At 37.8% G+C, this 144,179-nt stretch overlaps 2 long non-coding RNA genes across 2 annotated transcripts; both read left to right on the top strand.

The window, feature by feature from the left end:
- The first annotated feature begins 35,336 nt into the window (after positions 1–35,336).
- LOC127476401 (uncharacterized) lies at positions 35,337–74,142 on the top strand. Its single transcript, XR_007906592.1, has 4 exons — positions 35,337–36,518; positions 57,488–57,588; positions 66,374–66,559; positions 73,797–74,142. It is a non-coding gene; the product is annotated as an uncharacterized LOC127476401 (long non-coding RNA).
- A 354-nt stretch (positions 74,143–74,496) lies between these two features.
- LOC127476402 (uncharacterized) lies at positions 74,497–137,192 on the top strand. The gene is made up of 4 exons (XR_007906593.1): positions 74,497–74,768; positions 75,763–75,886; positions 134,872–134,993; positions 137,091–137,192. It is a non-coding gene; the product is annotated as an uncharacterized LOC127476402 (long non-coding RNA).
- Positions 137,193–144,179: the final 6,987 nt, after the last annotated feature.

Below are 144,179 nucleotides of genomic sequence, written 5' to 3'. Positions count from 1 at the left end.
CACATGTTGAATTGATCAAAGAGTAGACAAGGCCAAGCCTATGTGATTATATAATTGCTTCATCTGTTGTACTATAGTTGCATAGGGTCAAAACCTGAAATCTCTGGTCATTTTGAGTCAGTCCTTTTTAAAACAGGCCTCAGCTGTCTTCTATGTTTGTTAATGCAATGGCATTGAAAACTGCAAATTTGCCTAATAAATAAGGATGGTTTAAATAGAGAGGTGTAAATATGTTAGTTCCTTTCATCTGGTTGATTTGTATCCAGGTAATTAAAACCAGAGGCTGACCACAAACCAGAAGAGGCAGGTTTCATTCTTTTGGCTCAATGTTCAGATTTTTCCAAGGATTTCTGTGTAACTTTAGTTAAGGTATGTTGTTGCTTGATATCAATTTTCCACATAAATATCCTCTTTAGTTTCCAACTTTGCTGTAACCCTCCCCACCCTCCATCAAAACAAACTGTATTTTACTCCCATTAGGAAGTGCTCAATAGAGCAGGAACATAGTCTTAGGGTTACCATGGGATTTGATCCAAGTTCAACTGCAATGGCTTAAGAGTAGTGTATGGCAAGTGTTCTCAGTGTGTGTAGGTCTGTACCGGTACTTTAGAGGGAAAAGTCATACTGTGGCTTCCATACTGCCCTTTCAGTAATGGAATGTTAGTATGTTGCCTTGGTACATGAGGTTTATATGACCTTTAGATGCCACAAAACCATCAAAGTCAAAAGTCTCCTTGTAGTAAAAACTCAGTGTTTGGCTCAGTTGCTAATTTTCTAAGACTTTCTGAAATTGTCCTTGTGGACTAGCTCCTTTCTTGTTGGTGCATAAAATAACTACAGAGTCACCACAGATGCTATTGTGCATATTGCTTGAGAAAATGTCTTTCATTCTTCATTTGTTCTGAAAAAAGCAACAGCACTAGAGAGCCCTCATCCCTGTGTGTAATAATCACATTGTTTCACTCACTCGTAACTGGTGACTTTTCTAAATATTTTTGATCAATAGAAAGAAATGTAAAAAATCAGTAGATTGCAGCTTGTAGCTGGAATTGATAGATAGTTTAGGTGGCAGGCTTTGAACTCCCTTGGCAATCAGTAGTTGAAAGAAATTACCTTACTTCCATAGCTAGGATCTTCTGCCAAATTTACCCTGTTCACGTCTAAATCTCTTACATATTTTAAAGGATTAAAGCTAAAGATGAGATTAAAAACTTTCCTCTTGGCTTCAAAAAAAGAACAGAATTCTCTATACAAGCATAACTGACAACTTACCAGGAGAAAAAAAAGTAAAATACTAAAGATGTTTCCCCATCTCCTTAACCATTTATTTTCCTTTTTTTCTTTTTTTTTCCTAGATGTCTCACTGAGATGCCTCTTTACAATATGGTGTTGTTAGACCTTATACGAAGGTTATACTTTATGATTTGACATACACTATTTTTCTTCCTTTGAACTCTTCTTTGAGTCCTTAATTCTTAACAGTGTAGTTAATTTTGCGTGTTGTGGCAGAATTAATTGTGTTGCCATAACATCACTTTCCCCTAATAAATTTTCCACTGTGGGGATTTCAGCACTTCAAAGATGATACAACATACCTTTTGCTAACCAGATGATAAGGTTTCATCTATGCAATGGAGCCAATGATTATTTTGAACCAACATATAATTATGAAGACACAGTGAGAGAACTTTCAACATGCTCACAAGTGGCAGAACGAAACGCAAGTAGAAATGTCATGTTGAGGTGGAGGTTCAAAGTTAACATCCAGTCTTCGGCTCTGCAGCTGCTATAATTACACAACTCTGTAAATTGGAATCATTTATCCTCTGCCAACTGCAGTAATTAATTTTCTCTTCAGTCTGTGGAGGGGGATTGATCTTTCCTTTATGAAAATCTTTCTTACGCAAATACCACTTTGCTCTTCTATGTTTCCAGCTCTTGAAATTTGTCCTTCTATACAACAGCTATTAAAGAGCGGGGTTGCACCTTCCTTACCTGTGTGTTCTTGTCTGTGTAGCAGTGATGAAAATGAAGATCTGAAGTATGAGATTTCATTATGGTATTTAATTTCTATCTGACAGTAGCAAATGTGCAGATTATAATAGTCACTAGAAGAGATATTCCTTCTATCTAAAGGCCTCTTGAAAATCTATGAAAATTATTCATGATTTGCATCTCATTCATAGTACGTGTCTTCATTCTTAGACTGCCCTTATTTTCTAAATAAGTGTCAATTTAGGAAGAAATCTTGGATAAAACTGCCATACTCTGAAAGTCAGGGATTTATCCTTAGAGGTCAACTTCATTTGGTTGCTGCAAAAGAGCTATTGCCACAAAATTATTGCCTCATAGACATTGTATAGGAGTGAAGTCTACCCTACTATAGACTTTGTGTAATATTACTATGCCAACTGCTTCGGAGTTAAACATGGAGCTCTGTGTAGTTGTGAACAACAACATGCTGTACCTCTGCAGGACCTTCAGTGTTCCTGATGGCCTGAATGCACCTCCAGCCATTAACAGTGAATATATGATGGAGTTTCTGTTGCTTATCTCTCATAGACCACAGAATTAAATCAGCAAGAATAGAGCCCCACTTACTTTCCAAAAGGTTGCTGGTTACAAATGTGTGATGGGCAGGAGTCAGGACTTCCAGCCAGGGAGGACAGGACCCGACTTTTTCAGAGCCTTCACTATTGTCCTTCCAATTCAGGAAGAGGCATTTCAGTGATATGGTGTGTGAGACCTTTTTGTTATCATTGCCCACACTATGCTTGTCCACAGAATATGGAAGACTTCTGCCTCATGACTGCACAGAACCCTTCTCCTAAACAACTTTCTCAAGTTTTGTTTAGTCTTAAATACTGTATTCATTTGGCCTTTTCACATACTATCTCATACTTTCTGGGCCAGATCTTCCATTGCAGTAAAGCTGTTGGCATTTCTTGGATCACTTATTGGGTTCTGGTGAGTGCTGAGGTGTAAGGTGCTCTTAACTACTCTGAAGCTACTTCATCATCCCTGGTAACTTATGCTAGTGGACTACACCAGCCTCCAGCTGCCATAGATTGCTCACTTGAGACAGTAGGTGAAAAGCCAAGGGAAACATTTTATCCCTTCCTGATAGGTAAAGTTCTATTTTATATAGGCTAGTAATCCCCCAGTCCTCTAGGACCTGATTTGCTGTTGTTTTAGTGTGATTCTGAGTGTAGATACAGTGCAGGAAGGATCAGAGGTGAAGCAGAATTCTCCACTGTGTTATCAGTATGAGGATGAGTCATTTAGAAGATTTGTCTTTCCCTCTTTGCTAGTGCCTGATTTAACCTTTTCTATGATGCTCTGCAAATGATCTGGTGTTTCTGAAAGACAGTTTTGTGGCAAGAAAGAGTAAATGAAACTACAGGAGTTAGAACACTCATAATGTAAGAAGTAAAGGAAACATTTTTTTGCTTTTTCTCCTTCAGAGAAAAATACATGTATCATCTATGTATCAGATATTTATATGTTAGTGAAACTACTGTATATACAGTAAAAATGAATGCTATTTGAGTAGAAATAAAATTTTGTTTACTTTTTGGTCATAAAGGAGAAGTGGGGAATTTCTCTCCAAAAAGAAATTCCAGTTTGAGATATTTGATAATCCTTCATTCTATCTGAGTTTAACACAGTTAAAACACATCAAACATGATCAAGCTACATTTATCAGCAGAAAACAGCTCAAGTAAAATTATTAAAAATCCTTTGAATTTCAAAGGTAGGAATACAGCATGCTCCTTTCGTGTTTAACTTCATATGGTGATTCAGAATAATCTGCTTCCAGGCCTTGATCTTTGCATATTTATACTTGCTTTATTGGTGTTGGTGGTTTTGTTTGTATTTAATAATTATGCAGCTCAGAGTGGTTGTTGAATTAATTTCTGGAAGTTTTGTAAAAATCAGTATTGGTTTGGACAGGCAAAGCCTGCATATTGTGACAGTAGACATGCATTTGAAATCAATAAATTACTTCTATTTGGAAAGCCTGGAGCAAAATCCTCAGGTGGTGTAAATCAGCATAACTCCTTTGACTTCCATGAGATAAAGTTGATTTTCACCAGCTGGGAATCTAGACTTTGTTTTGGTTTCCCATTTGATTAAACTGAGACAAAAGCAAAGAAAATGTTTTATAGATACACAGTTTCCCTGAAAAAGAAATTAAAAGGAAAAAAAAAGTCTGAGTGGGGATCGCAGTAAATGAGCATCTCTGAGTGGAACAAAGAAATAGAAGAGAGGGGCTAATTGTTTAATTAGTAAATGTCTGCTTGGTTAATGACATATTAATGAGTTTTTAAGACAGTCATATCATTTACCATAAAAGACCCATGTGCGTATCCCTGGATGTACTGTATAATTAAGTAATGTGACCCATAGGAGTTCATCATTTAAAAACCTGTCAGCTGTCTCATGTTTGGTAGCAGATGAGTAAGCTCAGGAGGGGCTCACCAGGAGGACTCAGTTAGGTGTTTAGGTCCATAATATCTTGCTGTAAAAAAATCTGTTAATCTGTCATTAGTCTAGTGTCTGTGCATAAAGACAGATTGAATTAAGATTTCTCCAGCAGTTTATCAAGTTCTTTGTTAACAGAATTGTTTCTGTGAGGTGGTAGGTCTCATAGGCTTCTCCTTAGCTCAATTCCATCTTCTATAGGAACTGAGTAAGTGAGGTGCTTCTTGAATGTGCTGGTCCTGGGTTAAAATGTAAATTTTAGTCAGCACTTATGCAACTGATGCTATTCTCTAAATACTTTATCTCTACTAGTAAGGGCTTATCCCTGGTTGTAGATGTAGTAATGAAATGTACTGTCCTCCTAAAGAATTTTTGAGGCTATGCCAACAATGTACATACATTTAAAATTTTTCCTCTCTCCTTTTCCTGCACCCCACTCTAGGGGTGTTTTAATTAAAGAATATATTCTTCACCCTTTTCTCATTTGAATACTGCAGCAAACTCCTTGCTGCTTATGTTTGTTTAGCTTTTAAGATGAATATGTACATTAGGAAAGGTGTGATTATTGGAAACTACTTGCCTTCACCTTCAAAGAGGGGTGTAAGTGTCTCAATGTGTGCATACATAAACATATATATAATTTCATGCATAAATATATTTCATATATATTTCATAGCTGGGATCCAGATTTGAAGGTTATCAAAATTTGGGGGGAGCTTCAGATGTAGGTCTAAAGTTTATGCTTTCTCTCAAAACTGTCTTAAGCCATTAAAAGGGCATGGGCAAAGTACTGCATGATATGCAGAGAACTCTAATTGCACACCTATCTGATCTGAATATGCAGATCCAATACTGATCAACTATACAGCACATGCAGTAAATCTGATGCATCTGGTGTTATACTTCTGGGCAGAGGTGATGAAGGCCTTCTTAAAGGCTTGGCCTTTGTGGGTGCATGATACAGTGACAGAGCACTCTCATTATTTCTGCTTCCTTTACTCAGAAGTTTTTGGAGGGATTACAGGAGCACCATCTCCAGACTTCCAGGCTTTAATGCAAAGAATCCAAATACAGCATGCAGAGAGATAGATAGGTCTGGCACTAAAGAGATTCTGGGCACGTCAAGAAAGGTCTTTGGGTTCCATAATACGTGCTTAGCAAGTTTAAAAAATATCTGGGTGGGAAAAAACATTAGGAAAGATTAAAACAGTTTTAAGTTTCTCCATGTTGACTTTTCATGATTTTTTTTCCAGGTTACTTTTTTTCCAACTGGGCACCTGTGACAAAATATTGTTTTTGTCAAAATTGCTTAAACGTTTTTTCTATTTTCCATAAAAATAAATACATACATGTGACAGAAAAGTAATTCCAGGAGTTGTAAAATGAAAACTGTGACTTCTTGTGAGTCCTGGTATCTGGGAACTGGATGTGTTTTGAGGGTCTCCTTTCTAGGGCACCCCTTCTAGTCTCTTCAGGTTTGGTAATGAAATAAAAGTAGGCACAAGTGCTAAGCTGTATGCTTCTTCATAATATATGTAAACAAAACCAAAAAAAGTGCTACCTTAGCAGTATGGATGACTGACAAGACATCAGAAAAAGCTAAATGGGTCATTTACCTGAATCACTAGTGACTACTAGAATACAACTACTGTCATGATTATATTCTGGTATCGCCAGTTGTACTTTTAGAAAGGCATTTCTTTGTCTCATTTTTTTATTTTTTTTTCCAAATCTTTTGCAAGCAGATAGCAGGCTGTTTGAGAGAGAATATTTAGAGTATCGACCTTTGCCCAAAGATAAGCACTGAGTACGTATACATAACTCTTCAATTATATCTATGCACAAACAGAAATAGGAGACCACTCAGTATAATACCTGTCCCAAATACATGGTGTAGAGGTCACAGAGAGAAATCATATGTACCTTATAAATTTTTAATTTTTTTTCCAATTTGTTTTTTGGCAATGGTAAGTGAAGTACCATTGCTCCTGATAGATGAAGTTTGAGAATGAATATTACACACCGACTAAGGGCTTAATTCTGATCTTCCCTCTGTGGGTGTGTAACATTAATGATTCATTGGATATTTTGAATAATAAGCTGTCTGTATAGCAGAGGGTAGAACTCAGTCCTAAGAGACTATTGCATGTGTGATGCATTAAGAATGATATTGAGAATGCGTAGGTTATTAAAGTAGCTGTCTTGGGTTAAGTCACTTTTGGGTGTATGTATGTATATTTATCTGAAAATTAGGGGAAATAAAAAGTGATCTTACAGAATGAAAAGAGACTGTTGAAATACAATTTTAAAGGAAAGTTATTTTTTTTGAAGGACATGAAGCATGACCTTCACCTCCTGAGTTAATAACATTTGAACAAAACTGACAAAATGTATTTTTCTGTTCTAGTTCAGATTCTTTTATCTGTTTAAAGTGTAATCTCCATATTTTAAAAAGAATGTGAAAATTAAGTGACTTTGGCAACATTCTGCTTTTCTCAAGTGATAACTACAATAAAAAATGAATAATATTTTATTTGCCTATAAAATTAATTCCTTTGTAAGAGAACAAGCAGAACCTTGGAAAGTTGCTACGTGTATGACCTATACACAAACATGTTCCCACTCAGTATTCCATATATATGTGTGTGTAATTTGCATGCACATCAGACTGTCAAAATATGTTTGTCCTCTTATTGTTAAGAAGGTATAGTTATAGTAAAGTGAAATAAAAACAACCTCCCCATATTCTCCTTCTTTTAGTTTTACCATCTCCCTTTCAACATAGCTAAGTATAGCTGGCTTCTTAGCTTTGGGTAGAGTTACAAAGATCTGCCCCAGATGAGGATCTGCCTCATGATATATTTAACATACATTTAACAGTGTATGTAACTTGTTAAAAGAGCATACTAATGCAATGTTATTCTCTATTCTATTGTACCTTTAATATATTTCATCATACTATGATTATGCATATTATATTATGAAAATGAGACCTATTATGATGATGCAATACAAAGCTTCAGAATGTAATCCTAGCATGGCTGAGGCCAATTCACACTCTCAATTCAGGAAATTAAAAAATTACAGCTCTTAAAACAGTATTCATTTCCCATACCTATTCTTATAAGAAAATCCTTTTTTCTAAGAAATTGCTTCCATTTTTCAACTCTTTCCGTAATAACACCTTGTCAGCTCACTTTAGGAATGCAGCAGGTCTGTCGTATACAGATTGGAAAGTGTAGGTTTTTCTGCTTTCTCCGTGCTGTTGGCTGACACTGGGAATGAAGAAAAACAGAAGAGAGAATGAAAGAGAAGTGCAAAATACTATGGCTGTTTCCCTTTTACCCAAAAGTCCATGAGTCCCATTCTCTAACCTCTTTTCAAGCACTGGCAGCAGTACGTTATTTATAAACATAATTTAGGCATGAAGAAAATTGGGTTTGATCCAACAACGCACATGTACCTTGAAGACTGTGGCTAGCCAGGGGTAGTAGTATTGTAGTTACATTGTGCAATTCTAGTAATTGCTTGAAGAATACATGTGAGGAAATGTTTTGCTTGAAGAAAGTCATGGACCCAGGCTTTGGCATTCTTCCTGATAGGATGAAACCATGAAAGAAGTTGTTTGTCTGTAGCAGAGCAGGGATATTTGGTCTATTGATGCTCCCATCTTCTAGTTCAGTTTCTGTAATGGGAGTATTTGAGGGTAAATAGTAGCTACACACTGGTATACGTGGATTTATTATATTTACTTCTAGTGTATCTTATTGTCTGTTATGTGTACAATATACATGGATAATAATAGAGGAGTAAAAAGAAATACAATTGTGTATATACTGGAGTAGATAGTGTTGTCTGCGCTGGGAGGAAGGAAGGAGGGTTATTTGATCTGTGTTTTAAGAGAGAGTGATACTGTGAAGTTTTCTAACTTTGTAAGCTTTTCCTTTGAGGGAGATATGTGTGCAATCTGCATGCCTGGCTAGCTCTTTGATGATAAATTTGGACTCAGTTTTTAGTCAACTACAAGAATGTGCCAAAAGCATTGGCATCTGTTTTAGAAAATTGGCAGAGTTTCCTTGTCTACAAATTTCTTTATCCTGTCTCATTACTTTGCTCCTATCAGCTTTTACCTGCATGAAAAAAGACCAAAAGAAAAAGGCAAGAAAACCCTTTAAAACTTAAGTAGCTATTACAACAACAGAGCCTAAACCACTCAGGGTGAAGATTCCGTAATTTCCACTCTTTACACATACTAGGTGCAATCAAACAACTTGAAGCAATAACACAGGGGGAAATATGTTTTACATAACTTGACTTCCAAATAGTGATTATCCCTTCAAGGCTATTTGTTTTCCCAAGAATCCTGCTGATTACAGGCTCTATGTTAAACCTGTTTCAGATGATAACCTGGCTAAACCCTGGCATCCATTGTATTAACTGAATTGTGGATGTTATGAATGAATAGGAATTGTGGGTTTCTTCTGCATGCAGAAATGTTTTCTTAAACAGGTCAGCATGGTGATACCAGGCACTAATTCCAGGAGATCACAAAAGAAGAGATGAAACCCCAGTAGTTCAAGACCCATAGCAGAAACCTTGTTGACTTCAGTGCAGCCAAGCTGTTGCTTCTAGTATTTGCAACTGATTATTCTAGTTGGCTGTATGTGACTTAGGATCCTAAGAATGATACTGTTTTTGTTTTATGGGGAACACGTTCATAGTTAGTTGGGCTTGTGTTTTATGGCTTTTTTATTTTTTGGTTGGTTGGTTGATTGGTTTTTGTTTGTTTGCTTGCTTTTTTCTTTTCTCTCTAAGATTTCCTTTGATCATTTTGAGTATATGAGGTAATGCTCTGATTTGCATTAGCTTAGTAAATAAGTGGGAGATACTGCTCTTAAAATATAATTCATCTAAGATCTACAACCATCTAAGCAGATCTGAAGTTATGAGATCCTAGAATCTAACCTCTGGTTTTTGTGACAACATGTAGTTCCAAGGGAAATCACATTCACATTTCATGCTCCTTTCTTTGTCTTGGGCAGGCAGAGACTAGATGTTTCTAGGAGACAAAACATCTTAGTTTTACTTGTTAGATTTTCTTGTAGGGCTATCATCGCAAAGCAACTCAGGTGCATAGTGCAAATACCAACAACCCTTACTGATCCTAGATGAAAGAGTTTTCTTATCCGGCTCTCATTTAGTTGAGAGTCCAAATCTCTCTTTAACTGGGTTTCTGAAGTCTATGTTGCATTGAATTTATGATGTTTGAAGGAAGATCTCTCCAACATCAATGTCTCAGGTATGAGGTTTTTTCCTAGTCACTCCTCGTTCCACCCTCTCCTTCTTGTGGTTCCTACAATGGAAAGTGATTCCACCCAACCTCCAGCACACATTGCACCTGTAAAATAGATGAACCCACAGATGCTTAATGCTAAATTCATAGTAGAGAGTAAATCACATGTGAATCAACACAATACAAATAACAACATTATAGCCTTTTACTGTACATATTTCAAGGAATATGTTATTTGAAAATAGTTTCTGCAATTATTTGGATATTTACAAGGGTAACAACTATATGTAAAGAAAATCATTGGTATTTCATAAGTATATTTTTAATATAAACAATGGCTTTTTTTTCTATTAACATGCTGTGTCAGGACTAAGATGTCTCTGTAGCTTTCACTTTCAATATTGCCAATTTATGTCCTTTTATTAAATTAATTATCTTTCATAATAGAAAATCTGAGAAAAAATTTCTAATGAGTCATGTTATATATTTCCTTCCTCACACTTTAAAATACTGATAGTGTTTCTTGCAGTCATTTAAGAATCACTACTAGATTCACTCCCCACTGCAAATGCTGTAGAACATCCATCTTGTGGTAGTGCCCTAGATATAAGTCATTAGAGCAGCTCCACAGTAAGGAAGAAAACTTAAGGAGTCAAAGAATCATAATTCACACCTTCTCCAGTATAAATGGCTGGCCAGGTGATTTAAGAACTTAGAGCTGTATAGTTTGACGTGGTCAGAGTAGTAAGGTAAAACCCAGACTTCTGCTCATTTGCTGGCATTTGCTGTCAGTGACTTCATAAGTGATATCAGACATGCTTAATATTATGTGACAAGTTGTGTATTCACCTTTATTGCACCAAAATTGGCTTTCCCAACAGTTTGGCTTGATAAAGGATTGAATAAATTGGTCTACTATGTCTTTTTTCCTGTTAGTAAAGATGGTAGTGTATTTGTGTCCTTCATTGGTATGCTTATGAATTTGTAAATTAAGCACTTAAACATTTTGAAATATGCATGTAGGAAATAGTAATGTCTAAATGTAATTGCTAACCACTTAAGTGAATTTGTGTCTCATCCAGCTTCTACAGGAAATAGAGCTGAGAGACTAGAATAAGAAAGAAAATATGTTTGTAGATGTGTATATATATATGGAGAGAGAGAGGTTAAAAGGTTAATTCTTCTTATTGAATTTTATTTCTTGGTTGGAATTTATTTATGTTTAGATGATATAATAATTTGTAATAGCTTGAAACTACGTAGTTATTTGGACTGTACTTCTAAAAGGGATAAAATCCTTAAGAGACTGTTTCCTGTTGTGCATACAGACACTGCTTGTGAGTGTAGCATTGAGAAGGATGCCCCTTAGAGGGCATAAAAATCCTTGACTTGCATATTTTTAAAAATATCTGGAAGAGTGTGGAGGAAAATGTTGTGATGCAAGAGTATGTGGGGCATTGACAGTATGTCAGTCTGTTAGTTTTGTTGTAGGTTTTTTTGGTTACTTGGTTTTCTACAAATATAATTTGTCTTTCTGTAACCCTTTTAAGCACTACTGAAGGTTTCTCAATGGGGTGAATGGTCTGCAGAAGTGTTCAAAGAGATTTTCTACAGTATTTTTAAAGTCACAAATGCATGCACAATTCTGGATTGTAGAACGAAGTCTTAACAGGTTGTGGGGATATTTTTGTTGTTTGTTTGTGGGTTTTTTGGGGGAGGGAGGGGTAATGCAGGGAGAGTAGGAAGAGCATGGGAGGATTTGTTTGTTTGTTTCTGGGAGCTTTTTTCTGGGTTTTTTTTGTTGCTTTTTTTAGGGGAATTTCACCTAAGTAGATTGAATCCTGCCTTTCCAGAGAGTGTTGGCAGTCAGCACCCAAGAACCGAGTGCTCGAGAAGGTGGTGCATCTTCATTTTTGCTTATTCCAGCTACAAATGCAGGCTTGAGGAAAGAAGTGGAAACTTAAAACTCTTTCCCCAGATTCAATGAAGTGACATTTGATGCTTAGTGTACAATTCCCTCCCCCTTCTTGTTGTTTTGACTGGTCTCTTTCATCTGTGTGTTTCTTAAGGCAGAATTACTAAGAAGTGAGTTTTCTGCCAGGAAGGTCAAGGTGTTTAACTTTAAGAGGTATCAGTTTCAATTGGATGGCAGCCCAGTAGGAGGATCTTTTAATGGAGTGGAATAAGAAACTTACTTTTTAATCTGCTGAAGGTAATACCTTAAAATGTGCGCTCCAAGGAATTCATCTTTGATTTAGCATATTTTGTTTCCTGCTTTTCTTAACATGCAGGCCTTAGATCTTTCTATGATTATTTTTAGCAGATTCCTCTGAATTTGATTATAGTTTCTTTTGCATTTAATCTCAGCTGAAGAGGGGTGCAACTGGGAATTTTTCTTCTGTTGTTTTTTTGGTGTGTTTGCTGGATCTGTATCACTTTCTCCTTTGTTTCTAGATATCAGCAAGTGTGAAATAATCTCTGAAAGTTGTAAGCATGGAAATGGTTCTTGTTCACTTGATTAGACAGGTTGGGTAGCTGTTGAAGCACAAACTCCTCAGTTACAGCTGAACTGACCAATAGAAAAATGAAACTGTTTGTCACTTGTAAGAGAAAAACCTAAGTTTTCTTATGAAAATTTTCTCCGTTGTTTTCTTCTCTCATAGAGAGACATTCCCACATTTTAGCTTCATCTTTAATTGTTATCTGGTCATATGAACACTAATATTCTCTTATAGAAGTTTATCTGTTGTTGCCCCTAAAGCCCCACAAAGCTCCCAAATAAAAAGAAACTTAGATGAAGTGAAGCTAGTAAATTTTAAAGGAATATAGCCAATATAAAATGTAGTGTCCTTAGACAAGGACTAATTTTTATTTTGTATATAACTAAGTTGGTTGACTGAAGCTGGTACCCCACTACCCTAAGGAAAGATGAACAGCTCAGCAGTGGATGTATCTTCTTCTGCTCAGCTCTAGACTTTACTGCATAATCACCCTTTTATGTCTAAAGCTCTGGGGGGAGATATCGTTGCTGTCTTTATATGTTAGGAAATAAAAGCCAGAAAGAAAAAATGAGCAACACTAGCACAAGAATAAATGGATATAAACCAACCATAAATTCATTAGAGTGGAAATTAGAAGGAAGTTTGTTCTGTTTGAGAAGTGAGGTTCTGGAACATCTCTCTGATGGGAAGAATGGGAGAAAAAAACCAAACCCACACCAACAAAACCAAAACCCTCTAACTCCTTTAATGATTGAATGTTAAAAATTTATGACAATAGTCATGGCCTGGGTCCATGCCTGGGCTTCAGTTTTCTGGCTTAGCAGCTGGGGTTGGCCTTGGTGGCCTAGAAAATGCCATCCAATCCAGTGCTTCTATGACCCATTCCAGGGAAATCACTGACACTGTTGACATTCACTGGATGCCAGTGAGAGGTAAGCAATGTACAGCATCTAGAAGCTGCTCTATCGAAAATAATTATTTAGACTGAATGATAAAAATAAATGAAAGAAAATTTCGCATTTCAAGCCTTACAAATCACAGGGTGCTTTTTTTCACTTTTTCTCCAGACCTTAGAACAGTACAGGTGGGAGGGAAGGGGGGTAACACAAACCCTGAAGTTGTGACCTGCATATATGTGTGACTGTTAATACAATACTAAGATATCAGTCATGAAATGGTGATTATCTTCTTAACATCTATTCATTTAAAAGAATACAAAATGCTGTCATTTGAGTGGCAGCTTTTATCCATAAAGCATTATTCTTGCTCTTAAGCTTTGATTAGATACATCATGTGCCATTAGATTCCACTACATTACATTTAATTTCTCTTCTGCAAAGTAATAATGCCACACATTAAAGTTAAACCTTAAAAACATTAAAGAGAAGATACTTTAACCTGCATTAAGAGTGTATTTAGCTATCCATAAAGCTTTTCTCTCCCCTTAAGATAAATGCCCAAGCACTTAAATAGGCACAATAGTTATGTTAAAACAAATAGATTACTATAATGGAATACTTTTTTTTTTTCCTGATTGAATGCCAGGCTTGATACAATTATACTGTAAAGAAAGTCTGTTGCTATAGGAAAACACACCCCTGTCATCTGACAATTCCCAGGAACCTCTCTTCTGCTCTTAAGTCTTTTTCTCTTTGGACAACTGCCAAAATCCACTTTAATCCAAAATAGTTTAAAGACTTAGGGGTTTGATACAACGTCCATTGAAGTCAGTGGAGATTTTCAGTGTCTTCAATGGGTTGAACAGGCTGTTGAAACAAGCTGAAGGCTGACATCTCATTTCCTTCGGGGATACTGGTATCATATTTATGTGGGTTAACAGTAATTATAGGTAACATAGTGGGACGAACCCTGCAATCCTTAGATAATTCCTATTTAGGCTCAACTACTGTTTAAGTCATAGATAAAGATGAAAATATTCTACTTTGTTCTTTAATTAGTAACAATAACCAAAGGCATATATCTTTAATTTCTCATTAACTAATGGCATATTAGGCCAGGTAAAAAGCAGATATGAAAGAAATATGTTTTGGTTTTAAATATTTGTCCCTAAGAAACAGTGTTTAGAGGATTATAGAATCCATTTTCTTGCCTAATAAGGTTTTATGCCACACCCTTAAGCACATTTCTGAAGTATCTTTAGGAACAGTTCATAACAACAACAACAATAGCCTAATTTTCTCTTCCCTCCTTCAGGCAGTTGGTGCTCTTGCACTTTTTTAATTTGTTTTCTTGCTTACCCACTTGTAAGGGAGTTGACACACTGAAGCTGGTGTGTTGTTGCCCTCACTGCAGTTTTGACAGCAGGGAAGGTAGGAGGATGTCCAAGGGTCCTTGGCCAGGATGGACAGGAAGGGCTGTCTTTTATTTTCACTTCTGAAATAGTGAACTTTTCTCAAGTTCCCAAATCACTCCAGTGCTCCCTTTCAGTCTCTCACTGCGAAAGGAAAATTCACAAGATACTTTCTTAAAAAAAAAAAGCCTATAAACAAATGATTAAAACCTTCCCTTCCCTTCAAAGGAGCTTGTGGTTTTACAATTTGCCTTTTTGAAAAGAAGTTTAAAAAAAATTCTAATGGGAAACTTCTGATCAGATTCTAACTGAAATCCTAGTGCCTCCTAAATTGTTTTTACCTACTCTACTAATGAGTGTTCACCTTAACAGTTTTGGATTGATAGTCTGTGTAAACTATTCTGTGAATCTGCTGTAACTTGTCAGCAAGTGCTATCAGGTTTATGTAATTTTGTCATATTTAAATGAGTCCATATTTGAACCTGTCCTACAAGCAGCTCTGTACCTTTCCAAAACCCATCAGAGACTTGAGTATTATTGACTGATTCTATTCTTCCATTTAGAGAGAGCACCCTTTAATCACAGAGAAGTATCTGAAATGAGACGAGTTGGTCAATTTAATTTTCTGAATTTTCTGGTTATGGCATGAAAGAGTCTTCAACAGTTTCTCATAATTCAAAATATAACCTTTAAGTCTTGCATATTTAGTTCCTGCTGTAGTTGGTAACATCAATACTACCATTCTTGTCACTAAAATCTATATCAAAGACATAAATTATGAGGATATAACTAAAGGCAGTTTTCCATGGGGATTCCTAATTGTATTTTCTTCTGAAACAGATATAATAATGTTGCTACATGTATACGTGCAATTTTTAAAAAGGGCTGCCATTTTTTTAAACTGTTGTTCTTCATATTTTGTGGCCGTGGTTAAAATGACATTTTCTGACACTTAACAGTCAATATTATTTACAGATTAGCCAGGTTAAAAAGGGCAAAGAAAAGGACAATAAAGGCTGTCATGACCACCAAGTATTTTTCACATAAAGCCCTTGTCAAAAGGGTATGAGTTCTTGATGGGTAAAAGTATTTAATGTTTTGTGAATTGCTTTTGCTTTGCGTCTACTGGTGGCTTTGTGACTTTTTTTCTGCAAATGTTAGCTCTTTTATGATTGCCACTGTTGCAGTAATGTCAATAGGAGAGAATTATTTTAACAAAACCAGCATCAGTAGCGGCTGAAAAAATGCTGTTTTGATAGATAATGCATTATATCACCTCTGCTGCATTGTGGCTGCTCATAACATTGTGCAGTGTAGCGCTAGGGATGATTTGCAATTTGATGACTTCAAGTCATCATTTGGTGCCGTCAATACAACTATGGAAAGATAGTCTGACCAAAAATGGTATCTATATTCCTCAAATGGAGATGATCCCCAAGAATTAGTCACTCTTAATTCTGGTTTTGTAGATGTTCCATAGTGTAGGTCTATATAGTTCTGTGTGGAGCTGCATTCTGAGAGACTTAATGGCTAACAGTTATAGCTTACCAGGGTGTTCTAGATGTTACTTTTAAAGTTCATATGGATTGATCAAACACTTAACACTGACGTAATGAAGGAACACATCTGTATTATTTGTTAGTTTACTGTACGATTTATCAGCATTAAGCATGAGTTCAGCAATAAGTGTTGTTGGCTGTGTAGAAATATTTTGTCAGTTAGAGAAATGCTGGTCTCTGAATGAATCCTTGTATGTTGGTTGTGGTATTTTGGCCAATCTTAGACCTCTTCCTGGGCACATTAAACCAGACCATAAAATGGGATACCTGTTCTCAGAGTAAGTGTGTTAGACCAATCTGGTGTGAAACCTAAATATTTACTTTGTTCTGAATTTGTGCTTTGGCTTTTTATATAGAAGAGGTATCACAAACAAGTAGAGGCAAAATTTACCAGAGTAGACTTGCCAGTAGCAGCCAGATGATAGAACACTGAATTGGAATGGTGAATGAAGAAAGCCTGTTTTCCCTGTTTTCTAGCATACTAAGCTATTTGGTAATGTTTGTTCAACATATATTCCTCAAGAGGATACATGTCTCCAGAGATCTCATTAGGATATTTTTTTTTATTGCAGTAGCAAAAAAAAAAAAAGTTTATTTCTGGAGTGTCCATCAAAGTGTTGCTGCTACAATTTTAGGAAATTTTCTGTTGTTGAACAGTTACTGGGATGACCCCTCTAATTTTTTGGGAGCAGAATGGCAAAGAAAAAGCTACCATTATCTAGTCTGACCTTACTTAGAGAAGTATCTACAATACTGGGGGAAACCTGAGACTATGTGCTCCTGGCAGATACCAGGATGAGGAGCATTTATCCAAAAGTCAGCTCCATGGAAGGCTTTTTAAAGTAGGAAGACCAGATACCAGTCTTCACCAACTACACTGGTGGAGGCAAAAATGGGAAAAAACCCCCCACAAACCACATACCTCTTGAAATAAACTCTTTCCTTTGACTAGTAGCATTTTATCTTGACGAATGGCAAAGAGACTTGTAAACCTAACCACAAAGTATGCAGAGATTACTTCACACATCATTGAAGTATATTCTGTCTCTGGGGGAAATCTAGTAGTGGCTTAAGAACATACAGTGATGCTGTACAGGAATTACTTTTTGATACAGTTCCAGCTCCTACATGTAATTTCCCACTATCAAGTTCAGTGATGGTGACGGAGCTAATGTTGCTGTTGTTATTTTAAATGTGCCAGAAGGCTCTTTGATAATCCAGAATATTCTGGGCATTTTGACAGTATCTTCAAATTGAAGGAATCTCTTTTCAGTGAGGGTAATTTCTATAGAGTTCATTGGGGCTAGGTGGATATAGATAATCTATATTGACCTATGATATCTCTGCCAGTATGGTAGGAGATAACTTTGCCTCTCTATAGCTGCCTAGATAATTCAAATCAGCAAGTACTTAATTAGTGATGTTTTCTTTGCAGTAAGACCATGTTCCTGCGATGACCAAGTACTGATTCACTTGAGATATGAGAGAAATAAATCCAAAGTATAATAACTGAGATTTTGGTGGGTTTATAGGTGTTGAGCTGGGGAAAGTTGTGGTGTTCCATGCACTGTAGTTTAGAATGAGGGGTTAGAGTTCTCCAGGACCTAGTCTGCACGTGGTGTACGGTGATATTTGTAGTAAAAGACAAAAAACTGTAAGAGAGAAAATAAAAAAAATCTGTCATGACCTTAGTAAAAAATGAATCCCACAAAAATTTTGGAGTATTCACATAATACATTCCATGTGTCGTAACTATGGCAAAACTTTTTGAGTCATGAACTAGCATTCCTGAGTAATTCCCCAAATTGGACTAACTGGCAGGGATAATTTTTTTTAAGTCAATGTAACTGTACTTATAATGTTTGACAAACTAACTGTAGTTTACTTCAGGCTGTTATATCTGATTTCTTATGGTATGTTTTACCAGTTCACTTGATAGCTCTGTTGCACAGAACTAGCCAAATCTAATTTACATACTGGAGGCTCTGTGGTCAACTGGAATTACGTCTTTGCCTTCTAATTCTGTGAACCTGGATTCATATGGGACAGGAGTTCAATAGAATAATGTGTTTGGTGGTTTCAATTACCAGCATGTCACCAGAAGAAATTTGTCCATATTAGACAAACTACTCTGATGTGATGGAGTCCAGGGCAATTTGCATCCTCTGATCCAGAGAAGTCAAGTAGGGGAAGAAAATGGCAGGAGTTCAAAATGGATTATGATCTGAGTATCTAATGTTCACAACTGCTACTTGTACAGTAGACACTGCAAGCTTTGTTGACCTTAACAATATTGGGAGGCTAATATTTTCATAAGAAAGGACAGTTGCTGAAATTGTTTAATATTCACATCAGGGGTTCTTTTTCCATCATCTAGATTTAATGAATGTCCGTCTCTGTAGCTGCTGTGATTGTGTTTTCAAAGGTACAGAGCAATATCCTTTCCAAGGCCAATGTAGGTTCCTTCTAGCTCTGCATCAAGACATAATTACTGTACACCAGACAGTAGAAATCATTCACTGTCTTGAAGGTCTGTCATTTGCTCTTTATGGCTGACTTTCTTCAATGTTCTCAATGAAACCAGACCTTTTGTATTCTGTATCAGTGACAGTATCCAATAATCTTTGTACCAGTGACTGTAGAGCCTGTTACCATATACCCCTACTATTATCCTTCCTCTGAGAGTGTGTAGACATGGCATAGAAGAATCATAGAAAAATTTAGATTGGAGGAAGTTTCTGAGGTCATCTACTCTTGCCTGCTCAAGGTTGCTCAGCTTGATCTGTTCAATTTTGGATAAAAATATTCAGGTACTCACAGGATAATTTGGAAATCCTCAAGGCGCAAAGTTCTCTGCCTCTCTGGGCAACTGTTCTGGTGCTTACCATGTTTATTGTGTGGAATTCTTTTCTTATATACGATTGGAATTTCCCTGGTTGCTCTTTGTAACTGTTGCTTTTTGTTCTTTCTTTGTGCTTTCATTTTTTTTTTTTACCCTTATCATGGAATTTCTTTAGATAAAGGATGCCAAATTCCTTATCTTTGTCTATCCCTTGTCAAAATTATTCAAGAGATGGAGAACAGCATTAGGCAAATGTTTCTAGGAAATCCAAAACAACAAACGAAGCTGTGAGTCAAAGCCCCACTGCTGGACAGCTCAAGGTTGCTCAGGCAACTGCACATTGTTGGGGTGAGAATGTGGAGCCAATCTTACTTTGGTACCAGTGCAAACCTCACACTAAAGTTTGTGGAAGTCTTCCATTTAAGAAAATTTTTTAAAGTATCACAGAGACTAATTAGATTTTTTTTATATATTTAGGGTAAATCTTGATTTGTAATGCAATTAAAATGCTTTTGTATGTAAGTGTAATCAGAAAAAACTGTACAAAAGCTGTTATGTTTTTATATACTCATCTGTAGGCTGAAAAAGAGTCTTTTTATCTATGTGATTGTTAATATACTCAGACACAGAATCATATTATGAGATCAGCAGCAGATTATCGTGTGCAGAGATTCCATTAAATGCCCTGGAAGGAGCACTCTCGTGCCAAAGTGTCATGGTTTAAGACCAAATGACTTTGTAGAGGCTAAGTAGATTTTGATCACAGATGCATGCAATTTTACAGTTTACAGAATTCCCATGTTTTGCTGTTTGTTTGGGGGGGGGGGGGGGTCTTGGGGATGAGGATTGAAATAGGAGGATGCCATCATATGGGTGAGAATCTGAGTGTGTCAGTGTAGAGTCTCCTTACAGGACCTTCTCTGTCCTGAGGCAGAGAGAGCATGGCCTGGGGATGAGGTTGGGCAGTTGATTGTAGTGGTTTCAGCTGTGCTATGTGTACTCCTCTGGCAGGGCTGTGGAGACTCCTGTGTTCTTCTCCCTTCCCAGAGGCTAACAGGATGGTCCTGGTACAGGACTGTAGGGTTCCCTCTCCAGAGATATTCTGGGTGAGTACTGGGTTACAGCAGTACTCCTAGGTGTCCTGGGTTAAAGAATTGGGCAGAGAATACCTCACTAATGACTAGTCTGCATAAACTCTCATTTTCAGAGTTACTGTTCTATTGGTGGTGCTTGCAGTCTTCTTGTTCGAGACAACTCTGGACACTTTTGTATTTCTTGATGATCAATGGGCTGTTTGCATAGTTTGGCTATCTATTTCCTTGAGCACACCAAAACTGTTTAGTTGATTGGAACAAGTGGGTGGTCATATTTCATTTATTTCTATTATAGTAAAACGTAGGTTAAAGTTCACAGACTTGTGCTAAGAGCCATGATAGCTGCATGTGACTCATGCTAGCTGCTACATGAAGTCACCGTGTTCATTATCTGACCCAGTCTGCGTGTGGTTTCAGAACTCTGATATGGTTGTCCTTTTCTATAGAATGATGGGGATACTTGTCCAAGTAATGTTTCTCATATTAGTATTTCTGTGCGCAATGTTTCTGACTCGTGTTGGACAAAACTGATTCCTGTTTTTGATGAAAATGGGTGAGCATCATCTGTTCACAAAATGCATGTTATCTGGACCAGGTATCATCTTAAGAATATATCAAGAGGGAAAAGATTGAAAATTCTAACTGAAGTTATATGGAAAAATTAATTAATTAAAAGGAAATAAAGCAAACAAACAAAAAAAACCACACCAAAAAAACCATGACCAGCAAACACTCCAAAAACCAAACCCACTCAAAAGCCAAACTGGAAATACTGAAAATTACAGAAGGGTCCCCATACAGAGATTGGAGCCCTGTAGTAGTGACCTCAGTCTGGTAAACTAAATCATCTGTACAAGCTGGTTTCAATAAACCATTCAAAGTGATAAAGGGGTGCTATTATATTACAAAGCTCAGAAGGTTTGATACTTCCACTGTCATGAACTGAATAGGTTAAAAGTATTTTAATGCAACTGGCATGGCTTTCTTCAGTGAAAAGAGAGCTACAGGCAGAAAAAAGTATCCATTTGTTAATGCATACAGTAGGTCACTAGGACAAATTAGAGTGAAGTAATCTGGTTTGTTCTGATCATTCAATACTGTGAAAACAGTTTAAGAAACTATGTAAAACAGCTGAGAAGCAAATGATTTTTGTAAGAAGTTTTGTAATAAGAAGTTTCTCTTGAAAAATGAACTGCATGTTGAAGGGGGCCTCTCAAGGTGCAGTCCTGCTTTTTACTGGATAGAAAGTTAGCCCAGAATCAGTCTCTGGAAGGAAAACTTGCCACCTTTCCACCTCGCAGTTGTTGTTTTATTCTTTCTGTCTTGGTTGCAGAACTCGTGGTGTGAGAGAGGAGAGAGACAGTTGCCTGTGAATAATAAACCCTGCTCTGAAGCATCCCCTGTTCTTGGAGTTCTGTATTACCTCTGTGGTCATCTGACATTCAGTAAAGTAGGATAAAAACAAAGCAAAGTCTGTGAGCCAGAATCCTTACTCAGGCTCCATTCCATATTTTTTGATGAAAAATATGTGAGAATGGGCTTCAAGGGAGAGGAAATCACTGTGAATTTCAACTCTTCACAGTTCCCTCTTGAATTCTCTAGTCAGAATGTTTTTTAAATACCAGAAACCTCAGGCCTTAAAATGTGAAATGCATATTTTAGGGGATCTGAAGACATCAAACAGTCAGATATGCATGATATAGCATTTGATGATAGTTCTGCGGCAGCAGAGTTCTACCGAATTTTCCTGATAGTGTTTGTGTATAGTGTATGCATAGAGGGACTGCTGGGCTGGGCAAGTTCCTTGGGAGTGTGGCTCAAGTGGATGGGGTGATATATGTTCTTTGTATAAGGTGTATAAGGCATGATTTTTACCCCAGTTCACGTGGGCAAAAATCCCAGCATGCCAAAAACCTTGAACTTTTCATTATTTTCTGTTGACAGTCATTTTTGCAAACAAGATGGGACAGGAGAAAGAATGAGTTACATAGACAGGATGTCTTAGCCATGTGAGGTGATCTGGGGGAACAAGCTGCACTTACCAGTAAAGCCTTTGAAATTTATTATGTCAGTTGTTGAAGTCACAGAATGCTTGGAAGGAAAGGTTGTGAAGGCAAATGAGGGGAACACTCTGCTGAGTTAATGCTTTCTATGCAAAGGGGAGCCCTGAATTTTGGTAGCTCCGCTGTCAGTGCAGCTAGAGTCTCTGGAGGTGTAACAGGACACAGCTCCTCCAAAAGCACACCCAGCTTTGCCTGGCTACCTGGCTTGAGGATCAAGCCTTTAAACACCATGAGATTTTATGAAGTACCTGTGATTTGGGTCAGGTCTTCAGGAGGTAAAGTCGGTATAGCCCCACATATATCTAAGGATTTGCTCCAACACACATAGGCTGCACATTTAGTTCTTGGATTTTACTCTGATTCATAGAATCAGAGCCACAAATAGAGTCCTAAAGCTGCACCATTGTGTCAGTTATATATGCTCACATTCAGACATCATTGGACTCCACTACAGATCTCGCAACACAATCATGGCAATTAGTTAGTATGTTATATTTTCTCATGCTAATGATGAAATAAGGACTATCTCCCCTACCCCTCCTTCCCACAAACCTTCTATCCTGCAATACTTGAGAAAGAAAAGCAAATTCAAATATCAAGCAAAACTTTTTGTCACAACAAATATGGAATAAAAAAAAATGATTTGAAACACTCTGTATCATTTACGATGTAATCTCCTGGCAATAGAAAGCTGGCAATATGCTACAGTCATGCTTTCAATTACATTACTAAGTAATCACACATTAAAGTCTAATGGCAAATGATTCTTTATTCCCAGGGTGCCCTGTCCAATTGTTTTCTAAATTGGTTTCAGGAATAAGGATGCAAGCATGACTGCAAAAATATTATTTATGGTTTGGAAGTCATCTTTTGTATCTTTTTTTTTTCCCTGTGTGCTTTCTGGCAGATATTTCAAAATGCTGTTTATTATTTCTAGGTTCGTGTTTTAGTTTGACAGTTAAGAAATGCTTAAACATCATGATAAACTTGGTTGGATTGATAGATAGAGTTGTCATATTTTCACTGCCATTAAATATGTTGTATGTCCTGTAGGAAATTAATATTCTCCCAGGAAAGACCTGTGCCAGAATTCAGTATTTTTACCTTTCTCATGCACTTGCATAGCCTCTTCTCAGTGCCTGCAACCACTGGTATACAGTGAAGAGAATGTACTGTCTTTGTGTCTTGACAATACTACAGTCTTCAAATATGACAAAGTGTAGGACTTCTTGTGGTGCTTCACTGTATAGCATCAAAAAAACCCAAAGATATTAAATGAACTCCCTGACCAACAGAGAACATCTAAGTGCAAGATAATTCTTGAAGCTTTAGGAAGGTAAGAACTCAAATTGTGGTGGAAATTCATGCTAAATGTTTGAAGTTTGCTTTTATATTGCACTTCGCCTGTTGGAAACATAGATTTATAGAGCAGATACTTTACTTTTCTCAATATCATTGTGTTTAAACATCTTGTAAGTATTTAATCTCATGGTAGTTCTTAATGAACAAGTTTTATACATTCAACTCCATTTTTGCATATGACAGAAAAATAAAGCACTTCATAAAGTCTAATTAATCAAGCCATCACACATTAATGTCAGTGAAAGGATGCAGTGTCTCTGGTGGTTACCTGAGTACTACTTGGTAACTTGCCAATCCGCCACAAGGAAGGAAGAAATGCAAAGCAGGCTTGTGTGAAGAGTATGCTATGAGATCATGAAAAAAATTAAGAGGGTATAGTTGCACAGGCCTGCCCCAGACTCAGCTGAAGCAGCCGAGACCTTGAGCAGCAACTGTCTGTCCATCAGAATGTTCTATACTCTGAGAACTTAGGTCTTGAAAAATCTAGATATTTTGGATGGCCCAAATCAGTCTCTCCATTTCCCTATTGACTTCCATGGTCTGTGGTACCTTCAGAGAAACAAAGCTTTACGCTGCTTTTAGTATTACTATGTGTATATATAGAGAGAAAGAAAAATACATTCAGAACTTGTGTTGCACAGAAAAGTATTTAACAAAGGCGAAAGTATTGTTGGGTTACAATTTATGGAGCAAACATACAAGGGCAATATACGTTTCTGTTGGTTCCTGCTGCTCCCAGGATTTCTGCCTCCTGTTCTCCTTGTACTCCCCGTGCTGTGTGATGTGTTGCATGATGTGGAAATATTGTGAAACTGATTTTTTTAGTTTCATTCTTCCTTTGCCTTAACACCAAGTATGTCATCTAGTGGAATAATGCTGCTACCGGATACATAGACCCAGCAGGAGCCCAATGTGAGCACCGCCAAGCTGCCCCAGAGCCCAGTATGAGCCCTGCAAGGTTTGATGAATTCTAAATGTTAATTAAGTCAGATGGCTAGTTTTAGTTAAGACCATAAGTGGGTCTGATCCCTGTGAGATTTTGCTATAGTGAAAACGCAAGTACTAGAAATTACATTACCGTAATGACTTTTACAGCATCTATACACTGAGATTGGTAACTGAGCTAGTGAAAGAGGTTGCTTGCAGTGTAGGAGGTGTATTATGAAGACAGCACTAGAGCATAGTAAAGATAATGTTTAATATAGAAGTGGAATTGAAATTAGTGGTGTTGTGGTAGATGGATCTGGTTGTTTGATCTCAGTCTCTGCTTTGTACTGCAGCACTCTGTATAATTGTGGCAAATGACCACTGAGTTCTATAAAGGAAGCTTCCACAATCAGTTCTGGGAGAAAGGTTTGTCTTGGTGGTGTTTTTCTTGATATTACGTGAAAATTAAATGAGGTCATTTTTCAGAAGGCACCTGGCACTGCCCCTTAGTTCTCAAATCTGCAAATAGTACAGGTCACTTGAAAACTGTCACGTGAGACTCACAGCTGGGCAACACTGGCCTTACTCCCTGCAGCTCTGTGAAAGATGTCTTGCCAATGTATTTTGAACTACACAATGTGGACTTTGAATGAGACTCTTACTGAGACACTTGACATACCTAAGTAGGGTTGTGACTCAGTGCAAGTAGGTAGTCTGAAACAGTTCTGCATTATTTATTTGATTGGCTTGCTTATAATGTAACATTTTACAGATACAGTGGATTTTTTATGCGCTGAAGTGCTCATTTTAAGGGTAACGCTACAAATATTAATGTAAACAAGTATATGAATACTTTCTTAAAATGTTTCTCTCTCCCTGTCTCATAAGTGCTCTTAAGAGACTTCATCATTAATATGCCTTGTATTGAGCTATACTTGAGAAGGAAGTCTAGAGTATCTGCTTCTTGCGTTTATTGGGTCACTTCTTGACCTGAAACAAGATCAGCTGAGGACAAACCCTAAGTGTGAAAGAATTAAGGCTTATAAAAATGGCAATTGCTGCAAGTGTTCTTTAAAGAAATATTTCTGCTGTGCAATTTTAACTGTATCTGCCTCTTCTAGTGAAAGAAGAGGGAGCAGAGAAGAAAATGAAGTTGGAAGTGTTCCAAATACTCTGAAAATAATTTTTTGATGCTTGATTTGTGCTACAAATGTTCAGAAATTAATTAGAAAACTGTCCAAATTCCCTGAGAGTACACTGACATGCTGTCTTTCACCAAAGGTTGTTTGCTAACAGTAAGAAATAATCCTGTGACAGAGTGTGTGGAGTGTGTGCTAAGCACTTAGTGTTATATCACTTTATTTAAAGGTCCCTGGGCCTTATAATAATCTGGGGGTTTTGGGCTAGGTGATGTACAAAGAAAATAGGGGACAAGGGAATCAGTATGGGCCTTTAAAATGTGGAAAACACAAGGAAGAAAATGTGTGTGCAGGATGCCTTTGTTCCCATTTTATGCTGTAATATTGGAGACAGTAAGATTTGCACTGACGAGGAAAGTACTTTAAGCATCTGCTTAACATAAGCATCTGATTAATCTCTTGTGAATATGTATGTTAGTATCAAAATGAACTAAGATTATGGTGATTCATCTAAAATCAGACTGTGTCTATGACCCAGGCAGCAATAAAACCCAGATCTCCTGAATCCCAGTCCTGTGGTTTAGCAGCAGCAACAACCCAAATAAATATGAATCCACTGCCATGTATTGAAACACCTGTATCTCCCTGTCTCACTCTCCATCTTAAGTTCTGGAGAGTTCAACGAGTTTTAACTTTCTTATAGATAATATCAGGGTTTTTTTAAAAAACTTTTTATTTTCAGTTTTTTCTGTGATGGCGTGAGCAAGGTATGATCTAGTTCCAGTTCAAAACCGGCGTGATTAGGGTTAACTTGCACACCCAACCTGGCTGTGTTTTACAACTCGGTTCAGGTCAATAATTTAACCTCATTGTTGCAGAAATGCTTAGAGTCACAGAACTTTAAGTCCGTTTGAACAGGGATGATTTCATGGGTGTTTGAGGGGCATGGGTTTACAAGTTTTGCATTAAAATACCTACCAACCTTTTAGTCAACATTTATTCTTCCAGTCTAAGCAAGTCCTAATTCCCCCTTTTGGTGTTATTTAGAGCAGAAAGATTTCCCTTTGGATTGCATTTGGAGATGTTAAGACATTGCTTTGGCTTCATTATATATAGGGGTTTTAATTGATTTTGCACTATTACAACTTCTAAAGTAATTTAAATAAGTATCAATACCACACATTAAGATGAAATATGTTTGAGATCTAATTTTCCCGTGGTGGTTGTTATGGAATAGATTTTTTTTTCCTTTCAAAATGGAATTTTGAGAAGAAAGTCACAGCAAATGAATGAACTCATGATCTTGGAAAAGTATAACTTACGATGGACTTTGGCCTCAGTAGACGGTAGACTACTCTATATGCATCTTGTTGTTTGGATTATAGGAGTCTTCTTGTGATTACTGTGTACTGTACTTGAAGTGAGAGAGATACTCTATGTTCAACTTTATGTTGGATTTCAGCTCCATAAAAATTAACATCTATGACACTGAAAAATGGTAAAAGCCTCTAGGGATATTTCAGATATAAGAAAGTGCAGTGAGCCTGTCTATATAACTGATCACACCTTAACTCAGAAGCTTATTCTGAAATCAATGCCACAAAACTACACACAACATCAGGGGAAGTCTTCAAATGAAAATATAAAGTCTAATCAGTGTTCAAAATCATAAATGCATGATCCTTTCTTCAGCTGAAAAGTCAGTTGTGGAATAATAACATTTTTTTCTTTTAATTTAAGGAACATGACCAAAGATAACTAGAAATTGATTCAGTTGAATTGTTTCCAAGGAGTCAAATAACTTATTTCTGTGGAGCTGCAGTTTAAACCTATGGATAGGGGAACTTAGCTGGTCAACACACACTTTCATATGAAACATAAACTCTTATAAAAAGGGAGTTTATGCACTCAAAATTCTCATGAACAACTTCTATTCCTTTCTAAATTCAGTTCAATATATCTTTTTTTTTTATTCCTGTTCTCCAGATTGTAAACTGAAACACTGATATATATATATATATATGTATAAAAAAGGAGAGAATTAAAAAAGACAGACTATCTAGTCCTGTTTTAGAGGAAATTCTGAAGCCTGGAGGCTGAGTATAGATGCCTTTTCCAACTTTGAGGCTCAGAAACTGAGGCTATGAATTCAGACTTCTGAGCTGAACTACATTTTCTTAAAGTTGACCTTTTACAACTGCAGACAACAAACAATTTATTCGTACAATGTTCATATGTATATGTACAAACATTCTGATGAAGCCATAGCCAAGACTTAGGTACTGGAAATTCAAAGGAACATGTGAAATAGTTTATCAGAGGGTCTGAAAATGCTTCCCTACCAGTAGTTAAGGGAATTAGTCCTAAAAATACCCTTATGATAAAGCTTTTCATTAAATAAAAAAAAAAATATAAGATAAAAAGTGTTTGTAACCATTTTAACGTATTCCTAAATTCAGAAGAATTTCTTTTTTATTCCCAAATGCATTCGAGCTAATGCTTAGTTGTAAACATGTGCTGAAGTTACATAGGCAACAATACATAATTAATTTTTAAGGGCTCTTGCTGAAGAGGTGTACTTTTCTGATTCAGCTCCAACTGTGGAAAGCCATGATGCATTTTTATTCCACAGTGAGTATCAGTCTCATAAATTCACCAGAAACCATTGTCTTTTTTAAATTTTTGTTAATGTGGACTAGCTCTTTCATTTAGGTTCTGATTCTACTGTCTGCTTATGTATTACTGTAAATCTGAAGTAACTTGAGTGAGTTACAACATTAGATCATTCATAAAACTATCAAAAAGATTATGCTGACTTCATCCTATATCCTGTATCTTTTCCTTGATGTATGTGAGCTGCATTAATTGATTAATTACTGTATGTTTATACCTAGAGATTGAAGTAGTTATCATGCTTTTGTAGTAACCACTTCTCTTCTTCCTGATTCTTTTACTCTAGACAATAGAAGAAATTCAAAGTAAAAGCCAATGACTGTATATCCTGTGCATTAAAGTTGCCATTTGGTGCTCTAATTAAAAAATTCTGCAAATTAGAAACATAATTTCAAACAAAATTTGATGGAGACCACTAAAAAAGCATTGTCCTAAAGCCTGAAGACAGAGATCATGTTCAGAAACAAGTCCTTTTGTCTGTGAATGAGTATATTTTTCATTCTTTGGAAATCTGACAAAGATACTTCTTGCTGACATTTGCATTTCTGTTGAGCTGTATGAAAATATTCAACATAATTGCATACCACACAGGCAGATCTCTCAGCATCCTGGAGTCCCAGTGTAAGCAACAGCCTGTCCTGCATCACAAGAAGAGAGAAAAGGGATGTAGGCGTTTGATCACACAGTGAGCACAGATCTATATGACAGTGTGACAAGGGAGACCCTCCCCTTGGATGTACCCAGGTGATACAACAGAGGAGGAGCTATGCTGATGCTGGTTGGGAATTCTGGGGTGCAGGACTGTTTTTGAGGGCAAGTCGCTGCTATAAGACATGGGTGACGTAGCTCCTGTGTGGCACCTCTATCTCTCTTGCACACAGGACTCCAGGCAGTTGATGAAGGTGACTGGCAGGTGACATCTGGTGCATGGTATCTGGGGAGAGGCAGAATGCTGTTGTACCAATTTGTGAAATATTGTCATCATGGTGAGACCAAACGAGTAACAAGAGTACTTGAGATGTGTTGCTCTATGTGCATGGTTTTTAAGCCTGGGAGCACTATTCAGTCATTTAAGTTTTTCCTCAAAAGCACAACATTCAGTTCTTTTGCAAAAAAAAAAAAAAAAAAAAAAAGCTTAGGACCCATTTGTACTGTCTCAAGGCCCTTAGTGCACTAATGTCTTAATAGCCTTGACCAGCCTCATCCGGGGTTTCATGCCATACCCTCTGCCTGGAGTTCTGTTTAAAGTCAGCCCTGGATCTTCAGTGTCTGCTTGAGTTATGACCGTGGCTGTCCTCAGATGAGCTACAGCTCTGTCTGTGCCAGGCCAAGGGCCCCATCGATCTGAACCCATGGACTGATTTCTTGGTTTGGCCTTGGACCTGCCTTGTCACCATGGACCTTCCCAGGGGCCACAGGCCTTTGTCTAGCCCTGGTTATTCCACTGGGTTTGATTCTGATGTACAGATTGACTTCCTGGCTTGAACTCAGACCTGCCTCATCACCTCAAAATTGCCTGATGATCTCTTTTTTGAACCTGGCCACCATCCCTGGCACTGCCCTGCTTGCCTTGCTTGAGGACAATGGCACATGTCACCTGTCTGGTGAAACCCTACCCTGCCAGCTGTGTTATCACCCCCAGCTCCATACCCTTTGTGCTTCAGCACCAGGAGTTTGCAGCTTCCTGACACTCTGTTTGCTTCTGCTGTTCATCAAGTCTCCCTTGTGTGGACGCAATGAAAGCTGTTATATAACATGAAGCTGAAGTTTCCTTGCTGCCTTGTAATGTATTTTTGTTAAGTTGTAGGATTTGAACCAGAAGTAGGAAAAGATAAGCTATTGGGGTGAACAAACCTCAGCTGTGTATTCATACTTCTTCTTGAAGTACAGTTGTGTCTTTTATTGGATGCAACATATACAACTATTACTTTATTGCTCATTTCTATCACACCAAGAACTTCTGCTGTTTTATTTTTATACAGTCTTTATAAATTGGCATGTGGAGGTGCATGTGTCCCGTCAGTGACCTTTAAGAAAGCAGAGGTGCCTCAGCTAAGTGCCCCAAGTTAGACAAGATGAGTCTGGATTTGAGAACTTTGTGTCATCACCCACTGCATGTCTGAAACATCTCAGGAAGTAGATAGGCAGGTTTTAAAAATCCATCTTTTATTAATTTCAATTCTGTTCATATGTTTTTGTGCACAAAAAAACCCCAGTTGTATTTAAAAGTTGGCTGTAAACCTGGTATAAATGTCTTGGCTTACCATGACTGCTGCTCCCATTTTGTATTTTGAGAGGATGCTTGCAACACAAGAAAATCAGGCTACAGATGTTTGAGTTCCTGTGAGCGCTCGTGACAGAGGAAACTAGATGTTTAGGGTGTTTCCAATGGAATAAAAAGTCACTGCAAAATGTGTAGACACAAGGGAATTTTTAACCACTGTTTAAAAGCCTTGCCTAGAGTTGTTCACAGTTGTAAAATAGTGACAAATCGCTACTAATAGCTTTTCATCAGTGCATCCTGTGAAACACTGTAATGCCACTTTACATAATTGAACTGGAAGGTTGTCTAAAATTCAACTTCACACTGTTCTTCCAAGACTATAGATTTAAATTTTGTATCCTCAGTGTTCAGATTGCATAGGGCATGTGTCATGGTTTGAGATAACCCCAAAATCCAATTCCCTAGCTCCATTCCCCCCTCCCACATCTCAGCCTAATGTGAGATGGGTTTTTTCCAGACAAAACACACACACCAGACTCAAAGTGGGGGAAAGGGAATATATTACAATGACTATACAAATAAATACCACATCACATTATACACATGATCACAACTATCTCTACCATGACGTATAGTATTTACAGTGGATCAGATCTCTTCTCTCCTCCAAATAAAAGCCCAGGAGGGAAAGGACAGATCCCTTCCAGTCTTTAAGCAGCATCATCTTCTGAGGCAGCAGTCTGTCTGTCTTCTCCACATGCAGCAGCTGATAGCTGGCTTTCTGCCAGCATCTACGAGGGAGGTATCCAACCTCTCTCGGCCCCATCGCCTCCAACCGAGGGGTCTTCCGTGGGCTTCGTAACCCCAGACAAGGTCGTTTCACCACGTCATATCACGAAGACACAGGGGGGTCTTCGTGACGGTCTGGTATCTCCAGGGGACTCAGCTCCTTGCAGGGCCTCTGTGCCCTGTCTCTCAGGCTGCCACCGTGGCAGCAGTGCAAGGGGGGGAGAGCCAAGGTCAACTCCCCCCGCATTCCATCTGGCTGTCCCGGTCCAGCTCCAGGACGTCTTTTGAGCTTCTTAGCTCCTCTCTCTCTCCGGTGCTGCATGTCTAAAACTCTTCTCCTTAATAGGAGTCCATCTCCCTCTTTCCTCAGAGGGATCTCAAAGGAGTTTTGGGGGGCTGGTACAGTCTTACCCCCAGAACTCTGTCTCTCAGACTGCTGGCTCTCTTTCTCCTGACTCTCCTTCCAGGAGTCCTTTCTCTGGTGCTGCGTGTTGCTTCTGCTGCTCCTCCAGTTCAGGTTCTTATCTCCTGGCTCTCTGCCACCATTTCTCCGGTCAGTGCCGGCTGCTGCTCTGTGCCCATGGAGAAAACATCTCCCGGCATAACTACAGGCACCTAGCCCAGCTTTATGCTGTTCCAGGTCCCTGCAGCCGCCCCCAGCCAGGGGCTGGGAGGCCCCAGAGGGCCCGAGGGGCTCAGAGCCCCCTCCTCGTGGCTCTACAACATGTCCACCTCTCCTGAACAACCAAAACTACAACTCATCTCTTCCGGTGAGATTGTGATATGTTTACATTTTTACAGGAGCGCCCATTGGGCAGAACTTCAAAACTTCCAGAGGTTTCCACCCCTTGGGGTCTACCACTTAATTTAGCCTCTGGGGGATAACAAGATTCAAACCACGACAGCATGTTTGAAAATTCTCTCTTAAATTGTGTATTTTTTTCTGTTTATGTTGTAACTTATCTGCAAATTTCTTTCAAAATAAAGTCTTCCAAAATAACCTATCAAAATAATACCTTTAAGTATTTATTCCATAGTGAAACTCTGTGCTAGATCTTAAAAAAACTGTATAAGAAATAACCATACTAATGATAGTAACTTTTTCATTAGAAGTCTACAGAAGTAGAACAATGTATTGGACATTGCATTTAACAGAGTTAATTAGTGTACAATGGTTATTTAATATGTTAATCAAGATTTAATCATGATAAAATAGACTAATCTTGCCATTATTCTGCCATTATAAAAGTGTAATTGAAATAGATTGGAAAAAAAATACAGTACAATCTTGTCAGTGTCTTAAAAACTCTGAGCTCAGAAGCACTGCAGAGCTCTGACAGACATTTCAAAATTAGTTGTATTTAATAAAAGTAGATTTAATTCAGTTGGTGTTTTACATTAAAACTAAGAGCCACCCACTTGACAGAAACAAGCTTAGGACATAGTTCTGCAAACACGTTATCTCCTTCAGCTTGATTTTGTAGGGAAGAGTCCAAACTCTTGGAAAGTCCAAATCCTTAGAAAACTTCAGTCAAATTTGTCAGAGGAGTAGCAATTCTGAAGGAATGAGGTGTCTACAGGCTTCAGAAGTGTATGGAAGTGGAGGGAGTTGATACTAGCAACTATGCTGACAAAGTGACTGCAAGTTAAACCCACACATCAGACTCTTGGGAATCTGCATAAGAGAAAGGCATCATGAATGCTTTATGGAGTGCTTTCAGGTTTCATTAGACATTAGAGAATCTGACCACAAGTACCAGTTCATAGGAATCCAGGCCCCATTAGTTTTATTCAGTTACAGAAAAAGTTGTCTAAATTTTGCAGCAAAGACAGTTGATGGTGGGGCTTTAATCTTGATAGATACCTTGATTCTGCAGGCCAGCATACTTACCACAGCTTGCAATCATCTGACTTCAGCTACCTCTTGGATTATCTTCTAAGGGAAATCTAGGCAAGGATGCCTTTCCTTTGAGGTTCAGTTAGATTATGCTAAGGATGCATACTTTGGACCCAGGCCACGAGGGGAAAAAGGGTAGAGGACCTTCAGTTTATTCACAGCCAAGGGACAGCATATTTCATTAGGGAGGGAGAGGATGCCTTCTCACTTAGGTATATAGTAGCCAAATTGTATCAGCAGCCACAGTCTATGAGTAACAGTACCAATTATAAATTTGTGATTAAAATCAATTATTTTCATTTCCCTCTAGCTTCTGGGGCAATCTTCAGAGTTCATGGTTTTGGTCTATCCTCTGTAACCAAGGGGTTATCAATATTTTAACTATCTTTTAAAATAATTAAGTCTGATGCATTCATGACTTCAGGGTTGAATCTCTAAGAAATCTGTAAAAAAGGTACCTGGACTTATGCTCCAGATAACAAAAAATTTGGAAGCACAGATAACTGTATTGATTTCACATCTTTCACTACTGTAAATGAGTAAATCAGATTGGTTACAACTATTTTTACTTTGTCTGTAATCCAAAATCTTGTTGATTTCCAAGGGGTTTCACACTTTCAAATGCCTGTGAATGTTGTTAGATGTCTAATTAAGTCTGCAGAAATATTGTTCTTCCGAGATCATGAAACTCTTTTTTTTTCCTATTAACTGCCTTCTAGAAGCTGTGGCCTTGATTTCTTTTTTCCTTTATTTTTTTTTTGTTTTGTTTTCCCCCTATTGGTAATGGTGTGGTTAAAATCATACCCCGTTAAATTTTAGTTCTGGAGAATAATTTCATGTAGACCTTTCTGTTAGAAACGTACTCTCTTGGAAGAAATACCCTGCACAGGAGTTTACAGTACTGTGTCTCTTAGCAAAGAAAAGTCAGGTTTAGTGAGGCAGTGTAAACTGCTCATTTACTTCTTATCCCTTTTGATATGAGTTGTGCTTTGGAATATTTTCTGCATTCAGTTTTGTTCAAATCTGTTAAAGAATCATTCATAGTGATGAGATTAAAATAATTGCTGCTGACTTTTACGATGTCTTTTTAACAGGAGGACTAACAAAGTGCGATCAAAGATTTCTGATGTAGGGTCCAGTTTGACCTAAGAGTGACTAAAACAAGCACCTGAGCCAAATTGAGTTCTGACACAAGTTGTGGTACAAATGACATGAACACTTTGCTTTTAGTAGTGAGGAGCCCTTTCTTGGAATGCTTAGCCATAACAATGGAGAGCTTCGTGTTCTTTTTTCCTTCATCTCTGCAGTTCTGGCTACTACTTTGATGTGACTGCACAGGAGTTCCAAAACTTGTAAGTATGCAGAGAGGTTCTCTCTGGACAACTGCATCAGCACTCAGCAAACCAGATAAGTAAAAAAATGACAGACTTTTTTTCATATCTTATTGAGCTCTGGGCTAGGTGGACCACTGTAGTGAGTCTAGTAGAATAAAAGGAATTTTCAGACTGAGTTGGAGATGAAATTCCTCCAGTTTAATATCATCTAAGTTCAGAGGTGTTGAACGCAGGGTATAGTGTAAAGAAACTGAAGTTGACACAGAGAGGGCAATCTGTCTTGCACATGGGTAGTTCTGATGTCCAGGTGACTGGGATGATAGGCTGATTTCAGCGAGTATTTTACTGATGGAGGTGTTTTACCTTAACAGAAATTAGCTGAAGAACCACTAGCATTGCTTTCTGCCATTGGAACAGCCAAAAAGGTCGTAGTAAAGCTGGATGAAGAATGTTTTTCCTGAAAATTTTGTGGGTTTTTTTTTGTTGTGTTTTGGACGAGATCTTTGAGAAGGTTTTTGTTTGGGGTTTTTTTGTTACTGCTTTAAGTTTAGATAAGGCATATTTTAGCCTGTGAATCATTATCCAATTTATCCTTCTTGTCATTCTATGAAGTGCTAAGATACTTCAGCTGCATAATTGGTCACTTGAATTACATGGTGCTATTTTTGTATCTAACAGCTCAAATATAATAAGTTGTATATTCTGTGAGCCTTGAAGATCTACTGGACCTGTCAGAATAATTTGATGTATGGGCTTTTTGGGTTGTTTCTTTGTTGAGTTTTTTTGGTATTAATCCCAAAAGGAAGCTAGAACTTTAAAGCTTCCTTTTCCCTACAAAAAGAATTTAATTCACTGTATAACACAGTTCTGTTTTGTGATCAACCAACAAAAGTACTGGGCCCCAAATTTTTTTTCTGTAAATACTAACATGAAGGAAACTTTCCTCACACATATGTTCACAAAAAGCAAGATCAGTTAACATGTTTAAAACCAAATTCTATTCACAACTTGTGGCTATTTTTTTCCAGTGTTAATTCAAGTTCTCTGTTTAAGGTATGATTGTTTAACTCTGTGCACAAGTCTTGAATGTGACTGTGGCAATGAGATGGTGAAATCTAATGACAATCTAATTTTGTTCGTTTGTTTATTTTGCCTCATGGCTTGATTCATGTACCATTATTTCAAGGTCAGCATCTTGAAATCGTTTACCTCCGAACTTCTGGTGTCTGAGAATGCAACACTGACTTTAGAAGAGTGTTAGGACCAAGCAGATTTTGCAGGAGTATCAGTAAGTCATGGCATGGGAAGGGCAGTGTGGCAGCAGAAGAGTTAAAGTCACGTGGAACTGGCAGTTGCCTAAGTGATCTAATTCCATTAAACTGGGAACTTGTGACACTGTTCCTAATGGCATAGGGGATAAATGAAACGGATGACCACTGTGTAACAGCAGATCAATAATTGTCTTTAAAAAGTAAATACAGTCTCCAACCACGTTTGACAATAACTGGAAATGATTCTTTGGCTGCCATCTATTTGCTAAACCCAATGTGAACTGTCAAAGCTCATTAGGGCTAGATACAAGGCAGGATGCTGGGCTATCTCAATTAGATACAGTCAGCAAGTTGTTTTTTTGTTTTGATTTTAGATTTGTTTGGTGTTTTTTTGTTTGGTTGTGATTTGTTTGTTTGGTTGGTTGGTTTGGTTTGGGTTTTTTGTTTCGTTTTTTTGCTATAGTGCCCATGATTAACACCATTCAGCAAAGAACTCCTGGCCAGCTGTGCAGGGGCAATTTTCTCTTTTTGGGATACTAGTATGAGACTTCCCACCTTTCAAAACAACAACGGTAAATTTTTTTTTTTCCTTTCTATTATTTTTTTTTTTCAGGTGAAGTCAGGCAGCGTGATTTAAGTCCTCGCTGCCTTGCATATGATGTGGCAAAGAAAGTGTGTTCAGCTTGGCTTTCTTCTACCGAGCCCGCAGCCAGCAGCATCCCGGTGTTGAGAGGAGCGGAGCGGGATGTCCGCGGTAGGTGGCAGTGTGGGCGTGCGGATGGCGCCCGCCGACCCCTCGCGCCAGAAACGAGCCAAAAAAAAATGGCTTTTTGGCTCAGAAGCGTTTACTAAGCGAGCCCTTCGCCGTGGGATTGTCAGGCCGCCAGGTCTCTTGAAAGATCCAGCAAACCGCAGGTGCTGCTCTACAAGTGCGCGCTCCGACACGGGGCGGAAACCCTCTCGGAGGAGAGGGGGAAAGGAAAGGGGAAAAAGAACATATGTGTGCTATTCATTTATTCAGGGCCACACAATCTGCCAATCATTCTTTGCATCACTCGGTGCCTCGGGAAAAGCTGCTCAGAAACAATCTTTGTTACTCGAGAGAACCAGGCTTGTGCTTTTGCGCCACTTGGAGAGAGCATAAAACATTTTGTCCCTTATGAAACTCAGCACACACAAATCGATTAGGAGAAGATCTGAAACCTCTGACCCTTGCAGATTCAGACCAATCCAAACTAAACCCTCCCCTTATTCTTTCTTCCAGTCACAAATAAAACAAAAATAAAATAAAACAAGCGAGGAGGGAGAGGAAAGAAATCTGAAATGACAGCCCAGGCTTTGGAGGAGGGCTGTTTGTCTCAGCTGTAGGGTTAGGCTGTCTGGCTATAAAGAAGCTGTGTGCGTGTAATACACCTTGAACAAAGTCAGAACAGGAGAAACAGTTTTTTAAATTTTTTTTTCAATTAAAAAAAGCATGGCTTTAGCAGAAATTACACGGTAACAATAGGGAGGTGAGATGTTCCTTCCCAACCTGACAGAAGAGACTAAGAAACCTGTCTCATGGAATGGCAGCATGCACTTGGATTTGCAGCAAGATCCACACCTTGGGAAAACAGTGCCGCTTCAGCATAGTAAATAATGAACAACAGTCAATTTGGACTTCTTTTTAGTAGGGGGACTAGGCAAAGGTTTTTAAAAGATGATACGGAGACTCGTGAATGAAACAATTTAGAATGCCACTAGAAGAAGGAGATTTATTGTTCCCACAAAATCCAAGACCTATGCTGCATATTTTTGATTATCATATATTGATATCTTATAGTTAGTTTACTTAAAAAATATCATTGCTTATAATTAGGCTGGGGTATATTTTCATTCAATTACTGAAGTAATTAGATTCATAGCTCTTGGTGAGCTCATGATGAGGACAGGGTGGGCCAGAATTTATCCTGCAATACTTTGCCTACAGATGTATAATAAACTCTTTCTCATTCCTTTTTTTTTAGGGTTTTTTGTTTGGTTTTTTTGTTTGGGTTTTTTGTTTGTTGTTGTTTTTTTGGTTTTTGGTTTGTTTTTTTTTTTTTTAATTGAGCAGCTATTGCAGGAATCAGGATTTTAAAATGTCTTTACCTGGATTCAGGGTCACATCTGTAAAGTGGGAGTTTTTGAGAATCATCCATAGTGCATGGTGGAAAAGTAATCCTGGACTTGAATCTTTGCATCATTCTACATCTAAGGCTAGTGGAAGTGGGGAGGAGTGCTAGAGGAAAACCAATTATTTCTAAATGCTGGATATCCCTGAAATCAATAGCCTTCACTGTCCATGTGTACTTAGAGAATAAGTTAATAGGTTTTGCATGTATGCTTCTGAAGGTCACGGGTTTTTTCATCTGGAGTATCTTCTGCCCTTGACAGGAATAGACTGCATAGAAGGTTCTTAACCAGCAGCCAAAATAGAGGCTCGCATGTTTTTGTAAGGTTAGCTATACATCTGTTTTGGGTAAAATTGTTGCAGAAATGGAATTTGACCTATAGTGTTAGGCTCCTTGTGTGATTTGTTTGGGCTGTGCTTATATTCGGTTTTGTTTATGTTCATCTGTGTAAATTCTAAAAGGAAAAGCTACCTTAATCACAAAGTGTGCCTGTCTACTTTTCTATCTGCTGGATGAAATCTGAAAATAAGAGAGGGGAAAAAAAGGCATTTGATCATGCCAGTGAAGGAGACAAAAGCCTTCCAATTCTGGATACAGAAAGGTTTTCTTATTCCTTTTAGTGATGGGCTAGTCTCCAAAAACCTGTGAAGTGTTCAGTTTGCATAACTGCAAAGGAATTGGATTTGGGAGACTTCAGAGAATAAACTCTTTGTGTCTTTGTATTTGGTGTGGTCGGCAGTACCACAAGGATAGTCTTTCTTCCAGTCATTTGGCATTTCAGCTTCCTGTTCTGGTTCCATGTCAAGTTGAATGATAGTGAAAGAAAAGGTCTTAAAGGGACACCGAAGAGAGAAACTAGAAACAGATATTGAATTTCCATCTCCACTTAGCTTAAATCACAAGGTCCCTCTTCAAAATTATGTCTTTGAAGGGACTCCTTATGCACAAGTGGATTTTCCCTATCTTGGAATAAGTGGGCAGTCACTCTGGCTAGTCAGGGAACAGAGGACAGGCTAACCATGTCAGGACTTGAGTGGTAGATGCATCCATGATGTTAACCCATAGTTACTGCATTCCAAATTTTACTTAGTTCTATCTTTACTGATATCTTTTGATATCTTTATCTTAAAAAAAAAAAAAAAAGGATGTCAGTTTCAAGCTAGATGGGATATTTGGCGAGATTATGGTTTTACCCCAGATGATTTTCTGACTTTTGCTTCTGTTTGGTCATTTTAAACTAAAATAAAAACTGTCAAAAAATCTCCCCGTTTCCTCATGTGTTGGACCATCTAAGCTGTGGAACACTGTAGGGGTATTTTTACACTACCTGCCTTTTGGTTTGACTACTTAAAAGTTGTGCTGCTGCTCGGAATCTGTGAGCCAATTCAAGGAGCTTGTCTCACTGGCTGTGAAAAGCTGGGTGATGTAAGTTATCTGTCACTCACAGGTGGAAAGCACCTTCCAGGTGCACAGGAAGGACTGTTCACTAAGGCACTACTGAAGGGTTGCAGAGCTTACTTAAGCAGGGTGAGCACCTTGCAGGGTAAATCAGAAGTCCTTGGACGTAAAAATCTTTGAAAATCCGTAAACCACCCCTGTACATACAAGCCTCTCTGAATAGCCTCTCATTAAAGGAGTCTTAGACATATATAGATATAAAGTTGGCATAGATATTTTTCCCTCGAAGAGCAGCTTCAAGGTATTAGGAGATGGTCCATAATTTAAATATACAGCAGTGAACAACAACCAGTCTACCACTACAAGCCAGAGTGCAACCAGCCTGTTTGAAATCAGTTTGCACTCTCAGTGAAAATCTGTTTGGCACTTGTTCATTACCCTTTTTAACCCAAAGGAGATTATTCACTGTTTCCTTTAATGTCATCTGTTTAGTTTATGAGGAACGACTCAAGGAAGTTTTTCTCTAATTCAAAGCAAACAGTGTACTTATACACTGTCTGTCCTGGGGAGCGTGCACACATCAGGTGTTGCAAGGCTGGAAATGATTTTCAGAATCAAGAAGAAGGAGAGGGAAATGTCTTCTAGGAAGCCATAGCTGTTGATAACTTTTCATCTCTAACCTGTTGTAAAAATCTGATTGAAATTAGACCCATTATGTGGTATATTGGGGTAGTACACTATCAGTTAGTTAGCTCTGGGTTGCTCTTGAATTGGTAGAAAAAGATACGTTACCCTAGAGGACAGTTCAGAGCATCTTGCTGCAGGAGCCTGCTTTGTGGTCCTGTGAGAGGAATGATTTCTTTCTGCTGACAACTGGCCCAGCTGACTGTGCTGTCTAAAGTTAGGCTGTTCATACTCCCTGCCTGTCTCCCTCTGGTATGTAGTAAACAAGAGTCCAAGATTGTACTGAATTGACTCTTCATCACAAATTTCAGCTGTGACTAGACCGTACCTTTAAAATGCAACCTTTGAAATGCAACATTTCAGCTCTTACTATCATGTAAAAATTTCAAATAAATGAATAATTGGTAAGAAGATGGTAAGCTTAGGGATGAGGAGGGTGGAAACAAATTTTATAATTATGGTGTCAACGAGATTAAATTCACACTGGCTCAATGATGGTCTTTTCAGGCTGAGAAGAAGTATCAAAAAGCAGAATCAATATTATCTGTATTGTTTTTGATAGATTTGTGTCTAATATCCTAATGAAAACCTCCAACTGGAGATTCCACAATCACTCTAGGCAATCTATTTTAAGGCTTAACTGTTCCTACAGTTAAAAAGTTTTGCTGTTGTCTAAATCTCACCTGCTGAAATGTAAGTATCTTACTACTTACCCTGCCAAAGTGCATGACTAGAATAGATTGTTCCCCTCCTTCCTTCTTTCTTTCCTTCCTTTCTTTCTTTTTCTTTCTTTCTTTCTTTCTCTCTCTCTCTTTCTTTCTTTCCTTTTCTTCCTTTTTCTTCCTTCTTTTTCTTTATTATTTCTTTCTTTTTCTTTCTTTCTTTCTTTCTATCTCTCTCTTTCCCTCTCTCTCTTTCTTTCTCTTCTCCTTTAAGAGTATGAAATACTTTTTTAGAAATAAATTCTAGGCACTTGATGTGCATATTCCCATTGAATAGTTTGCTACAAAAGCTGCAGTGTGTTTGGTTTAGTCATGTTATCCTAAATGTTATGTCCCCTATGTATTTTTTGTATGCTTTTTTTTCACTGTATGTGCAGACTGATCCACAATCAGTTTCTGCAGTGACTTTGCTCACAGTTCCATTCTAAACTGCCATAATACCATATTCCCAAGGCATCAATAAATCTGATGTATTTTGACTATTTATCTTGTAGGCAATAAATATCTGTTTACAAAGTGCATTTTTTGAATTCACTCAAATTACATTTGGGCTGCTGCAATCTTGGAAAAAAAAGAGGCGCTAAAGGTTTGATGCGGGAGAACATTGCATTTAACTTCAGGGGAGAACTAAACTTGTGATTCTGTCATCAAAGGTGAAACAGCAAAGCCCTATTTCTTGCTAACGTTAAACCATTTATTCTTATTTCGCTGTCATTTTTATTACAGGCATTCAGTCTGATGCTCATGACAAAAAAGTTCAGACATGCTTAAAAATGAATTCGTTGCATACCTAGTGTAGAAAACTATACTTTATGGATGGTAGCTGGAGGTGACTTGTGGTTTACCACTGATTATCAATTATTTAAAAAGAAATGTATATAATTGATATTCAGAGCTTATAACATCAGTGTTTATTGGAACATACTCTCATCTCTGTTTTATTTGTTGTTATAGGCATGTAGATTAACCCAGGCATATGACGCTTTGTATCTTGATAGGCCTAACAGCTCTTCATTTACACTCGATCTGTCAAACTGCTATTTATGCAAATATTTTTTTAAAAAATTAAGTTATAGTTGGGAGTGTACTTTTGGAGATGGCATGATGAAGAATAAGTTCTTACTGCCTGATAACATAATATTTCCCCTAAGGAAAAGGGTAGTTCCTTAATCAATTAATGTAAATAAGACTTACTCAAGTGAATGATGCATGAATATAAAAAGCCAAATTTCTGAACCTGTATGAAGTGTCAATATAAATTCCTCCCTCTCTTGCATTCATCTACGGTAGCAGAGAAAGGTATTCCTAAACCAAACCTGCTTTGATTCTTTTAAATCAAAACCCTAAGATTCTTCTGGCAAATACCACACTTAGCTTTTTACTGTCTGCCAATCCTCAGCTGAGCAAGTGCAGCAACTTACCGTGATGTACATTGCCAAAGCTGTGAAAACTCAGTATTTGCAATGTGGACTTCAGCTATGGCCGTTGTTCATGATCTGTGAGGCCACTGCAGAATGTCCCATCTTCCTGTTTCCCTACTTTTTTTCTGGTGGTCATGAGAAGAGACTTGGTTGGGGGGCTTGTGCTTTTTTGTCTGCTTGTGTTTTTTTGTTTTTGTTTGGGGTTTTTTGTGTTTGTTTGGTTTTGTTTTTTTTTTGGTTTGGTTTGGTTTGGTTTTTTTTTTCCCTACTGTACAAGTTACATTGCTGATAATTGTTACATGTCTAATCTCTCTAAACGTCATGGCAGTTGGTGAGTAAAAGAAAAGCAATTTTACTGCATCGCAATAAAGTGAAAAAGTGGTCTTTTGAACACTGTGTTCCCATGTAGCTCTGCAAACCATCAGAACTATGATGTTCAGCAACTAAGATCAAAGTGGGAAGATGAGATTTAGCCACAGTTCACAATGCCTATGATCTCAGAAGTAAGAGAAGAGTTGATATTTTTGGCCTGCAAAGTTTTTATATTTAGAAGTTTAAGGAACTAATGTGTGATCAAAAACTCTGTAGTGTTGAATTTATAGAAATTTGTGTTTAATATATAAATCAGCATTCCTTCTGTTTAAATGTGAAATCTGAACTTCAAGCAGAAACTAAAGCAAAACTCTGAGAAGGTGCTGAATAGTTCATGTGGTGTACTGTAGCGTATAGTTCAGCTCGTGAACTTCTCTTCGGAGGCTTTGGGGAACAGTTGTTTAGGCAGCATATAATATCTGAATTAGGTAAATGCTTCCTCCTCTGCTTGATGTTTCAGGTCGACGCTGCTGCCTATATGTCTGCAAGATAAGACAAAATGAATCTGGAGGGTTTGACTTGGTACATTTAGAGTTTTGCATTTAGTACATTTGTATCTAGTGCATCTAGAGGACATTTAGAAGACAGCTTTCTACTCTGATGATTAAGACTTGTGACTCTGTCATAGGATAGACATATTTGGTATTTTGTTCTTTGCCTTGCACATTTCCCTCTCCTAGATTAGATATTTCCTGGAAATAATGGCTGAAAAGTTGGACTGCAGAGTAGTGGAAGATGAATGCTCAAGTGCAGAGGAGGAGAGGTGAGTGGGGAGGAACCATTCCCTTCTGTTTTTGTCTCACATACTGGATTTCTCTCTGAGCAGGTTTCCTATCAGATACTCAAGAAGAGCAGCTGAGGATGGACCCCATCCAAAACTGGAGTAACTGAGAGGTTTGTCGGTGATTTCAGTGGAAGTTCAATCATGCCTTACAGTTTACTGTCCATTTGCAAAATCAGAGTGGTTGGTGTAAGCATGTCTCTTTGAATGCACTTGGAAAATGGTAGATCTCCCCCAGCCAGCTTGTTACCTGAGTAGTCTAGACTGACGCAAATCAAAGGATGTAGAATGACACACATCAGGTTACAAAGCAGAATGGTAGGACTGAGAAAAGCAGGATGCCCAATACATGCTCAGGATACTACTGAATAGATAATATTCTTATGACTCCTCACTATTCCTCTGTTTCTGCCAGAAAACTTGACATTTTATCTGCAACCTGGTTGATTTGTGTGTCTAGCTAATGTATTAACAAACAGTGAAAAGTGAAATATTCCATGTAGTGATCCTCTTGCTTACAGTGCAGATTTTAAGTACTTTAGGTTTTAGCACTCCAGTGTGACACACTTATAAATCATCTGGCTTTTATAAAGTGATTATCAGGGTCACTGGAAGTGATTTTAATGGGCTGCTGAGTGTCACTAGTCACTATGGAATGTTTTGCGAACATATGTGCAAAACAGAGATCTGGACAAATAATTTTGGAACAAATTATTTGTAACCTCTAAATCCACTTAAGTGTTCAAATGCAATAAGCAACTGCTAGGTTGGTTGCTACAGTTCTGGCACTGACCTTGGAAAGTTTAACATGCAACTACATCTAAGCTACAGTAAAATAGTCTGTTCTATGTTTTCCAAATTCCAGCACAATGATGGGATATCATTATTTCAGAAGTTCTAATGCAATAACAATAAAAAGTAATCAATAGCATAAGGGTATCTGCTAATTAAATAAAATATAGAACATCTGTGAATATCTAGATAACTTTTTGGCCACATGTCTTTTCAAAAACTGATTGTAGCTGTTAGGGAAAATATCTGCCAAGAAAAAAAAAGGCAGGGAAGTAGTTTACAGAAAATGGACATAATGCTGAGAGCTGTTCTGAGCCCTGTAATAAGTTAGGTTCAAAATATGAATGATGAGACATGGTATTGCCCAGTCGGGTACTCAGCAGTCACAGGCCATGCAACATCCTCTTGGGCATGTTCTTAACAAAGTAAATGGCCCCTTCTTAACAAGTATTAAGAAGCGAGATTTTGGCACTTTCCCCGCATCATTAGACCTTCCTAACTTGTAAGGTCTAGGTGCCTACCTGTGAGATGCAGATGTAACCAGGTATCTCTCATATCATAGTCTATTATACCTTGCCCAGATTAACTGATATGTCACAGTCACTAAGAATGCTGTGATATATCATGCCTAGATAGACATGTGCTAACAGCATGTGCTATATGTGCTACATATCATGATATCTGTGAAAACCCAGCAATCAGTCAATATAGTGTCAATATTGCCTTGCCTCATAGTAGGCTTTTATTTTATTTTTTGGAGCAAGAGAAAGAAGAGTGAAAGTAATACAAAATTTGAACAATCTCATGTTATTTGGGTGAAGGAGAAATAAGATAGTGTCTGAGGGTCTCTGTAAGCTGCCTGTGTTTGGGGGCCTTTCACTGAGGGCATATTCAGGAAAAACTACCTCATAAAACTCTTAGGCAAATCATAGCTATAAATCATAGGCAGCAAAACAATTTCCCCCAAGCCAATGGCAAATCGTTGCTATATCTTGAGTGTAAATTACTAACAATCAGCAACACACCTAGGAAATGGAGCAAGTCTACAGTATATTTACGATTTATCAGAGCTGAATATACTTTTGACAGAATTTAAGATCTCCAGAAAAACATAAAGAAATGGGTTTGTTCCTCAGGTTGTACTTACCTACCTTTCCTGGGGACCTTACTGCTGGTGCAGGAGCTGCTCAGTGCTACCTTTTTTATTGCTCATTCTCAAGTCTGAGGTAGTTTGGGATTTTTTTTTTTCCTTTCATCAAGGAACATGATCTGTTAGACAAGATAATTAAATGTGTATGGGCTAAATTCTATTTTTATTTACAGAGTGTGCAGTAAATCTGAACTCACTCCAGTGGCTGCAAGGGAGTCATTCTAGATTTATGTTGTTATAAATGGGATCAGAATTTGACTTGTATAAATGAATATTAAAGAGGGAAAAGAATTGTTCATGTTCACACTTCTAGCCCCTGGCAAAGGCTAACTTAACATCCTTAGCCTTCTTCATTGAACATGGAGAGGTTCGGTCACCACTGCTCTTTAGCAATGATTGAACCTGACTTTGGAGCTTCCAGAGAACCAATTATGACTATTAATTAATAGTAGTATTAATTATAAAAGCTTGATGTGTTACTGCCAAAAGAAGTCTAAAGTAATTCTGACTATTTCTGTTTCTGCATTCACCTTTGGTAAAACTAAGGATCACTTCTGTGCGTCAAACACCTTTTCTCCTTCCTAAATTATACTTTCCTTTCCTGTTGATATTCTTTGTCAGTGAATGGCACACTGACAAACAGGTGATGTGGATATTATTATGTAAGAAGTCTGTATTTTTTGAAAACTTAGCCAAGTATGCTGCTCAAGGTTTCATGCCGCTCACTTGTCTTGATGTCTCGAAAAAAGTTCTGACTTAACTGTTAAACATGAAGCTTTTACTAGGATCGGCCAATGGTTGGATATACAGCATGGCAGAGTGCTGAATTATTTCATACTTAAGGTTACATGTTCCCCATCTTTCCTCTAGTATGGTGGAGAGTGAGAAGAACGAGTTTAACATGCATTTCTGGTAAACATTTTTCTGAAAAGTAATCTTTTTTTTTTTGGACCATGGTAAGTCAGTCTCCACAACCAGTCAACAGTAACCAGTCTGAGAACTGTGGATTGTGACTGAAGACTTTTTCCCCCATCCTGTGATTGCAGGAACATAAATTAAATTTATTTTTTCTCTCTCAGTAAAAAAAGCCTATCTGTGAGAAATCAGGGAAGCCAGATATATCCCAGGTAGCACTAAGGTTTGGAGAAAGATGTGTGTTTTTACAGAACTGAGATCTAAGTGGCTTTACCATCTTAAGCTCTGCCAGGGGAACTTTAGGTTGGATATTAGGAAGAAATTTTTTACAGGGAGAGCAATCAGATGTTGGAATGGGCTGCCCAAGTAGATGGTGGATCCACCGTCATTGGAGGTTTTTAAGATGAGACTGGATGTGGCATTTAGTGCCACGGTCTAGTAACCATGGTGCTGTTGGATCAACTTTGGATCAAGTTTTTTTCACTCCTGACAAAGAAAGGATCCTGCAGCAGATTATTCTGCAGTCCCTTATTTAAGCATTAGTTGTTATGTGCAGTAACTCCACACTTTCCAATTTTTAAATATAAAATAAGACAGTGAGTATGAAATACTGGATATTTTTGTTTTACTCTTTTTTTTTTTGTTTTTGTTTTGTTTTGGTTTTGTTTTTGTTTTTTTTTTAGGAGACTGCAGTGTGTCTCTTCTGTGATAGCATGTGCATATATAAATTAGGTGCCTTCCAAGTAACACCATATTATAAAGAGTGAATTGGTAGCTGATTCGTTCAGAGGAAGACCTAAGATGCTACACTGGGATAAAGGAGGTTCAGGCATCTGATTCGGATGCTTTTTCAGATAGAGAAGGGTGAGGACTTACCATTGTAAGTGATACTTCCTCCCTTGGATTTTCACCCTACGACTTCCCCACAGTGTGACTTAATGGAACCATGATCTACCACTTGCTCACCTGTGACTTTTCTTCAACTATAGACTTTTACCATTTACTGTAGCTGTAGACTTGTACCATTTAGCTGTGAGTAGCCTAAAAATGAAACACTGTATCTGAACTTGTACAAACTCCATTTGATCTTGAATAAAATTGTGACAATAGAAAGCTTTCTTATTTTTTAAATGAAGAACAAGCATGAATTCTCTATAGGTTTTTCTCTCTTGAAATAGTTTGGTTAGTGCATTTATAACATGGAAGTTTCTGAGCATGACACAAGCCAAACCATGAATAAAAACTATAGGTTGACAGAATAATGTCTTTTTGTAGAAAACAAATCCTACTTAATTGCAAGTGATCACTAAATTTCACCCGTTTATCCTGGTGTGATCTCGGTTCATTCCCACACCAGAATTGCAGTTACCTTATATACGTTGTCCAAGATTGTTTAAAAGGCTCCTCTTCAGTTGCCTCCAGGACTTTCATTTGGGATTCCAAAACAATCTGAGACATGATAAACTGTTAAATAAAGTTGCAAAATTAAACGTATTAACATGTGGGGGAAAATATCCCTACTGCATTGAAGGTGTCCTTGCTTACAGTCAAGCAGATATTCTTTCATATTTTTGCAATGAGAGTAAGAAAGTAATCAATTTTTAAATTAAACCAGTAACAGGAAGACTGGCACTTTGTCGAAAGCTGTTAAGTGATTTAGGAAATAAATTCACCTATCCAAAAAACCTTATTAGGGTTCAAATTCCAATGTTTATTCTACTTGTCATTATCCGTTAATGTATTTCCTTATACAGGCAGAACAATCAACCCCTGATGTCACGTAAGTCAGTAACGTGTCCAGTAGCTATCCTACAGCTTTAATGTACTGTGTGAGCATTGGAGCAAGTTTCATATTTTTTTTTTAAATCACCTAATCATTTCCTAGGCAAGTAATAGAGAAAATGTGGTATATTTTATATGAGTAAATAAATCGAGTAGTTGGCGGGGGGAAAATAATCAGCTGTCGGGTCCAATGCACTTCTGAAATATAACTCTTAATTCTTATCTTTACTTGAGTCTTCACTCTCTTTGGTAGCAACATGATTTTTGGGTAACTGACCCTGAAGGGTAATTTTCAGTTTATCAGTGCACAGAAAAGGATGATACTAGAAATATTTAATTCTGAATTTGGTGGCTTGAGTCAATCTGGCGCTATACTCAGGTACCTCTGGTCTTACTTTCAATTTGATACACCGCTTTTTGATGTTTCACACGTACTGTCAGAGTAGTAGGTATTTCTTTTAAAGCTCCTTTTGTATGAAGTGCAACTAATATAGTTTTCATCAGATAAAAACTTGGAGTTCTGTAAGTATGCTTCTCTGTCATCTCAGAGACCATGAAATCAATGCATCTTTTTGTGTCAGTCATTTTAAGTATTTGGTATTTCTTATACTTGATTTTGATTGAAATTCTATTCACCAGCAAATCTAAGTAGTGATGTACTAAACATTTACATAAGAGATTATATTTGGAGATGCTAGAACACATGTCAAGAAATAAATACTAAAATCTTCTAGCATTCCTCAGAAGTCCACTTAGTTGCAAAATGCATTACACAACTGGCTCGGTGATACCATACTTGTTAAGAAAAATATGAAGCTTAAAGTTATTTCTTGGACTTGCTTCATAGCTGTCTTTGGTGTGTTAGCATTTAATTTCTTCCTTTTCCTCTCCTTCTCTAAGGTAGCAAGCTGCTTTCCTTGAAGGTGGCAGATCCTAGGGTAGAGAAAAATGTTGCCTGTTGAAACTGCAGCTCAAGAGGTACTTTGAACAAAATAACATCTTTGGAATTTACTTTCACAGTGCAAACTGTTCATTTGAGAACAGTCAGACACAGGTTACAAAATCAAATTCCTACAAAGTCTCCCAGAAATTCCTCAGGATCTAACTCCTCAATATCTGTTGCTGAGATGAGAGGTTGGACAACCTCTTTAAGGTGCAGGAGCAGAGGCAACAAGTGTTACTCTCAAAGGTAAGGTTATTTGGGGAAGTTGTTGGAAAGAACACACGCTGATCTCCAACAAACATTTTACTATCAGAAGTTCTTATTTGTTCCCATGAAGGATCAGAGCAGACAGAAGGAATATTATGCTGAATCGAATGATTCGCGTTATCCATCAACTCTAATATATTTACTTCAAGCCTATGTAGTTAGCAGGACCATGTACATGTACCCTACAAGTGTTTTTGTGCTTTCTTTTATATCCGGTGCTGGTAATCAAGGATGAAAGGTGATGATTCCAGATGACAGTTTGAATTACCAACTTTTGGAAAGGAATCAAATGCAAGGGCACCTCCCCCACTTACCCTTACCCACTCCATAGCCTCTGCATTCCCATTTTATTTAGCTTAGTTGTTTTTCCTTGTTTTTTTTTTTTTTTTTTTGAGTGGCTTGAGGTTTTTCTGTCGGTGGTTTGTGGGTTGTTTTGGTTGGTGGTTTTTTTGTTTTGTTTTGTTTTTTTTTTGGTGTGTGTGTGACTGTTATTTGGAGTTGCCAGTGGGGTTAATTCCTTGGCTGTTCTGTCAAATGCTAGCTTCTAGTACAGATATTTGTGTATATATGAACAACTGTTTTTTAATAACCTGCCAAGAAGCTATAATCTTCCATTGCAATCCCCCGGGATTTAATTAGAATGGTTTTCCACAGCCTGACATGTTTATGGGGCATAGGTAAAGAGACAGTTCATAAAGCTGTCAATTTTCTGAGAAATTAAAGAAAAATTGGGCTGCTTAGTGCCTTGGCAATTCCATGCTGCTGATACCAGCATTGCAAACAATGAAATCAAAGGCAATGTAACAAGATACTGATGCATTAGAGATGGGGAGGGTTTAAAACTATATACAAAGGCATTTGTCAATTTGAATTTGAATGCATAAGAGGAGAAATATGGAAAACAAAATATGAACTCCAGTAGCTGCACATTAAACTGCTCAGGTTTAAACAGTGCAAAGCTGAACAATAGTCTCTTCATTGCTTTAACAGTAGCTGTAACTTTCTCTCCTAGGGCAAGTGAGAAGGGATGAAAACTGTGAAAGGAAGTAATTCTGGACTATGAAAACACTAGCTACAGATTTCTGTCTTCTTTGCTGACTGGAGTCTGAGGATGCTTGGTCATATAATGAAAGGGTATTTTCTTAGAGGTACATAGCAGAAGGATTCCAAGTCTCTTTGAGACTGTTACACACTGGCAATTGAAAACAACCCAACTGCCAAATTCTGTCCTTTTTCTGTTTAATACATTTTCAGTTTAATACCTTTTGAGTGTATCTGAGTTTAGCTCTTTAGTGTAAAATAGAAACTCCCCTTCCTCATGGCTCTCATGTATGATTGTTTGTTGAAAAGGAATTAGAGATGCCATCTCTGCCACTCCTGCAAATCACCTGTGACTTCACAGTAAAGTTAAATTGGTGTGAAGACCAGTGAGCAATGAAAGTTTGGAACACGGTTTCAATAGCAGGGCAAAATGTTGTTGAGGAAGCTCTGTAGTTGAGTTGGCATTTAAACTGAATTTTATTGGGATGATTCATGCCTGTGTTTAGTATCAAGTGTACACTTCCATAATACCCTTTAATATTACTGAATATAAGATCAGATATCTGTGTCATCTTTGTCATTCAATTGGAATAGGTTTTGCCTAGTTCTGGGAATTATATTTTAGCAATAAATATTGACAGGCTGTGAAGTGTTCAAGAGAAGGCCAACAGATAATGCCAAAAAAAAGGTTCATAATGTACACCTCACCATCAAAAACCTTTTAAAAAATGGTGTTGCTCTTGGTTTTCAGAAAAAAAAGAAGTTGGCAGAGGCACAAAGTGGTTTTCTGATGTATCAAGGACTCATCTCCAGGTCCAGTAAAGTCGTGACAGGAAGCAGTTTGTTTATTTATCAACACTAGAAGGGACTTTCTAGCTGTAACTAAGTTAATCCCTTGAATACCGTGTTATGGAGTCTTTGCCACTGGAGACTTTCAAGGAGGCTGGACAAACTCTTGTTTGTACGTTCTACCTGCTGTAGTGCAAAACAGAGGACTGTTCTAGTTCTATTGTTTTGCACTGTACTTTCTGATAATTGGAGAAGTAAGAGGACACATTCCAGACCAATAAAATGTCATTAATGAAGGGAAAACCACATAAGGGTGTCTACTGCACAGCAGTGACTGTGCTCTGCCACCACAGATGAGGCAGTTGGAAACACAGCTGTTACAGAAGAGGTGTTCAGGAACTGGTAAGGGAAGCATGTACATTTGTTTTACCTAGATCTTGGTCTATGTGTTAAGCTGCTCAGGTATAAAGAGTGCCAAGCTGTACAGTAGGCTGTTCAAGGTATATGGGCTAGACTCCATATTTCTCCTCAGAGTAAACAGAAGAGTGTGACATTTCAGACTGATAGTGTGTTGACTGTCTTGACAAGTCAGTCAACCTACAGACAAGTCCCCTGTTACCTTGTGCTCTCTCTCTTTGTCAGTTTGTCCACATACTCGTCTATTACACACACTAGCAAGACAGTGGAACGTCTTTCATGTCTGGTATTTGTTCATGCAATACAATGCAGTGTGTAATGCAATAAGACCCTGCGCTGGAGTCCCTAGGACCATTTCAGCAGCAATCACAATTAATACTGTCAGCATTTACTCTGGATTAAATTTCAGTATGCCATTTCTTAATCTGCGTCATTTTATCTTACTCTGTGTCCATATCGTTTCCTCTTTTGCTCTCATTTATTTATCCTCATTAATATTGTATATTAATTTAATATTAATATTGTAAAATATATTGTAGAAGCTATCAGATGCAGAGTTTGTGTGATGTGCTTCCTATAACCATAAAACACCTTAGGGAGAATACTTTCTCAGCCCAAATTTTTCCTTCTTGCAAGATTATTTAACTTCCTAACTTTTTCTCATTTCTTTTTAGGTTCTTACCACACTTACCACACTTACTAGGTTGGTGGGGTTTTTTTAAAGCAACTATAAAATAAAAGTAACCAAGCCATTGGATCCAGGTTTTTTTTTTTTGTTGTTTTGTTTTGTTTTTTGCTGGTGTTGTTTGTTTGTTTTTTAATATTTATTTCTACATGTACATGATAAAAAAGGGAAAATAAAAGTTTATGAGCAGAGAGACTGAAAAAGAAAGGAGTGTAAGTCAAGGAGAGTCTGTGCTATAGGTCAGCAAAGAACACAGAGATTGAGTGCAGATCAAAGAAAGTTAAAAATTATTTGACAGCATTTGATTTAGAACAGCCATACTGAGAAGTGTCCTGTAATAATTTATCCTACCTTTCACTTGTAGATTGCTGAGCTGTCTTGAAAGAATTCAGAGACTGTGGAATGCAACCGCTCTTTTCATTTATGATTTGAGAAAATGGGATGCAATTTAACGTGTCAATGTGTGATCAAGGTGTCACCCTCTATCAGGACAGTTCTCAATGATTTTCTACAAAAGCCTATGAACTGAATCTTCGTGGAAGAGAAGTTTCTCCTATGCTTTTATGAGACTGACTGAAGAAAGCTTAGGGTAAAACACCACCATATAGAATTGTGCCTCCTTCTGGGACTGTTTCATTTTGTAGATGCTCTTTCAAATTATGAGTGCTTTTGCTGTGGTGGAGAGGTACTATGAAAATGTAATGAAATAGTCTGTGCTTAAGGTTAGTGTGATTCAAGATCTGTATGTTCTGTGTCTTAGAGATTTGTTTCTCATCTGAAATGTATGTTAGAACAGTGATGTTTCATTGAATGCAATCATGTTGTTCCTGAATTGGGCCCCATGATTCATTGCAGAGGCAAATTTAAAGCCTAAATTATTGCATAGAGGAAGACAAGCTAAAATGGCACTCATCAAGATTGAACTGTACTGTCTCAACTACAGGAATATTTGATGAGAATTTTACTAGGGTCCTAAAAAATTCTTACAGGGACTTCTGCTATTAGTTTTTCAGGGCTGCCTAGACATCTGTAGCATCTACTGCAGAGCAATGTCCCTGCTGGTGCCACACAATCTGAATTCACATGTCAGCCCATATCCTCCAAAAGCATGATTTTGACTTAAAATGAGAAGACCTCATAGAGTGTTCTGAGATTTGGGGCTTTTAGAAGGACACCAAATGGTAAATGCCTGTGTGACAAAACAATATAAAGGTGTGTCATCAAAAAGAATAGAATAGAATGCCCAAACATGCCCAAGCTATTCATACTCTCATCGTTCTTGGTAGTGGCCATCTGCTAAATGACAATAAGTATATAGACAGTGCATTGGGAGCATAATTTGCTTGCAGTAAATTCCTAGTAATAATAAATGCTCAGAAATATTCTGTGACAACTCCATTTTGATTTAGACAACAGTAGAATGAGTGCTGCTCTTTTCACTGATGGACATGGTCTGATTGGCAGTGGAACATAATTCAAATATAGAAGGTTTCTGCTGCTTATCACAGGATATCATATCAAATAAACCACAGCAGACTGTTAACATTTTTCATCACCTAATTTCTATAATATCCCTTTGTAAGTAAAATCATCTGTAGGAATTAAATTAATGAACACAAATTAGATGCCAATAATATGTTTTAAGGGATGCAATTTATTTTTTATGTAGAACTCATGGAAGTTTCATCTAGAAAAAAGCGTGCATTTGAAACTAGCAAGCAAACAAACAAATAAAATGATCTTGAGTACTCGTGCCTGACCAACTGATTTCTTCTGGGAGAAGTAAGTCTGAGTTAGAAATTTTCAGAAAAGGATGATTTACATTAGCTTTTAGTCTTACCTTTTATTTAGTGTAGATGGTATTTAGCATGTCTTCAAGAAGATAAGTAAAGGTACAAAAGCAATTTTTGAGAACAGTTATTTTGTTACAACTGTGTGCTGGGTGCTTTCTTTTACTCTATTGTGTAAGGAGAAGTAGTAACAGTAAGAACTCTGACAAGATGTGTTTTTTTGGACATGTGCTTCTACTTCATAGGTAGAAGACCATTGTCTATAAGAGGATCGTTACATAGTGAGCTCAGATGTATATGTCTACATCATCCACATCTACTTTTATTCAGATGTATCTGATCCTTACTGTCTGGTTTGCTTTTAAGTTTTCATATGACTTCACTAGCAAGTCTCTAACTTGTATTCCATTCCATTTAGGAGCCATATGTAATTTATTATTACCACATATCGCTGCTAAATCTGCCTTGCTTTTTATTAGAGTGTTTTGTCTATTTGCTGCCCTACCACATCCTGTGTCTTACTTTTGGGGCTTCCTCTGTTGCAAGTGTCCATCTGTGTGTAGTGATTTCAATGACCTTACACTTTAAAGCTTTACTAAATTTTGTGAAGTTTAAGGAATAAATATGTCTGAGCTGCTCACTGTTTTACTATATATATATGATCCAATCCCACTTACTCTAATTAGGTATCTACTTCACAGGTGAATTTAATTTCTTACTGCAACAAGAAATCTGAAATTATTGGCTAGCCTAACCAGTCATGGTGGTTCTCACTAAGGCCAGCTGATAAAGAACTTTATCAGGGTAATCAGCAAAAAGTGTCTGAACTGTGTGGCCTTAATAATTTTTTTGGGGGAGGGGCAATCTTTAATGATCTCAAACCACGAAAACTGAGATTCCTGTCAGAAAAATAAAGAAACTAAAACTTATTTTTTTAATCTAAGAGCTAGAAATTTCAATGAGACTTGTCAAAGTATGTTAGTTTAAGCAGAGATGCAAGCTTTTCTATAGGCTCGTGTGAGCCTGTCTGACCAGTCCTCACTTTTGTTACTTTGAATTAAGACTACTTTGATTAAAATGTTCTTATTAAATTCAGCACCTCACTGATTTTTTTTTCCCTAGCTTTGTGGAGAAGTCTTTTATGGCTTTTAATAGCAGATGTTCCTACCATTTCTATTTGAAGTCAGAGTATATGTAAAGCATGTATTTCTGAGATTATTAGAGTAAATGCTGTAACACTACAGCACTAGATCAAAGGATTCACCAGTTACGAAGCAGATTATACCATTCTTGCTTTAAATGTGACTTCAAATGCAATATCCATCAGTAACGTTTGTGGCTTTCACATTTCTAAATCGCAATATTGAAAGATCTACTTAACATCTACTTACTAATTATTTCCATAAAGGTTTGTAACACAGAAACAGAGCTTTGCTTTAGACTTTTTAATGCACAGTTCATTTCAGTTCACTGACTTCTGTAGACCTGGTGTGAGGTGATGTTCCTTTGACCACGTTTTGTTGTACAGAGAAGAATGTAGATGGATCTTCCCATTATTCAGAGAAACATTTGAGCAGCATTTCAGGGAGGTTGCTCGAGTTGCTTATTGATATGTGTAAGTCAGACTTGTGATTAAGTATTTTGGTGTGGGTTCAGGCCACACAGTGTTTCCCTGTATTTAGTGCAGGTTTCCAAATACTACATTTTGATGTGTGACTTATGATCCCTGGTTTATGTATTTTTTAGCACAGATTCTATGTTTATTTCACAGGCATTTAGTGAAGTGGGAATTCCAGTTTCCTGGATAACCAGAAATCTTAGAATCATAGAATCACAGAATGGTTTGGGTTGGAAAGGACCTTAAAGATCATCTAGTTACAACGCCCCTGCCATGACCTTCCACTAGACCAGGTTGCTCAGAGCCCTGTACAGCCTAATCTTGAAGGGCCCTGAAATCTTATTAGGATATGTCTGCATCTGTCTTTAGATATGTATTTAGACACCTGTGTCTAAAGTCGGAATGAAGTTATCCTCTTGAATGATGATATCTGTATTATTCAGCCTTCTAGAGTTGCTGCAACTACAAGTGGATCTCCATGTACTAGTCCACTGGGTTACCTGAGTTGAGATCTCCTGTGCTTTCTAGAGAGTATTTTCCTAATGGAAGGATTTTGATTTACTGGTGGTATTATTTATTATTGTTGATTTTGTTTTCCAAGCCTTGACTTTTCTAGGCAGTGTTTCTCTAATGTTGCCTTCCCAAAACGCTGGTGATGATCTAACTAAAGCTATCTACAAGTGACTTTTCTTGTGTCAGACACTACATGCAAAGTCCAGTAGGCATGAAATTCAGAAATCTGCTGTAGTCATGGTCGCTGTGATGTACTGCTGTGCATGGAATGTTGGGTCATTGATCTGTTCCCATAACTCAGTAAGAAGGAGAAATAGAAGGAGAAGCCATAGTCACGGCGAGAGTTACCTATGTACTGTGAGCAAGCCATAGGAAGCCAGCCCTGATGGTCACTCTCCCCTTTTCCCATCTTTTTCAATTTATACTATGACTTTACCCAGCATAGGCACTCACTTTTGCTGTGCACCTTCTGATTCCATCATTGTTTGTTTGAATCATTTTAGTCATAAACACTTTCTAATGATGTAATTGCTTCAAGCAAGCTACAAATCACCTTAACATTGTAGGTCATGCGTTGGCTTACATTGTCACTGTGGAGACTCTGGAATCTCAGGTTCTAATCCTGTGTGTACTCTTAAAGTTGTCTTTTGGTAGTTTTAGATCAATACATCTGGCAGTCTCGAAGGCAAAATACAGGCATTTTCCATATAATTTTTTTTCCGGGGTCACCTTCACAATACCTTGCTAACACATTCAGCACTTAAGGAAAAGTTAGTGGCTGAGCAAGCTCAGAAATGAGAGAATTGCTATTTTCCTAAAAACTGGATCGTGTACTCTGACTTCTGTGCAGCAGGATGTGCAGGCAGTGCCCGGTGCTCAGCAGTCACCCCATCTTTCATTAAGACTTAGAAATTAAGACAGCTATGTGACTTTTAAAAGTACTGTTCAGTTATATGCAGCAGGGAAGTGTGTATTTTTAAAGCTGTACATACATGTAGCTATCAGTGGCTCAAATGAATGAGATTAATTTTATGCTTGACACTTGACTGTGGCTGGAATGGCGGTGGCATGTCAACAACTACAACAGGTCACACGACTCGGATGAGGAAAGGATTTTAAGATCTAAAGCTGAAGGTTAGGTGTATTTGTGAAGGGGAATGCAATAAAAGAATACATTTTTTTTCAGTGCATCAGAGGAAGGGGCTCTAAACAGCCTCTCCTGAGGAATTCAGCTGCATATCAGTGAAGGTAAAGTGGATATAAGAAAAATGCCATGTGTATGGAGAGCATTAGGAAAGGTCATATATTTCAAGAAAGAATATTGTTTACAAGGAGTGTTAATAGGTTTCAAGGGAAATGTTAATTTTTTTTCCTGGCTGAAATAGCTACTGTAAGTTTTTAATGGTTAATCATTCATTCTTGAATTTTTATATTAAGCATTTCATATTACTTTATTGACTTAACTTTTATGCTCTTCTTCATTTTGACAGTAAAGAATGACCAGGCAATACTCTTTGAAAATTGGAGACCATTTGCAGCTGCTCTCTGCTGAGGAAAGTGAATAATAGGGTGCCCTCAAGGAATTTCAAAGGTATCACTCAACAGAAACTTTTGTGTCTGAAGAAAACTAGATCATTTTATCATGGTAGGCATACTGATATGTTTGCTTTAATAAAATGCCATATTTCTGCCTTTAATCTCTTGTCAACCAGCTATTAAAACCCAAAAGTGTGTGTGTGCAGCACATGTAAACACTTGTGGTTTCAAGTTTGTCAAACAACATACAAACAAAGTATGTAATTTTTGTTTAGTGAACAATCTGTAATAAACTTACTGAGTAATGGCAGTAAGGTTGTTTTTCTCACCCCTCCCTCAAGGCAACAAATCAATTTGATTTAATTCAATAATCCATGCACTTTTTAAAAGCATTATCTAAATCCTATAGAGTTCTCTGAAGTGGCCACATGACGAAATAATGACAACTGTTTTCCATGTAAATAGCGATGAGCACCTGAAATAATAGCAGTGTTAGAAGATGATTACTTATGAGAATTGACATTATGCGCCTCAAGCCCCCAGAATTTTGCACCTGCACAGAACAGTTCCCCTTGTCTTTCAGCATGGCAATTCGGTGCTGTTAACTCACTCATCATTTCTTGCCTGTTAAGGCGAGGCTTGAATCAGTGCCCGCAGTAATAGAAGCTTGTTTTGAAAGTAAAAGACATTGCTTGTGACCCAGCTCTTGTGGCCCTCGTGTCATGTTAGTTCAGAAATTCCTCAATTTTTGGGTGGATAAGGACACCTTAATGAGTTTGGAAATTGTTTCAAATAATAGTAGAAGACTAAAAAATAAGATATTCTGAGCAATAGCCAATAAATATTTTCTTAATAACAGTTATACTGTTTATGAAATAAATAATAAAATAATTCCATTAACAGATATCTGCATACTTTCCGTCAATCCCCAGGTATTTTAGAAGATAGTATAGGTGAAAGAAGTCTTTTGTTCATAAAAACTGACACAAAAATGCAATGCTAAAGATGCAGAGCTCTACATTTAATATTGTCAGCAGTCATGTATCACATCAGTGAATCCCAAATATTTGGAAATATTAATGGTTAAGAGGAAAGAATAAAGCTTCACATGCTATGGCTGCACATACTTGTGTCTACAGGACAGACCCAAGCACTTGTATGTGAACAAGCATGAACTGAAGATTGCGTTTCCTTTTAGCCCAGTGAAAAGGGAGCCATAGTTACTCTAAACTGATAGCTACACTACCAATTGCCTGTTTGTACCCATTCTTTTCCCCACTGCATTAAATCATTTCAGTGTTTCTCTCAAGGGGATAGTGTTAAACTTACTTATTTCTACTTCTGAAGAAGTTTTTTAGTACCACTACTAATTTCTGTACCCTTTGTCTATCTGCTATGTTTTGAGATGGAGTTTATCATAATGAAGTTAGTGTTAGAAGTAAAGAAACATAATACATTTCAAAACTTACTATTTCCGTAAATGGAACCTGTTTTCAGTTTCCTTGTATTGTTAAAGTGTTCTAGGTTTTCTTTTATTTTTCACTGGAGTAGCTACTTATACATGTGTGGAATTAAGTAATTTTTTTTCCCTTTCAGAGAAAGTTACTGTCCCTTTTCTCTGTTGTATTTCAAATACCTGGTACCCTTGGTTTGTTGAGTCCTTTTAAACCTCCTATTAATCTTCTTTAGCTTTGGTTAGCTCACATAATTTGGCACATTTTCCCACCTTACTGTTACTTTACTTTCTCCTATCATGTATTTTCTTTGTTTAGTTTGTTGGGCCCATGTTCTATTTCTTCCTAATCTGAAAATTAGTAGCTAATTTCTAAATTACAGGAGAATGTTCCTGTAATCTATTATTTTGTTTATGTCTTGAGTTTTGCCATAACTTTTTCTTTAGGTGTGATGCTACTCTAAATATCTTTTTTTTTGTTGTTTTTATTTTAAAAAATGAATTTTTGACTCTGCTGAGCAAAACTAATGAATTGAAAACTCATAGATTTACATCATGAATTTATGTTCAACTGCCTGTTTTATAGATCTTCCTTGGATTTTTGTGTCAGCCTGTTAACTGAGTTATTCTCATATCCAGGATTGCCACTAGCACTTTTTCATTCACATTTCATATAAAAAAGTATTGATAGAATGATTAGTATAAGTTAACCATTGCCCAGTAAGGACTAATAAATTACTGAACAGGTCGATACTGTTCTATATACAAAGTATGATCATAGCTCGTTACCATGTGAGTACATTCAGCTGATTTCCTACTTACTATTTATTATTGTTGCTCATTTTTACTATGCTATCTATGATGTATTTTTTCATCTTTTGTAAGGCATTAGTATTCTCGGACCACGTTTTTACTAATAACTTGGAAAATTGTGGTACGTTTTTCAACAACTTTTAAGTCACTTAAGAGCCTTTGCTTTCATTTGGAGCTCGGTGTGTGGACATCTTGGGTCCTTCTAACCCTTCAGTTGAAATCTCTCTCTCAGCCTTTGGTTCAATGTTGGCTGCTTCTGACTTAAGATTTAATTTTTCTCCCCCCAGTGTTTTCTGTTATGATATAATCTTTGACAACTTTTCCATATTGATAAATTAGGGATAACCCACTCCTGTGACATGTCTGCAAGGGATATGGCTCTGGTAGTCTAGTAGATCTTTTTAGTACCTGATTCCTGTAGTCTCCAATAATAAATGTTTCAGGCACGAGGTGTGGGCAGAACTCTGATGAGAATTTTCCCCAGACTGTGGCTGTAAGGTTTGCAGAGTCCTTTGGCTCTTATGTGAAGTTATAGGATATTTTTTTATTTCAGCTAACATGCTGGAAAAAGCTTTTTTGTAATAATAGAAGGCTCTTGCATTCTCAAAACAAATACTTCTAATCAAATGTTGGAATTGGGTAGGTTGGTGGCCTCTTCTTTTCATGTGTTATCTTATGCTTAGTATTTATGGCTAAATTTCAATCAGTAGACCTCATGGTGTTTCTGGGTCCTGAGAGAAGATGTTTCTTTCAGACAAGGTTCTAAACTCATATCTTTCCAAAGTCTGGCACACAACTTCTTTCTTGAATTCCTGGTCAGTCTTCTGATTTCCATGATGAAGCAACTAAGGGATGCATGCTAAAAGGAGTTCCTATGGAGTGGTTCTGCTACATCTCTGGCATGTTCTGGATGATTGCAGTATGCCCACTGCTAGGGATGGGCATAGTTCATGCTCACTCACAATAAATGTGAATCAGTATGTATTTCTTAGGTTTCTTTCACTGATATGCAACATGTGTGGATAGAGAGGGCTACTGCTTACCATTGAAAAATGAAAAAGGAAAGCTGTGGTATACAATTATGAATTAATTAGAAAATTATTATTCTATTAGAACACAATTCTAGTCTGTTACAACCAGTAAGTTTCCCTATTGAATTTATTGCTGAAATTTGCTTTGTGTAGTGTGGATTTAATATTTACAAAATTGCAGGAAGAAACTGCATCTTTTCTGCATTTTTTAATGGGATTTTTTGTCAATTCATTTGAGTGTGACAAGAGGTCTGACAGACAACTGATGAACCATAGCAGTTCTCAGAAAAGAGTGCAGGATGCTGCCCTTAAGAACTGACTTTGATACATGTGAACATCATTTTTCAAGATTTTCAAAACACGCCTCAAATATGTCTTGAATTACATATTCTTTGCTGCATAGAGTCAGATAACAAGCAGGCAGGTAATAATTAGGATGGAGTTACAACAAGAATTCATTTCATGGTTATTCTTAGATTTAGACATTCTTTCTCATTACTGGTAACAAAAAGTAAACTGTTGAAAGCCTCCTTTTGTGTATTTTTAGGGTAATGTAGCTTAGCCCAGATCAGGCAAAATAGAAAACCGAAGTGTGGCTTTGCAAGGAGTTCTGGCCATGGTAACACTGTGCATTTTGGAAAGTATTTTGAGCAGCTCCACTCAACTCAGTGACGTTTTACGTCTGGTGCAGCTCTGTGCAGAGGTGCTGACACAGTGGTGCTCGTCCTTTCTCTGAAAGCTGGCTGCCATTCCTAAATTAGCTTTGTTAGCAGTAGTTTGGGTCCTGATCTTCAGCACAGTCCTTCACAGTCCACAGGGATATGCAATATCATCTTTCTTACACATGGTTGTCTTTGGGATGTAGAACTAAAACAGGTATCGTGCACGCTTCCTTCCTGGGACATGCGAAAGGCCAGTCTACTATTTTTGCACAAGAGAACTCCTGTTAAAAAGGAATACCTACTGTACCAGAGCTGTGTGGAGTCTTTTTGTTTGAGTTCTTTTTTATGGTAATCTTTGGCAGTGCAAATGTTGGTATTTTCTCAAGGGGTGCTCTGCCACTGAAAAAAGCACATTTTGTAGCCTTTGCCTACTTTGGCCCACCTCAATGGGGCAGCCAAAATATTTATGCAGGAAAAATACACTAAGTGTTCTGTACTAATATGAATGGCACACTGGCAGAACAGGATCAGCTCCTCAGTCTGCCATCATCTTTTTGTGCATGTTTAGACAAAGTGCATGTCTGCTCTGCAGTCTGTAAACACTTCAGAAGAGAAACTGTCTCTAGAAATCTCTATCTGCAGGACAAATGGCAATGAAGCCCAGATTTTAGCTTTTTCCTCTGGAAACTACTTTCAAAATGGCTTTGTGGCATCTCCCTATACCCACATTTCAGTGCCAAGAGTCAAAGATAAAAATTAATGTTGTGGTCTCATTTTAGTCTTGTTTCTATCCAGGCTTTGCTAACACAGGCCTGTAGTTGGAAAGCAAGGGCTTCTGTGGTCAGAATAGAACTGGAGTGTTTCTGGGAGGCATGTAGGGAATTACAGAATCCAAACTTATTATTTTCCTCCTGCTCAAACTGAAAACTTAAGAAAAAATACTCAAACTACTTACAAGGCATCATGGTCATGCTTTTTGCTGGAGAATAAAAGATGTCATCTTTTAATTTGTTTAGATAATATAGTCTTCATTCCTCCTTCTTGATGAAATAGTAGTGGAATGGAAGAGTCCAGGATGGGACTAAAATCTTGGGGTTGTAGATGGTGCACAGATCTGGAATTAAGTTGAGGTTTGTCTATGTCAGGTACCTCATGGGATAGCAAGAAATCTGTACTGTTTAGCAGCAAAAGCAGCAATCATGGCAAATCAACTGTATGAACATTGTTTCACCCAATAGTAGGGTTTCCATTTTTCCCTAGATTCAGGATGAGATAGTTCAGAGGCCTCCTTCTGTCAATATCTTTCTGTTATTCCTGCAGGCCAGAGATTTAACATACAGGGAGAACTACAGCAGAGAGACAGAGCTACATGTCAGCACAATGAAACTCCTCTCTATGCACATGTGTAATCATCCCAAGGAGCTCTTCTTCAATACCCTTGTCTTCCTGTTCTGCTGAGAACTGTTTTTACAGGACCTGCTGGAAGCTGTAGAGTCATTTTCTTTGATGTTGGTGGCTTGCATGTCAAGTAAACAAGCGTAAAATCTCACGTAGGTGGAAATATTTTAAACGGAATATGGCTTTGGAAATCTCTAAAGGAACAACCAAAGCACAGGAGACTTCCATCTGATGTGAAGTATTACTGAATATTCTGATATGCTCAATGCTTTCACACATCTAAGAAATCAATGGTAACACGAAAAGCCCGTTCTCAGAATGAAAAATTGTGTGGTACACGCAAGATGTCTCTGATAGGATCTACCTCCAGTTCTTGTTTCTCTTGGGCTTTTTGCTTACAAAGACTGGCAGGATGAGATGACAGCTTTTTCTGATGGCCCTGTTAATACTTTTCACTAACAATGAAAGGGGAAGGTAATAATTCTCTGCAATAATATTGACTTATTATGTGATCTTGAGTAAGTCACTGGACTATTGTGTGCTCAGCTTCATCAAGAAGAGAATAATACCATTTCTATGGCTTGCACAGGTGTTATGACTGTTGGTGGGAATAAAGAATATTTTGTTTTTCATGGGTTGAACCAGTGGTGTGAATAAAGAATATTTTGTTTTTCATGAGTTGAACCACTACAGAATATTTTTAGTTCTCTTTAAAAAAACCCAAACCAAAACAAAACACCACCAAAAAAAAAAAAAAAAAAAACAGAAGGAAAGAATGCTTCCAAAGTCAGCATGCTTTGACCAGCATATACTCAGTTGTCCCTCATGCTGTATAAATTTGTTTTTTTTTTTTAATTTGGTTTTTTAAATACTTTATCCTTTTTTAAATTCTAAGTGAGTTTTTAAGTTACATCTGCCCTTCTGGGGAAAAACAATTTTCTTTAAAAAATATTGAAGAAAAATGGTTTTTACGTTACAGACGGTGAAACCCATAGTATTTCTGAAATAGCTCTGTCAGAAAAAAAACGCCAACCAGCTACCCTTTGACATGTTCAATTACCTCCTGCTCCACCCCCCATATTTTTTTCAGCCTAACCTCTGTGTGTGTTTATTATAACAGTAAAATTCTTTGAAAGATATAGTGTCCAACTTACAGACCAAGGTGCATAAAAGAAAGCTGAGGTGACTTTAAAGTACCTTTGCAGCATTTGGACTCCAGTCTGATTTATAGATATTTGTATTTGTGTGTCTCCTCTCCTGGGGCTTCCCAAGGAGTCACAAGAATGACCAAATTTCTTCCATGTTAAATTCCAGTACTGAAACATTTTTCTAGAGTCCTGGTCTTGGCACATGTTGTTATCCCAATGCGTATTTAGGACACCTCAGAAGGCAACTGCTGAGCCCGTTTCTGTAATGTTTGACTGTGGCCTGGCAGAAACTGACTGTTCTGTCCCTTAGTGCAGACCCATCCCTCCACAATGCCTGCACCACCAGCTTTTCTAAAAGCCTGTGGATGCCTTGATTTGAAGTTGTAGTTAGACTGCAGTCAGCTATTTGAACAAAAATTCCCATCTTCTTGATCAAGGCATGAATGCTAATGAAAGCCGGTAGTTTGCCTGATAAGAATTACTTAGTGCTTACATGATTTTCTGAATGCCTTGAAGACAGCTTTTTCAATTTTTAAATGCAAATTTTTTACAGAGGAATAAGCACACTTACTTCATCAGGCCTTAAGAAAGCCAAACTCAAAACCTCATTCAGAAATTCATCACTCTTCTACCCTCTTTCTTTCTGTGAGGGGACTGAAGAAATATTTTTTATGTTAATTAACTACCTGTTGAAACTTGTTAGAACAGGACAGAAAGTAAACTTCCCATTTGGTGAGGAATCCTGTGATTGCATATTTAATACCAAAGTACAGTTTATAAATATGAAAAAAAAAGAAGCCCAGACTGCTTAAAACATAATTATTAATGTAACAAAGCAAGGCAAGAACAGCATCCAAAGTATTCATGTTTGAAGTAACAGATAATCCTGTAATTGCTGCTTCTTGGTAAAATTCTAAGTATCTGAGAGGGAGCCTTTATTTTAAAATGGCACATACACATCAAAGACGCTTTTCTTGTCTTTCATACAGCTTTCTTTCAAGTAAAGAAACACCCACACAGAAAAGGAAAAAACTGTTCTGTTGTGCTCTAAAGTCAGCTCATTTCTGCTCAAAGTAAATGCTGGTTTTGGCAGCCCACAGATGGAAATGTGTTTAACACTGCTAAGGTGAATTGCTGCTACAGCAAGGACTGGAAGTGGATGTCAGCACGAGGGAATTATTGTCTGGTTTTTGTGACTGGTTCTTTGCTGAAGGATTTTGGACTAGCCATTGCCAAAGCTTAGAGCAGTGTTTGTTTCCTTTAGTTGTTGATCTTCATAAAAGCATCAGGCAAAGAAAATTTGCCTTAGTGTGGGTGAGAGCATATTGCAGGTTTCAGTACTAAAGCTGGAATCCTGACTCCCACATGCACAGAGGCTGCTAGCAGAGCTGTCTGATCAGCTTTCCTAAGAGTGGTGACTTCACTATTTTGAGCTAATCAGAGAGGTAGAAGATGTCAAGAAGAAGCTGCCATGAGGATTTTTCTCCCACTCTGATTAGCCAAGACTTGAACATCACCTGTACCACTAATGTCTTAGAAATAAGCACCCATGTTTTAATAGAACTCTGTCTACTAACACACACAGAAAATATAATAGATGATAGCCTACATATATGATTTTGTATTCTCCTACATAATTACATTGCAGGTTATGCAACAGCATTTTCATCTCTACAGAATTTTACAAAACATTTATAAGTGTTCTGTTTATCTGAATTTCCTTAGGGCACTGGCTCCATCAGACGTGGGAGAAGCTCCTGGCAGCTCCCTTGCTACAAACTGGCCACACAATTCCCAGGCAGTAAATGTCATTGCTGTCTCTGCTGAGGAGTCTTTTCTGAATTTCTGAGAAAAGTCTGTCAGAACTGTGGCAGTGACTTCCCTTCTTGCAGTTGATGTTGAATATAAATCTCTTGTATACTGATATTTGTTTCTTCTACTGCCTGCCTTTTTTTGTCTTGCAATTTGAAGATTGTCATGGCATGGATTGCCTTTTGTTTAATGCGTGTCACCACATGACCAATTTGGTGTCTCTTCCTGCTCCTACAGTGTTGGTGGCAGTAAGTGACACGTTTTAATCCGAAAGATAGTGCCCAGTTTACTCTAAAAGGCATCTGTTGTTTTATGATGGTTTTTTTTGTTTGTTTTTTTGTTTGTTTGTTTGTTTGTTTTGGCTTGTGCTGAGTATAGATACCAGCACTTCATGGTCTTGAGGGGTTTCTTCTCCTGTTTTACAACAGGTGTGGAGTACTGCAATATGCACAAAGTGTTTGGTCGGTTGCCTTCCTGACTGACTGTCTTCCTGACTGTCTTCCTGACTGACTATTCTTTTTAGTACTCATTTCCAGAAAAGAGGAAACAACGAGTTCCTCATGGGAAGATTGGGAGGGGCCACTTCAGGTTCTCCTGCAGCACCACCAAGTGATTGGAAGCAGGAGCTGCTCAGAGGTGATGGAGACACTGGAGCTGAACCTCTCCTAGTAAATCACAGGCCACAGTAAGCTGCAAAACCCAAAGGACAGTAAGTAACTAAACAAACCCAGTTGATTGCGTATATCTGATCTGGATATAAGGACACTCTGTTAGGGTGCTTAAAAGCAAGCAGTATAACTAGCATAACTCTTCCTGTTAAAATCAAGAGGAGTTTTGTCGTGGGTTTATAATGCCAGAGCTGGGGGCTATAGAACAGGATCCTACTAAGCAGGGTATCAGAAGACCAGTATGTCTTAGTGATGATTTTCTTGTGGTTATTAACCTTGTTGCCAACAAGCAAGGATCCTTCCAAATTGGAGTTTGTTCTTTGCACCACATTTCTGCAACTCTTTCTTCCCAAGCTGTTCATGCTGTCATGTGTGTCATCAGAGTGCACTGCTGGGTAGACAGCAAAAACCTTTTTCAAGGAAAGTCATATGCTTGCGAAAAATTGAGTGTGACCCCATGCTTTAAACACACAGTCCTGTTGTCGTAGATATCAGCGTGAGGAAAACGCAGGGATTTAGAAATGGAACAGAAAGAAATATTTATTTTGCTGTAAAAAGTGACCTTGGAAATGTGCATATCAATTAACCAGCATCTGCCAAGAAGTTATTCTACAAACAGCAAACTAAAGAGCTTGCAGGAAAGTACTTTTGTCCTTCTGAAAGAAATGGCTGGATGCCCACATGAATACTATATCTTCACCAAAAATGTGTATTTTTTAAAATCTCTTATCAGATATACAAAGATGAAAACTGCTATTGAGAGACAAGGGAAATTGGAAACAAGAAACTCCACAGTTGCAAATGCTAGTTTAATTCATTTCACGTGAAGCTGCTGAGAAAGAACAGAACTCTTGTGCCTCTTAAATGTTTTCATAACCCTTCAAATATTCAGCTCTGAGTAAGAGGGGGCTGTAGACATTCACTGCATGTCAAGTGCAAGAGAAAGACAAAGGGTCTGAAGGATCAGAGCTCATTTTGGAGCAACTAACCCAGAGCTTTGGGCAATAATAGCACCGCCCCTTGACTGAATAAGCCTATATGTGCTGAATAATTAGGTGTACTTATCTTCAGTGCTTTGGTGATGCATGTCTTTTTGTTACAGCTTAGTTGAGCTTTCTGATAGAAATAAATTTCAGGTGTTTGGTACACAAGTTAAAAAAGGAGGGAAACAGGACAGACAGTCTTAAGAGTCATGGGTGCCTGTGGGAAATGGAAAAGCGGGAGATAGACATTAAAGTGAATCATGATATTGCAGTTAGGTTGTGTGATTTTTGGTATATCCGTTTTAAGTAAAGCAAATGATTCCTGAAGATCGAACTGTTGCTTACAAAACCAAAAGGAATTTGCTTTACATACATAGCTTACTTTTTAACATACTTTTTTCCCTCCAAATATTATACATTGTCCTTAATCTGTTTCTCAGGAAAAGAAGGAGAAAATCTCCATCATTTATTAAATCACTAGATGGGATAACATTGTCTCAATTCTGAGGGATACTAATAACTTATCCTTGATTGCTGAGCACAGGTGACCACAAAAGACAATTTGATAGATTCAACTCTGTCAATCACTATGGTAACTAGGCCAAGCACAAATTCCACCTTATTTTCACATACAGAATTTTGCCTTAAAATTTGCCTTAGAATTTCTTTTTATATGAGGGAGCCACGAAAGCTGAAAGACATGTTAGACTTGTTTGATTTGTCTTCTATCTCTCTTTTAGTCTCAGTATCCCGAAAAAAAACAGCCCTATGTTGCCAGCTTCAGTCCATTCACATTTTTAAACCTGAAGCCTGCTTTACCAAGCAGAATTACTCATAAGCTGGTTTTACTTGTAGTTGATAACTGATTCTGTAATGCTCTCCTAATATTTGCCTAATCAGGTTAAAGATTTGGCAAAAAAAATGCCACATTACATGTTTTTTTAACACTTCCAGCAATGGTGATTTCACCACTTCCCTGGGCAGCTTGTTCCAATGCCTGACAACCCTTTGAGTGAAGATTTTTTTCCTAATGTTCAATCTAAATCCTCCAGATTCAACTTGGGTTCATTTTCTCTTATTCTATCACTTGTAACTTGGGAGAAGAGAGCAATCCTCACCTGGCTACAGCCTCCTTTCAGGGAGTTGTGGAGACTGATGATGTCCACCTTGAGACTCCTTTTCTCCAGGCTAAACAATCCCAGCTCCCTCAGCTGCTCCTCATCAAACTTGCACTCCTGACTCTTCACCAGCTCTGTTCCCTTCTCTGGACATGCTCCAACACCTCAAAGTTTTTCTTGTAGAGAGGGGCCCAACACTAAAGACAGGATTTGAGATGTGCCCTCACCAGTGGTGAGTACAGAAAAATCACTTCCCTGGTCCTACTGGCCACACTATTTCTGATGGCGGATGTCAGTTTGATTCTCTCTTCACTAATAGAGGCATAGAATTCAGACTGCATTTGCAAACTCTGGTGCAGGTGCTGTTCTGCTGCAGAGATTTATGCTACCTGGCTTCATCTGGCGAGTCTAGTAACTTCCTGGTTGAATTGTGCAGTTTGTTTTCTACTTGCTTAATTTTTTAAGTGGAGCTTTGGGTTTGCAAGCAAACAAAAAATCCTTTCCTTTTCTGCTCCTTTTCTTGATGCTGAACTGCTTTGTCTCAGGTGTTCTAACTGAGTAATAAGAAAGGCAGTAGGAATACTGTGCATTTAACTGCATACTAGCCAGGCATAAGAAAGCATGTAGGAAGAGCTTTAGCTGACTTTTGTTTATAGTACACGGTTAAATATGGATATCACCTTCTCAAAAACAAGGAAAGCCAGGGCAAAATATTTTTGGCCTTGAATCCTAGCCACTAGCATAAAAAAAGAGAGATTGACTGTGAAAACTAAGATAAACTTCATGGAGATTGTGATGGATGTCAATGGCCTTTGTAAGGAGTGGGAAGGCTCTCTGTGAGTTTGTCACTTTCCTAACTCACAGGTCTTGTTATAATTACAGAGTTCATTTAATTCAAGTTAGTTGTGGAGTGGGTAATGGCTTTCTAAGATATGGAGTAAATTTGACTGGAGTTCCTAAATTCATGGTAAAGCTGGTAGCACAAGCTACTTTTCTAACCTTGTATTGTCATTTTTAAGCAAATTTTATTCCTGCAACTAATTTATTAAAGATACATAATAAAACTAGAAAAATGCTTGATTCTGTAAACAGAATTGAGTTTATGCCTTCACAACTGCTGTTTTTTTTTTTCTCCAAAATCCATGTTTTTACAGGTTTCTCTTCCTCACTACTCATTTTAGAATTGGATGGAAGTGTTTGCATGTGTAATACTGTAAAGTGTGTCTACCAGAAATCTTGATAGCTAAATTCTTGACTGTTTTGTCTGGTCATCTTCAAGACAGGGTGAATGCTGCTATGTTTTCTTGTGATTTAGAAAATAACCTATATGATAGCATGAATACGTCCAGTCTAGCTCAACCAACTGGTGCAGGTACTGTTAAAAATTTGATTATGCCAACATAGACTACATGGTCTGAGCAATGCACATTTATCACTTTCCTGGGATATTTTTTCACTGGTACTGTCATACCATGGTCCTTCCAAGACATTTAGGTACATTTCCATCATGGTGATGCAGTCAAAACACAACTTACATCTGTGCTTGAATCTATCTTTGTCTCATCTCCCTGTTTCCATTTGTATGTGTTTTAATCTATGAGGTTAAAATAAAAATCTTTCTGGAATAGATGGCAAATAATTGGCTTCAGCTTCTTTCCTCTTTCGTTTCCCCACTCAACCCACCTGGGCCTATGTTTATTGAACTCCATACATTGTCAAGACAGTATTTGTAAATGGAATTTAACTGTAGGTGAGCAGTACAAATGTAATAATATTATACAACTCTTGTTTAATTTTGAAAGCTCCATCCTCTGCAACAGCGCTTATAATGGACGGTTCAAGCTGAATTATCCATTATTGCTCCCAAAGTTTACAATTAAACTATCGATCAAAGCTGGCAGAAAATTCTCAAGCAGTCTGGGTGTGTACCGGGCTTGTTTCAGATGCAGGCTGAGGGAGAGAAACCCAGAAGCAGCCTTCAGCTAATCCTCTTAGTGCTAACTGCCCTGGATGCAGCAGTGATTATGTATCATGCTTATACAGTTTTAATAGTGCAGGTCCTATGCAATTTGTGACCTCTATTTCTGCTTAGAAAGATTGGAGCTTAACAGGTTTGGATCCACAGGGAACCAGCTTCGGCTTTTAGGCTTCTTCAGACACTGCAGAATGCATCTTTTCTTGGGAATTCCACAATAAAATGACTGTTATTTATCATTACAAACCTCTTTATCATTTAGTCAATAAAAGGCCTCTCTCTCTCACTTTTTTTTCTTCCGTGGTGTGCTCAGAGTCAGAAATCTGTATTAGTCTCCCCTGGCCTGAAGGCAAGAGATGTCAAATGCTAAATCATGATCTGCCCTGGCTTTCTGGCTAAATTGTGTATGAAGGCCTGAGGCAAAAAGGTGCACATGCTCATTATTTGAAACAGAATGATTTTTTCCCCCTTTCTTTCCTTTTTTTTTAAAAAATACATATTGAGACATATATGGTAACACACATACAGTAAGCTTCTGAAAAGTATCAGACCTGAAACAAACCAACCAGAGCTAAATATGTCAAATATATATGCTTGCAGATTGGGAAATAGGAGAGGAATTGTCAAGAAAAATCAGATGATCTTCCCCCTTTGAACTTTTTGTTAGCAGTGGGGAAAAAAGTGTTAGGAGTTGACAGCAAGGTGACAGATGTGGTAAATAATGCATCTGGTGAATTCAACCTCTTTTTTTTTTTTTTTAGAGGGGAGAGAAGACATTTAAAATTAATCTTAGTTAGAAATTCATCAGAAAAACCTCATGGAAACATATTTTAAAGCCTGTGATTGTTTTGCAAGGTGTTTTGTATGTGTTTTCATCTACTTATTTACTTGCAGTTTGTGATAGATCACATTCCTCACAGGACATTGTTATTACCCCAGGTTGGCAAAAAGACTTTTGTGAAGAGGTTTTAGGACAGTCATCCCTTGGCCAAATTTTTGTGTGAACTTATTTGCATATATATGTTAAAATCTTTCAATTCTGTAAGTATTCTTGTGAGGGAGGTATCATGTATACCAAAATATAGGTGGAAAACTTATTTAAAGGGCTGTACTCATCTTAGAAGCAAATTTAAATTTTTTGTTTATTTATTTTGACACTAGGGAAATGTTCAAGTATGTAGTTTTACAGTATCTGTTCAGCAGAAGGTGACCAGGAGCTTCTATAAAAGCATATTAAACTTCATTATTTCCACACTACAGACTAGAGTTTCAAAAGCTGCAATGAGAGCTGGGGAGCTCCTCTGGAGAATCTAAACAATGTATCTATTATTTTTAGTGCTCAATATTTTCTGCGGTTAACAACAAAACACTCTCCGTATTTATGCTGATCTCCTGCTCTTGGTTTAAGCATGAAAGGGGCCACAACTCGAAGAGGAAAAAGGGCTCGTTGTAACAGGGGCATTATGTTCAGCAAGCCAAATTTTTGGCATTGCAATTTTGATGCATATTCCGTAAAACTGGATTTATTCAAGTGCCTCATTGCTGGTTACAAATTCTGGAAGGGAGCTGAGGCTGTTTGAATTCAGATATTCTCTTTCTAAAAGTTTCAGGGAAATTATATGATTGGATCAAAGTTTTCAGGGAAGACTTCTCAATGGGATGACATTACTGGCTGATACCTTCATCTAAAAAGCAAACTCTGTGAGCTCAACATGTTTTGAGCAGTTCAATTTCCAGTTTTCAATGGAGGGCTTTAATGTTAGTTATTATCTTAAATACAAATAGGTTTGGTTTAAAATGTCACTGATTTATTAGAGCTGTTCTAATAAGTAATTTTTTAGTTATGACTGAAATGGTCTGCATTGTCATTGTGATTTTTCCAAATTTAAAATAATGCATTTTGAGAATCCTTATATCCACGTCTTTGTAGTCAGATAAAAAATGAGGCTGCTCTGTACACATCACTGGTTCTGTATTTCTTCCACTGAAAATGTTGTCCCGTTGAAATTACTTGAGCTCTTCCCCAGCTGTCACATATATGAGAGTGAAATTAAGAAAAGGACTATGGTTTTTAAAACCTAATATGGTGTCTGCTAGTTTGTAAAGTTAAATTAAAAACATCTTTATGAATATAACATGTAAAAATGATACCTGACATTGATCAGAACATAAATGAGGAAAATAAGTTGATGTTTTCATGTTTGTCATATTAAAAAAAACTCCGAAAAAACAGACCAATATAAAACAAAAATTCCACACATGAACTTTTCAGAAATTTCACTTTTCCCTTCACATTATGGTAGATCTTACTAGAAAAGTCTTTATTAAGCACAGAACTTAAGAAGTATTAGGGAGACTCATATAAGTTTTTACAGAATCTGCTTACTTCTGTTTCAGTACAAGATGGTTCTACGTTCTTTCTTTCATTCTGCATATAATCTTCCATGTTTTGCAAAGTTTGACTTAGAAGCACAAAGGCAGCAGAGATATCACATGCCCTTTTTCTATATATAGTCTGAGTTGCTTCAGTGGAGCTCTTCTTGAATGTCAAGGAAATGCAAAATTTCAGATTAGTATCTGTTTCCTCAACTTTATTACAGAATTCTCATGGCTGTTCACTTGGATTTTTTTTCTTCTTTTTTTTTCTTTTTTTTTTCTTCTATGTTGTTTTTCTTTAAAACTGAATACAGTGTGATTGTATATTGTGTATTAAGTTTATTTAGTGCAATACATCCTTACTGTCCTTTTACTGTGGCTGTAACTCAGTATAACTCCACTGAAATCATTGCAGTTTCACTAGCACAAAGCAGAGAATCAGACCCATAAATTCTTTATTCATTACACAGGAGCAGAAAACACTTGGGATTGAAAAACTTAATTGTTGCCTTCCTTCCACTTAATCATAGTCTAACTTTCTTTAAAAGCATTTTAAAATTTACAAAGAGAAAAAAATAGTAGTGTACTTATGAGAACTTATACTGACACCCTTTGTCATATTGTGGAATTTTATGCCTACTTAGAAATCATAAAAATAAGATTTGTAATGTAAAAGCTAAACAACACATAAGTGTAGCTATAAGAAGTGAGAGTCACGTTCATATAGTCTGAATTCCCTATATGATTCTGAAATCATATATTTCATTAGAAAATGCAATTATAACTGTTTTCTCTTTTTTTTTTCTTTCAACTTGGCAACGTGCAGGAAGCTAATCTCACCGTCTCTGTCCTCCAGACTGAAGCTGCCTTCCAGAAAAGAAGTACTTCAATGAATTAGACTGTTTACATACTTTTAATGATGTGTTTGTTTTAATTTAGTTGTAAGTTTATGCTTCTGTAGGATCCGTCTCAATCTTATCCCCCAGCTATATGTGTAATTCAGGCTTCCTGTTTTAAGGTCATTCGTAATATAGAAAATTGTCAAGGAGGAGGCTTTAAAATTTCCATGAGCTTAGTATGTTTTCTTATTTCAGAAGCCAGCTTCTGTGTACTTCCCATGCGGGATCTCTGGATAAAATTTTTGTTAATAACTTTATACAACTCATAGCAATAGCCTGAATCAAACAAAACATGCTCTTTTTTCTTTTCTCACAGGTTTTCTTTGTTCATCTGAATAATATATTTATTTTAACTTAAATTAAGAAAATTTTACTTAAATTAGGAAATTTATAGTTCCTATAGTATGAGCACATTAAAGTACAATATACGAAGCTAATAAAGAAACTTCACCCTATTTTTTAGCTCCACAAAATCCATCAGTTGAAAATAGAAGCAGTACTTTTTTGGGAACATTTTGACATGTTATTGTTTAACTGTATCTCTGCAGGATTTGAAACCACTCAGTCAGTCTTACAATTGGGCTTCTCAGGACTTGAATCAATCAGGTGCTAAATGTCCATCACTGTTGTCCTGTAAGATGTTGGCTGCATTCACGTGGCCAATCACACTCCAAACCACCTGCATTGTTAACATGTAGAAACATGCTGGGGTCTAGAAGCAAACTCAGTTTTAGAGCAGTGAAGATGGGAAATGGGACAGGCCATGAAGCCTGGGATGCTCGGAATCACTTTTGCTCTTCACTTGGCATTGTAGACGTGGCCTGGGTGTTCAGCATGCTGTATGACATGCACAGCTGGCAGCCTGAGGACTGCATACATCACCTGGCATAATATCAATGGTAAGTCTGTGCTTACCTCCTGAGTCATTATGATAATTTAAGACCACTTGCTCTAGTGAACTTTTGTTTGCCTTCACTTGTCCCATCTACTCTAAAACTGGTATCAAGATTACAGAGGATTAGCTTACTGTAAACACAGTAGCTGACTTGGAGGGTGGGCACCTGGCTCAGTTTTCCCTGCAAAGGGCTGTGGAAACCTCTTGGTCTCAGCCTGAGAAGAATAGAGAGCAGACAGGAGGGAAGAAGGGAGAAGGAAAAGCTGGTTTAGGTAAGGACAGGAGGCAGCAGGAAGGCATTTTTTAAAAGCTGATCCACTGTAAAATCAGTTTGTCCTCTTAACTCCTTACCTTCTGTCTTTTCCTTCCATAATCCTAATTTATATGTTGTCTGGGACTGGGACTTTTTCTTATTTGTAAAGCAGGTGTGACTGTTCTCCCTGCTGTAGCCTTCCAAGTACTGCTGGATTCCAAAGAGCAAGCACAGAAAGAAAAATGGACAGTTACTGACACTTATAGGGCCACTGACAGACTTGCTTCCTGCCACTAGGTACTGGAATTGGATTTTAAAATCAAACATTATTTTCTGCAAGGAAGCATTAATTTTCAGAATCCTTGGCATACAGTGGCCTGAATACTGCAGTCATAATTCTGGCAAAACTCCCAACAGACATCAAAGTTACTTTTTCCTTGATTCCAATCTGCAGGATTGTGCTTTTTAGTAGAAACATGTCATATTTATGTGGCCTAATTCCCAGAAGTTCCAAACAGACCCATAGTATGGTGCCAACAAAGGAAGTGGAGAGAATGAGACAGCTTGAAATGTAGTCATTAATGAAATTATTCATGTTGCTTTCATAATTACATTTATAACTGCATCATCATGGTGTGATGTGTTGATTAGTGTCCTGAGCAGTTCACGTAATTAAACAGAGCATAGGGAATTAGCAGACTTACAGCAACAATGGGTACTGTTTCTGGCACATTTGTGTTCACAGCTGTTTGATGGACTGGGAGGTGACCACAGTGTGAGAACTGACGAAGAGGCAATGGCTTCCTTCCTTTGTATGCTGGTGTGATCTTGTGTCTACAAAGGGAATTTGACCCTGCAGCATAAATGTGGTGGGTGTCTGTACCTGGCATGTACTGCTGAGCATTACCTGGATGCTTGATCAAGGTGCCTGATCTTCTTGATGAGAAAGCACCCATACATCTGCTCCTTTTTGATGTAGATGTCTGCAAAGTTTGCAGTGAGTTACTGCCACATATTTGTATTCAGCAGTAGACTGCATTTGGAATGCACCGTAACACTTGATCTGTATAAGTTAAATTAAATGTGGGCAAATGCTCCACGTCACTCAAAAGGGAAAACTTGTGCATTGTCTCTGGTCACAATTTAGCAGTCTGATCATAAGCAAATACCTTACCTTCTCTTTTGCCACGTACCAAGTTACAGTTGTGTTGGGAGATGCTGGTAGCACTATATAACATATGAAAAAGACTTTGAATGTATAGCTTAAATATTTGTGGTTATTAGAGAGAATTGACAGATGTTGTCTTTGGGCAACATACATTTTCAATGAAGGTCTATGACAAAGACAACAGTCGGATAAGTCTCTGCTAGTCCAGCCAAAAAACAGTTTCTACTAGGGAAAAGGAGTGACATCTTTTTAGGGTGCAGATTGGAGAGGAGATCTTCTTTTGGAGATTGTCTTGTTTGTATATGCCACACTATCTCATAGTTAGGGCCAACCTTAAGACCATTGACTTGGTAATCTATCTATTAATGGCTAGTACCAGATGATTCAGAGGCACAAGAACTCTGATCCAATAGCATTTAGTTTAGTAAGCTGCAACAACAAAAAAGGCATGATCCAAAAGCTTAGTTTTATCTTTGTATTCTTTCCATCTTGCCATGTTATTTATAATCTTCTTTCAGATGTTTCATAAAGTATATACTCACATACCAAATGTTCTTAGGGGGGCTGGAGGGAGTTCAAATAATTGCAGCAAACTAATCAAGTGTCTAATCTACATTGTTTTATGTGAGCACTTAAAAATGGTTCATAACTATCTTGTAATAAACATTATAGGTTTTGATAAAAATATATGTTTTAAGGCACTTTGTATATGCATGTTACTTGTTTCTTGTCTGTATCCTGAACCACATTAAATTAGCAAGTGTTGACACCTCCCTGATTTAGGTTCTACTCTTTACACTCATGGGTATTTGAACCCATACTGCTGTTTCGGTTTTCTGATTTTCATGGTAAATCTGCGTTCTTTTTCTGGAATATTCCTTCACAGTCTCACTCGTGAAATGTCTGCTATCTAATATTTATAACACAAGCACAGACACTTGTACTAGTCTGCCAGCTTTATTGCACTGACTTGACCCTCTCATTGCTAGATGTCAGTGTAAAAGTACACTTATTATTACACTTTATTGCATCAAGAAAGACAAAGGTAATAAATTAATATTTTTTACTGAGTTGTCTCTACATTTATAGGAAGATGTACTCTACAGTCTGTATACTTCACTTCAAAAATGCATCTGTATTAATCTATGATAATGGCACTGAATAAAATTTATTCTATGATTTTGAGAAATTATGGTTTAATTAAATTGATCTACTGAGTGCTTGAAGGTAGCCTGTATGAAATTTATATGTAGTACACTGTAAGATTCAGTTGTTATCATTAAAAGAATATTATTGCATAAGATAAATGTGATCCACTTATTTCTTTGATTTCTTCTAGTATCATTATTCTTTCAAAAATGAAATCTGTTATTTTGAGGGAATCTTTCCTACTGTTTAGCAGATTAATGATCATTCATGACATTATTGGTTCTGCATGCAGTAGATAACTTTTGTATAGATTCCTGTACTAATACTGTACATCTCTGGAGACTGACAGTATAACTCATCCACTTAATTTTTTGCAGCCTGATTCACAGATATCTTACTTGACAGTATTCTAATTTCTAAGTGCTCATTTTTATTCTGAAGTATTTTTCCCCATACTAATCTTTGCAAAAGAATACCAACAACACAATCCCTGCCATTTATAGGATATCATCTCCTGATATTTTAATCTTTTTTTTCCCTCGACTAGTTTTGACATAGGCAGTTTTTCACACTTAGCTGAGATAGTTTCACAGAGGATGGTATACACCACATCAAAAACACTATGCTAATCTGAACTCAGTCACAAACCCAAGTGAAGGTTCTTTTTGTTTGGCTATTCTTTTGGGTGGGTTAGCAGTTTGGGTTTTTTTGTTTTTTTTTTGTTTGTTTGTTTGGTTTGGTTTGGTGTATTTTTTTGGGGGGGGGGGAGATGGGAGGAGTGGTGAAATTGGATCAGAAGTTTCCTGAAAAGCTTTAAAATGAAGTTACGATGTAAAGAATTGCTGGTAAATTCATTACAGCTTTTTAAAAAAGAAATGAAGTCAAGTACTACATAAAGCACATAGTGCCACAAACTGTTGTTAGGAAATTAAATATTGTTGAACTTCTATGAGAGACTTCTAGAGTGAACACAACTCTTGTAGAGAATGCTCCCACTGGCTGAAGACCTGTCACTGTTCATTCCAACGGGGAGCAGAGTCTGTATGACCCTGCTCATTGAAGTAAATGGAAAGTTTATTTCATAGGATCATAGAAAGCCTCCCTGGCTGATTCTCAGTGTTTCATCAGTCCTGTTTTTGTTGAGTTTGAAGACAAAAAGTCCCATGTAGGACCATGGTCCAACAAGGTGGGCTGTACCTGTCTCCTCAGTCGTACTGGCATTAAAAATGTTGTAAAGTGTTCAGATGGAAATTCCAAGTAACTAGTTATTAGAAATCATTAAAAAAATTTAGGAGGCTGAATCAAACTGGGTTTTGACTTCTTTCTTTTTTCAACTTGGAATCATTAAAAAAAAAGTGGGGGATTTTATGGTATGTCATATTAACTATGAATATATTTCTTCTCTGTAGTATGGTCTCAGGTTATCCAAATTTCTTCTGATCATACTATTTTTCTGCTTCTACCATCCAGTCATCATGCACTTCATTAACATGTTGAATCTCTGCCTGTTTTTAAAGTCTTTTTACTTCCTGTGTTGATTTGTGTATTTGTTCCTATGCCTCCAGGAGCTATTTCCTTCCTCTTGTCCTAAACCAGTTGCTTTTTTACTATGCAGCTGCCTTAAGTCTTATTTCTGCTTTGTTAGTCTTCTAGCTTCAGTTTAGCTTTCCCCCCCCCCTTCACTATGTCATTGTTTTGCATTTGTAAAAGTTGGCATGTACTCCAGAGTTTATTGCTAGTAAATTCTTAGATATCTTTCTCTTCTTTGATTTAAGTCATAAGATCAGTCAGTTTCTCCTGTTGAAGTCTTGTTTTCCTGCATGGCTATTGTTCATAAGTGGTTCTAACTGAGTTTTCTTATGTCTTTCCTGCAAATCTGTTTTGTCTGCCGGGATGATTTCCTTTTCCTGATTCTAGGCTACTTGAGACAAACATTGTACTTTATAGTAGCAAATAAGAAAGGAAAAAGGAAAAAAATAATATTAGTATTCTTTTCCCATTATCACAGGTAAATGAAGCCCAATCTTAAGGCTTGTGCTGTTCAACCTGCAATTTCATGCATACTCTTAGCATATACACACTTTTTACATTTTTTTTTCATGCCTAGGAAGGTCTTAAACATGCAATTTCTATAATTTTCCCAGTGTCCCATGTAGCTGAGAGCTATATTCCAAAGCTTTCTTCATGACTACTACTGCAGAATTTAAATTTGGATCTTATAACTGTAACAGTATTTTGTGACTTTGCCATAAGTTTTTCCTTTTTATAGATGTGAATCCTAAATGCTATGTGCCTCCCTAACTGTGTGATGCAAGAGTATGATTTGTCATTATAGTTCCAGTCTTAAATCCATTCAGCTTCTCAGTCTTTGTGAGCAACTTCATGGAGGTAAAGACTGGGATTATGAGTCATAAAAATGCCATTTTATATTCTGTATATATTGTGGTCAAGGAAGAGCCAAAGTAATGTTTATAAACATTACACCTTGGGAAAAGCTGTATTGATTTTATCTAGGCTACCCATGCTTTTTCATTTTAATCTTAGTACTTTCTCTGCTAGACATGAATTTTTCCTCTTTTAGTGTTTTCAGTAGCTTAAATTTACTCACTTTTGGTCTCATCAAAGACAATTGCCAGAACTGCTCTCTTAGGTTCCTGGAGCTCCATGAAGATACTCACTGTCATACTTATGAAGGGGAAGAATAGAAAAATCAATTTTACTTGGATGGCAATTGGAAAAAATACATTTTTCTCTGGCATTCTACTTTCAGAATGTTTTATTCAGTCTGTTTTTTTAGAAGTAGTGGTGAGTTCTGAGTTTTGTGATTCTCATTGGAATTTACTTCATGCTTGCAATATTAATTTCTTTCCATTAAGGGGGGTTTTCTGAATATTTTCTGAGAAAAGAACTAAAAGCAATGATGGGTGTGTGCCATGGCAGTAAATGTTTTCTGAGGCATGCATGTATTTATTTAAATAGTTTAATTAGAAATTTCATTTAAACTTCTTGAGCATTAAGCTGTACACTAGATCATGATGTTTCTGGATTTTCATGGCTTCAGGTTTTAAGATTGTTTAAGACTGAAGTGTGAAATGGCGTTAATCCATTCCCAACATTCAAGAGCCACCTCTTGTTTTCTTTTCCTGATGTGTTGACAGAACGTATACATATTCAGGAAAAGTAAAAGAAGACAGTGCACATGTGGATAAAGAATATGAAGGTAGTCCGCCAGTTTCTCCAAGGAGGGTCTGTGTCTCTGTTAGCAGTGAGACTTAAGAAGACTTCTGTAGCTGAGTTAAGAGATTCTTCTTTTCCTTTTTTCCCCTGTAAGCTACATCATTTACCTATGTGCAATGTGTGAATGAAAGAAAGAGGAAAGGAGAAGAAAGATTTTTTTAAATATCAGCTACCAGTAAAGGAAATGGAGCATAAGTTATCTATATGTTTTGGGAAAAGGAATTTTACTGTATATATATATAGTGTGTATATATTTATTTAATTATATAAATAAAGTTAGGTGTTAGTAATAATCAGTGAGCACAAAGAAGACCAAATTTTTAACATAGGATCAGTCATGATTGAAATTATCCTTTTGCTTTTTCTACGAAAAAAGCCTGGAAAACGGAAAACATTATGTATTTTGTGTAAACTGTCTACATTTAAAAATTTTTTTTTTTCTGACCACAATTTTTCTAAATTCTTTTTTGTTCTAGTTTTTAGGGGTGCATATGAGTCTAAGGAAAGCATAAGCATCTTCTAAGTTGTTGATTTGAGTCTGAAATGCATTTTTTTTGCACTAACATATGTATGGGTGTTTTTCAATTACCCTTCTCATGCAAAGGGAGTGTTCCTCTAATGCACTTGGATCCTCTTTATAGCAACTCATCACTTTCAATCCAACTTCAAATACAGCTGGATCTTCCAAAAAAAAAGTGCATGTAGCAATGTGTGTGAGAGAAAAGGCCAGGGTGTTATGGTTTTAGATGAACATCCTGTATAAAATCACTATGTTACCCCAGCATTCATACATGTTCTGATCCACCAGCAGTTTGGGAACATTAAGTCATCAGGTTGAAGCTCAGCTCTCTAATTAGCAGACTTTTGCATGAGATATTAAATATAGGCTCTCGAACTTTTTTTTGGATATTACAAGATTCCAGTGTTGTGTGACATTACCATGGAATATAAAACAAAAGCTAGAGCTAACTAGCATGGCTTCTCAATCTATTGTTGATGTTGTTTTGATGTTTATACAGAACACTAGGTCTCTGGATAATGAGGATGATGGAGAGATGATAGTTTGATTATCCTGCTGCTGTGCTTTTGCTGGGAACTGATGAATCCTTCACACTTTTTACTATCTCAGGCCAGTGTTGCTGGGGAGGATGAGAAAAAATCATAAAGATGACATGTTTGCTGTCCTGTTCCCTGATGGGGCTCCAATGTATTACCTGGATCTAATTATCTCATCTCCAGTTGACAGAGAGGCTTCCATGGCACGCTTTCCATCACTGGGAGCCTCCGCCAAGCTTCCAGTGGGCTGTCTAATAGCTTGATATATTTTTGGACCTCCTGCTCATTGGATGAACAAGCTGAAGTAAATCATGTGTTGACCTCAAAGCATTTATAAACTGTAGAACATTATATTCTCATCAGAGCCATAGGGGCAGTAAACTATAGTTTCTCTGCTGTGAAACATGGTTTTGGTTATGCACTGTATTACTAGGGTTGTACTTAAACAATAATATATCATTTGTGGCACATGTCGCCTTCTTTATTGAAAGGCAAAACAAAGAGTTGAGGACAAAAATCATTACTACTTTAGCAATTTTTCACAAAATGCTTTTGTTTTGTACTTGACACACAGATGGGACATTGTACTGCAGTGCAAATGATGTATAGCAGCATGACAAATTTCATTTCCTTTATAAAACAAGAATCAGAATAGTGGATGAATTTGGGGAAATGGTGTTAACTTTTTTTTTTTTGTAGCATTAAAAATAAAATAAAATAAATAGAGGAATAAATAAAAAATAATAATAATAAAAAAAGAGATCAATTCCAAGGGAAAAATTCCTCTCAGAAACTATTTGAGCCCTTTAATTGTCTTGGCAGATATTGATTAAAGCACTTAAATGAAAATATTGAAAACAATAAACTCACTTGTGTTAGAGCTTTTGAATCACTCTGATAGTGATAATCCATGACTGAGGAAGACTTTAACACAAGGTGTTACATGTTAAACCAAAGCTGGACTAAGCAAACAATAGAAGATCAATTCTTAGGAAAGCAAACAGTGTTCTTAGCACTGCTTTCAATCACAGACTCTTTGGTCCTTCAACCATTGAAAAGAAATATAAATACTACTTTTCAGTCCTCTTGGTTCAGTTTAAGTCTATATTACTGTAGTGTATTACTGTGTGATACGTCACACTGTGAAAGATGTCTGGTTCTGGGGGAAATGTTTTGGATTTGGTTTTGTTCATGTGGTATAGCTTTACTTTTTCCTTTTATAGTGGATTTCAAGGAAACATGACCAAAATCTTTACTACATTTCCAACCACCAAATTTTACTTAACATTTCCTTGTTATTAATCTGTAATAAGAAAATAAGAATCAAATAGCTGTATCAAGAGAGTATCCCAAGATACAAGCACAAGAATGACATACTCTGAAGTGTTGTACACATGTGAAATGGAGCATAAGTGAATGATAAAATTTCCACTGTTTTCCCAAAACTTTATGTGAAAGTGTTTCATCTCAGTCTTGTTTCTGGTGCAGCTGAAAATCAGTTCCATAGTCCTACAATACATCACAATTGGTTTTGTTTCAGCATGTGCTGAGTCTTGCCATTTTCACAATAGCAAAAGCTAAGGAACTTTTTAGCTATTTGTCTTTGTGACTGCAGAAATCCCCAGTCTGGACTGCTGTATCTAGATTGTAAACAATTAAAAATTTGAGGTTTTTCACACCTACCAGTCTGGAGATGGTGTGTTAGAAAGATAACATCTATCCGAAAAGTATGAGTCTGAACATGACTTGGGCTTTGAAGTCCTCTTTCCTCTCTGCTACCAAAATTTTGAAATATTACAAATTTCTATGAAGCAGGTGAGGAAAAGATATCCACTCTAGATAAGAGGAAAAGAATTAGGATATTGTTCTATGAGTAATGATTTTGTGAAATCTGTGATTAGGTCCTGTGTGGACTCTGGTAGCTAACAGTGGTTGCTAATGTTGCCATCTTTACCTTAGTCGAGGCACCTATTAGATCTCTTTTCCTATCCATTTATTTGAATTCATTACATGCAGTTCTCTAATACATCCAAGCCTGTATTCTTTCTGGCAGACTTTGTTGGAATTGGATTGCAGTATTTAAAGTCTTGGAGACTCAGACACAAACACAAATGAAGAATTATATATGTGTGATTTCCCCAGTCTAAAAGAATGTACTGTGTTTGTACAACTAGAACCAGAGGCTGCAGAGAGGTGTGTTTTTAATAACTAAGGAGCAATTTGGGAAGAAATTAATTGCATAAACTTTAGTTTCCATTAGTGTCTTGCTTTATCTTTTCTCCAGTTTTGCTGTGTTATAAACTGTGAGCACAAAGCTGGAATAAAATGATGGTGCCTGCCTCCTTTCCCTGTAAATTCCCATTGTAAATCCAGTATGATGCCATTTATTTTGACTACAAGCTTAGGTATGAACTGTAATGATTTGCACTATTTTGATTGTTTTGTGGTTAAGGGTATTTCCTTCTTTTACTTCCTCCTGTCTGTCTTACATCATACAGAGCTTCAGTCTTATCCTCAGCTGGTCTAAGTTGACACAGCTTTGCCTACATTAACAGTGCTGCAGTTATTTACATAAACTAAGGATATGTGTATGGGATTAGCATGAGTCTAAGAAATGACAGCCTAGAAGTAGGGAAATATCCAGGCCGAAGGACTTGTCTTGAAGTCAATAATTAGCCCTGATAACAAAATTTTTTGCACCAAATAGTCTCTTTGTGAGTATTTTGAGTAAAGCTGCTGAATTTATTTTTATGAAGGTCTATTGAAGTATTTTACCCTAGTCTCCTTGTTAGTCAGCATGTGGTCCACAAGTTCTCCCAGGGCAGCAAGGTACATACTATCCCTGCAGCCTGACATTGTACTTTCTTTGGTCCCTCGAAGTATATAGAGAGATGAGATATATGAAAGAGGAATACAGGGGTCATCACATATCTAGAACTTAGGCATAGTCTGAGCAGACTGTATTCACAACCCAGATTTTGCCTGGATCTGATATTTTAATTGCCCTTGTCCAGGATATAGAAATTTAGAAATAATTCCTTACATGCTAGGCAATAATAGCTTGAATATAGATTTATTCCCCTGGATTGTAGGAAACCTGATTTTTTCTAGCTGAACAGTGCATAATCTTTTCTTTGTCAAAACCAGCTTACCAGGTGTCTTATGTGTCTATCTGTAGCACCTTCCTCTCTAGCAAGATGGAGGATATCTGACAAAAAGAAATCACAGTCGGATAAACCCTTGTCCCTCTGCTGTTGTAGGCAGAAGCTATGACAATGTTATGTCACTTGGACATCCAAAAAATCTAGAGAGACTCCTGAGACAAGGTTTCTTCTATCTTCTGCTAGCTTTCTGTGGGTAGTGCCTTTTGTTCCCCATATGCAAACATCTAAACTAAATGAGATCCGTCTTTTCATGTACTGAGCTGCAGGATTTGTCCCCCAAACTGCTATTATCTCTTGTTAATGTCCTGTGTGGTTATGGTTTTTTTGGTGGTGCTCATCCTTCCTGCCAGGGAACTTCAGAAAACAGAAACCTCAGACAAAGAAAAGTTAGATTTCCTTTAATTGTAGAGTTGACTCAACGCGCTTGCAACAAACGTGGGTAGAGCCCTTCCCAAATCTTCGTTCGCGAAGGCCAGCCGTGATGAGAGTTGACAGCAGTTGCAGTGGCTGTAATCACGTACATTAGCTGCTAAAATGCCTGTTGGGGGGTTCAGTTAGAAAGAGAATTTTGACAACAGTGTGGAGAAGGTGAGATCCCAAGGAGCCCAAAGGATAGTGAAGAAGCTAGTAGTAGTTATATTTTGGATCTGGAGAATGAGAAGATGTCAGGCAAACAAATATATTTCATAGAAGTTATATCTGCTTTTGGTGGGAAGATGGAACAAGTTGAGACCAAGCCCTTTGATAATCATGAACTGCCAGCTGTGGCCAAAACCATGTGAATTACAACTTGCTATGGCTCGTTGTATGTTGATGCATGGCTAATAATTTAAAGAGAACCAGTCTTCATTTGTTTTCCTTTTGATATACAGCTGCAAGTCTAAGGCAGGCTTGACTGCATAGGACATGGTAAAAATCCAACAATGCTCTAGGAATGACTACAAAGCAGTGAACAGAAACTGTCCCAATTTCAAAATGAGCACCATGCCAAGAGTGAGGTATAACTTTCTTTTCAATGACAGGAAAATGTGTCAGGAAATTTCATTCTCTGGGCATCTGTTCCATGCCTTACCCCTCTTCCCCATTGATCAGTCACAATGCATGTTTGTTTGTGTGACAGTGGAGCAATCTGAAAGCAGGCAACTTGCAAATGTGTCTAACGCATCAGTTGTCCTGCAGGTCTTTCAGAGTTGCTTCACTCATCTGTACTGATTCTTGCGTAGTACTTAGAGTCACTGTGTGAAGGACACATTGTAAAACACTACAGAAAGATTTTAGAGAGATGGTAAGATTTTACATGTGCTGGCTACCCTGGCCCCACTTGATCAGGTGTTCAGTGAGTTGTCTGTAGCAGTTAATCCTTAGCATGGCATTGTCACTGTTTGAACAGAAGCTATGGCGTGAATAATACAGACATTTCTGACTTTACATGCTGTCCCTTTCCAATGTCTGTCTGTCTACCGTGGAGTAGTACGGCTGCAGTCCCAGAAGGTAAGGTCCTTGAGGAAGATCAGAGGCACCTGGAGTTATTGTGCTGGTGGTGTTTGAAGGCTGGAATGCTGTAGGAATAGGAATAGGAAAGAGAATCCTGAGGGGTGGTGAAAAGATAACTGATTTGAGTCTTCAAAGCTGTCTCCTTTCTGAACAAGGGATGGCCATTTCAAGCACTGGGCTGATCTTCCCAAAGACCATATATCTGTTGTGCGCGTGCTGCTTAGTTGGGTTTTACCTTAAAGAGAAAGGATCACCACAATGGGAAATTACAAATGTCCTCACATAAGAATGAAAGGGAGACCTATAAGCCTTATTCTAAGCACCTTTCATCCCTCTACTCCACAACATGTCTGGTAGTTAAATCTTTACGCAACCTTCTACCGACTGGTCTGTTTAGTCTTCCAGCCCTTGTAGGAATTTTGTATAATGAATGGCCCTTTCTACCCTCTTCTGAATTGTTTTCCCTACCCCAATACCTGTTTCACATGATTTTCCTGTTGTTCCTTGAGGTTTTCCTCTGAAAATGAGTTTGTGGGTTGAAGGAGTGCGAGGGGTGAGAGTGAGATGAAAATTTAGATTGTTGTCTTTTCTTTTTTTTTTTTTTTAAGTGAAATAACAGTTACTTTCCACTAATAAGGCCTACCAAGCAATGAGTTCTTAAACCAACTGCTTAGTATGATAGCCTGGTACTAATTTGTAGCCAATAGTTATTTATTGTATGCTCATTGTGAGAGTATTTTGCATACCATTTCACTGAAAAGCTTCCATCACCCCATGTCAGCTGCCTGCTACATCTTGATCTGGTGTGCAATGATGAAAGTCAGATATGAGTTACTATAATTGTGCAACGAAAAGATGGAAATTACTTGAAAGTTAGGTGAACTGCAGTTTGAATTTTACAGGTTTCTGGATTTTAAAGGATTCTGAATGTCTTTTTATTCTGCGTGCAGTATTGCAAATGTTCTTAACTGGAGATGCAAATAATATGTAAAGTTGGGGCTCTGCTTCCTGGTTTTTCAACAAAAGCAATTGGTACACTTAGAAATTCAGTAATTTAACCTCTGGATTACTTCATCTGTGTTTGCTCATTGCTTTATGAATGCAGATGTTAAAGATTTTGTGTTAAGAAAAAAATCCTTTGTCACTACTTGCTGTACACAGTACAAATTATATGACAAAGCGGGAAAAGCCTATCAGGTTTCACTATAGAAAAGTCGGGAAAGAGCCACTCCTTTTCATGTGGGAGAATCAGATCATGTTCATCTTAAATTCAGTAGCAGTTTTACTGATTTAAGTCATTTCAGGATTGTGCCTAAAGTGACCTGTTCTTCTGGTTCCTTTGAAGTTTGTAACAATGAACAGTCTGCCCAACATTGTGACATTATGGGAGCTTATTTCAAAAATTCAAGCATAATGAAAAATACCCTTATATTTTCCACCTGCACCTCAGGTAAAATTAATTTGTATTTTAAACCAAAGTAAACAGACATGTTTCACAATGTCATAAAAATAATCATGCATTAATATTTTTTTTCATTACTACTAAATTTTATCTCACGTGTAAGTTTTTTCCTGCTCCTTGACTTCCATTTTCAATGTCTCTTTAGGCTACCAGCATTTGAGGCAGTTTATGTCTTCTGTAAATATGAAAGGCATAATGTTATCTACAGGCATACCATATATACAACTGTATCTACAAATGCCTGCTGAGATGATGACTCAGGTTGGAACTAAGATTTATACGCATTTAATTAAAAATAGCCAGTTTCTGCCTTGTGGAGCTGGAATTGATGAACCCAGAAGGTAAGGAAGGTGATAAGATTCAGGTAAGAAGGGAGCAGTAGCAGGGAGACTGTCAGCACGTGCCAGGGAGTGAAGCAGTCACTCTAGTCCAGCCACATGGATGCATGGGACTGAACAGCCATGTGTGCCAGCACCTTATATTTCAGCCCTCGGGGTAGACAGCAGGAGTATTCTGGTCAGTCTTAACTGCCTAGTCACAGTCCATCAGGTTAGCTGTAAAAACTTCTGTTTCAATTAAATATAAGCTCACTGTATTTTCGCACAACAGTTAATAAAATAAAACTCATTAGGAATATAGCATTTAGACTAGAGAGAGTGATATTTTTTTAAATGTCACACTGAAAAGTGCATTTCCTTTAATCAGCATCTGCTCTGTGTTAGACTGCCTATAAAATCTGGTGTACTGTTGACAGTAGGGGAAGATGAAAACAAACAAACAGGAAAACTACAAAACTCACAGTATTAACATCAAAGTGCATTAATCTTTCCCTTTCCTTGGTATTTGAAAAGTGATTTTATTTTTTATCCTAAACATTTTAACTTTTTTCCCACCGGTTTTGAATATGGACAACAAGTGTGGAGGGATAATAGAAAGACAGCAGGGCATTTCATGTAAATTTCCTGTGAAAAATGAAAAAATGGCCAAAAAAAGGAGAGCGTAATAGATCAGTGTGACTAAATTAAAGATTTTTTTTGAAAGTAAATATGTTCTGTCATTTTGAAACACTATACAGAAAAGCTTACCGGGAGGGAAGTAGTGGCATCTCCATGTAGTTTCTCCTTGTACAAATATTAGTGTTTCTGTAGAAACTTAAAGATAAGTACTTAATGTGAAGAAATGTATGAGAGTACACCATGAAAAAGAGGAAATGATAGGTTCTGTGTGGAGTTTTTTCTTATCTAAATATGTAACTATAATTTATTATTCGGTAAATATTAAATGTTGAGGTGAAACTTGCGTAGATGACTGAGAGCAACAATGGCCTAAATGCAAATGACCATGAATCTATTGTATTTAGGCAGCAAACTGCTAAATACATGGAGTGAATGAAGGGAGGTGACTTCCTTAATCATTAAACTAGTCCTTGAATATGGAGGATAATCACATCATCGCTAATCTCATCCATAAACACACCATGGTCCAAAGTTAAAATCATTGTGGTTTTGTTCCCCTCTATTCCTATTAGGAAATATTTCACTGCTCTGATGGTTAGAAATACGCTTGTAATTTCCAGAGTAATTGTGGCTGGTTTAAACCTATTTGTTTTGTGTCAGGGCTGTCCTTCAATGTGAATAGCTTTCTTCCTCCCTGCTGCTTACCCTCTGATACGTTTATAGACAGCAATCACGGCACCTCTTAGCCTTTGTTCTGCTCTGTTAAACATGCAGTGCACTGTTGGTCTCCTATAATAAAATAGGTGTTCCTTTCCGTCAATTGTTTCTGTTCAGTACCTACTCTTTAAACTAATCGATCTGAAACATGTTTGACCACAATGGTGCTTCGTGGTCCATGTGAGTCTCCCTGCACAAATGCTTAAACAGGGGCTGTTGATTTTTTTTCTACTTCAGGAAATACTGAAGCGAATGCAGCCTGTGATAATACCTACTGCTTTCAAGGATCCAGTGCTGACCAGTAGTCATCCCAATTGCTGCAACTGTTTCTTTCTGTTCCTTCATCTTCTCCTCTGATGATCTCACAATTTGCAGGAAGAATCATTGTCAGTATTTCCTAAAGGAGAACAAACTAATATTTTCTGGCATAAGTTCAGCATCTAAGCAGGAGGCCAAGCCTGGTGCCCAGGTTCCTATCTTAGGATGGGATGACTTGTCCTCTGGAGATGCCCATTGCATTGCTTTCTGCATTGGCTGAGCTACTAAACTTTCAGATATCTATCTGTGAGGTGGGATGAATTCTGTGAAGGTGGCCATTTGAGCTAGTATTTATACTGGTCACTGATATCAGTCTTTTGTGATCCCCTCTTCTGTGACAGCAATTACCTCTGGATGGTGTTATCAGCAGATGCATTAACATTTTCCTAATTACTGATCACCAGAGTTATTCCAGCTGCTGAAGGTTCTGCATGAAATACAGGTCCTATATAACAAGATGTAAAATTTCAACCCTAAGCTAAAGCCTATGGAGCTGAGAAAATACTTGCACTGGTAAAAGAAGCCTGTTTTGACTTTGCAGTCAGCACTGCAGAGTAGTAGACTTTACAAAAACGAGCTTTCTGTTATTAGCTTTTTGTTTTGATGATGTGTCTGGTTAGGGTTTTAACAAGAAATTCCAACAAAAATCGCATGTGTACCACAGGTGAAAAGCCTTTTCAAGAACAGGAATTGAGAACTAATACATCTATCTGGTTTTTATTCTTTCCATTTTAAACTCAAATGGACTACAGAAGAGGCCACAGGAGTTGGCAAACAAATCTATATATATTTAGTACATTTGTTTGAAATGTTTGTGCCAGTTTTCTCTAAAGTAAATGTTGTCTATTGATATTAGGATGTTCAAATTGTGTAATGTGCAGTAAGAGACAAGAACAAAACCTTTCAAGTAGGCTGTAAGGGAACAAAACCCTTTAATTTCCCATTATTTTATTCTATTTTATTTATTGCAAAATTTTAAAATGCTGTTATCGAGTGAGAAGTAATTGGTAGCTAGTACAGACTTAGAGGGGATACAAATTAGGTAGCAGAGGATGTTTCTGGATTTTGCATGACCACTTGTGGCAGTGTGTGCCAGAGGATTGTGTCTGTATCAGTACCTTGCTACTGCCCACTACATCTGCTGTCCAAGTGGTAACACCGCTTTGATCGGATATTTTACTTTATTTACTATAAGGAACATAGAAAGGTGCTTGAGAGCTCTTGAGAGCAGTCTCAGAAGTGGTTGCAAGTGCCATATGAATGCTCACTTGCATAGTTCACCATCCTTGTGTGTATGAAGAGTATGAAGGCTCACAGGCCTGCACGTACCACTTGTCTTGGTATACCTGGTGGCACGCCAGAACTTGTCCCCCCCATCACATCTCAGGCCTTACCTGCATGGTTTTTGTGCAAACAGCAAATATGACCTGAAAAAGGGTGTTGCTTTGAGTGGAGTTTGGGCCAGATGCCCTCCAGAAGTCCCTTACGGATTGAATTATATAGTTCTATATATCTGTATATTGCTGGATTTTTTTACCTTCCTCTGAAGCACCTTGATGTTGTCTACTAAGGCAGAATATTGGACTAAATAGGTTTGAAATGTCATCTATCCTGGCAAGTCCTGTATTTCCTGGCAAGTCCTGTATTTCCATGCGCAAACAGGATTTATTAGGAACTCAATACATATCAAATGTAGGTCTTCAGGGATCTTTTGTTTACTTTGGGCAGGTAAATATTGAATTGTCTTGAGAGGTATTTGACTCCATTTTGGAACATACAGAGGAGGTTAATAGAACAAAGAGAAGAAATCAACACCAGTGGCAAATGGTAACACACACGTTACTGTATCTCCCCTTCTGACTTTGCAAGTGGTGCATGTTTTGCATAGTTATACAAAGCAAACTACGTAGTATCACAAGCCTCGAAGAGGTGAATAGGAGTTGGGAGGGTGCTTTTGTAATCTTGTCAGACTGGTTTGTCAGTTCCTTTCCCCTGCCAGTTTAGTTATTTTTCTTTTAGGCAAAAGTCTGCTATTTTGGCCTCCTTTTTTTTTTTTTCTTTTCTCAGTTATACATGAGATGAAATCCTGCCTGTTGCAACTTTTCATTGCCAATATAAAATGTCATTGAGAAGCTGATGCACTCTTCAGGGTTTCCCACAAACTACACCAATATAAGGAGAATGGGACTGTAAGGATTGTCAAGGATTGCAGCTGCCCCACACCACGGCCAGAGCCAGTGGAACCAAGGTTTCATCCTGGTGCTGCAGTGAGTTGCCTTTTTCAACCACTGGAAACACAGTACTGACACGCTTTTGTGGGAACATCAGTGACTGTATATGTGAATGATTGACTGAAGGAGCATCTGTAAGATAGCTGTTTTCAAAATGGAATGATTTCTTGATGATTGTTTTTCTTCGAACTTTATTCATGAGTTTTGGGGCTTTTTTGAGGGGAAAAAAAATGGTTGAAATTTCACTCCCCCTCACACAAGTTTTAATAAGTATTCCATTATCCTATGTGATATAAACATCTTTCTGAGAATACCACTGCTGGTAATATCATTAAATGACTAGGACAGCCTCTCACAAACTTTTTCCAATTAGTACTTCCATTTTATTTCAATTATAATGCATTCTGTAATTGCTGAACATTTCAAGTTTAATTGTATCTAGTTAAAGAGAAAATGGAAATTTTTTGATACAGTGAGAAATATTCTTTCTACAAGTCTGTAAACCAGTAGAAACTGGTATAGGAAGAATTCCAACTCAGTTTTTTTTCAGACCTTGAGATTTGCAAGCAAGTTCATACAACTGTTACTATCCCATGCAATAAGTAAGATTATTTAAGGTAGAAACTAATAACACTATTGCTGAAAAGATAAATAATGCTCTGTATGAAACTGTACGTATCAATTGACCTGTGGTCTTTGTTTTTTATTGAGACCTTTTTTTTTTTTTTAATGAACACTACTCAGTTAAAAATGTTCACAGGGAGGAAATACTTGTTTTTACTGATTAAAGTGTGTGTTCTGCCTTTTTAGCCTCCCTGCCAGTGTCATTCTTTGTGCTCTCATCACAACACAAAGAAACACTGTTATTTACCCTGGGAAACAGGTGACTGAACTTATAAAAATCACTACAGGACAAGATGTATTGAGGCCTGGCACAGAATGACAAATTCTGGCAGGGTTTGCCAAGAAGAGACATATTGATTTTTAAATGATTAATAAGGAGAATATAATTGTATTTCATTAAGATGGATGGGATTTCATTTAGTCTGTCTTCTCCTTTTCCACTTCAGATGCGAAAGGAAATCAAGTCATCATCAATGGCACCTTGTGTTAGCCTGCCATGGAAACGAGGTCATTGATTGAGTAAAAGAAGTTTCTGAGAGGCTAGCCTAGTCTTTAATGGAGTTATTAGTGTAGATAACGTGGCAAAAATAACAGTACTCAGTTTCTCTTATTATTTTGACAACAACCAAGACTAGGAAGACATTGATAACATCTTTGCTCTGGATTTTGATGTTTTTCAAGTTTCGTATTATCTCAGATAAATAGAGTTGGGCATAAAAATACACAGGATTTCACATTTGTTCTTATAAAGTCATTTGAAGTCATTCCATTGTCTAAGCCTGAGACATCAATAGGCTGAAAAAGACATAATCTCTATGTCTTCTTGTAATTCTCATCAAGAAAATCAGTGTATTCTTAATCATAAGTATGTAATTAACTTTTCTGTGGATTTCTATGTATTTTAGGATTGTGGTTAGATCAAACCTCTACTTCCACTGCCACCTGAAACTGAGGGGTTTATGAAGCAATAAGCAACAGCTTAACAAATAGAAGATGAGAGACTTTTTTCCCTCTCTTGTTTTCCAGCAGATGTGCCCAACATGCTAACTCACATTACTTCTGACTGGCTGTTGGTTTTACTTTTCCAGAAGTTTTTATTCTAGTTGTAGGGATTATTCAACTGCTTTCATGAAAGTGGCTAAACTGAGTATGGCATGTTAAGTAAGTTGATTTTCATTGCAATGCCAGATTCTATGTCCCAGCATATCAGTATCATGTCATCATGTCATCATATCAGTATCTGTGTCATCAATTACATTGTTTCTGCAGTTGGGTAGTTTTCAGTCAGAGTCTCCAGATAAAATATTGCAAAGGTTTTAGCAATGCGTGAGCCTAAATGAGAGACTTTTAGGTATAATTAATGAAAGGTGAAAGAATATAGCAGTTAAGGAATTAATAGGGAATGCAAAGAAGAACACTTAAAGATAATAATCACATTCGTAAAAGGAATGCATGTTCTTACTAAGTTACAAACATATTACATTGCAACATGAAATCTTCATATTATTCTGGATCACTCTGTTCTTGCAGCTAGAGGAATCTGGGTTTTTCAGTTCAACCAACATGAAGATGGATGGAGATGGAGGGGTACAGACATGGACGATTATTAAAAACTGATAAAACAAAAAACAAGTAGTGAATTGAACAGGTGGAGAACAGATTTTCAGGTATCATGGATGAGTTAATTTTATTACCTCAGAGTGACTGTTTATGCATTCAGGCACTATAAATTGTACTTTAAAACTACGGTTGAAAACATGCAGTATGTTATCAAGACCGTTTTTCAGAGAAGAAAACTGAGACAATGAGGTGGAGTGGATTATATTCTGAGGCAGGTTATGAAGGATTCAGGAGTTTGTTCCTTGAGCTAGACATTCATTTACTGTAAGACTTTGAACAAATCACTTAGGAGTCATGCTAGAATGGAGATTTTGGTATCTAGTTACATGCTTCCTGTGAGAATTAAACAAAGTTTTCTGTACAGTTTCCCCTAAGAGTCAGTTACCCCTGCAATGGGGAGGCACAAAAATATGCATATATACATAGCTGATAATGGAGTTTCAGTGGAACTTCTGTTTTGCATATGCTAGGCTTCTTGCTTCCATGGAGGCTGACGAGAACAATTCACAGGATATGCAAATATGGGGGAAAGGTGGGAATGTGGAATGTAAAATGCAGACCACAAGCATTTTCTGTATCTCTGTTGATACTGGTTTTGAAATAAAGTGAGAAAACTGTATTAAGGAAGCTCTCAGCCTCTGCTGGGAGAGATTCCACAGTGGTCTCATTCTCCCAGATGAAATATTTACTCTCCCTGAAACCACAGTTTCAGAGGTAGGCAAAGTTACCTTGTCCCTCTGAGCTTGTGATGATTCCTCTAGACTGTTTGGTAGAGCTGACAGCCCAGGCCCATACAACAGAAACTGTCTTTGATGATTGCAGCTGTAAAATGACTTCTATTGCATTTTGTAGCACAAAAAGCTTCAGCCTCACACCCCTGCACTGCTATGTTCATCTGCTTGTGCTAAGTACCCAGCAGATAACTTTGCTGATATAGAATGGGCTATGATTCTCTGATGGGCACATTTACTAACTAATGTTCTGCTGGATAAGAGGAAATATATACATTTTTACAGTTAGTATAGAATATCTTAATTCACCAAGTCTGACTTTTTCTGACAGGTTTCTAATGCAACATCAGAAAAGGAAGGAATCATGGGAACTAGAGAAAGGAATGACAGTGTGGTTTTGATCCTGGGGTTGGACTGTGACTACAGCAGAAATTTTCTAACAAAAATATCCTACAAAAGAAAAACATAGGTTAAAAAAACCTCCAGATTTGGGGGTTTGCAAGTATCTCCTTTTAAGCAGAAATTCTACTACAGAGACATATTCACTTTAAAAAAAATGCAAAAACTGTCTATTAAGTGCACTCTAGGATGCAATGAGATTTGTATCTGTTTACTGAATCAGCTAGGAAAAGTCCTGGAATTTGTGGCTCCTGTCTTCCAGGTTAGCAGCTATTATGATTCAATGAAGATAATTTCTCACTTGTCTTGCATGAATTTTTGGTAGACTTGAAAAACTTGAAATGTTTCGTTCAAAAAAAGGATGGAATCATTTTGAAGACTCAAAACCTTCCGTGGTATGGTAAAACGTAAGACTTGGCTTTGTTAAGGGTATAGTCTCTGGTTTTGCCTCAGATTTTTTTGTGATATTCAGTGTATCATCTGTGACTGTATTTTTTTTCTAAGAAAGATCTGGTGCTATTCTCCTACCTCATCTTATCAGTACAGAACCTATTTGTATAAAAATTGTTGACTGTATGTTGAATCCAGAGCAGTGTTAAATTGTCCCATTCTACTCTGCACTGGTGCAGCCTCACCTTGAGTCCTGTGTGCAGTTTTAGTCTGCACAATATAAGAAAGATGTTAAACTATTAGAGAGTGTCCAAAGGAGGGCAACAAAGATGGTGAAGGGCCTTGAGGGGAAGCCTTATGAGGAGCAGCTGAGGTCACCTGGTCTGTTCAGCCTGGAGAAGAGGAGATAAGGGGAGATCTCATTGCAGTCTACAACTTCCTCAGGAGGGGAAGAGGAGGGGCAGGCACTGATCTCTTCTCTATGGTGACCAGAGACAGGACCCGAGGGAATGGTCTGAAGTTGTGCCAGGGGAGGTTTAAGTTGGATATTAGAAAAAGGTTCTTCACCCAGAGGGTGGCTGGACACTGGAACAGGGAAACTATCACAGCACCAAGCCTGACAGAATTCAAGGTTTGGATGATGCTTTCAGACACATGGTGTGACTCTTGGGGATGTCCTGTGCAGGGCTAAGGTTTGGACTCCATGATCATTGTGGGTCCCTTCCAAACCAGGATATTCTGTGATGCTGTAATCATCACCTAATTTTTTTTGTTGTTTGGTTAAATCCTTTATTCTAGCTTTTCTTCCTTTTCCTTTTTTTCCTTATGAAGTCTATGAATATGCATTCTAATCTTCTCTGTTTTGTTTTGAGATGCCTTGGCAATGTCTGAGATGATTTCTCATGGGCTCTAGCATCAAAATTGAAGGGATGAAGAAATTAGCTGTTTAACAAAGTCTTCATTTGTTCTGTAAAGTTAATCAGTCACTCTTGACCGTCAGATTAGATTAAAATTAAATATGGGTCAATTAACTCTTGTTACTTTTGTTAGCTTCATTTCTGACCAGTCACACTGAAATTATCACTGGAAGTCACAAGTTTATTTAAGTGGAAATTACGATGCACAATTAGCTTTTTCATTTTTACTAAAATCACAACTTTTTTTTTTTCCCCAGAACTTAAATCTGTTAATCTTTTTTTTGCTTTGGTTGGGTAACATGTCTAAATAGAAGACAGAAATTTAGTAAGTATCACAGAAGACTCACACCTTTTTTTATCTTATAGTATGTATTAATAGATTTTTTCCCAAAAATTTCTTAGCCTTAATGGTTAATACATTGCCCTGAGCAAACTTTATTGTTTGCACAAATCACATACATTAACACTTAGAATTGTACTACAGCAATTTTCCAGTTTTGGAACTAGATCTTGCACTTGGTCCTTAACCCTGAATCAACCTTGCTCTGTACCTTAACAAAAAAAGATCACATCCTTGGTTTTTGCTTGTAACCAACAAGTTACCTACCTTCAAGACCTACCTACCAACAAGATCCCTACCTTCTTTCTGTGTTACCACCAGATGCCTTCTATTTATCAGCTCATTCACTGTACAGTGCCTTTGTGGCAAGCAAACTTTTCAGGTCTGGAGTTTTCCTTCCTTCTATTTCTGTCAAGCTAAAAGTCAGGATAAGGTCTCATTTCACTTTATTGGGAAAATACAGTGCAACATCTAACATTCGCCAATTTGATTATCACTTTCTCTGTTTTTACTTTCAGAGATTGTGGGATGTTACCACTATTGCCCTGGTTATCATGGAGCCTGCTAATTAAAACATGCTTTTCGACTTGTTAATGTAATTTAAAGATAAACAAACATAACACAAACCAAACAAACCCGCTGTTTCAGGTTATAAATTATTTTCAATGTTTATATTACATTTTTTCTTTGAATTTTGCTCTGGTTTCCCCACCATTTTTTCCATTCCTCCCTTTCAGTCCATAATTTACTTTTATTGGTTACAGTAAGACTGCAGGCTTTTCTACAGCTGAGCACAGCTGCTAATGTTTTGCTATTGATTCCACATGTGAGCTCAAAAGTGTATAATAATCTGTTTTAATCGTTGCCTTTGGCTTTTCCTCTTCCCACTCTGAGAAGTGCCCTCTGCCTCTGGCCTGGCATGGCCATAACCAGAAACTGATCCTAATTACATCAAACCACTCTCTGCCAAAATGCCCAAATATCCGTAACGTGTTTGAATAACAACTATTGGGAGACATAACTCCATCCAGCTCCCTGGAAAAAGCTTCAAATTATCAACTGTAGATGTGCTGACAGAAAAAAAATCTTGTGGGCATGGTAGGAAGCTAAGCTACCTCTGGCCTGAAAGGGAATACCTCAGCAATACAAATGTAATGCTATTTAAGTCCCCCCCCAGCTTCAAATCCCTGCAGCCCTGAGGAAGCTCCAAATTATAAAAGGGCTCCTAAGGGAACGGCACATAATCAGCCCTGCTGAAAACATGTTGAATAGTGCTAAATAAATCCCAGGTCTAATTATGTTACTGAAACTGCATAGGGGCTGCACATCTGGAAGTCCCCCCAAAAAGTCCTGTGGTAGTTGCAGTGAAGAACAGTCAGCTACTCCAGCATCTATGGTAGCTCAGCAGCCATCTCTAGGAAGGAGCTGTGAGAGTCCCCTCACAGTGCAGGTGTAGCCAGCATTAAATCACTGCTTATTTAATCTGTCAAACTCCTCTCCTTCAGTCTAGGGGGCACCTACCTGGGCTGGTGTGAGAAACAGAGCTGTGGCGTTGGATGTGAATGGCTCACCCAGTGCTGTTGGGGCGCAGAGCCTTCAGCTCTTTGCTCCCTAAAACAAAGTCAATCCTTTCCCAAGGACTCGGTATGTAGAAATGATAGAAGCAACTTAGGGTTTTGTCTGCAAATAAAGAGGGTGGTGTTTAGTTGATGTAAACAAGAGCTTTGCCACTGGCTTCTCTGGGGCTGTGTTTCAACTGCAGTGTCTCACGACATTAGCAAATACTGGGACAATTTGCCCAAAATGCTCAGCACTCTGCACAATCTTTTCTATAGAAAATGACTGCCTTTTTTTTACCTCAGGAGGTGTGGTTCCTTATCCTGATATGAGTGGCACCTTTCTGAGAAGCCCTTGCAGCTACTATCATGATTTTTAGGTGTAAACACATACTACCTGGAATAGACCTCACTGCTGGGAGCTTACTCAGAGTATATGGAAGGTCTGAAACTAAAGCCTCTTGTTTAGGATCCTGGATTTTCTTATGCTTCTGTGTTTTTCATCAGTGATTCTGAAGAAAAATAGCAATAAGCATATATCACCAAGACCTAGAAGAAGCTATTTAAAACTCTTTGCGTTGCTCTCTATTTTTGTTATGCTCTGCTTCTGTTATTTGATTAGTTGGCTGTCAGAAAAGAAGATGACATGCTAATTACTTTTGCAATTGTTATACCAGTATAGTGCTGATAGTCAATATTGCTATGGTCTGCAGTCAGATTTCTCTATTGTTACATACTATTATGCCTGAGTGATTCTTGATGATATATGAAGTGAATATTACTGGGTTTTTCAACTTCCTAAGCAGGCCTGGAAGCGCCCTGAGAATGTGAATGCTAATTATGCAGACCACAGAGACAAATTCTTTCCTCTTTGCTCCACTAGAAAACAGTAGAAACCAGAAAATTTTGGATGGTCAATAGCAGCTCTGTTTAGTGTTTAGAAAAGCTTGTAGAGAATATTTTGTATAGCTAAAACTTATGGGAAGAAAGACATTTAAATTTCTCTGTTCTGTGGGATACATATAGCTGTTCTTTGATAAAACACTCGTTTAATGTTGTGCATAAGAAATCAGGTCTTTCCTTTGAAGTCAGAAGGAAAAAGTAAGGAGTTAAATTTCCTGTACTCTAACTACCCTCAAATTTAGATAATTGATCTTAGAACTTTATTAAGAAGAGGATTTTATTTTCTCAGATTTTCTCTTTCCATGTGCATGTTTTTTTGTGTCTCACTGAATCTAAACATATTCCTCTTCCTTTTCTCTAGTCTGTAATCCTACCCCCAGTATTAAGAGTAATTTAATTTTTGTTTCAGAACATCAGACCTTAACAAGACTATATAGATAAATTTATACGAAAAAATGACTCAGATATTTTCCTTCTCATGATACCATGTTAAGTGATGTTATACTGGTATGTTTTGATAACAAAGAGATGGAAATTCTACTTGTCAAACTGTGCTCAGAAAACATCCAGATATGGTCAATGCTACTCTTCATTAATTATTTCTAATCACGTTTCATAGCATTAGTACAAACCACAGACATCACAGATCATCAAAAGCTGCTTGATTTGTATTCTGTAGTCTCCAAAAAAATTGCACAGTGCAAAATGCAGTGCAATCACTTGTGGAGTGGTGGTGCCACGTCATGTTCTTCTCCTCCTTGCAGCAGTTTCTGGTCAAAAAGCAGAGAAAATAAGCTGGACATTTTGAGTCTCTACTTTCCCGAACTTCACTCTCATCCAGTTACACCTGCTATACCTTTGCTACCAGTGTTTTCTGCAGTGCTGTTTGAACAGTGTGCCTGACTGAGCAACAAAAGTGCTGAGTCCTCAGAAATGAAATTTCCAAGTGAAAATCTCTGAGACCTTCACAATTTCTCTCATGGCTGGTTTTACTGATGAAAACTGTGGGGATAACTGTGGTGCAGGAGTGCACTTAGCCCCCCTAGACGTTCAGAGTTGCTCTGTGATAGTCACTGCTCAAATACCCAGTGAGAAGGAAAGTGGCTCAGGTGAAACTAGATGTCCAAGTCTTTCACAACACTGCTGACCAGCAAGAATCAGAGTACAAGCATGTATTGGCAATGCTCTTAAACCTTTCAAAAAAGGGATGGGTAGTGTTTGGGTCCTGTAACTGCTAGTCTGTCTTTCCTTCTCCTTGCTGATGCCCTATGTCACAGCTGAACAGAACCAAGGGAAAACCACAGGACTGCACTTGCAGGTCATCTCCTCAGATGGAGACACTGAAACTGTCCTTCTTTATCTCAGTGGGGCATGAGCTATTTATCTCCCAGGCTTCTGCAGAACTGATGTGTTGGGCATCATGTACCATTTCTCTCCTGGCTTCTAAAAAGAGTAAGGGCGTGCTGACAAGGGTATGGAGCCCTTTCTTCCCAAGGAACACTGAGGTATAAGCCAAGACGCTTCACCCCAGAATGGGGAGGGGAGAGATGTGGGTCAAGACAGATCTACCTAACTTGTGGAAGAATTACAAGGTATCAGATGAAGCCAGAGTGGCCATTTCAGAAAAAAAAAAAAGGTCAAAAAAAATCAGTGTTTCTTCACAAAAGACACAGCAATGCACTGAAACTGCCTGCTGCAGGGTGCTATGAATGCTATTGTTAGCATGGGTTCAAGAACTGGATAAATTCATAGATAAAAAACATGGTGATTATGGCAGACACAGAAACCTGTTGAACTGCAGATGCTTCATTGGAAGAGAATTTTGGGAAACTACCTTATATATAGCTTTTCCTATTACATGTTTTTCTCAGCGTCCATTTTTGGCCATTGTCAGATATAGAGTGCTGGGCTAAACAGACCTGTGGCCTGATGCAGTCCAGCTGGTCTTAGGCTCCTGTGTTACTATGCTTTCCTACAAATTACATCAAATCACAGAAGGCCCACAGGATATCTGTGGAGTTGCGAAGAGGAGAAACCAACAGTGTTTCTTTTCAAAACTGATCTGCTCACCAGTGTGGCTTGTGCCATAAACTAGTTGCTTTCCCAGGCTGACAACTTCTCATCATTTGCACTGCTCTTACCAGGGCCCAGGCTAGCAGGAAGGGCCTCATGCTGCTATCCACTTTGTTAAACAGAAGTTGGTTTTATATTTAGTGGTGCATGGAGTGTACAGATGAAACAAATCACTCCCATAGACTCAGCAAGATAAATAGGTCCTGTTGCAAACTAGCAAGGAAGGCTGAATGCAAGATTAATATGCAGTCCCAAGTTATGCTTCCCACAACATTTATTGATTATTTAGAAAGTAAAAACCCCACATGATTCCTTATACAATTCAGACTGAAATTCTTGTGCAATCTTTCTTGAAAGAAGAAAATAGTTTGTCTGGGAGGAGAGCTTTTTGACTGGTTACTGTTTGAGGGGCAAGAGGTTTAAAAGCATCCTGCCATCAGTTTAATGTTGTTTTCTAACAAATTCTGAAAATAAACACAGAATTCACAAATAGAAGAGTTGTGCTGCTTAGAGGCTGCTCCATGCTAGAAGGTTAGCCTGGGCAATAGGAAAGAACTTGTGATCTACTGGTTTCTCCCACTTTTGACTTTGAATTGTAACTATGAACAGGTGACTCTTACTGTACTTATTGTAAAGGCGAAAGAGTAAACATCTCTGTTCTGAGAATTTGATAGGGAATTGGCATTGAGAAGTGTTCAAAATTCAGTGACTGGGTGAGGAATAGACTGCAAGCATGTGGTATGTTGTCTGATGCTTTGATGATTGAAGATCATCCCTGTGATGGGTTAGACCTTATCAATTCCTCTGTCCCCCTCTTCCACACTTACAGGAAAAGTGACTGTCTAATCCTACATTGTTTCCTCAGCTGTTTTGTAGATGACCTTGTTGAAGAGATGTGCTTTCTGGGTTAGGGGGGCTTCTTTCTATCAGAAATTTTACTATAGTATGTAAATTATCCAATTTACACAGAACAGATAACTACAATGTCTTCTCTCCATTCTCAGTCAATAAGGAGTGCAGTTATCTAGTCTTAATTGTGTTTTTTTCTTTTATTATTATGAGTGCTTTCAAAATCTTTAATGTCCAGCTACAAAGGGAAAGTTCTGACCAAAATATGAATCTATAGCACGTCATCTAAAGGATGTGAAAAATTATATCTTATAAGGTCCAGTGCTTTGTATTGATCTCACAGAAGAGACAAATCTCATGAGTCAAAGTTGAAGTGATATGGACAAGCAAAATCAATAATAATTTTAAAAATAGACTTTTTTTTACTAATTCATGAAAAAATAAAAGAACACTGTAAGACCTGCACATTATTGATGTTTTACAGATTACTTCTGGGTTTTTTTTAATTAATTATGTTTTGGAAAATATTTTGTACCAACATCCAGTTGGCAAAAACATCTTTTCAAAGCTGAAATCAAGCATTTCTATCAGAATACATTGGCTAGTAAAAGTTTTTCTGATACCTTGAACACATAAAAAACTTCTATCTTTCTTCAATAACAGTCAGAATTGCCTGTGACAGGATAGAAGGATGTCTGACATCCTGTGATGAATCTCACTGGGTGGTTCTTGACTTCAGTTGTTCCTTGTCTCCCTGTGCCTTTCCCTGTGTCCTCTGAAGGCAAACCAAGGAGGTAACAAGTACCTGCACTCTAGCTGACTCATTCTCAGTTTGGTAGGTTAGTGCAGTCCCATTTTCATCATCATATTAAATAAAATTAGCTGAACAAACTCGGCATATATATTCTTTTTTGCTGGTGCTCCTGGGACAGTAAGCATTAGTGGGGAAGGAGTCTACCTAGTCAGGTAGGCTGCTAGAGGTGGTAACCCCTTAAGCAGTAACCTCCACAACTTTTCTGAGATGTTGTCTATGAAAAATGATTTTTTTGTGCTGTAGACCTGCCCATATTTTCTGGATGCTTGTGCTGACTCATATTTAGCGAATCTTAATCTTTTTAGATGTGGAAAGATCTAGATTTTTCCTTTTTTAATGGAATTTTTTGAAAGCTTTCTGTTACTGAATAAATGTAGGAGATTTAGTGTAAATCTAATTGCTTGGGAAACCTTGCAGTCACTGAGGCTCTTGATCAGGTGTCTGACCATGGAGTGTGGGATAGGAGGCATATTGCATACTATCTGCTCTTAAAGAAAGTCAAAATCTAGGAGAAGTCTCCTTGGTTGAAAGTATTCCAGAGCTTCACTGACTCCTGGAGGCTGGTTTGGTTTTGATCTAGCATTATTTAAGGTTTGAGCAGCAAAATTTCATGCAGCTTTACCCCATTACCTCCTCTTTGCCAGCACACAGAAATTTAGTTGAGAGCTGCTTAGCTTTTTTCTTTTTCTCTTAGGAAAATCAAGCTGTTGTGGATTTCTGCCATGTACAAATAAAGCTTCTCTACAAATTAAAGAGGTCTCTCAGTAGTCATTTCCATGACACCCACTCATCAGAGTCCACCTTCTTGAATACCTGTGTGCTGGCATGATCACATTAGTGTCTTTGTTGATGACTAAAATGTAGGCAATCATTCTGCAACACATGCCAGACATACATTTTTGTTGGCAGGCACCCTAGAGACAGATTATTCATTTCAATAAAATAAAATAAAATTATAAACCAGATTTGATTTTTTTTGTTAAAGAGCTCAGTAAAATCTTCTTGTCTATGTTCCCTCTTTCAGTAAGTACTCCCAGTATTTTGCTTCTTCCTACATCTTGTGTGGTGGTCTCTGGCTTGAACAGAATGATATTGGACATAAATTACTTTTTTCATTGGCAAAATTTCAGCTTGATGTTAAATATTGTTATTATTTAAAGTACTCAAAATGCGTTATGTTAAGAATAGACCAGTGTGGGAAATGTCACCCATAAGGAGTGTTTTTGTCTCCTACAAACAGCCTATTGCAAAGAGCATGCCTTGTACCTTTGTATAGGATAACTTACCAACCATAGACCATGTGTGTGGGGGCTGGGAACAGGGTAGGACAATCCCCCACACCTAATTATAATCTTTAATATTGCACAGTATTTATCAACCATTAAACAAACAGTTGTTTAATTTCAAAGCTCTTCTAGTTGAACATTAGTCACACACTCTCCCTTGCTCTCCATTTGCTATGTTAAAAATCACAATCCTAAAAGTGTTTACTTGAAAGATTCCATAATTAAGCAGCCACTTAGTCCAGGAACATCAAAATCCTTTCCCAGAGACAGCAGACACGGCTTCGAGTAAAGGGTTAGGCCAGTGCAGCCAGAGTCCAGCTAAACATATATAGAATCATAGAATCCTTCAGTTGGAAAAGACTTTTAAGATCGAGTCCAACTGTTAGCCCTCACTGCCAAGCCCACCTCTAAACCATGTCCCTGAGTGTCACATCTCCCAGCACTTCTGGGAATGGTAATTACACCACTTCCCTGGGCAGCCTGTTTCAATGCCTGACAACCCTTTCAGTGAAGAATTATTTCGTAATATCCAATCTAAATCCCTCCAATTCATCTTGAGGACATTTCCTCTTGTTCTGTTACTCGTAACTTGGAAGAAGAGGTCGACTCTCACCTGGCTACAATCTCCTTTCAGGTAGTTGTAGAAAGCGATGAGGTCCCTCCACAGCCTTCTTTTCTCCAGGCTAAACACAAGCAGTTCCCTCAGCTGCTCCTCATCAGCCTTGTGCTCCAGACCCTTCACCAGCTCCGTTGCCCTTCTGAAGACCCGATCCAGCACCTCAATGTCTTTCTCGTAGTGAGGGGCCCAAAACTGGAGACAAAATTCGAAGTGTGCTCTCACCAGTGCTGAATACTGGGGGATGATCACTGCCCTGGTCCTGCTGGCTGCACAGTTGCTGATATAGGCCATGATGCCTTTGGCCGTCTTAGCCACCTGGGCACACTGCTGGCTCGTGTTCAGCCAGCTATTGGCCAACGCCCCCAGGTCCTTTTTTGCTGGGCAGTTTTCCAGTAACTGTTCTCCAAACCTATAGCATTTAAAAAGTGCAGTGGGAAGGAGGTGGAAGGAGTGTAACAGAGCAGATTGAAGTGGAGAAAGAAAAACAATAGGTACAAATTTCTACCAGTTTCCTCAGGCATCCATAGCAGCTGCTTAATGATACATGTATCATTATATCTTGGAGTAGTTGGAGGGCAGAAGCAGACTTGATTACACTACAGACAATTGTTTCACAATAATTCTGGACCATTTTTCATTAGCTGTCTCCCCTTACAGCAAAACAAGGGATAATTTTTTTCTTAAAAAATCTTATACCTCTAGAAGGTTGTCCAACAGTTAAAGATTTTTAATAATTCATCATGCAAAACATCTTGAGCTAAATACTAAATTTCCCAGCAATAACAACAAAAGATGAATGAAAGGAGCTGAGGGTAACTTGCTCAGAAAGAAACAAAAGGGTAAATAAAAAGAATGATGGTATCACTTTTCTGTGATTTATCAGTACATTTTTATTATACCCTCAGCTTTGACATGTTTTGTCACTCAGTCTGTTGAGCCAAACCAGTTCATTCCGAGGAAGCTGATTAAGTAACTGATTAAAATGAAACAGTAGATTTATCTGCCTATAATCATTTACCATCACAAGCAATAGGTGGCAGCCCTTATCAGTGAGTGCAGCTACTGATATTACCTTTCAAGAAAGATAAGGACTTTTGGTTTTGATCACCTGTCCTAGCTCATCAGGTCACAAGTGATATAACTGTAATGATGTGAGCAAAAACTTTCTTTTCTTCCTTTTGAGCCTTTAAAAAGAGGTATCTCATTCATAGTAACATTTAAATGTGAGATTCTGATTTCATTAGATGGATCTAATGTACCCAGCTATGAGCAAGGTGGAATTTGTAGGAAGAGAAGCCTTGGTAAATTTTTTAGATCTCCTTCCCAAGACACACACTGTGATTGCTCCACCTTGGCTTTTCAGCATGGGTAAAGTAGGTGATGGTGGTGTTCTGCATAATTTGACATTTGTTCCTAAAACTTCTTTTTGGTGCCTGGGGATGCAACTCGATACCTAGGATTCACCACAGCATATTACAGCAGTGAAATGAATGGGAATTGAGAGTGAGAGACTTGAACCAATATCTGTGGTTTTCAATATTCGATGAGGAGTCTATCTGCCTGCCTGCCGTGGTGCGTGCTTGGGCAAGATAGGCTCTTCCTGCAAGATGTTTTGAATATGGCTTGGATTAGTTGATGTACTAGCTGTCTTCCTTTTTAAATTTGGAAGTTAAAAAAAGAGGCCATTGCTGTTCAGGATCTCAGTGTGGAACATCCTTATAGACAATAATGTGTTCCAGGAGCTCTCTTTCCAAAACCTGCTCTCGTGAGCGGAACGATGTGAAGCAGCTGTTGCAAATGGAAAAAATGATAAATTCTGATTCTTCATCTGCAAGTAGAAAACACATTTTTCCTTTCCCAAAAGGATCATGAATTTTCAAATTACAGGGGAAAAAAACCTTCTAGTCTTGATATGGAGTCCTTAAAATATTGAAGTGAGATTATATGCACTAAATGCATCCGAATTCCCTAATTCATCTTGCTTATCAATAAAATTAAAACCACTTCCAAATAAAAGGTCACGGGAATTTGAATGCATTCTTAAAATTACTGGTTTAGCAAGTGATTCTGAGATCAAATGTGTTTTTAAATGCTGTGTCATGCACTGGTCACAGCACTGCAACACAGATACTTCTTTAATCTTACTGAATTCATCATTGTCTTGTTTAAAGGTTGTAATTTAAGTAGATTTTCAGAGAAAAAGAAGATAGCAGCTGACCACAGAACATAGCAAACTGTAAAACATCTTGCCATATTCACTTTTCCATTGCCCTAGCAATTGGTGCTGTTACTTCTCTTGCCCTGTGAGTTATAGCTTTAGTAAAGCACTGCCAGATTCAAGTCAGCAGGCCTCTGTTGGCACCGCAGAATGACAATTCTTATCTGTTTTCTATAGCCTGACATTTTCAGTAAGGCCTGGAAGGTTTGGTTAATAGGGTTTGTCAAAAGGGAGCTACAATATAAAATGTTGAAATATGGAATGAGAGCAGAGCAGAGAACCCGTGTCACGTTAAATGTTACCAAAGCAATTTCTAGGAGACTAATTATTCACAATAGATAACTAAATTGTAAATCTCTATTACAAGTGGGGCATCGAATGTGAGTTTCCCTGAAAAGTGGTTCTGAAGTCTGCTCCTTAATAGCTAATACATAAGGAAAATGATAAATGTGCCAGAGGCTTTGGAAGATGAGAGGTCAAAGGAATGAATGGACAATAACTCCTGTATTCATTTTCTCTGCAAGTCCTAAAAAGACATATTTGCATTATAAAATGCCCAATAGACTTTTTTTCTATCTGATATTGAAAGAATTCTGATATAATGATTCTTTATGACTATTGATAGCTAGAGAAAGGGTTAAGGGACAGACATCAGAAGAGGGGCCTCTATGAATGTTTAAGAGCGCTCAGCTGGATTTGCAAGTCAGGTACTTCCTAAAATTCCACATCCTGCCTTTTGAGTGCAAAGTCCCTTCTAGACTGGCAATTGCACTTGCTAATGTCACTATGAAATGTTGTGTCCTATTACCTGAAATAGCACATAATGGGTAATCTATGTCCCGAGGCAGTATTTGTTCCTGTCCTTTTTATTATGAGGCATTTTGTGAGAGAAGAGGGAGTTGAGTGGACAGTACCTATGAGAAGAGGCTTTGTGAAATATTCTTTTGTGGTAGTTTATACAACATTTCTTGTTTCTGTTCTCTAGATTGCTGCTCAGCCTTATGAATCCCTTTGGATGTTTTTATTTATTATTAAGTAGTTTTTAATAAGTAGAACACACATTGTGGCAGAAACTATATATCTGACTAGTTTTCCTGTTATTACCTCTACTCTCCTTCTTTGTTATTGCTTCTGCTAGCATTTGCTATGCAAATATGCTGTGCAACTGAAAGTGTATTCTTCAGAAGTAGAGATGTAACTATATTACAGGTTGGCTGAACTCTTCTTTATGGATTGAAGGGTATCATCCAGCTCATTAGTTAACCCTACTTAAAGAGGCTCTTGTTTCTTGCTCCTAAAAAGCTCCTGCTTCTTTATGGAAGAGTTAAAAGGGGAAACTGTTTAGAGTATACCAGGAAGGTAATTTCCTTCCTGGTGTCTATCTGTGAAGATGTAAGAGGAAATAAATGAAGTAAGGCTATCTCTGGCAAAGCATATGCTCATAAATGGCACTTCAACTCTTGGAGTTGTTGGGGATTAATGAGGAATATTTATGTCCCATTGCATTAGACATGACTTAAATGTACAGAAATGGATGAGAGGTGGATTTCTTTCCTTCTACAAAGGAATATGTGAATTTTCAAGAGCTTACTGTATTGGAGCAAATTTGCAAATTCCATTATTCTTTGCCATAAACATTAAAAAATTCTTTTTGCTTTTTCTACCTATAGTCAACAGCAACCTATGTAACTGACAATAAGCGAACTCAGTATTTTTGACTAGGCAGTGGTCATAATTACACTCTGTAGTATGATGGTGGAGGGTCCTGTTACCTGCAAATGCATTTATCTAATTGATGAATTTTATGGGCTTCAAACAGTAGACCACAAGTCCCTGTTGCCTAGACCTGGGATTAATCTGTGCCTCAGGATGACATAGATTCGGTGTATTTGCAAGTATTCTGCTCTGACAGGCAGGATGAATCTCTCTGTGCTACTGTTGATGTGAGTATCTTGGACATGACAGGTTGGTTATAGTTAATGTGCAAGGACTCTGCAGAACAGCCTTGTGCACCAAGTCTTAGAAAGCACTGGGTGAGCAGCATGCATCACACAGTCACTGCACTTGCACAACAGAGTGGATGTTTCTGGAGCTGCTTTGTTTATTATGCACCTTTCATTATGACTGATGAATCCTAACATATCAAGTCTATTTTGCTTCACTGTGCATTTAAACTAGATCTATTTATGTCCACAGAGTCATGAACTGAAATACAACAACTCTTGTCCAGAGGAAGCATTCATTGTCTGTTTTGTGTCTGTATCTAGAGCACAGCGAGTAGATTGTTACATCAAGGAATGAACTACGAAGAAACTGCAAAGAGGAAATGTGGACTGTTTTACTAGTGAAGTACTTTTGTACACAGAAGTGTTCCTAATTATTAAGCTGTTTGTACTTTCATACTGCAGATGATTGTTGAGTTTGTTCTAGGAAATTTCTGTTCTGGAAAGTCTTTAGATTATCAAGGCAAATGTGATGATTCTCTTGCTTCACAATTTTAATATCTGTTTTCAGAGAGCTTGCTCGGACTTTATCAGCAGCAAAGCTACTATTGACATCTGTCATATATGAACAGTAATTACTGGTAAGCATGTCCTTAATTCTTTCTGTGCACTTAATTCATATTAATTTTCATTGAAAATAGTCACAATGAAACTGTACAGGACAGTATAGTACTAAAGAGTACAGCAAAATAAGTAAAAAGCAGAAACAACATTTCCTGAATTTGAGTATGACATGATTTGCCATACAATGCAGCAGTTCTTCCATTTCGTAGTCCATCACAGTTGCAGGACAAGGCAATACTTCATAGGTAGTCTACAACAGGTGGTTGTTACAGTAATAAAATATGAAGAGGGGCATGTAATAGGGAAAAGATAAGCCTAGAGTCTGGGAAATGGACAATGAAAAGGGGGTATTAAAGGTCTGACCTTCTCATAGTAGTCGCCAGCGCTTTCATCTGATTAAGGTGTAGAGATTCTCTTCCATCCTGGTGTAGCTGGTGTTTCTGAAGTTTTCAGTAACTCGAAGACTTCATAGAATCATAGAATATCCTGAGTTGGAAGGGACCCACAAGGATCATCAAAGTCCAGCTTTTGGCCCTACACAGGAATCATTTGCCAAGAATCACACCATGTGCTTGAGATCATTGTCCAAATGTTTCTTGAACTCTGTCAGGCATGGTGCTTTGATCACTTCCCTGGGGTACTTGTTCCAGTGCCCAGTTACCCTCTGGGTGAAGAACTATTTCCTATAACCTAAACCTACTCTGGCACAGCTTCACACCATTCCCTTGGGTCCTTCACTGGTCATCACAGAGAAGAAAGCAGTGCCTGCCCCTCTGCTTCCCCACTTCTGTCAGTCCAGAGTCCAGTGGTACAAGAGGGTGTATTTTCAGAGGTTTCATTTGTAAGAACTGCCTTTCCAAGGAAACAGATAAGAGGCAAAGACCTCATTGTTGACCACTTGGGACATCTGTCTGATGCTCTTACTCAACCAGTCATTCACATCTTGTTCTGTGTTAGATCTCAGATTCGCTTTGCTCCATTTGAGAATCAAATTCAACTTCACAATTAAAATACACATATATATTGTTATACAGTGAGGAACTGGTACTTGATGGAGAGGATGAAAGTTCTTAGCTAATCCTTTTTCTAATAATTTATAGCTGTTGAGGCCAGACATAAGTGGTGTTTTGACTGCCCTAATATACACTGTATTTTAACCCGTAGAAGTGAATGCAGTAAGCATTCCGGACATACTAAGGTCTATGATATCTGAAAATAATTTAAAAAAATAAAATTATAAATTATAAAAATAAATTATAAATATGAAAATTTCCTGATGTAGGATTTGGGTTTTTTTTGCTTTATTTTTTTAGAGGTTGGACTTTAAGTTTAAGCAACTCTCTTGCAGAGGTATATTTAAGGGAAAATATTTTGTTTGAAAGCTTTGGATTAGATCAATTTTTGAACTTTGATATAAAGCTGTTTTCTTTTTACTCGTTTACCTTACTTGAATCTATAAGAACCGCTGCAGTTTGACTATCACGTAACTCTTACCAAATATTCAAGAAACCAGTGCATCTTCTGTTTAATGAAGTGCATTTTTTGAAAGATTTTGCAAAAACAAAGGTGTTCAGTGGTGCCAAATTTAATTTTTTTTATTTCATTTGTGGCAATCTTTGCACTTATGCTTGTGTGAACTCCATCTATGCTATCCTTATTTTTGGCGAGGAGCCCTCAGTCAAACACCAAGTCCCAGCAGTGAGAAGGTATTAAATGGGCTGTGGATGAAAAAAAAAACCCAAAACATTTCCAATGATTTTTCTTCCTTTCCTTCCAGGCACTCATTCAAGACCCTGTTAGTAATTTGTTCAGCAGTCCCCACATATGTGAGGATAGAAAAATGAAGTCTTCTCAGAGCTCTTTGCATTAACAATTACTTACTTCCCTGTAAAAAGTGTCACAGAACAGTGAAATAAATTTTCTGAGAAAGGTGTCATCTAGTCACAGAGTTGTGGTGTGCAGTGGTTTGACCCTTGTTTTTCCCCCTGAAGCTAAGAAAAAGTGGTAACCCCCAAGGAGTGGTAACCCCTGGAAGTTTTGAAGTTTTGTCCAATGGGCGCTCCTGCGAAATGTAAACATACCACAAGCAAACGGAAGAGAAGAGTTGTAGTTTGGTTGTTGTAGGAGAGGTGGCCATGTTGTGAGCCACAAGGAAGGGGCTCAGAGCCCCTTGGAGGGCTCTACCCCCTCCAGCCCCGGCTGGGGGGACTGCAGAGAGTTGGAACAGTGTTGGACTGAGCTAAGTGTCTGTAGTTATGCTGGGAGATATTTTCTCCACCCTGGGCAGCAGCAGGAGTAGCGACAGACCAACACTGACCAGAGAAACAGTAGCACAGAGCCAGAAGAGATAAGATGAAGCAGCAGAGGCATTACAGCCAAGAAGGAGGGAACTCCTGGAAAGAGAGAGAGAGAACTTGCAGCAGAACTACAGAGTTTTTGGGGGTAAGAACTGAACCAGACCCCCCAAACTCCTTTGAGACCTCCGGGAAAGGACGGACATGGGCTCCTATTTGAGAGGAGCCTTGGAGTACAGCAGTACCAGAGAAAGAGGAGCTAAGAAGCTCAAAGATGTCCTGGAGCTGGACCGGGACGGCCAGATGGAATGCGGAGAGGGTGACCTTGGGAGCCCTCCCTTGCTGCATGCTACAAAGAAGCTCGCAGCCTGAGGCAGGGCACAGAGACCCTGCAAGGAGCTTGAATCTCCTGGAGATACCAGACCGTCACGAAGACCCCCCTGTGTCTTGTGGTATGACTGTGGTGGAACGACCCTTGTCTGGGGTTACGTAGCCCACGGAAGACCCCTTTGCCTGCGTCAAGGGGCCGAGGGAGCTTGGATACCTCCCTCATGAGTGCTGGCAGAAATCCAGCTATCAGCTGCTGCATGCATGTGAAGAGGACAGATTGCTGCTGTAGAAGATACTTCTGCTTAGAGACTGGAGGGGATCTGTCCTTCTTCCCTCCTGGACTTTTATTTGGAGGGGAGAAGAGATCTGATCCATTGTAAATACTTATGTCATGGTAGAGATAGTTGTGATCGTGTGTATAATGTATTATAATATTTATTTGTACAGTCATTTTAATATATTCCCTTTCCCCCATTTGGAGTCTGGTGTGTTTTGTCTGGAGAAAACCCATCTCACGTTGGATTGAGATCTGACAGGGGGCTAGGACTAGGGAATTAGATTTTGGGGCTATCTCAAACCGTGACAGGTGCAGCTAACTCACTCCAGAAATGTGATGGAACAGGCACCAAGGAGGTGAAGACACTTGGGTGCCCCTGACTTCCTTCTGGTATTAAATACTGAAAGTAATATGAAATTTTCTTAAATATGGGCTTACTCCTCTTTCTCCAGAAGAGGTTGAAAATTATACTGATGTCTTTTGATGTTAGCACATAATAACCTGTTCTGGATATACCCTTATGTTAAGGAGCATTATTAAAATATAGGATTGTAAATTGTTCTACTAGCAATTATTATCCATAATGAGTGATTTCTTGATATTTCAGAAAAGAAAACTAATATACAATTAAGAAAATACCATTGATATCTCTTGTAATATCATCAGCTACAGCAAATAAATCTATTTTACTACAGAATTATGTATTTCAATTGATGGTTAAAGTTCATGTGTTTTAACATATTTATTATATAAAGAAAGGCTGAAGTAGAGGGAAGTGAGTTCTGGGTTGCATGAGTTTTTTCATTTATGTTCATACTCTATTTTTTAATATATTTAGTTGCAGAAATAGTAACATACTTTTTAAATAAATTTTACCTGGTACTAGAAGAAGAGGGCAGAAGGTTTTGATGAGGCATTTACATTTTCTTCCAAGAAATGAATCAGCAGTTTGCATTTGCAAGGAAGCAATCATTTTTATTTTATTTTTTTTCTAAAGCCATCACATTCAAAGTTAATTTGTTCCAAGGAAAGGAGCTGAAATTAGTTACTGACATGCAATAATTCATTTCTTATTTTACCAACAGTAATTAAATTGCCTGGAACTGTTGTCATTTAACAGCCTATTAATTGACTAATGTGCATTACTTGCACACAGGCTATAGGTAAAATCCAAGGATTAGGAAAGGAAGAAAGAAGGAGAAGAAAAACCTCAGTGATTTTCGTGACCATCATAGATGAATGATAAATTTACTTCATAATAGAATGCCATTTTTACAAACACTAATAGATTAGATTTTAAATATGTCATTTCATCAGCACGAGCCCTAAAGAAGGAAATTGTAGTCAACAATTAATTCTTTAGAGAGAACCAAAATATCTAATTGATTCTGCTTTCTTTTAACTATAGGAATATCATATAGCTCTTTTGTCCTTAAAAAACAATGATTTCTAATTGGATTGGTATTTACATTATAAAATTCCTTCCTCTATTCCAATAATTGGCCGAACATTCTGATATTTTCCCCCTTTTTTTCCACCAACATGGAAAGGAACTTTGTCATGGGCATCAGAGAGTCTCAGCCTAAGAACAACTACACACAAAAATGCATATAGGCAAGTTCAGCATCTTTGATTTTGTCCAGTCAAATATGATGCATTCCAGTGTTGCATTAGTGGTCTGTGTGGGGAAATAAAATCAATGAGGTTAACATCTAGGTCCCAGCTGACAATAATCCATTTCATAAAAATAAACTGAAAAGTTCTCAGTCATCCCAGTAAACTCTAATTTATAGTGTTGCAGGCTTCTAACAGACTCTATGACTATATAAATAGACAGAGAAACATAGGTCAAGTTTTTAAAGGGAGAGATGTGAGATGGAATTTTCTAAATCACCTAACCATCGAGATACTAATATCAGTAATATCTTTCTATGAAACTGGAAATCATCTGTTACAAGATGTGAGGAGGGAAATGAATTGGATATGTAAGCTGCCTAAATGTGAAAACAGCATGGAAATTCAGACCACTGAAGTAGCAATTAAGATGCTGATGAAAAAAAAAAGAAGATATGAAAGTCATCTAGAAAGGGCTTCTAGGAGGATGAAGAGGAATGAAGTAGCTCCAAGACACAAGGCTGAAGAGGCTATTCCTATTACTTGATTTATACACCATGGATGGAAGATGTCTGCCCAAATGTAGGAGTCAACAGTGTCCATATCTCCATCTGCTTGGCTTTCTTTGCAAGTCTGTAATGAAAATCAAGCACTTCTTCATACTGTTTTTCCTCTTTTAAGATAGAGCAGATGAATTGTGCTCTGCAAGTGTTTACTCTTCTCCAGTGCCTAGAAAGGGAGTGTGTACCAGGTGGGATGTAAACACCTTCACTTCAGATCCGTGAAGTTAGAGAAGATGAATCCCAACACTGAAATGCGTGCCTTTTCTATCTGAGGACTTAACGAAGTACTTGGTTCTTAAATGTCACTGAACCTGTGCCAGGCCCAAAATATGGTGGTGATTTTTGGGTCACCATCATTCCTGTTGTTCAAAAGGACACCATAGGCAAAGTGAAGCCTTTGGACTTCTCTGGTTGTGGTGCATAGTGAAGGAAAAAGCATTGAGTGTGCTGTCAGACTCCCCAGCATTCGTTAGGCTGTCTTTCAAAGTGCAACTTCATGTAAGTCCATAATGTGCTTGTTTTTATTTCAATAAACAGTAATTTTGACAATAACTAAGTATGTCTGGCAGAATAGATGGGAAGGCTATAAAACTATTAATAACATTTGGACACCTCCTGCACTGTTTTAATGCATCACAAGTTAGCACAGTATTGATTCAGTATCAAAGTTCTGAGAAACAAGCCTCTTACCAATATCTAGGATCCGATGTTGTAATTGAACTAGAAAATGTTAGATTTCCAGCATTACTGCTGAGAATTCTTCCCAATAAATGTGTGTTTTCCACTGGGGCTGAAATCACTGCAAGTGCTTGTTTTAATTTTTTTCCTTTTTTATTTTTCTTATCATACAGGTTCCCTTTCTCCCTTCTACATGTAAAATAAATATAATGGGGCTGACTCTTATATTTTACTACCTTGACTTGTGGGAGGATCATTTCAGATACTTGGGCTAGATAATTAAATCTTTTGTGGAAGGATTAAACTTCACAGAAAGGAATATAAGTGGACCTAGAAAATAATTGTGTAAGAAAAAAGAGCCACTAGGAATCACGAGCAGTAGAAACCTTTGTCAATGTCTGAGGAAAAAGGAGAAAGAAAGGAATTGAAAAGTGAGCCATGGTTATGACACTGAAGAGCAAGGAAAAAATAAACCTTCCTACTTAAAGGAGAAATGAAGGTGTGAAGGAAAATAGTGACAAGAAGAATGCTGTGCATTTGAGTGGGTGCTGGCATACCCAAAACAGATGGCACAGTAGTTTCCATTATACATGCCTCCTCCTTTCAGGATGTCCCTCAGATTTCCATATTCCTATTATCCAGTGTCTTACATCTATAGCTATTAACCTCCAGAGTTTGTCAGCAACACTGAAGAAATGCAGAATACACCTTTTTTATTTCCAAAGCTCATTTTTATTTCCCTTCTTAGGTCTAGGATCATGTAAGACTAGTTTCTTTCAGAAACCAGGATCATAAGGGGAAGCCAAAAGGTTTTTCCTTTTTTTTTTTTTTTAGTGTATTTGTTAGGTGCTAGTGGTTGTTAATTTATACAGTGCACCTGAACATACAGAATAGTATCATTCTTTCTCATAGCAACAGATCCTGGCAAACAACCTCAGCCACAACATCCTGCAAGGTAAAAGCATACTGTCATTAGACAGCGGAAGATACAGCTATGTTGAAGGGGTAGCAGAAGTGAACTAACGAGTTAGGAGCATCACTGCTGTTGTAGTAGCACCTTTTGTCAATTTAAATGAGTAGATTTATGCAAAGATTGTCAAAACTACGTTTTTTCAGCTGCTTCTGGTCTTTGGACTACCATACAATGCTGTGCGTGGTATGAAGGCATATGCCTCCCTGATGGCTTTTCAAAGTGCCTGGGTTTTTCTTGTCTGAAGTCATGCTGCTTTTGGTGAGAGTATGTTCTATGTGAGAAGCTATGCAGAGTGCAAAACATCTTTTTTCAGGTAGGAAGCCAACAGTTCTTCTTATCTCTAAATGGTTCATCACATATATAGTTAATGCCAAGTAATTGAATAGCCACAGCTATAAATAACTTGCTAGTTACATGTATTTTGTTCTTTGATTGTTTTTCCATAGCTAATTACATATAACAAATATAACATGTCAAGTGTAGATAGCCTAGAAGTTATTTATCCTCTTTCTTATTTATCCTATTTGGCTCCCAACCAAGAACATACATTCAAAAAATATGCCTGCAAACCACAGGTGGCAAACCTGAAGCTGAAAGTACACATGATCTACTTTAGAATAGACATTTAACATTTAACATGGAAGAAGTGACACTGACTTTTCATAGCTCTGTTGCACATATCAAGATGCCAAAATCTGAAGAACCTCTGAACCTCCCAAGATTTCTAAACAAGTACAGTGCAAAAAACATTAATTTTTCTGACTGGTTGGGCTGCAGAAGAAAAAGGGAATTTCAGTAGTTCAAGTCCAGTAACATTTTGTTCTGGACCAAATGTATCAAAAAGATACAGAAATTAGGAATCGTCTGGATCAAAATTACTTCCCAAAAACATCTGCCATATCATCAGGCTCTGTGGTTCTTCATAATGCTGTGAAGTTAATCTACTCTAATTAGACTAGCTGACTAGCCTCATCGAAAAATACTACATATCTTTATACCCCTTAACTGTAGGAGCACAATGGCAAGTACAGACAAATCTTTTAGGAACATACCTTAGAAAGGATGCCAACCTCATGAGAAAAACAAGATTTATGTTTTGTTGGCTATGGATAATGTCACAGAAGTTTATGCTAAAACTAACTTCTCATATTGGTGAACGCACTTTTGCACTGTCATACCAGTGAGCATGACTATCTGTTAATTCTCATTTCAGATCAAACCAGGTTTTAGATAAATGAAGAAACATAACCTGAAATTTTCTATTGTTAGATCTAAATGTCTTGCTCTTTCACTTGCAGAAAAACTGTTCTAAAATAATTTTGTAATTTTACATTATATTTGGCCAATAGCAGTAATTATTTGACACTTCCAGTATATGCTTCTAGTTTCTCATCTATTCATGAGACATAATGCCAATACAATTACAGTTTTCTGGTGAAAGTACCTTTGCATGAGAATTTATACTTGTAGCTGTTATTCCTGTGATAACATAGGTCCTTGCACTCATAACATCATCATCCTGGATAGTAACAGACAAAAGTTTGCATGTGATGTTGGTGCTGGGACAAGGTTCCTGTCATTGCAGGAATGGTCTGAGTGTTGCTGTTCTGCTTGCACAAGTTTCCAGTTGCCAATGTCTGAAACTCACACTGTTATAAACCAACAAAAGGGAAAAAGAGAACACATAACATGGGATTCAGAAATAATTCATGATGATTTAGTTTAATTTGAGTTACTATAACCCTAAAGCTCCATTAAAACCTAAAACGTATGCTATTTCCTCCTGAGAGCAGAGAACAATCTGCTAACTTTTGCCAAGATGAGAGCTATTATGGTGTACAACATGAATGCATGTAAATTACAAGGTTTATATTTGCTGTTTTTCCTAACGTTAACTTTGACTGGCATGTCAAATTAAAAGCAAGAGGGAAAGAAAAAGAAAAACCTGCATCAGATTAAGAAACATGTAAGGAAGTGTAATTTCTGACTACAAAACACAAGACCTTCACACTTCAAACAGTCCAAACAGGCAAACAGGTTTTCTTTTAATGATTAGGTTTCACTTTTTTCCCCTTTATACTAGAGATGCATAGAGAACTACAGTAGTATTTGGAAATAATTCAGTAAACTGGGGAAATTATTCAGTAAGCTGGGTATCTCCTTTTTTCACAACTCTAGTTAAACGCTGGGGATGTTTCAGGTTTCCTACTGTTAATTTTTTGTGCAAGGAATGCAGGAAAATTAAAGTAGGTTGAAAATTCCTGATTGAAGCAGAGGTAAAAAAATCAAAGAAAATTTTATATCTCAGGACACGACACCGAAACTGGCCTGAGCACTCTTGTAATAGCACTTGCAGCCTTTTGCAGGTAAACAAATAGGAAGTTGCTTTCCATTAAGGAAGACAGATGCCATAGAGAGTCTGGGTCTCCCCAGAGTAGCTGCTCTATCTAAGATCCAAATAGGTCATTTAAGCCCTGATCCCAGAATGAGAGCTATTGGGTCAAAATGTACCTATCCAGGGACTAAGTCATGACCTGATAAAAGTGAAAAACTGGATTTTTTTATATACACCTAAAGAATGTTTTCAGAACATGAATATTTCAGAGCGAATTTTTTCCTGCCTCACTCTCTATATTTGATACAAAGAGCTTCAACTTTTGTTCATTTCAATTCAGCTGATTTTTGCTCCCATTGTTCAGCTCTTTTTTCTTTCACATAGTTTAATTTACCTACTCTTTTATACACAGAGCTACTGTGTTTATGGATAGTGAAATGTTTTTCTATATGTCAAATGAGCTTTTAAAAAGTATTATACTCTGCAGGCATGCAGGGGATGATGTTTAAACATAGCTTTCTCTTGCCTAGTCTTCCAGTCAATTGAATTTTGAATCTCCTATGAGGTAAAAAAATTGATTATGGATCATTTTGGATAGGGTTTGGAACATAACTGCATAGCTGTCTATTGATGTGCATTAACAGAAGCATCACAAAGCAACTGGATCCAGGATGTCTTTTTAAGAAGATTATTCCGTAGGGAATGGTTTAACATTTCTAGCTTCCTGTTGAATATTTGGAGCAGGGAAGGATATTGCTGCAGAAGTCTACATTACTGGAATATTATCTTTTGCCTTTTACAGAAGCAGAAAATCTCATCAACATGTAGTTGAAAAGGCAACAACTGCCCAACAACCAAGGAGCAGTAAGGGGTGGATGGGCAGAGGCAGTCTTAAAGTTTACCTTTCTGTCTTGGTAGTAAGCTGGGGCAGCTGATGCTGATTGTAAGGAGGGTGGGGACACTGCCATTCCCACTGCTCTGCATTACCTCACCCCACATGCCTTGTCTGCCACAGGGACTTGCACCATTACTTTTGGCAACAGTGGCCAATCCACACTTAATGGCACCTCAGATGCCAACAGGAGCAAAAATTTACTTGTCCACACAATGAGTTTTTCTAAGATGTTGCAGAGTTGTTCAGTGTTGGGGTTAAGAAAAGACTAGATCAAAGTTGTAATTTTGCCTGGTTTCCTTGTCCGGTACTGACACTTGTACTTTGACCCTTTTCCTGCTGAAGAAAATGTAAATTTATAGTCCTTGCAGCCTTGGTTTTTCCTTTTTCATACTTAAAAGAACCAACTTTTAATGTTCTCAGTGAGTCTAGAACATTTCCCAAGTGTGTTAATTTTGTAACTGTATTATTTCGAATTGCAAAGTCATTAGTCTCAATTCTATGACTGCTTTTGGCTCTCTTTCTCTCTTCTCTTTTTTTCTTTTGTAGCTTTAAGTTCACTATTTTATTGCTGAAAAATCCTAGTATTTTTATTCCTCTTCTAAATCTGACTGCTTCCAAATCCCTGGGGTTCCAAGTCAATATGTTTGGTAATGACTTCATACAAAGGAAAAGGAAACTAAGCCAATTTGAGTTTCCCATTGTTGTGATAAATGCGTATCTGAACTTTCAGCTGGTCTTGGCTTCAAAAATTAAAGGCATCAACTTTGCTTTGTGACTCTATGATCTGAAGAACAAACTGTGTCATGAGAAGAACTGTGATAACCTATTTTCTTTTTTTATTTTTCTGTGCTCAGGTGACTTATCCTCCACAAAAAGCAAAAGAGATGCAGCCATAAAATTGAAACAGAGGATTGCTTTAAAAATGAAATTAGAATAAGGTCCAGGCGTTTGAACAAAGATTAATGTCATCTTATAACAGGCACTGAATAAAATCTCACAAAGAAAAGCCATACCCCCAAAAAGAGCACAGAGGTACACATGACTAAAAAGCAATTGAAATTAACCATGAGAAATTCAGGTGTTAAGAAAATCAACATTTTCTGTGGAAGACACCAAATATTATCAGGATTTTCTGTCAAGGGATATTTTGTTCACATGCAGTGTGTGGTTAGCCTTCAGTCAGAGCTACCAGAATGCCTGAATTTTTGTGTTTCTTTGAGTGACTGTATTCTCCATAAGGGAGGTGATTACAAAGCCTTTCTCAACCTCTCCTTTCCTTTTATCTTACCTTGTAGTTTGAAAATTGGGATCAAGTTTTGCTTTCTAAAGTGTTCTTGTGTATTTATACCTGTGCAAAGGACAACAGAACAGAACACATGTGCAGGCATGAAATTGAAAAAAACCCTCAAGCTAAACTCCTAAACTACAGCACCACCAGCACCCTTGCAGAAACTGCTGCTGGCTAGCTTTTCTGTATTGGGAGCCTCCCAATCCACTGGCAGCGTGTAAAACTGCATATCTGGACATGCAGATTTGGGGGCAGAGTTCCCTACATCCCCTTTAAAGTCTGGGCAAATTTTGCATTCAGTGTGTGCTGCTGTAGCCCCATCAGCAGTAGCTGAGCTGGTTGGTACCAGCAGGGTCGTGTATCTCTGTGTTGTGATGCAACCACAGAAAAGTGACATTAATGTAGATGCACTTAAGTAATAGTATAATTCTGAATAGTGTCCTCAGAGGATAAATGTACTGAGAATCAGTATACTGATGCTAAATTGTGCACTAAATTGAAGGCTTAAAAATGAGGAAGCTAGTAAAAAAGATGTTAAGGTGAAAAGTGAGGAAATTAAAGTGTTGCAGCTCAGCATGGGGGCTACTTAAACATCCCATAAAATGAGTAATAAATGACTACCCCTAGGAAAAAAAAAAAAAAAAAGGCAACTGAAAGAGTAGGATTGCAAATTAATAGGTATAGGTAAAGGCAAAAAAGCTGAATGTGTCTCTCTACCGGAAGGGAAGATCTCAACTTATGAAGAGGATTATAATTAATGGCAGGTAAATATGAGACAGAAATGTGGGGATACTAAAAGGCATTTTGCAAAGCAAACAGCCAAAAGCATATAAGCACATAACAAAGAATTGTTTAAATCTACAAAGAGCAGGAAGCCTGCTAAAGCAGACAGAGGCAGAGTCAGCTAAAGGACAAAGCACTAGGAGAGGGGGCAGAAGAGGAAACAGCTGTGTGGTAGCTCTCCTGGCTGCTTCTCGTCGCCATGCTCTTTCCTGGCCTGATGTCTCCTGCTCTGAATATTTCTCTTTCTTGCCACAGGCCTTCTCATGTGATTTTTGGGTGTCTTTTTTCCTATTTTCCTTTGGTCTGTGGACTTTCCTCTATCACTGGGCAGTCTTTGGCTTGTGTTTCCAACTGTCCCCTGGAGAAAGGAATATTTCCCCAGGATTATTTAAGTCTAACAGCATTTTGAAAATGGAATGCCTGTAAAATTCCAGACCCAAAAGATCCTTAGGGAATTTAATCTCTATAAATGTTTTGTCAACATTTTCTTTTACCTCTTTTGTGGCTTATATCGCAATGATTGAAATGTGAGACCATATGGTATAACATAAGATATTAAAATGATAAAGAATACACAAAGCATCCTTGCAACAGCTTTGTGCATCTGCTTCAGCATCTTGGCTAAATTCCAATATGGGTTATTAGATTTCTAAATTCCCTACTCTTTAATTGTCTCTGTGATGATGTTGAATTGTTTCTATTCTAGTGTCCTGTGCATCTGTGCCTCAGTTTCCCAGCTGTACTGTCCTCTGATTAAAGAGTCGATTCAAGATTAACCCTTGAGCCCAACTGCTAAATCTTGCTGTACCAAGACAGTTTTTGAGAACAAACAAGTGTTTTCAGCCACCTGTCTGGGTTGCCTGTATTCTGCTGGTGTCTTTGGAGGGCTAAAGTGGGTATTTCTATCACTTTTTTGAAGCGTCTTGAACCCTAAACAGTGGTAGCCCTGTGAAGTTAGCATCAAGGCATTTGAAGAATAAGACATTTTGACACAGTCTGACATCTTAAATATTGTGTTGCTAGCACCTTATTCCTCACTAAGCGCCCTGTTATATGGTAAATGTCCACCAAATTTTAGTATCGTGAAATAATTTGTGAAATTTGGAGTGGAAATAATTTTAAAATGAGGTAAGCTCATGGTGTGAAGCCTAATATTTTTTTAGTTTGTTCACTGAATATTTTAGGAGTGTTTGGTATTTAATAAACAGAATGCTGACTTTAAGTACTTTCCTCTGCCTTAAGCTCTTAAGATGTTATTCAGGCACTTAAAGTAATGGAAAATCACTAGTTAACAAAGAAAACTGATTCTTAGATGAGGTAACCATTTTATTGTGGAGGGTTTTATTCTATATTACACTATATTTAACAATAGAGATAGATTTGGGGATGAATGAAGGGAAGTAGTTTGCTACTAAAAATGATGATAGATTTCCTTACATAGCCATGAAAATGACATATAGAACCTTTTCCTTTGTGCAGGAGGAAAAATAAGCTGTGGTTTTGAAATGTAGCTTAAGGGAATGACTGCTAAAAAAAAATGCTGAAAAAAGTTAAGGGCATGTGCCAACAGTAACTGCCCGTGTTTGTTTTGCTTTCAGTTAAAAAGTAATTTTAAATTGGAAAAGTAAAAATTTATGTAAGTGGGGATTTTGACAGCGTATGAAGCTAAACCTGTAGAATTTCTACAGGTTTTGAGAAAAAAGGAGATTTTTTTGTTATAAAGCATGTATTTTAGTGGTTTGAAATAATAAGTCTAATAATGCCTCTATATACATTTGTGTCTGTATATGCGATATCCAGAGAAGGTGAGGGTAAGAGGAAAAGAACTTCCAATAACTCAGTAGTCATATAAAAACAAACATTAATCAGAGTCAGTTAAAATTTCACAACAGGAAATGTAGAGAGCCAAATCATACTCCCTGTGCACCATTCGAGTAACCACACTATGCTCTGGGGAGTCCTGAGGGCAAAGGATCTTCCCACCCAGATGTTCCACAGCTGCAGTAGGGTAGGCAGAACAGTCTGCTTCATTGAGGAAATTACGGTCATGTGGGGAAAGTGCTTGGCTGAGAGCTGCAAAACCAAGGAAGGGATACAGGGGTCTATTAACTGGCATTCAAACAAAGGTGACTGGTAAATTTCTTTCCAGGTTTATTATTTTAATTATTATTTTATTGTAATAATTTTTTTGCTCTGTTATGGGGAAAAGAAATCAGAGCTGTAACGTGATCAGGAGATAATGTGCCTACCCTGTATTTCAGCCTACTCCTTGTCCAGAGTTGGTAATATTATCCCAAACATAATTTTTTTTCTTAAACAGACACAACTTACTATAAAGCTAGAGGCCAGACATCACATTTTTATTTTATCTGACCTTCCACTGAATTAGGAGTGTTTGAAAACAGGTCACTGTTCCATCAGAGAGTCATATCAGAGAAAATATTTAGTGTGCATGTGGTATGTACTCTTAATGGAAATATTTACCAAATGCACATTATATTGTGCTGTAGGACAGTTACATCTTTCCTCTTCCTTCTCTTATCTCCTGTGTTACCACTGGCGTAGACCAGACAACACTGAACACCCATGATGGAAATGTATCTTCTCAGTTTATACAAACCACATTAGTGTAACAAAGCTTTAACTGCTGTTAAAAGGAATAAAAAAACATTTGTGGGAAGCACTTTATTTCATTGGCTTCTATTTCTCATGCCTTGATGATTATATCTGTTTTAAAAACACTACAGTATTTCTTCTGTGTATTAAATTTATGGGCTTCAAATTCCTCATAGAGCTGATTAGTTCTGAGCTCTAGCAAATCTTGATGCGGGGGAGAAAAAAATGATACTGAAAATATGGGTCACAGAGGAAATAGGTGGCATAAGAGTATCCTAGAGAAGAAAATGCAGGGTATCAGAGTTATATTTCTAGCTTGGGCATGGACCTCATGTTTCATCTCTTGTGCTGCCTTTTGGCATGTCTGTCTTATTCACATAGATGCAAATTTGGTGTCTCCTACACTGTGTGGAGTGTGTGCTTAGCCTGATGGGAGCAACTCAGCCACAGATACTTGGATCTGCTCCAACAGAAATTGTCAAATCACAGCTCTGTGTTCACAGCCTGAAGACATCCTATGCTCAGTGATACCAGACTCCAGGAAAACAGTGGTAGTTCGGTGGCTTCTCCCAGGCAACCTACAAGTTTGCCATGAATCAGTGCTTGCTTCTCACACTGAACTTGAAAAAGATCAGTTCAGAGACTTTTTAAACCCAAATGTATAAGGTGAGGCTTCAGAAGCCTCCAGATATCTAAATTAGGGTTGGACTCTCCAAGATGTAAAGCATCCTGCATATGGATCATCCAGTGGCTGTCATTCATCCTCAGTCCTGTTGGGCCACAGATCCTCAGTGTCTTGGAACTCACACTACTTCTGCTCAAGTAAAAATGGTAGGCTGCAAATCAAATTAAATCCTTCAAAGCATTTTGCATGCTTCTTGTTACCTGCTCACTTTGTTCACTGGCTTTTTCACATCATAGTAGCCAGTGAACTCTTACAATTTAAGTCCTTCCTCCCCCTTTTCTGCCCCCTCACACTTTTATGCTTTTGATGACATACTATGGCTAAGACTAGCAAGACCTATATGAGGAAGAAGAATGTGGGCCAAACCTTGTGGAATGAGATCCAGGAGATTATGAGACATAACAATGGCTTTTGATGCTTTCTGGCATACTGTGTGATCCATGTGGAACACATCAAAAATTGAATGTTAGTGAGATTTACCTACTGCCTGCCTTCTTGGTGTTTCCTAGCTTACACTCTATGGGCACTGTAGCTCCTAACATGAGGATACTTGTGGGATCCCAGAGTCATATGGCCAAATGTTCAAAAATAAACACATTTTTGTCAATGCTGCTAATGTTTTTCTGCAGATCTCAAAACCATTTTCAGCCTTATCCTGGAAAAAAAGTTCTGATAATTTATGTTAGCCAGATGTTTTAAAATTCAACAGCTTTCACTACCCATAAATTTAATAGCATTAAACACCTGCTGGCTCAGAGAAGTAGTTCTTGCCAAAAACGAAAGCAGGAGCAGAGAGATACACTACTAATGTACTCCTTTGCTTACTGTCAGAGCTAAGGCTCTGATCTGGAGCTCAGTACAACATTACCCCATGCAGACAAAGTTTTCCTGCCTCTCTGCTTCAGAGTAGAGGACTCATAACAATTCTATCCTGCCAAATAATAAAAAACTAGGGGGAAAATTATAAAAAAAGAAAATAAACTAAAAGAAAAAGAAGTTTCAAAAGTTAAGAAGGAGACTTGTTTTAGGCCTTTACTGAAACTCAAAGAAGTCTGATTATTGAAAATTGTGGAGAAATCTATAATGAAACATCAAAACCTGAGGGCTCTTGGCAGTGAGGAAGGAGCACAGGTCTCTGACAGTCAGTGTCACCACTCTGAGAGCTGGACCTGGGAAGTCAGAGGGATGTGACAGGTCTGACTGCAACAAACAGTTATCACGGTGGTGTCAAGCTTCAAAAAGAGAGGTTTTAAAGTCTGTGGAGAAACGCATGAAGGGAAGGCTGAAGGGAAAAGTGAAATGCTTAAACAATTGAATGAGATGGGAAGTCATTAAAGGGTACAGTTTTGGAAGGAACAGCACTGCACTAAAGGGAGAGAAAACAATGAGCAGAGTTTTAACATGCTTGGCTGAATGTAGCACATAAAAGTTTTCAGTAACATCCTTGCAAAAAAAATCTTCAGCATGGTGTCACTAGGTTTACAAACCATTTATTTCCTTATTAATGAGTATTTGAATGGATTTTTATTTGTAGAATAGTTGCTGAAAAGGAAGAGCATAAACAATGATTCAGAGAGAAGTGAGTGTTACCAGATTGCTGTGGGTGAGTCACTGACAAAGAAATTGAGAGAAAGGACTCTGCTGTCCATGATCGACTTTGGAGGCTGGCAGCAGGGAAGTGGAGCACATTTTTGGAACAATTTTTGTAGGTATTCCTGTGGTACTTTTGAGGAATGACCACGTTTGCAAGATGACATTAGCAAATAAAATGAATAGAAATATTTAAATTTGGAGTTCTGACAGAACAAGCAATCAACAACCTGTTTGACTTCCATGAGACTTTAATAGTCAAAAAACTATTTGATTCAGACACTGTGAGCAGCTTGGAGTATGGATTATGAGCACCACCTTCTCCTAGCACACACTAGTAGTAGTGAATAGAGCCAGGCGATGGCTTCCTCATACTTCAGTCCTTGCAGAAGGACTGAACTGAAACACCACTGCTTTTAGGAGCATCTGACTGATACATCAGCGAGAACCACACACCTCAAAACAAGTAGTTTATGTGAATTAATTTTTCCAATATAGCTTGTATGTGGTATCTTAGTTTGATTTGTGAGAAGGGGTAGTCTTGAGGATCTTGTTTCAGGAAACAGGTAGAAGCTATAATAATAATGTTTCACAGATAAGGGGCAGTTTATGTTCTGGTCTTAGAACAAAACAATAAGGTACCTCACACTCCGAAGGGAAATGTATTGTCAATGGAAAAATTGTCTTCCTTTTCTTTGTCTATTTAAGGCAGTTTTTGCTGCCAGTTTATCATGAACACATAAAGGTCTAATGCAGTACAGATTAGACTGTATAAAATTAAGAGAGCAGCAAGAACTCCAGATGTTCATTAGTAGATTGGCTATTGTAAAAGGCCACTGAGGAACTTCATCTGTTCTGTTCCCTCAAAGATTTCCAGTCATTAAATAATTTTCAAGAGACTCATATCAGCAGATTCTGTTGTGTTTTATAAAATCTTTATTTTTGAACACTGCGATTCAAAAACCCTGAATTTGCCACTGGCATTGCATAAACAGTTTCACTGCAACTGCCCCCACTTATGACAGTGCTGAGTTTAGCTCTCTGTCATTGCGCATACATGTTGAGAAGGCCATTCAGGTGCAATGACACATGGAACCTTAAAACTTTATTGCCCTGTGTCTAGAAACATAAGTAATAGTCAAGTTTGCGTTGCTCTAACATTCTTAAAAGTAAATTGGATTTTTGGATTGTATTTCATTCTTATTTTTAATAAAGTGTAACAGACATCAGCCTTAAAGCCACACTTACAGGGTTAACTTTTCCATTTATATAATAAAAGGCATTTTTTCCTCCAAACAAGATGCATTTATGCTTGCAATTGTGGTGAGCTGCGTCCTGTCACCTACTGTGCTCTATGCTGTAAGTGCAAAATCCAGCATTGATGTTGTTCAGAATGTCAGAATAGCTTTAGTTATAGTTAAATAGGAGGCTGGACACTTGTTTACTTTGTTTTGATTTTTTGTGCACGTGAACATGACTAGGTGGGATACTTACTTTTTACCATCTTAAAAAGAGGAATGGTCCTCTGGGTCACACAAAGATACCTTGTTCCCTCTTTCCAAGTCTATTTCACTCTTTCTTCTCCTGCCCCACCATCTGTTCTTTGCTTTAAAGTACTAACTTTGCCCTTATTTTTTGTGTAATTTCTTGCATTTTAGTTGTACAAAAACAAGGACTTATTTTCTGTAAGAAATTTGGAACCAGTTTCTTACAGAAAATGAATATGTGCTTTGCAGTCTTGATCATCAAAGCAGTTAACTTTAAGGATGTGAATAACATTGCCTTTAGTATCAAGCACACAAAGGTGGACTAGCTACTGTGAAAGTTCAGTCACTTTGGTTGTCATTTCCTTTCCATTTTCAAAATTGGCATTTTCTGTTTGAAGTCAGTGAAGCTGTTGTAAAATCATGGAGACAAAAAAATTTATTTTATTAGTTAAATATACAGTTCTCAAATACAGACTTTTTCAGAAATTGGAAGAATTTGGATATTATTCTCATTTCTTAAATGCGATAGTTTCTATAAGCAGCCTTGAATATATGTATATGCAGAGAGAGATCGAGATCCCTAGAACAAAAATACTCTTCTTCATAACTTTCTAAGTCCAAATGATACAATGCTAAATATTGTTAGAGCTGTTCTTAAATACTCTTTTCTAAAACAAATAATCAGTCAGGTAGTGAAAGAGCAGAACTTATACGCCTTCATGAAGCTCCTGTCTCTATTGGCTTACAGTTGAACCAAATACCGCAAAACCCCCAAGCCTCTTCTTTTTAATCAAAAGACACACAATTTCTCACAGGATCAGTTTTTATGAACCATACATCAGGCTTTCTAATTTTTGATTCAGAACGGTTTTTAACACAGTCTAAACCATGATCTTTTACAAAAACTCCAACTGTTACTTTTTTGTTCATTGTGTTAAAATATGCAGTACAGAGGGCACAGCCTTTCCTCAGTCTTTGTTGTCACAGGTGATGACACTGCTGTTTGAGGCCAAATTCAGTTCTTGATTACAATGAGAGATGGGAGAATATGCCTTTAGGGAGAAAAGCGTTTATGATCCCTCAAAACTTTTTGATTTATGAGGCTTCTCTTTCATTGTGTGCATGTATTAAAAACCAAGACTTTTCAAGTGAGATAGGAAACCAGACAAAATACATTGAGCATGATTTCACTGAAAACTATTGCACTGAAGCATATTTGTGCTGATAGAAGACCTCAACCATACAAGTGAGTTCTCCTGCCAACTTCCTAACTCCATCAGGGCAGATCAATTCCATACTTCCTACAGTGTAGTGAAATTACAGTCTTGACAACAAAATGTATACCTTTGAACGTACAGACATGAAGCTTAATCAATAACTGCATTATTATTAATAATTTCCTAATTAGCTATATGCATTTATGCTGATAAATAGAACGGGGCTTCATGAAACTGGTCCCTGATTTTAAGATTTGTGACACCATAACATAATTTTATGCTAAGCAGAATTCTCAAATTAGTTGTCCCTTTAATACTTTCACTTCCCTTGTTTCGAAACCTGAAAGACATTGATTATTTGCACTTAACCCAGTACTAAACCCACTTTGTGCTAGGTCTACTGTTAAACTTTTGGGAAGTGCCAGTTCCAACTGGAGTCCAAAGTCTCAGGTTAAGTCTTTTCTTTCTGTAGTTCCTGGCAAAAGAGGGACTCCATACAAAGGGCAGAATAATAACAAAAGGAGGGAGAACTGCAGCTAACCAGGACAAAATTCTCAATGAAGGATTGTTTCTAACTCCTACCACTTCCCAAAGCTGTGTTGTTGGTATCGTCTCTACAGGACCCACCAAATGGCACCCTTTCCTGAGGGAAGGGGCTCAAAAGGTTTTCTTTCAAAGGTCTGACCTAGGATAACTCTCATAAAGCATTGCCAGCAGGTAAAATAAACCTTTCATAAATTAGCCTTGTGATTAACGTACTCATCCAGGTGCAAAGGCTCTGTAACCCACTATTCCCTAAGGAAGTGTGTAGGCACATCTCCCACTTGAATGCCTTAAATCCCAGGCTGTGAAGGAAAAAGTGCTGGACTGTTCAGGTGGAGGAGTGTCACTGGGTAGCAAACAGAAACTGAGCAAAAATCAGGGGTCTGGCTCACAGATAACATATTATGAGACTATGTTTATTTATCTTGCATGCTTTGTTTACCAAACTGTAGATGGATGTCCTGTTCTTGATCTCTGTTCTCAGAGCTGTTTGTATACATTAAACCATAACAAAATAAAAAGCAAAAATAATTTTGAGAGTGACATATACCTTGTTTCACTGGCTTCCCCAGGGGAAAATCTAGCAGATCTCTTTAGAGCTTGAGGAAACTGATAATCCTCACTGACTTCAGAGGAAACCATGGGCACACTGCACTTTCATAAACAGAAAATCATGTTTCATGTTGCATATAAAGTAGTAAAGGTACAATGCTGGCATATTTGCAAAAATACTTGGACTAAGGAGCCCTTTCTGGGTTCCAATAAAAGGATTGGCAGGGTCTCCCAATAAAAGGATTTGGAATTAACATGAGAAAGTCAGAGTGTTTCCAGGGCTTGCAGGCTTGGTATCCCTGAAAAAAGGTCCTTACCTTCTGAGCTAAAGCCAGGACTTTAATGGCAGAAACCTGGAGAGATCATACAATTTTTTGTCCAGTGCATAGGATTTGTGAAGCTGACTAAGTGAACATTTAGAAAGGATTATTTTTCTTTTTTTTTTTTTTTATCATCTTATTTGTCTGGTTGATTTATTCTCCTGTCCTCCTTACACTGTCTACACTTTAATCTGTTTCTAGTTTATAGGAACTATAAAAAGTCTTTTACACTGAGAGATTTACTTTATTTGAATGCAAATTAAAACTATTATCTTTCAGTTACAGGCCAAAGATTGCAAAATAATGCTTGTTTATAACTTGAAAAACTAATCTTTTCCCCTCTGTAATGCCATGTAAATTGTTAACATAGAAATGTACAGTTAATTTTTACCAATCATTTATATGTTTTATATGTTAATTTGTTGAAGTAGATAATAAGACATAGAGAGAGTTAGATTAGGATGATAGGAAACTGTAATATACTTTGCTGCTGCTGACTCTATATATAAATAGTTTTAGGCTCAAATTCCTTGTGGTGGTTCCACTGAAATCAAAGAAGCCATGACAGTCTGCATCTGGTTCATATTGTTAAAGTTACTGCTTATGAAAAGATGAAATGGAATTCACAAAAAGCCTGCAAAGAGAGGGAAGAATAGGAAGAACATGTTATCTTTACACAAATATGATAACACAGACGAAATTTTGAAGCTAGACAAAGAAACAAAATGCATTTCCCAGACATTGATCCTGCTCTTTCCGTTTATGAGAAACTCTTGGTACCACAATCAGATCCTTTTGTGGGGCAGAGAATCAAATGATCCAGTAGCTCGGTATGTAGTGTGCTTGTGTATTGGTACTGAGAAGCATGAACCAAATTACCCTATGCCAAAAAGTATATGTATATGTCTGCCCCAGAAAATAATAATTGTGTTTTATCATTGTAAACACAAACAGATTTTGCTAGTGGAAGGACTTAGATATAGGAAGAAAGAAACTTGCTTCATGAAATGACAACACGTAAGCCGTAACATTACCTTGCTTTGTCTGGTGTGGATCTGTCCCTGGGCAGCTCTGTCTTTCCGTGCCCAGGGAGAGCAGCCTCTGTTCCAGCAATAGGATGGTGTGCACCACCAAGGTGGGGCTTGGCCTAAGTAAAGAGCCCTAAACCATATTTCTTAGTCAGATTTGCCTTCATTGCTCAGGATAATGATGATTGTACTTGTGGTCTGCAATCCCAAATGTTCATCATGCACATGTTTATGAACATGGTCTCAAAGTGACTTCATGAATCATAGAATCATCGAATGTTTTGGGTTGGAAGATCATCTACTTCTAAATCCCCTACAATGGACAGGGACAACTTCCACTAGCCAAGGTTGCTCAAAGGCCCATCTAACCTGGCCTTGAACACTTCCAGAAATTGGGCATCTACAGCTTCTCTGGGCATGCAAGTAAATGTCAGTCAGGAGTGAAAATTCAGCTTCTAGTTGACATGCCCTGTCTTACTCCTGACAGGGCTTATTCTTGTCTTATTCATTACTCCTTTGTTACCGATCAGACTTATTCTTGCTTCTTCTTTTTCTTCCTTTTCTAAAAAATACACATTTCTCTAAAGTAATATTTTCTTCTAATGCATGCAATCAGGTTGCTTGGTAGACTTTCAAGAGTATCTTACTTTCAAGAGTACTTGAAGTACAAGGATCTTACTTTCAAGAGTATAATCACATGCCTGCTGGAGACAAAACTAGTTCTGTGTTTTATCTGGCTGTGTGAACTTTTCTCTGTGAGTACAGTACTTTTGTATCTTGTCTTCTCCTTCCAACTGCAATTACATCCAGAGGCAAAGGAGTACTTCCCTTCTCCCACAGCTTCTCCTAGACTGGATTGCTTTCTACCTCTGGCAGCCAGAGCTGAGCCAGGAGGGAAGCAAGGACTGACTATCTAAAAATTCCCAGACCACTTTGGGAATAAAACAAGAAATTATATGTCCATATCTGGATATGCATATCAGAAGAGATAAATGGAGAAGAAACATTGAATACCTTAATTTACACTGGAAAAGTCTGTTAGTCCAGTCATACCTTGCTCACACGTAATGACACGGAATAGAAGGCCTTAAGATTTCATGTTGCCCAAGCAGGGAAATTGTAAGGGGAGTATCTGTTCATTCACATATTGAGAAATTAAATGGAGACTCAAGGCCATACCAGTAACTCTGGCTTGATTGATTCTTAAGGCCTGATCAGAAAATAAGTGATGAAAGAAAAGACATTCTTAAAGGTCACACACCTCCAAATCCCATCTCTTTTATGTTTTACCAGTATTATTAGCTTACATGGAACATTTTTGAAGCTGCAAGAGGAGCTCTCTTTAAGCAGTGAAAGCTGCTTTTAATTGCCAGCATTCAGGTAGTGGGTTTGGTGTTGTTTGCTTGCCAAGTGAGTGGTTGGGTCAGCTGAGGAAGAAAGAATTGTCACACCGATAACTGATAACATAGCCAATATCCACTGCCTTATGTCCAAGAGATTTTGCTTCAACTGTATTTTTTCTTTTCTATTAAAGAATTAAAGTGTGATATTTTATAATCCTGAATTCTTTACAGTAACTGGAGAAAAAACACTACTGGTTTCTTTTAAAAAATTCTTAGTGGTTTGTCACAATATGAGATCTCCAGTTAACACAGAACAAGACAGTCTCTGCAATGTAAAAACTCATTCATGGTTTTGTCTGCATTTGGTAAATTAATTTCTGGGACATTAAGGTCATGCTGAAGAACAAAAATCAAAAACTTCCAAAAGAATAGTGAAATTACAGTCTCTGTTTTCTTTTTCTCCTGGTCCCATCCTGTTTTCCTTAAGTCAATAAAAAATAATATATAAAGTGAAAGTATGTGGGGTTTTCCTTTGCAGAGAAAAGCAATGAAAATATAATGCAGCTGTAGTTTCTCAATGCCTCTTTCAGGAGAAGGAAACTTCCTTCAGGAAATTGTTTTTTCTTGTTGGAAGTTTTTTTGTTAAAAAAATAAGTTTTCAAAACCAAAATTTACCAGAAAAGAAAGTTCAATGTCACTGATATGTTTAGGAAACTCTAGCAAGAAATTCAGACTTTCACGTTGAAATAATGGTGTGTAAAGTGTGTTTTAATGAAATTATTTGAAGTTGAAAACACCTGAATTTATACTCAGTAGAAATATTGATTTAGGATTAAGAAAAATGTTAGAATTTGGAAGGAATCTTCTGTATGTGAACTAACTTACTCACTGAAAAAAAAATCTAGTATGTATCCTGTAAAATTCTTGTTTAAAAAACTGTGGTTTACAGATTGTTTTCACTGGAGCTTTTCTTGATCGTTGCTTTATATAAAATGACTTGATTCCTAAATAACTTGAATAGACAGGAAAGGGACTAGGGAATACAGATATAATCTTAAAATATTGTTTCTGCTAGTGCTATAAGAAGTGGCTTGGTTCATTTTGACTGATATACTTTCATGCTCTGTTTTGAAATACTTTAATTTGAAGCTTGAACTGTGAAATAACAGGACCAGAGGAATTTTCTTTTTGGTTTTTACTACTTCCCAAATTAAGTCATTTGGGTAAAGATCTTAAAATCCAGCACCAATGTGTGGCTTTACTAATAATACCTATGTGATCATGTCATTCCTGAGAAAGGCATGTTTCAAATAAGAAGGAAATGTCAACCTTGAGTATTTTTTATTAAATCTTTTTTCCTCTTCTCTTCAAGTTCAGGTTAAGCTGACCACTTCCTTTGTCTGGTTTATTTTTATTAGAAATGAACAGATTCATTAACTGTGCAACTTGGTGGTCAGGCAGTGACTGGATATGTCCAATAATGGGTAATAGCTGTATTTTTCATTGGGAGACCAATGTTTGCTTTGGAGATCGCCTGGGGAACAGATGTAATCTGAGACAGCACTATGTTTACCTCTTGTTTCAGTGATATTTTGAGCATGTTTGAAACCAGTGAGAAAGAAAAACAAACATTTCAGAAGAAAGTACCTACAAGCACTCACTATCTCCCCAGACTGCATTGTCCCCGGGCTCCAGCCAGAAACTCTGGTAAGATTGCTGCACACACACGCACTTGAACATACATGCACACACATGCACATATATATATGTATTCCATGGTGCAGTCATGACCTGAGCCTACCTTTCTGACTGATCCGAAGGTTGACTTTTTTAGCTGTGAGGGTGACCAAGCACTGGTACAAGTTGCCTAGAAAGACTTCATACTTGGAGGTACTTGAAAGCGATTTGGATGTGGTCCTGTGGAACCAACTCTAGATGGCCCTGCTTGAGCAGGTGTCTTGGACTAGATGACCTCCAAAGGTCCCTTTCAACCTCAACCAGCCTCTGTTTCTGTGATTCTGTGTGTATCCAAGCCATTTGATGAACTGCTTGTGGACTGATGCAAGTCAGCTACTTGACAAGGCTCAGCAAGTCAAGGCTGCTGGTCAACGTCAGTCCGCTCATCAGAAAGTTTTTTGATTTACACAGTTTCGTGCAATGGGTTTAATTTTATTTCTTTTCAATCCTGTTTGTGCTCTATTTCTTGTCTTTCCAGCAGCTCCCGCTTTCTACATGGATATTATTGGTAGTCAAGGTCATTTGAAGCAGTAGTCACATAGGTGACTCAGAAAAGAGTCTGAGGAGTATGAACAGAAGTATTCTAATACTATGCACAATATTAAAAAAATAAGACTCTTGTCTCCTCGTGGTGTTTTCAGCAATATTTTCCCTGCCAAAATGATTAAATTTCAGATTGCAGTTTTCATACACTCAATAAGAAGCACTAATCTTTAGTAAAGAAGGAGAAAGTGGGTGAGGAATTGAAAACAATTCATATTGCCCATTTTCCAAAGCTGTCTCATTACTCTTTAGTTGTTTCTTTTTCCAAGCAGTCTTCCTGTGGTAGCAGAATAAAACATTCATCCAAGCTTTGCACAATTGCCAACATACATACTCCAGTTCAGTCTTACTTGAAAGTAAGAAATTGCTACGGACGTACACTCTGGAAGGCACTGCCCACTTCTATGGGCTGCTGTACAACTCCCAATGAATATTCAATTGCCAGTGTGTTTCTTTCAAGTGCTTCTAGCAGGCACTGCTCTTATTTAATATGTCATGAATGGAGACGTAAGTAGTGACTTGTCACTAGGGCTGTTCAAAATCTACGGGGTCAGTTTGTGTAATGGCTTGTGAAATTAAACATCAATGTTTAATAATTGATAACAAGCCACATTTTCCAGGAGGTAAACTCCTCACAACACTATCCATTTCTACTTCTGCAAGGTAGAGTGGGAGAAAAGGAGAAAGGCCAGGTCTAAGTTCAGAGTGAATCATCCTCAATTGCAGACAGGTAAAGAAACTCTGTGAAAGACCAGTCTGTCACTGATCCCTCTGTGGCACACATTTCAGAATGTCCCTAGGAACAGAGATCCCCAGCTGGGCAGGAGATAACTGAGAGCTTTCCTGAGCAAATAGAAGCTTTTGCTGAGTAAACACCATGTCACGTGGTACTTAGCAGATTTTGAGGCTGCCCTGCAATAAATCTAGTGTGTACTGCATTCTGGTGGGGAGCAATCTGCAAAACTGAGCTTTTAAACTAGCATTCCCTACAAGTGGAATCTGGGTTTGCTATAGGAATTTTGCTCTACTGGATGTTGGATTAGCTGTCTTATGGCAAATTCTCTGCCACTGAGGAGCTGGATACACCTTTATTATTTTCCACTGGCAAACCCCCTTCTTTCTTGTCATTTTATTACAGCAAAAAAAGTTGAAACTGGGTGAAAAGGGGATGCTGTGAGTCAAGCTTCTTCTTAGGACCTTTTTTGGGGCTGATGCTTTTAAGTTGGCCAGTTTCCCAGAAAAACAATGAGGATTCAGACTGGACCACCAGATGGGAGAGAGAAAGTGGGGAGGAAAGATGGTTCTGTAGTGGGGACATTATTCGCACTATAAGAAACAAAGATTCAATTTAGTTATAAACACAGTGCATTGGTATTATTGTTCTTACCCTGTCTTCCTAGACTGGGAAAAAGACTTCTGTGCTTAAAGCACAAGGAAGCACTGCTCCTCCTCTCAGGTTCAGTGGCAGAACCGATGTCAAATGCCAGAGTTCTCACTAGCTGTGTCTACTCTGTTTTGTTACAGACTCCGGAGATGTGCTCCTGAGTATTCCATTTTCTAGCTGGTAATACTCCACTGATTTCTGTAATGTTGTGGTCTTCAGCTGGAAGCCAGGAACTGGCAGGTAGGACTCCCACCTGACTTCCCAACTGGTGACTCCACTGTTGTCTGCGGTTTTGTCAATAGGGAGAGGCCATGAAGAAGGAGAGTTGTTTAAAAGGGGAAAGGAGACAAGGGCCTGGCAGAGGCATTGGTGTTACCAGTTATGTTGGTTTGAGACTGACTTTGCCCATATTTGCCCAGCTAGCTTTACTCATGGAATCTGTCATGCCAAGAGGGAGATTCACCAGTGCCTCACCATGGTGTTTAAAATGTTCCTCCAAAGAACTCTTAGTCATCAACATTTGGTCTCATCAGCACGTTGTGTAAGCAGTATGTGACAAGTAAGAGCTCAGGGTTAATACTTTCCAGTAACTCAGGTATGTTTGGGTACATTAGGGAGCAGAGCCTTTTCTGTGTCCAAGTCATGCCACTTTGAAGTGAAGAGTGTACAACACTATTATATACTGATTGTTGTTCTTTCCTTTTTTCACTCTTCTGGAACCTCACATATCTCAGACTCACAGTATGTTGACAAAGAGAGAGATGGCTGCCAGTGATGGAAGAAGCAGCGCTCCTTTGGGTACATTATAAGTGCTCCTGTGATGAGCTCATTTTAAAGGTGCTTTTTCTGGAAATGCTGCAAGTGTTTGTTACATCAATACCAAGCTCAAGGTAGTGTGCACTGAGGATGCAAGCTAAGAATTCTTATAAGTATTTAATGTATGGAATTCCAGGCTGGAGTGCCTTCATCAGCCTTAAAAGCAAATCAACAGGCTAGATATTATTATGGCAAATGATGTGGAAGCACAGAGGGCTTTGGAAGTATGTCTGCTAGACTAGCAGTGAACAAACAATTCCTAGATAATATGATGTATTACAGATATGCTTGTCTTTTCATCCTCTTCTTTTGTTAGAATTATTTGAGAAAGGTTTTTCAGGAAAGATGTGGTGGATTACTTTCATGAAAAGTAGGTACTTTTTCACACATTCAATCTGTGTGACTGCAGATTGTTCCTTAAAGTGAAAAATGAATGTTAAAGGCAATGTTCAGACAAAGGTTTTATTCTGAAGTCACCTGAATATTTGAATCCCTTTTTCAACTCTGTTGCAGTTGGGATTTCATACGGAGCACAATGTAACCTCTTGAGGCTTGCTGGTATCTAGATGCTATTTAATAATTCTGTAGCTTGTCTTTCCTAAGGAGAGTTTCTAGACAAGTAATGTTGAATTGCTCCATGTTGAATGTGAAATCATTGTCACATGTAGGTTTGGAAGCACATATGAAATAATTTCAGAAAAAAAAGGACTGAAATAGAGTCCAGGTGATTATTGTAATAATTATGATAGTTAAATAAATGCAGAGTACGCCACACTATTAAATGGCAGATGTGCTCTTTTACAGCTAAATTACTGTCAATTTCAAATTAAAACCAAGGTCAGATTTCTGGACTGACTCACATCCCATGTGATTTCATTAAATGCAGAATGATTCCATGGCATGTAACCTGGCACTGAAGTTAGTTTTCAGTATGTGGTTTTATGGTTCAGGTGCAAAATACTACTCTGGCTTGTGTGTATCTAAAGGTTATTATGCCTTGGACTGTACTTCTTTTCATTGTTTCAAAATTTAGCAGATCAACTCAACTGCTAATTTTCTCAATTCCCCTCTCCTCCTTCCCCTTAATTCTTCTTTTATTGAAAACAGGTTCATTAAAAAAAAATACTGATTGTTAGCTCAGAATGAGGGCTAAGGTCGGTTGGCAATTTTAGAAAATTAAATCAAGCAAATGAATCATATTTGCAAATTGGCTACTTGAGCATATGTGGATATTTGACCAGCTTTTTTTTTCTAATGTGCAACTCAGTAGTAGGAATGAAGTAGCTACCATTCATGCAATGACAGTAGGAAGGCAAGAGAAAGGAAATTCTTTTATTTTTATCTTTCTTTCTCTATGAGAAACACAGTGACAAAAATACTCTAAGTAAAACATAAATCTTCCGTCTCTGCAGGTATCCTATAATTAGGAAATGTTACTTAGTAAATTTCTTGGGTGCCTAACAAAACACACCTAGCATTAAATTCTTACATATGAGAATGTTTTGTTAAAAGGCATCATCACTGTCCTTCATACACACATAAAATCAAATTATACTAGACCTGTAATGTATTTCAGTTTAATGGGTTATTTTTTGTGATTATATTATTCATTATTAAGATTGTTCTTGCCTCTGATATTTGAAGTCAGGAGAACCTTCCAAGGCTCTCAATGATTTTGTGGAAGATAGCGAAGGCTCTAGAAGATAGAGAAGGCTCTCTTCAAGTGATTTCATATTTTGTTCTTCTCTTGTATTTCTCTAAAAGGTTACTGACACATCCCTAAAAAAGGTACACACCTTGTACCTCTCTTGTGGTATACGAGTGCTTAGCCATCGGTTTTGAGAGGTGCAGTTAAAGTACTAAAGCAGTTGCCTGTTTTCATTTAGTTTTTGAATATCAGGTGACCTCAACCAGCTTTCTAGCCTAACAATCTGCCAAATATAATTTTAAACTTAACTAAACACTTTTCTGAAGAAATATTTATAGGGCTGTATGCATAATTGGCACCTACTGGGTTTTAAAATTCTGTCTGGGGGAAAAAGCTGAACAGGTGAATGCAGCAGGGCAGATTGTTTTGTTGGACTCAGAACCAGTACAGCAACAAGAAAATACCTGCAAAAAATGGCTAACAGCTTGCCCATGTAATTTTTTCAACCCTGCTTTCCATGGCTTGGTCCCTCTATGGTTGAAGTCTTTGGGAATTTTTTTTGGTTTGCACTGGGAGAAGATCTGGATGACCAAGTGAAGCTTTTGCATTAGTAAAGCCTTTGACACCGTCTCCCACAGCACACTCCTGAAAAAGCTGGCAACCCATGGCTTGGACAGGGGCACTCTCTGCTGGGTTAGGAACTGGCTGGAGGGCCGGGCCCAGAGAGTGGTGGTGAACGGGGCTGCATCCAGTTGGGAGTCGGTCACTAGTGGTGTCCCCCAGGGATCAGCGTTGGACCCAGTTCTGTTTAATGCCTTTATTGATGATTTAGATGAGGGGATTGAGTCCACCATCAGCAAATTTGCAGATGACACTAAGCTGGGGGGGAGTGTCAATCAGCTGGAAGGCAGGAGGGCTCTGCAGAGGGACCTGGACAGGTTGGAGAGTTGGGCTGAATCCAATGGGATGAGGTTCAACAAGGCCAAGTGCCGGGTCCTGCACTTTGGCCACAACAACCCCATGCAGTGCTACAGGCTGGTCACAGAGGGGCTGGAGAGCAGCCAGGCAGAAAGGGACCTGGGAGTTTGGATTGACAGGAAGCTGAACATGAGCCAGCAGTGTGCCCAGGGGGCCAAGAAGACCAATGGCATCCTGGCCTGGAATGTGTGGCCAGCAGTACCAAGGAAGTGATTCTTCCCCTGTACTCAGTGCTGGTGAGGCCACACCTGGAGTGCTGTGTCCAGTTCTGGGCCCCTCAGTTCAGGAAGGATATTGAGGTGCTGGAGCAGGTCCAGAGAAGAGCAACTAGGCTGGTGAAGGGACTTGAGCACAAGTCCTATGAGGAGTGGCCGAGGGAGCTGGGGCTGTTCAGCCTGGAGAAGAGGAGGCTCAGGGGAGACCTCATCACTCTCTACAACTCCCTGAAAGGAGGTTGTAGCCAGGTGGAGTTTGGTCTCCTCTCCCAGGCAACTATAAGTAAGACAAGAGGCCAAAGTCTTAAGCTCTGCCAGGGGAGGTTTAGGTTAGATATTAGGAAGAAATTCTTTACAGAGAGGGTAATCAGGCATTGGAATGGGCTGCCCAGGGAGGTGGTGGCTTCTCCGTCCCTGGAGGTTTTTAAGATAAGACTGGATGTGGCACTTAGTGCCATGGTCTAGTAACCATGGTGATGTTGGATCAAGGGTTGGACTTGATGATCTCAGAGGTCCCTTCCAACCCAACTTATTCTATGATTCTATGATTCTTTGACCTCTAAGAATGTCTGGAAGCACCAGACTCACTTGTTAGTTGTTATGCAGAAGGAAAGAAAGTCTGAAGGCCTGAGAAAGTCCTTAAATAGATAACCCCATTAAGAACACCTTAACTTGTCTAACTATACTGCAAATACCAGAAAATTCCCTTTCTCATGGGATTTCCAGTGCTTTGGGCTTCTAGTTAGCTTGAAAGTGTTGCCTGCCATTCTGTTTTCTATCTGTGTCTAAGAAAGAGGTGGGACATTTAAAAGGAAGCAATATGAGACCTGCTTTTCAGTGCCTTCATGTTTGATGTTTGGTCTATGCTGGCTCTACAAAAGTACAACTTTTGTTTGAAGCTTTTTCCACAGCTGGGCTGTTCATGACACTACCTTTCCTCTGTGTCTCCTTAAGTGTTCACAACTTTAACTTTCTGTTAAATAGGGATGAAATGGGCCAATACTAACTATAAACATTATCTTCATTTCCTTAAGAAACCAGGATGAACTTGTAAACCTTTTTAACAACCATAATTGATATGCATATATATGTATGTGTTATTTTAGCCGAATTAGTTCATGTATTTGCTGTCACAAGAGAACTACTTAAGTGAGGCTGACCCTGATTTGAGCAGGAGGTTGGATTCAGTTTCGTCTGACCTGAGCTGACCTACAATCCTATGGTCTAGCAGCTTATTTCTGTCCCTTGTTCCTACTGCTCTAGTATTCTTCCTATGCAGAGGGATGTGAACTGGTGAATAACAGAGTATTTGACAGCATAACCTGAAATACTTTTCTGAGCTGTGAAAATGCCTCTTTATCTCATGTATTTGGAAGTTATTCTCACTGTAATATTAATGTTTCCTTGTCACTTAATTGTATCTGTCTTTCCACTAGAACTACATGCTGTGGATGATACCTGTCTTCTAGCTGCCCTCAACTCATTTTTTGTATGACTTCTATTATGAAAATTGCATTTCTGATTATGTTAATGACAACAAACATGGACTTTCAGATATGATGGGTAATATAACGAGGGAACAACTGAGCAGAAAAAGTATGAAATTCAGTCACTTGCAATATATTTTTTTTCTTTTTTCATTTGGCTGAGTTCATGCTGAAGTCCATGTGTTTGTTTTAGCCCTTTTGGGATATAGTTCAGCACATTATTTATACAAAGTTACTTCAGTGGCTGATTGTTATTAATTACCATGCTGAGTTCTTTGCAAGTCAAGCTGGACTCCAAATGAAATGTACTTTCCAAAATAATTAGGAGTTAATGTTGCAATGTGTGTTGCCTGTTGTATTGTTTTCTTGTAACAACGTTTAAAAAAATTGTTCATTTGCTTGAAAATCTTCAAACCTTTCTCTAAAATGTGGAAAACTTTTAAAAATTTATTAGAAAAGGTAGGCCTTCCTCAACACTATGTGTGCTTGACTGGATGAAAAGGATAATAGAAAATACTCAAAACGGCATTCCTGTTATTCTGCTAATGTATTGGTTTAAGAGCCCTCACTGAAAGTAAAAGGCAAGTTTGAACAGAATTTAGGTTGTTTTAGGTAACTTAGACCATAGAGTCACCATCTCTACACCCGTAGCATATGTTCCTTTCAGACTGTCTTAAAGAGATGTTCTTTGGTTTACAATGGATCTGAAAAGGAATTAAGCATTTACATTTAGAGAAGCTGAAATTGCATCTGTAAATTTGATTTCAGCTTCTCTAAATGTGACTGCTTAATTTCTTTTTTTAGCCTCCATCTTTCAGTCTTGTTTCTTTGCAGTAGGAAAACTAATGAATTGTCAAAAAAGTGTTGCTTTTTTGGCTAGCCAAATAATAAGAAAGGGAATAACTGCCTAATAACAGATTTTCATGATGTAAAGGTTTCTGAAACCTTATGTTTTTTCTGGAGCTTTCTTTTTTTTTTTTTTTTTAATTAAAAAAAGCCTAAAGATCTGTAACCCTGGTTATGGATTACATGCTAGGGTAAGGAGTTTTCATTGGAAGAACAAGAATCGTAATGTAGAGTGTGTTTACACCAAGACACCAGGTTTTCCAAAATTATTCTGTTGTTATATTTCTTCATACACTTGGACACAAGGCCATCAGATATTTTCTTTGCACATTTACAGCTTAATTGGACGTTTTCCTTCCCAGTAGAAGGTACAGGATTTTCTGCCCTACTCTTTTTTATGTTTTTATAAATACTGCCAGGAATGGTAACTGGCAATGGAATATCTATATTCGTAACTTACAGTTCTTGATAGCAGTCCTTTTTCACATGTCTGGCTATGGCTTTGCAATTGAGTGCTGGGTCAAAGGTTGAAGAAAAAATGCAGTGACCTTCTGGCCTTTCCCTACCTATTTCCTATAATAGAGTGACCTTTCAGCCTTCTGTGAGTCTCTTCAGAAATTTTGTTGTGATACAATGCCTGAAATTCAACTATCATGGTCTTTAGATGATCAAATTTTGAAGTGGCGAGTCTGATTAGATTCTTTCAGAAGACAGCTATGATTCCATGAAGGTATTCCAAGATCAAGATCTTACTTCCTCTAAATGGATGCTGTTCATCAATCATCGCAGTTCTTAATTTCCCAAGGTGTAAGGCAACTTGCACACACTGTTTGAAAAATAAAATGCCTCATTTAAGGGCAGAAAGCAACAAGCTACTGCATTGCAATCCAGATTGGTAAAAGTATACTTATAGCGACTTTTGAAGACTTTTCACACACCCTTTAATATCAATGGCTTCACAGGACACAGCAGTTGAGAAAGGTGCTGTCTAATCTTCAGGAAGCAGAACCTGACTTTTTGTTGTCTTCTTTCACTCTGAGATCTTTTTGCAGCTACCTGAAGCTAACAACTCTCTGCAGGTACTATTCCAGACTGGCTTCCCTGTACCCATTGCTAATGTGGTGGCTCTTGTGGTGATGCCGACTGGCGATACAGGCAATGCAGTGGGGGCCCTGACAGCCATTTAACACGTAATCTATTCCTTACACTATAGGGCTCTGAGCTATGCACACCAGGAGA

The sequence above is a fragment of the Manacus candei genome, unplaced genomic scaffold, assembly GCF_025592945.1.
Source record: "Manacus candei isolate 608988 ecotype Guabito, Panama unplaced genomic scaffold, ASM2559294v1 h1tg000049l, whole genome shotgun sequence".
Classification (NCBI taxonomy): domain Eukaryota; kingdom Metazoa; phylum Chordata; class Aves; order Passeriformes; family Pipridae; genus Manacus; species Manacus candei.
This window is presented reverse-complemented; position numbering and strand designations above follow the sequence as displayed.